Below are 114,880 nucleotides of genomic sequence, written 5' to 3'. Positions count from 1 at the left end.
CCGAAACGATCAACATGCGAAAAGCTCACAAGCAAAGCTTCGGCTTTGCTGCTTTCCAATGAATCCTTTTGTGGGATTCACTCTGCAAAAAGTGTTTCTACAAAAAGCACGGTGGATTTTAGACTACATCTTCCCCATGTTCACTACTCAATACAAATTTGAGCTAGAAAATAACCTGTAAAACGACAAGTACTCCAACTATGCATCCAGCTGGTAGGTCGTGGCTGAATGCATGAAAGCTGAACCCACGTCATAGGTTGAAAATGGGGAACATGCACTTAACAATCCACCATGTCTTCTGCAACAATCTTTGCTACTGAGTGAATCTGACAACGAATACTTCTAAAAACATGATCACAAATATTATCATATCCAAAAGACGCACAAGCCAGTGTAATCACTCCTAATATCAAGCAATGAAATCATCTATTATTATGTTAGTGGTAGTGTTTGTAAGTGTGACGAACTAATTAAAAGTGTTTGGGATGAGAGTAAATGAAAGGAAATATTCATTTGTATCCAAGTAACTAAAAGAAATCAGTAAAATAGAGCCACCCAATGATCGTTTGATGTATACGACGTCGCGCAATATATTAAAATTTAAATTTTCTTACCGTGAGAAGTAATTATATAACTATGTTTAGTTATATAATAACCATTCTTTACAATTTCTTACAATATTTCATTTCAACTATTGACTTCAATAACTTATACAAAGAGATTCATCAGTGATTTACAAATGAAAAAAAAATAATGATCGCAAATAAAAAATTCATTAATCTATAATTACTACGATTTCTTACCATGTACGCAATTATGCGTGTTACAATGACAATGATTCTTACTACCTGCATACTTGGGGTTTTCTGATGCATTAATTGTGGGTTGAATACAGGAAAATTCTAAGATTGCCCCGAACAATTATAATAGTAAAGAGAAATTTCTTAATCAGATACAAATCCCCGTAGCCATAATGAAATTGGAATTACCAGTCCTTCGTTGACACCATAAATTTACTTTTAGAATCTCTAAGGGCCTTTCGTATGTGTTAGCCTAGTCGTTTCTTTTTATCCCTTAATGGGCTTTGGGCTTGTTTATTCACAATGTCCAATGGATTACGCCCTTTTCAAGGGTCGGGTCAGTCAGGATACCATTAAAATTCATTATTTTTTTTTTTCGGGAACAAGATCTTTGGTAGTGTGTACTGTATAGAGCTTTCATTTTTGAGACGACAAGAATTGATGACAGGCGCATAGCAAGCATTTATTATTATTATTGTGCTAGAATATTCATGAAATGTGAGAAGCCCGAATTACAGTTAATTTTTGCATGTAGATGACTAGTGAGTTGCGGAGTTAACAGTGGAGGCCGATAAAGTTGCTGGGTTTCAATCATTAACTAATATAATAATCACAATTATTTAACAAAGTAAATACAATATAAATTATTGTTACAAGCTTTTAGCCGCCTGCTCCCACCAACAAAAAGTTGAAAAAGACTTGAGGGAATTGGTCGTAAGCTTATTTGTCATAAGCTATTGTTACTGGTAGCAGAATTAATAACAGGTATAATAATATCTGACCTGTTTCTATGTACGCAGGAACTTCTGGAGAAGAAGCATTACGAGAAGAGATCCTGGTCGTGGTAGAGTTAGTTGAAGAGAGATCTTGATCGTGATCGAGAGGGTAACCAGAATCTCGCATCAACAGGTTGAATACAGGAAAATTCTAAGATTGCCCCGAACAATTATAATAGTAAAGAGAAATTTCTTAATCAGATACAAATCCCCGTAGCCATAATGAAATTGGAATTACCAGTCCTTCGTTGACACAATAAATTTACTTTTAAAATCTCTAAGGGCCTTTCGTATGTGTTAGCCTAGTCGGTCCTTTGTATCCCTTAATGGGCTTTGGGCTTATTTATTCACAATGTCCAATGGATTACGCCCTTTTCAAGGGTCAGGTCAGTGGGACCATAAAAATTCATTAAATTTTTTCGGGAACAAGATCTTTCGTAGTGTGTGCTGTATAGAGCTTTCATTTTTGAGACGACAAGAATTGGTGACAGGCGCATAGCAAGCATTTATTATTATTAGTGTGCTAGAATATTCATGAAATGTGACAAGCCCGAATTACAGTTAATTTTTGCATGTAGATGACTAGTGAGTTGCGGAGTTAAACAGCGGAGGCCGATAAAGTTGCTGGGTTTCAATCATTAACTAATATAATAATCACAATTATTTAACAATGTAAATACAATATAAATTATTGTTACAAGCTTTTAGCCGCCTGCTCCCACCAACAAAAAGTTGAAAAAGACTTGAGGGAATTGGTCGTAAGCTTATTTGTCATAAGCTATTGTTACTGGTAGCAGAATTAATAACAGGTATAAAAATTTCTAGCAATTATTGTCGTTTTAGGACAAAACAACACTTTGTTGATAATAAGATATTTTACAAACACGTGTACTTTATTTTTAAAACTAACATCGCTGTCAACTGCACAGTTGATCACACACTTAATTATTTTTTATTTATCCAATTGATCACCTTTTCATCGGCACAACCAAACTTTATTATTTTATAACCCACAAGAATCCAAAACCGGCCACGACTTCATTCCAGCTCTCACTTGATAAGCTTCAGAGGTCTCATCATTATATTGTCTTCGTGATCCAAGATCTGCATAAGAGTAATGGAAAATCAGGCAATAGCTTTACAACCAAAATTAGTCGGATAAAAAACTGAAGACAAATTAACGGGGAAGAAAAAAAAATGAAGGTTTACTTACGTGGCAATGGTACACGTAGCCAGGTTCTGCAGTTGCATCAAAAGGGTACGATGCATTCGCGTGTACGTAAGAGAACCTCACCAATATTCTTGTCACGTAACCGGGTGTTATCTTGTACACATTTTTCCAACCCTGTTCATGCACGGGCACGGCTTGTTTCTTGCCGCACGCATGCTTGCTTAAGTTGCACTTGATCGCATCGTTTATTTTGTTCATGCAGGCCTTAAACTCTTCTAGATTCACAAGTTCCGTCTGATCTAACGTCTTAAACAACCCTAGATGAATGTGCAGCGGATGATTATCCCCCGTAAGATTTATCACTTCCCACAGTTCACTGGTCCCCACCTTAGGTGTCTCGGTCACGGGATCTTCTAATGTTTTTGCGTTGATTAGAAGATGAGTGGGCTTACCAGTGTTGCTCGTGTACTCGTACATAGCAATATAGCGTGTGGTCGAAGCAGCGGATAAATCCGCTGAAGGGTATTCTATCAACTTCTCGGGCACGCGCCAAGGGTCGGTTTCGCGGTTCTTCAATATGATAAATTTCATCACCTTACCATTAGCATCGTTGACCGGGTTACCTGCTGGGTAAGGATAAGGTGCATCATTTGCTAGAATAGCAACATCAGACGTTGATTCTGAAAAGTCAATGACCACGTCAGCGATCTCAGCTGGGGCCAGGACGGTGTCATTGGTCACTACGGGTTTTCCGAGATACGCTGAATCAGATCCTACATGGATGAATCTCAAACCGTTGGTGAAGAAGAATCTAAAGAATCTCGCATTGCTGGCATTGATGATACGGAATCTGTATTTACGACGACGTACTGTCATACGTGGCCATGCTTTCCCATTCACCACGATTACGTCACCAAAGTACTCAGGTTGCCACTGTGGGTGTATCGAGGGATTGTTTCCAGTGGAATTCATGTATATGGAACCATTGGTAAGAAAGTTTCGATCGAAGACGAACAACGGCCGATCGAACACGTCACCACTTGGGAGTCTAAGCGGAGCCTCAACATCAGGATGGCGGAGAATATAGGCCCCAATCAAGCCAGCCAGCAGGTTGACTCTAGTCAACCCCATGGTATGATCATGATACCACGTATTCCCCGGCTGCTGCATGTTGTGATAATGGTACGTTTCGTTAGTCCAAGTGGGTCCCTTCTCTTCAAATCCAGCGGTGAACCATGATTTTGCGTATCCATCGCTCTCAGGTTCATCAATGCCGCCGTGGAGGTGCACCACAGTAGGGACACCTTTCTTGTTGCTTGGCATGGCAGTTGGGATCGTTGGGTCGATTGGAAGTATGTGATTTGGAGGGAGGTGATTTTGCCACGTCACGTAAGTGTCAATGCCATGAAGGGCCTCGATGGTTGGACCAGGGACGCTTGCTGTGAGACTTGATGTACCGAAGGCAAACACTGGTGTTGGAGGGAGGTCTCTGTGGAATTTCTGTATAGAAAAGAAAAGGGTAAAAAGAATAAACTCATTTTGACTATCAAGCGACGTCGTGTACATCATCATAAGTCACGACCCTTGTTTACTAAAACGTAATAAAGTGGATGGTTTTTACTTTTTTAACTTTTTGCAGTTTCAAATAGTAAAAAAAATATTTTAAATATGCAAATATTTTAATTTAATAAATTAATAGCTTTGCCACTAAGAAAAGTTTATTAACTATACAAATATTAATCAATCGAGTTATATTATAGCTTGCACGCTAACTTCAAGTCGAGAATAATAAATTATATTATTTAATTAAAATTTTAATTATAAAAATTTTGTTACATTTTTTCTTTTTGTGATAATGTATGGTTAATATTTAAATATTTTTATATTTGTTAAGAAAAAAAAAAAAAAAACGTCGGATCATGAGACCGATCTAAGTCGTCCATGTAGAACAATGACTATAGAAATTGGAGGGTAATGAATTATTTAGTGAAATGAGTGTTCGAGTCTCTCGTGTACGTTGTGAGGGCACTTTTTAATTTGTTTTCTGCTTTTTGTTTTTTTTTCTTTTATTAATTTTTCATAATTGGACATTTGCTTCAACTTTGGATTTATAGATTTGTAGGAAGAGCTCTTAAACCTAACCTACTTGTAGTAGTGGGGAAGCCACTAACAAAGCCAGTAAAAAAGGATAGTTTGCTGATTGGGTGATTTTTAATTTTTTTATTAGCCCCACAAAGAAAGGAGATGAAAAACCAACACTTTTTTTTTTTTGTAATTCACAATCACAAATGGTCCCCAAGTGCATATATTATACTTGTAAAATTATCGTGAATTAAATGAGTGACGATTGTCTAAAAAACGTGGTTTAAATTTGCTTTGCAAGTTTGTGTCCTGCATGGGCCATTTGAAGTTTTACTTTAGGAAAAAAAAATAATGCTTTGCTAATTACTTTAAAAACCGGAAAATTAGATCTAAAATAGTTTTATTTCAGTGTCACCAAAAGCTGATTAAGTGAACTATCTATCTAAATTAGAGGGGGAAAAAGGGAGAGGAATTATTTAAAAGCATCAATATAGAAACTATCATATAGTGATTTTTTAAAAAATATATAAAATATCACAAACAACTATACGTGTATATATATATATATGCACACACACATAAAAATTTCAAATATTAATCAATATTAGAATTTATAAATATCTAATATATTTTGAAAGAAATATCATCCACTAAACATTAACTTTTACCTGCACAGCGAGCAAGCAATTGTCTAAGTTGAATAACCAAATTTGCCGAACAAAGACAAATATATTGCAAGTTTATGATTTTCTGTTTTTGCTTTTCAATTCTTTTACACTCTTAACTCTTTTATTAGAAACCAAGTGATGTAATATCATATAAATTCATGCACAAAAGCCAATAGTACTTGATGAACACATAGTGTACGTCTCGAAATCTATAAAGGAAATGGCCGACTATAGCTTAGCTGGTACCCAAGAAACTGGCATGTCAAAAGAAAATAGATGAAAGAATGAAAATGATGAAATTTATTGTGCTTACCCATTTCTTTTCGAACATACCAATCTCTAGTTTCTTTGGCTTTACAACACCATTTGCAGCATAATACCCTTTGATTTTAGGCATATCTGGAAGCTCATCAACAAACATCTCTAATTTCAATGGATTTATTAGCCCTCCTCCTGTCGTTGCAGCTGAGTTTACCACCACTCTTGACAAAGCAAAAAACATCAAATGAATCACTAAAATTCTCTCCATTAGAGCCATGCATAATTAATTAATCTCTTGGTTGCAAGCAGAGAAAGAAAGAGAGAACATATAAAGGAAGGGGGGAGAGAGGATTTATTTTTATTTTATTCCTTTTAAATAACTATTAAGAATGTGAACGAGTAGAATAATTGAATATTACGTAAGGGAATTGTTGATGAGAATGAAACGCGGCGTAATTCTCGTACGGTGGCTATTATTTGCTAACGTAGTTTGCTGATGCTCTTACTGCGCTTATTTTATTTTATGAATCCGTGTATGAAAGATTAGCAGTTAAATCTGTCCAGAAAGAACCCGAAAAATAAATCAAAGTTTTCTAAAAAGTTGGGTGAGTTCAAATTAGAAGGTACGATCGTGATTTGACTAGTACTATTGCGGTATGGTCTTGATAACACTACAAATATTCTATAATTTCATTAAGTCAAACTTGATAGGATCCTAATTGGACAAGTAATATTGCGGAATTTTCTTGATAGCTACGCTATTAGTTTTCTTAATAACGATTGTAACGTCATAGATACAGTAATTTATAAATTATTAGTATCTATTTAACAACTTGCTTGGCATATTCTACAATATTTCTCTCTCTAGTGTTGGTTGTTCTTTGTCCTTTCTCATATGATTTGGACATTGACATTATACATTTTTCTGAATCATGATTTTCCAATAAAGTATACCAAGTTAATGATTCTTAATATATGAGGTGGCCACTTTTTTCTAATTGGACTTGTTCCTAATATGTCTATCTATATGTCAAATTGAAGAGCAAAATGTTCGTGAGATTATAGGGTGGCGCCCCTAGAAACTAAAACGCGAGGTATTAAATAAACAAATCAAGAAAATGATGGGGGTAATTCTATCGAATATTTTTCTTTAGTTTTGTAAGATTCTGTTTCGTAATTAGTCCAGATTTCATTAGAAGTATTTGAGTTAATTACCGAAAGTGGTCAATAAGAATAAAGAAGACTGGAATTTTTCGTGGCTTGAAATACTTTCTACTTCAACAAGATCACACCCAACTATTGAATAATTCACTCGGTAAATAGAGATTACAACCTATCATTTCAAAATTGAGGAGAACCCATTGCTTTCAAGCGGTGAATCGCACAACTATATGATAGTCCCGTCATGTTGACATAATGATGTAGGAGGCTCGTTCTGCCAATCAAGTTTTTCTATTAAAATTCAAGTTATTATTTACTAAATTTTTGATGTAGTATATCAACATATATTTTCATCCCATGTAGGCATATGCAAAGCTTAAATAAATTAAGCTTAAATTCATCTGTTGAGTAATCAATTTTCATAATTTGTAAAAATTCATTATTAGTTTCACTTGTGAGTGGACAAATGACACATTATCTCAGATTGATAAATTGTGTTGGAAGTGTTGTAGTTATTAATGTATCCAAATTATACCAACAAAGTGTTGGCTCCACTGGCAATAGAGTCTCCTTAAGTGGCTTGACTGGGTTTGCTCCCTAGTTCGAGTCGCAGGGAAGTCGCCTTTGTTGGGAGAACCTGTGCCTCCTGGTTTGAGCAAGAACTTCTAGTCTGGGTTGTGGTACGGGCTTAAAGGTGCCTCCTACAGTTGGAGCCTTCCCCAGGATACCTCGTGTTTAAGACCCCCAGGATACCTCATGTTTAAGACAAAAAAAAGGATTTCAACCATGATTTTCTATTTTTCTTTTTTATTATTTGGTAAAAATATAAACGATATTTCATACATGATCTGTAAACGTTCTTATATGTCATTGATGTAATGAACTTATAAATGACACGTTATACAATGTATTCTTCAGGGTAAAATGTTGCAACATATTTGCTATATGCTGAAAAATCAAACAATATTCCACGTATATTCGTAAATTGTACACGAAGTCGTCTAAATTATGAAGTTATAATGACAAGTCCTACAAATTTTATTCCAACTTTTACTCAGGTGCAATGGTAAACTTACAATATGTCATGTTTATTTTGTCAATGAAAATGACATGTCTACTAATTTTTGTGTATTTTAATGACGTGTTATCTATACGTTATCTATACGTTATCTATACGTTGAACATATTTATGACATTCATACGTTTAAGGCCAAAGATTCATTTTTTATCTCCCTATCTCTCTTCCATACAGTTGGGTCCCCGAAAAAGCATGAAGAGGTTGAAGGATAATTATTCATGGGATCGATTTCCCTTGCAATGCAACTTTGGAGGAAATTACTATTATTATTATTATTTTATGTCTGCACATATTGGAAGGTCTGTGAAATTTATCTCAGTTCATGAGTGTAAAATCACAAAATATAATGCAAATTTGTGCATTAAAAATTCTATACGTATACCATATTTATTATTTCTTTTAACTATTTAGTGGCGTCAATAACGTATGGGGAATAAAAAGGGAAAATAGCTTGGTTAGCTTGGTTAAATGGGATAACATATGCCAACCAAAGCTTTGCGGAGGCTTTGGCCTTACGAAGCTTAGTTTGATGAATGAGGCGTTACTTATGAAAATCGGGTGGGGCATAATTTCTGCCCCGAATAGTTTATGGGTCAAAGTTCTCTTGTCAAAATATGGGCAGAGCTTGATCATACCTCGCTCCCAAACGTCCCACCTACGAAATATGGATCATACATGTGGAAGGCTGTGGGAGGAATCTGGCCGGAGGTCTTAAAAGGGATAAAATGGGATATTGGTAATGGCAACAGAGTTAGATTTTGGTGGGATAATTGGGCAACAGAGGATTACCCTTTGCATGCCTTCGCTTTACAGCCGATACCTCTCGAGCAGGTAGATGAGTGTGTAGCGAGGTTTACCACTGATGAGGGAGCTTGGAACTGGAGGCTTTTTGCCAGTTTTTTGCCTCATCATCTACTTCTCAAAATTGCTGCGATAAAGTCTCCCAACGTTAATGATGAGGATGATCAAATGTACTGGGCTTATTCCAAGTCAGGAGAATTCACAACTAAATCAGCCTACGTAGCTTTGTCAAAAATGACGGTTAATGATGAGGACTCCTTTTGGAGCTTTGTTTGGCACAAGAGAGGACCCCAACGTATCAGAACCTTTCTGTGGGTGGTCGGACATAATAGACTGAATACTCTTCATGCTTTGAGAGACTGCCCCGGTGTCAATTTTTTTAATCTGAATCTCAGAGATTTGATGTTATATAATTTGAAGAACTTGTGGAAGTATGAAGGGTTTTTTGACTGGACATGTCTTTTCGGAGTCACAATCTGGAGGCTTTGGTTTTGGCGTAATCAAAACCTTCACAATGGTGTAACCAACAGAATGAGCAACATAGTGATGGATATTAAGTGTCGTACTGAGGAAATTCAGAAGATTAACGAGAGCTTATTTGTTCCTGCTGACATGAAGGTTGAAAAACATTTTGGATGGGTGGCCCCGAGCTGGCCGTGGTTTAAACTTAATACAGATGGAACCCATAAAAGTTCTGGTTTATCTAGTGCTGGGGGCTTAATTCAAAACTGCCATGGAGAATGGATAATTGGTTTTGGCATGGATATTTGTGTTGGCTTCATAACTGGAGCTGAGTTATGGGGCCTTTACCAGGGATTATGCTTGGCCTGGAATATAGGAATTCGACAGCTTCAAGTTGATGTTGACAGTATTTGCGTTACTGAATTGGTGGCTAATGAAAGTGTTAGGCCAAATGCGTATGCCTCGCTTATCAGGAGCATCAAGGATCTGTTGAACAGAGGCTGGCAAGTGCAAATCAAACATGCCTACAGAGAAACTAACTTTGCAGCTGACTTCCTTGCAAACTTTGCTCTATCCTTACCTGTTGGTCTGCACATTTTCAATTCTCCTCCTTCAGGGGCTGATTTATGGCTTCTGCATGATTGTACTGGGGTTTCATACTCTCGTTCTGTTTTGCCTTAGCCTTTAGATAGGCTTGTTATTGTACCAAAAAAAAAAAAAAAAAGGGAAAATAGGAACACTAATAACAACTAACCCTTTTTTTTCCCTAATAAAATTAACCCCACAGGAATGCATTAAAATTAGAACCTTTTTCAGAGCTCACAATTGTTCAATATTTGATTCATTTGAAGAAACGATATATAAAATTTGACTATTTTATTAATATAGAGCAATTTGTAGCGGTTGATAAAATTTACTCATGAGTAATACATGCACCCTAATTTCGCATTAAAATATGGATATGAACTTGATGCAAAACAACTTACTCATTTCACTTAAAAAGCAAAACAACTCGCTCATTTCACTTACAAACTCTTAATATAAACTTCTTATTAGATCTTAGTTATTGCCACAGGAAAGAAAATAAAAGCGAAATGGAGAAAATTCAGAAATATGTTCATTCAAATGCGTTGATTTTCTGTTTAGTGTTTGTTGCTTCAGGCTCTTTTAATCATTGCGACAATGGTTGCTTCTACTTATGTCTTGAAAGTGCCAGAGATTTGCCTGGATGCGCAGTATTGTGAATGGGTGACTGCATATTCCCGATGAACCATTTGGATCTGGACCAACCCAGAAAGAATTAATTGTATGCTTGATTGTGCTTCTTCCTCTTGCACCCATTTTAGCATCAAGATAATCCTGGTAATTAATTAATTAAATCTCAATTCTCTCACTGTCTCTCTCAAATACACAATCTTATCATTTTTATGCTTAATGTTTGTTATCAGCTGAAGAGAAAGTGAAAGGCTGCTGGGATTCATGCTCAAAGAGGTGCTAGTCGTGACCATCAAAGGATACATATTACTGTTTTATATGCCACTTGTAAGCCTCCAATATAATTTTATTGAATATGAATAAAAAAAGAATATATATATATATATATATATCACAGTGTTATATATTGGGCTTGTCAATTGCTTTTAGTTGGGATTATTAATCAAATGTCTTTTGCTGAAAAATTGCCAAACTATGGTGTTTGGAGAAGTATTGCGCCTTTTGAAAAAAGAAAAATATAACAATAATAATGCTTAGAATTAATTTGAAGTGCAGATGAAATTGTTAAAATACAAGAGATTACTTAAAAAATAATAAAAATGATTTTATTAGAACATGAATAATGCATATGGATAAGAAGAGAAGAGGTTACCATTTCAATAATTCATTAATTTGAATAAAATAAATAAAATTAATCATTCCAAATTCAATGCACGAGAATTAGTCTTCAAGTGATCATAAGCACTTATATCTTGTTTTTATTTAGTGCCCCCCACGACATCGATGTATGTGGCTGCATCCTCTATTATACTCGTTCGCAGGCTCGTTTTTATAAGCTGGCTTAGAATCACGTTGAACAGCCACATAGCTATTTTCTCACACTGCATTTGCATCTGTTACTAGCAATGCGCTTGCTAGAAGCATGCTAAAGCAAAAAACAATCATCCCCGTGGACACATTCATCTTATGCGTCGAACTGCAAATTGAATGATGCAATTTTTAATTTGATGAATTCATCGCCGATACTTTTGAACTTATATAGAGAAGTCTAATCTAATTAAGGCACGTACATACGTGTATATTTTCAGTTTGGTAGTTTTGTGTTATATATATATAAGCTGTCGTTAGAAGGAAAATGATAAAATTAATGGTCAAATTTGAGCCTTTTAATTCTCTCCAAACAACATTAAGTTGGAGTAAACCGTACAGCTGAACTAATTAACTACCAGCTTACGCATGAACAAATAGTTAGTAAGGATTTTTTTTTGGTTAAATTGCAAATTGACTTTGTAGATATAATTTGATTCGTTGTGACGTGTGTCCAACTAATTAGTACAATTTTCGGAACTTTTAGGTGGTTAAACCTCAAAGAAAGAATTTTTCTCATTTGCAATCGTTTGCTCGGTGTTTTTGGCATTTGGGTGTCCCGTTTTTAGGGCATATTAGATACTGCCGTGGGCTAGCTAGTTATAACTTAGAAACTACTGATACAAAGTCTGTGGAAGTTGCAGCTGTAACTTTTTTAGCCTAATTTATTTTATCTCATAATTATTTGACAAAAAAATTTAATAATTCTGTGAAAAAAAATAGTTATTTGTGAGTCATACTTGCCAAGCACAATTAACTTTTTTACCATGTCTACAATTTTCTTTTTTTACAACAGTTGTGAGTTAAAAGTTATGGCATCTCTCAATATTGAACATGTCTTTAAGTATTGTATTTACTGTTTACATGCTTGAGCCACCATATTGACTTTGGTTCTTTCTGTCCATATTTCTGCGGTTAAGTGTGGCAAGTTCTTGTTCAAATACAATGATCCAGTACTTTTACCTCCGATTATCAAATGGAATTGCAATGCTATGGAAACGGTCCTTATTATAAATAATATAATGTTACGTTTACAAAATTTATAGTTAAAATGACATGACTTCAATTAATTAGCTGCAATATTGTTAAAATTCTTTTCCATTTTTAAAGTGATGAACCAATCAATTTAAATTTCTAAACCTTAACTTAATCAAATTTATTTTAGTTAATTATAAATTAATGATATGAAACGTATTAATTGTTTTCAAAATTTCAAATTGTACTTTAGTGGGTGTAATATACTTCAGTTTGATAAATATATACTCAAGTTAGTGATGCTTGTTCACACATATACAAGTAAGACTTATCATCAAGTCTTAGTAAAACCTCAAGGAGTTATTGTATGCAATAAAAAGAAGATATGTATTAGCTGGCCCATTTAATTTCAAATGTGTCATCTAGTGTGGCAAATTAACTCTTGCATTTATATCATTTCGCCATTTTGGGTTCTAGTTAATTAATTAATTATTTATTTCTTCTATCTTCAGTAATTTATCTTTTAATTATGACCAAGTCAATATAAACTCCCTCAGCCCACATTATGTACACTAATACATATCTTTCTTTTACTAAGCAAAAGCAATAAAAATGAAGAAGATTTCGTCAGCTCTGATGGTTAGCTTGATGCTTGGAATGCTCGTCGGGCAATCCGCCGCCGCCCGCTCACCGTTGGAATCAGCATCTCCTCCTTCAGAAGACGAATCAAATCCCCTTTATTTTTGCAAGCTTGGCTGTGCTTACTCCTTATGCACCAGCCTGGCCGCTGAAGAAGATCCTAGTAATTCTCTTTATCCCTCTATTTCTCTTCTCCGTCTTTCTAATGTTAATTTGGACTCACCACTCATAGCCTTTGTTTGCTTTGTTATTGTTTCAGATGAAGAGAAAATTGCAGCCTGTGCGGATAGTTGCTCAAAGGCATGCACCAAGGATTTTAAAGCATAATTGCCGATAAATAATCAGTTTATCTCGTCATGTTCTTGCATAAATGAATAAAGCATGACATTTCTAGAGCTGCCTTGTTGTAACAGAAATTTCCAATTAAATTTACAAATAATTTATATATTCTAACAAATTAAATGTGACGTTTCAAAATTTTAAAATATGTAATATAATAGATTATATATTATATAGATGACTGGCCCTTCTTGCATGGATGCCACCTGTGCTCCGACCAAAATTTGAATAAGAATCAAATGGGGAATAAGTCTGTAAAATTAATAAACCAATCAACATTGTAGTTCAATTACCATATCGACGCACAGCTTTAGTTGTGGCTGAAATTATAACAAATTCAGTTGTCCATTGGTTTTAATAAATTGAGTAACATCTCTAATTCAACTAATCTTAATTTTAACACCAACATCTTAATTACTTACAAGAAAAGAATATGAAAACTTCTAGTTTATTTAAACTCCCCAATAGCGTTTGTCATTTGCACGTCTTTAGAGTGATAACCGAAGAAAATCGATACACACTGTGACAAAAATCGTATGAAGATGAACAAAACTCCAAAGAGTGATACCTAATTGTAGCATATAATAAATGTAAATTTTCACATGATTGAAGAGCAAACAAATCTAGAGATTAATAGATGTACAAAAATGAGGACAAAATCGAGGATAACGAACCAGTAGAATAATTGCATATGATAAACTTAATTACATAAATTATTTGCCTGTTAGTATTTTTTGTCCCAATTTTCTTCATTTGTGCATGTATAACTCAGAAATTTAATTGTGCTAATAAAAATTGCACCACATTAATTAATTGCATGCAATAAATAGTACTATAGTAGTTTATATATGGTCGGGGTAGCTCATACTTATCTGTACATACCTAACTAATACTAGTCTGTACATGCCTAAGCTTTCTTGTCAAGATAGGTGTAAGGTCTATATATATATATATATGTATATAAGCAGACCCTGCCTGGGATTTATATATAATACTTGAAATAATATTTCCAGAGGAGAGAGAGAAAGACCATGGAGCGAAGAGAGAATTTAGGGCTTGTGATTGTTTGGTTGGTGATTTTGGGACTGCTCACAGGGCAGTCCACAGCCTTTCTAAAGCGTTGGAGGCTTTGCGAGGGAACTTGTTATGTTGACTGTCTATGCGTGAGCCACCAAGTCCCTGGTTTCCTTTGTCATCATTTCTGCACCATCAAGTGTGCAAAGTGCTTCTTCAAACATTGTGATCCAGTTCCTTTGCCTCCTCGAAGCCAATGGAAATGCCATGAATAAGCCCTGGCACTTGCTGATTAGTAGTTGTTGCATTGCCAATTAGCCCTTTCTGCTCAAATGCTTGTTGAAGTATAAACCATATATCATCTAATAAAACTATATTTATGCAATTCAGGGGTGCTATCTTTTGAATTTAGATCTTGTGATGATCTTTTATTAAGCTCTTGTCAGTTGAGATTTAGTTATCTTTCAAATTCTCATCTATTAATTACCTATCACAAATTTTTAAAATGTCAGTACAAAGATCAAATTAGCTTTGAATCTTATCTTTTAGCTATATGAATGATTTGCTTCAGAGTCTCTTTTGTTTGTGTTCAACTTGTATCTGTTATATCCCATGTATCCTTCTATATGTCTCAAGAATGATGGGTAGATGGGATATAACAGATCCAAGTTGAACACAAACAAAAGATAATTTAATTAAAAACGATAAGCTTTTGGTCGAAATGCTTGAGATATCTAACTTATTTGAAGAAATTTAAATTACTTCGAAAAATCAGATACGTTTTAGAAAAATGTTGCTTTGCCCGGGCATTTTGCTCAAATTTTTCCTGGACAAGGCAAAATGGCAAATATCAAAACTCGGTGAGAGAGATAATCCAGTAAAATATATCCGCATTTACTGAGAAGGCAAAAACCAGAACGGTGCGTTTTGGTGTTTTAGTTTTTGGCCTTCTCTGTTTTTTTTTTTTTTTTTCTCTTAGATTCTACATTACTGAGTTAAACAGACCCCCTTTGGGACTTATAGAACTTGAAAAGTATTTAGAGGAAAGGCCAACTCATTGAGGCATTCAGTCGAACAGCTTTGAACGAATATCAAACACCAAATTTCAACTTCTGGTTGGCCGGGCTAAGGAAAATTCAAGTTTTCGAGAGTAAATCCTAACGCTGCTTGTGGTGCAGTCATCTAGAACTCAGATGGAGTTTATTTAGGTGGTTTTCGCATGCCTGTAGGAGTTACTATTGCTTATTCTGCTAATAACATGACCGTCATGTTGATTATTGAATAGGCCCTGTGTTTGAAAGTTAAGATTTGCAACTGTAAAATGTGTTTGGGAACTAAGAAAATGAAAGGAATACTCTGAAGTTTATTTTGTTTCATTCTCGATTACAATCAGAAGTAAATCAAAATTAGCTTATATACAAAAGCTAGAATAAGAGAGCTAAACTTATTAAGTAAGCTTAACTACAAAACAGAATGAAAAGCATGCTACAACAAACTTGCTGAGCTGGCAAAGCTTCTTAACAGACTCTGCTGATTTCTGCTTTAATTCACACGTGCTGACTAAGCTGATCCTTTGACTGCAACATGAGCTTCCTTAACACCCTACGGCTCATAAGTGGTCTCATACGTATTCTTTTAGCACTGCTTTTAAGCATTTATGTTTTCCCCTCTTATGCCATTTGATTTTAACATCAATTACCAACAAAAAAAAAAACAATAGAAAATTTCTAGTGTATTTAACTCTTCTCCAATTGTGTGTCATTCTTGTATAAAACTCTAGAACAAAAATAAAAGAAAATAACTAAATACACACGAGCCAAAAATCTTATGAAGATGGGCAAAATCACGCTAGCACCTAATTATAGCACATAATAAACGCAAATTTCCACATGACTGAAAATCATGCGGATCTAGATGTTTAAGAAAAATGATAAAAGTACAAAATTGAGGAAAAAATCGGGGATACAAATCAATAGAATAATGATCCCTATACATATGATAAATTAATTAAAATAAATCATTCATCTTTTAATTAAGGAAAATTATCAAGTATATACCCTTAAATGACACACGTATCATTTAAGGATATATGGCTGATAAGTTTCTTCCATCTTAAAAGACTAGATTACTCTTATGATGTCAGCGCTTGCAAACGGCAAAAGTGTTTTGTCAACTTAGGGTATACGAGTAATATACGTAAAAAGTGTTGTAGCACATTTGATACGGGTATCATTTAAGGATATATGACTGATAATTTTCCTTTAATTAAATTTCTCATTTGTTAGCACATTTGTCCTCTTTTTTTTTTTTTCTTTTTCTTTGATCTCAGAGATTTACTTGTGCTATAAAAAATCTGACCTCATTAATTGTTTGCATGCAATAAATAGAAATTTGTATATATTCTCATTAATTGTTTGCATTGCAATATATAGAAGCTTGTATATATTCGGGGTAGATAATACTAGTCCGTACTTACCTAAACTTTATAATTCTTGTTCACATAAGTGTAAGGACAGTAAGGTTTAAATATATAAGCAGACCCTCTTTGTGATTTATAAAACTTGAGACAGTATTCCAGAGGAAAGAGAGAAAGAAGATAGAGCGAAGAAAGAATTTAAGGCTTTTGATTGTTTGGTTGGTGATTATGGGACTGCTTAGTGTGCTTACAGGGCACTCCACTGCCTCTCTAAAGGATTGGGAGATTTGCGAGGGAACTTGTTATATTGACTGTCTATGCGTAAGCCACCAAGTCCCTGGTTATTTCTGTCATTATTTCTGCAGCGCTAAGTGTGCAAAGTGCATCTTCAAACACTGTCGTCCAATTCCTTTGCCTCCTCCAAGAGCATGGAAATGCCGGGCACCCTAGCACTTGCTGACGAGTAGCTGTTGCAATGCCCAATTAGCCCTTTCTACTTAAATGCCTGTTGAAGCATATGTACCGTAGCATCTAATAAAACTAATGTTTATACATTACAGGAGTTTAATCCTTTGAATTTAGATCAAAAGCTGATGTTTTAATAAGCATCCGCAAGCTGAGATTTAATTACCTTTATATCCTTATCTATCAACCAACTAATCACAAACTTTTAGAAATTATTCTAGAGATAACATGCCGATTTTCCCCAAGAGCTCACATTGACGGAAAGGGTTTGCACCTCCATGTTGTCTCCTCGCCACCTACGGTTGTTGTATGTTCCAAGGGTTCGGCTGTTCGCCCAAAGTCAACACAAAAATCAAATCAGCATTGAAGCTTATCTTTTAGCTACAAGAACGATCTACCTCAGAGTATCTTTTGTTTATGTTCAACTTGGATCTGTTATATCCCATCCATCCTTCGGTATATCTCAAGAATTATGGGTTGCTGGCCAATAATCTTTAGGTATTTAATTAAAAATGATATGCTTCTGATTGAAATGTTTGAGATATATAACTTATTTAAATATATTGTAAATGACTTTGAAAAATTAAATAATGTTCTACGAAAATGCTGCTTTGCCCAGGCATTTTGCTCCATTTTTTTCCTGGGCAGGGCAATTATCAAAACTCGGTGAGAGAAGAAATCCAACAAGATACGGCAAAATCCAAAACGGTGAATTTTGGCTGTTTTGATTTTTGGCTTATCTACATAAGCGGACCCCTCTTTGGGATATATAGAACCCTAGAACTTGAAAAGTATGCTACTCTAAGAGGAAAGATAACTTCATTGAGGCATTCTGTCGAACGCCTTTGAACAAATATCAGGCACCTTATTTTCACTTCTAGTTGGCTGCGTTAAGGAAAATTCAAATGGCTATTTCGAAAGTAAACCTAACAATACTGCTTGTGGTGCAGTCTTCTAGAACTGACGAGGCTTATTTAGGTGGTTTTGGCATGCCCTTAGGGGTGACTATTGCTTATTTTGCTGAAATTATGACCATCATTGTGATTACTGAATAAGCCCTGCAACTTATGGGTGGTCTCATATGTATTCTCTTTAGTTTTAGCACTGCATTTAAGCAATTGTGCGTCCCTATTGTTATGTTATTGTTGAAGTTTTATAATTACAAATCCGAATTTAATTTTTCCGTACAAGAGTAATTTTTTCCCCTACTGCTTTCAAGTTTCAACTATTAAGGGTATATTTGGCCGGAGGTATGGGCCCCACGTAGCTACCCCACTTTATTACATCTCATTGTAGCTAAGTTGGATGCTCAAGGACAAAATACAAAAACCAGAGTACATTAATAATGCCCCATATTACAGCCTGCTAATTGTGTTTTCTTCTCTCGCAAAATCAATTATTTCAATTAATCTCAAACTTAATTTAATTTCCATATACAGCTAACATTAATTAAAATAACACATATGTATTCCATCATTAGTCCTCAACTCTTACCAGCCTTAGCCTATACAAAAGAGTTGGAAATACAAAGTCAATTCGGCCGTCACATTCACGTATCTTTCCTTATTACCAAGTAAAATAGAGATCAAAAGGATGAAGCAGCAAAGAAAGATTTGCCCAACTGTGGTGGTTTATTTCTTGGTGCTGGGGATGCTTGCAGGGCAATCTACAGGTGGTTTTTTTTTTTTTATAAAGCCAATTATCGATTGCTTAAAGGTTTGTCGTAATCCATGTATTATAACAAAAAAGCCTGCTCAAGAGTGCGTTACCAAGTGTTTCCATGATTGGTTGAATGCAACTACTCCTCTAGAGAATCATGAAAATCCCCAATTATTCTGCAACCTTGGTTGTGATTACTCTTAGTGCTCCAATGTTGTAAACCCTTGTAAGTATTCTATTGGTAATTAAATCCATTAATTTCTGTCTTTTCATTTGGACTCTACTTAATTACTTCTTCAATTATTTTTGTTCCAGAAGCAGAAAATGTTGGAAGCTGTGCGGATGGTTGTTCAGGACATGCAACAAATTTTACCCATCAGTTAATTAAGAAAAGTTTGGGTTTAGTTGGGCATGCATGTTATTGTTTGGTTAAATGTTTTGGGTATGCTTTTGTAATTGAGCGCAAGCAATAAATGGATGCTTGTTGATATATTAATGAAAGTATAAAATCTATTTATCTGAAAATCGTTCTACGTACTATATATTTCCTAGCGTCAATTTTACTCTTACAATTAAATGTGGAGTTCTACTATATTATATGGATTATCTCAATTGTATGGCTTCCTAGTGACAATGGCATGCGGAATCAGGATTTTGGTTCAAAGAGAGTCATCGTAAGGGAGAGACAATAAAGCTTGTAAATATTTTACTATGGATCGGATGACCCATATTTTACTATGTATGGGTCCCTATTGACTACTTGCTTAAATGAATTTTAAGAAAATTATAAAGATTTTTTATATAAATTATCTTATTTAAATAAGAGTGTAATTAGATAAAAGAGTAATGATACATTTTTCAAATGATATTTTAAAAGAATTTATTATTCGACGACATTCATCAATTGTGTCAAAGCATAGAGTTAAATAAGTAATTTCATAGCTTATGAAAATAAATTATTCAAAGATAAATGACATCATCACTTAGGATAACCAAAATCTCCATTTTTTTTTTACGAAATTGATCATTCTAGGCAAAGCCTCCATTTATTTGGTAAAATTAATCATTCTTTCTCGTGTTTTAAAATTTGTTGGATTCACCTCTGGCATCGTTGACAAATTTAAACAATTTTTTTTTTTGACAGGAAGATTTAATCTTTTTTATTAGGTAAACAAATGGTCTTTAGCACTGAGTTATATTCTCGACCATTCTTATTAACAAAGAATATATAAATTACGCCTTCCATATTTAGAGCCTACTTTTTATGTTTTCTTCTCTGGCAAATCCCTTTCATTTATTTCAATTAATTTCCACATTTGTTTCAATTTCCATTTATAGCATGTGTTAACAAAAGCTAAAAGTAAATATTGCATCATTATTCGCCAACCATTACCAAACCTTATCCTATGTAAAAGTGTAGGAAATACAATCTTAACTCGGTCGTCACATGTCTAATTTCCTTATTATTACCCAGAGAAAAGAGATTACAAAAATGGAGTCCAAGTTTTGGTCAACTGTGGTCGTTTGCTTTGTGCTGGCATTGGTTTTAGGGCAAAATTCTACAATTGGAATTGTTATTACAAAGCCAATGATGAAGAGCTTGTCTTCTTCCATGTGTTTTTGCAAAAAAGCCTGCTCAAGGGTGCGTTAACAAGTGTTTTCATGATTGCTTGAACGCAACCACTCACTCCACTAGAGAATCATTCAAATCCCCAGTTATTCTGCAATATTGGTTGTAATTTCTCTGTGCTCCAATGTTGTAAACCCTAGTAAGTACTCTCTCTCTCTCTCTCTCTTTGTGGACCCATTAATCTCTTTTTCTTATTCATTTGGACTTGTATTTACTTTTTCATTTATTCTTGTTCTAGATGCAGAGAATGTTGGAGGCTGTGTGGATGGTTGTTCGGAGATATGCAAAGAATTCCACCCGTCTTAGAATTTGGAAAAGTTTGTGTTTACTTGATATATGATGAATGGAAAAACCAATTGACAAAAATCGTTCTACTCCTATACTTCTATTTTATATTTGCGTGTTGGTATCAGAAGGGAATGGTAATTTGAGAATCCATCATAATTCTAAGCATGCAATTCGGAACAAAATTTTATTGGAAGAAAGAAATAAGAAAAGCAAATATGGTTTCAGTAAAATAAATAAAAATTAATTAATATCGAAATGGATCTCTCAAGAAATTCTTTAATTTTTTTTTTAAAAGAAAGTTATCAAATTTTGGAATACAAAAAGTTTGATTAATTATCAATTTTGAAATACCAAAAAGTTAGCAGATGACTGAAATCCATATAAACATTTTTGTTCGAGTAATAAATAGAACCTTTTTTTTCAGTTTATAAAATAATAATTATCTAAAAGGCCCATTTTGAAAATTTTGCTTAAGGCCTCATGACTATTGACCTGGCACATACCCACTAGAAAATTTCGAAAAGATCCACACCCAAATTTTTCATCATATTCAGGCTTCAGCCCATATTGCATGCAAAAACACCACCCGAAAAATAGATCTAGAAATTTCGTAATGATAAAATTTATGTAATCATTCATTAACTGGAACTGGTCAAGTATGGGAACTTCATTTTGATAAGACCCAACGCATCTGAAAAACACAGAGGATACATCAAGGAAAGACCTGTTAGTTAAGTTGGTAATTCATTAATATTAAAAATAAGAAGTCTAAGATTTAAACCCTGCTTACAAGAGTAAAGAAAGAATTAGCCGGTTAAGAAAAGACCCAGTGCAAGATTTCAAGAAAATCTGGGCACCAACAACCGGCTAGAAATTTCACTTCAGGAAACACTATTCTAAAGCTCATGGTTCAATGTATTATCTATCAATCTAAGAAAAGCAATTTTAGATTAGTATTCGAGCCCAACAAATTTACTGATGACATTCATGCATGTGTATAATCAGCAATTTCACAAAAAGAAATTTGACTGAGCTGGAATATTAATTTATTCGTATTAGTCAGTGAAGGTCATTTATGGAAGCTTGATTCAGCTTACCTAATTAATACAATTTTTTTCATGCTTATCATAAACTTTATTGTTACCATAATGTACGTAGAGTCTCTAATCACTACATAAATACCCTCTCTGTAGCTTGGGCCTAAAATATATAATAAACAGGCAAATATTCAAGAGCAAATTGAGAGAGAAAGAAAATGGACCATAAAAAGAATTTGTCCCTTGCCATCCTCTACTTGGTGATTTTGGGTGCGCTAACAGATCAATCCACAGCCGTTTTAAAGCGTTACCAGCGTTGTGCAGGGACTTGTTACGTTGATTGTCTCTGTGTGAGCCATCAGGTTGCTCCCTATTTTTGCCATTATTATTGCGGTGCTAAGTGCGCCAAGTGCTTCTTCAAACACTGCAAACCAACTCCTTTGCCGCCGCCAACTTTTAGTTGTCACCCTTAATGCTCCGGCGCTGGCTTTGTTGCAAGTCCTAGCAATGGCAATTAACTCTTTACGTTTCCAAGGAGTCTAATGAATAAACGTTCTAATATATATAAGATTTAATAACGCCATGCTGGTTGTTTTATTTACGTTGTCTTTTCAATTGAATTATTATTTAGTGGTTGCACAAATGCTGTAGGTATCTAGCTCATTGAATTTAATTACTCAAAGACTAAAGCCGTCCTTATTTGCTTTGGTTCATTTTTTGTTACATGAATCTTTTAATGACTCGTTAATAATTTTATGAGAAATGGCAAGTCAAGTTCATAATTCTGATGAATGTTTTATGAAGCAGTACTATTAATATTACTTATTCTTGTAGATTCTTACAAACATGGTTATGCTTTTTTATAACGTTGAATCAATTGTATTGTATTTCATGTTGGCATAATTGTTCAAGAAAATGTACATGTGATCATTTTTTAAAAAGGTCTAATGATATGGTATTCGTTGCCCAATAATAAATTGCCACATGATAGAAAAATTTTAAATACCTCATGTGAAGTAGCTTTTAAACAAGCTGTTATGGGATACAAGTTTAGTTGTAAAGGAAAATTTATAGGTATAAGATAAACAATAAATTTTTGTTTATTTATATCATATATTAACAACTATAAAAAATAACCAAAAAAAGAAAAAAAAGAAAAAGGACCAGCAAGTGAGCTGGGGCAGCCCGGCTGCAAGGAATAAAAGCAAAATGGGCCCTTGTGAGTTTCTAAAGAATTTTTCATCAATCACGCATTCTTTAATTTATCACTTGCAGAATCAATGATTCGCCTGTGCTAACCACTGAACCTGACTGATTTTGTTTACAAAATACTACTGCAGTCGTAACTTATTTAACGTAAGTTTCAATTTTTAGTCTTTGTTGTCATTTTCCAATTCCATCAAACCCAAACCCTTTCTACATTCTTTAGTTTTCAATAAAAATTATGCTCCTCTATACATGCTACTTGTCGTTACAATTTTTGTTCGACACGTAATAACTAAGTTTTTGCTTCGGATTCGTTTCTATATTAAGCTTTGTGAATCATCTCTCCATGATATGAAAGTTTCTACTGGCAAAGGTTCTGCAAAAGAAATGAAATTGTCAAAGGGTGCCGGGGTTGCCGGCGATGACCCTCCGACGCTCAAGTCAGCCTTTCAAATTTTATCATAGAGAGAGAAAATTTTAAGAAAAAAGGACAGCATTTCATTACCATTTTTTTCTCCTTCCCCTTTGTGTGGAAAGTTCTGATCATTATATAGGCAGCTTGATTCATGAGGTGGAGGTGTCATCATGACACGTGGCATTGTTTTAGTGACAAGTGTCTTCGAAACTCATGCATGAAGACACCTGTCATTACGTGTCAAACTTGCTCACTATCAAGTCTTCTTTGGACACTTGTCATGATTTCGAGCTCTTGACCTTTGTTGGGCTCGAGTATTTCAGCTCTTATGTTGGTTCCTTGTAAAGAGGAATAGTTTTGCGGCATTTCGCATGTATGTAACTTTTGTAGAATGTTACTTTCAAGTAAATGTTGAACAGAAAATGGACCTAGGTCATTCTTTGTAATGAATAGGTCTAGGTAGCTCTTTGTAGATACAAACGTTTGGCGTTTTGCCGAAAAGTTGCCATTTGAGCGTTTAAAATGGACCTAGGTACCTCTTTATGAAGAGGGGACCTATGTCACTCTTTGTAGATACGAACGTTCGGCGTTTTGCCGAAAAGTTGCCCTTTGGGCGTTTAAAATAGACCTAGGTCCCTCTTTATGAAGAGGGGACCTAGGTCACTCTTTGTAGATACGAACGTTCGGCGTTTTGCCGAAACGTTTCCCTTTGGGCGTTTAAATTGGACCTAGGTCCCTCTTTATGAAGAGTGGACCTAGGTCACTCTTTGTAGATATAAACGTTTGGCGTTTTGCCGAAAAATTGTCCTTTGGGCGTTTGAAATGGACCTAGGTCCCTCTTTATGAAGAGTGGACTTAGGTCACTCTTTGTAGATACGAACGTTCGGCGTTTTGCCGAAAAGTTGCCCTTTGGGTGTTTAAAACGGACCTAGGTCCTTCTTTATGAAGAGTGGACCTAGGTCGCTCTTTGTAGAAAATGTATATTGGTCACCTTTTGTAGAAACTTACCTTTAGCGTTTTGTCGAATAGTCGCCCTTTGGGCGTTTTATCTAGAATGGACCTATGTCTTTCTTTATAAAAAGTGGACCTAGGTCGCTTTCTATAGAAAATGGCGTTTTGCCGAAGAGTTGCCCTTTGAGCATTTTATCTAGGATGGATCTAGGTTACTACTTATTGGGCCTATACTCATGTGGGCTTCTCTTTTTTTTTTTGTCGGGGCTTATTATAATTTTGGTGCAACACTATTTAAAATCTTAAGTTGCCAAAAACCATACAATGAAAAAGTCATATTTAAACATTCTCAGAAATAAGGTAGCTGCTATTCAGTTTTGAATCGAAAAGAAAATGGAGAAACAAACTGCTGTAATAGTTTTGATGGTCTCTTCGGTGCTAGGACTTTTTCTTGTGCAGTCAACAAACAACAGAGCAAATATTAGATAAGACGTGTGATCCTGAGCTAAATACCATTCAATGCAGACAACAGTGATTTGATAAGTGCACAAATATTCTAGACTCCTTCAAAACCCTTCAAGGTGCCAAAATTTCATCACTGTCAAAGTCATGGTTGGGCGGTGCCAAACCATTAACAATTTTCAAATTGGCCACCCAAATTGAAGTCCAAGGAGGTGCTGCCCAAGGAAAGAAAAAAAAAAGAGAAAACTTTGACAAAGAAGAAAGAAAAATCTGCAAATGGTGGTGCTCCATTTCGATTTTAGCATCCAATTTGTGAGAGAATAATAAGGAGAGAGCTTGAGAGATTTTAAGAGCTTAAAATAATAAAGCTCCTGAGAGTCTAGTGAGTGAGAGATTGGGTGTATTGGGATTCTGGATAGTGAGCCAAAATATTACAATACTTGTAATCCTCATATCACTAGTGAAATATTTTCTTTCTGTCTTCGCCTGTGGACATAGGTTAAAAGCCGAACCACGTAATTTCTGGTGTTCTCTTTTGTGCTTGTTCTTTATTTTTCTTCCAATTTTATTTTAGTTGCGTGTCTACTTCACCCACCAATTTCCTAACAGTGGTATCGGAGCTATTGATTGTATTTTTGGAGTCGGGTACTGTTCACATAGGGGGTACTATTCATATATATAGTACTGTTCACGTATACGATATTATTCATGTATACGGTACTGTTCATATATATGGCACTGTTTACGAGAAACGGTGGGAGTGATCCAAGAATTTTGTGGTTCAAAGCAGGAAATAGTGGTGTGAGTAAAGCAACTGTGTGGTTTTGTACATATCTAGGAAAGTTCTGTCACAAAGGCGATAAGAGCTTAAGGAGTTTGGGTTTTAAGTGGGACCATTGTGACCCCTCCAGTCTTTCCTAGGAACTTTTCTGGTGTGCATTCTCACATATACTCATAACTATTCAGGGTGGTACACTAGCTTGTGTGAGGTATTTATCAAAAAAATGGCGGTAAAGTATGAAATTAAGAAGTTCAACATGAATAATTTTTCGTTGTGGAAAATAAAGATGAAAGTTGTATTAAGGAAAAATAATTGCTTGGCAGTAATTGAAGAAAGGCCCATGGAGATAACTGATGATAAGTGGAACGAGATAGATGGCAACGCCATTTCTGATCTACACTTAGCACTTACGGATAGAGTATTATCCAGTGTGGCAGAGAAAAATACAGCGAAGGAAATATGGGACACTCTCATAAAATTATACGAGGCCAAGTCACTAAATAATAAAATCTTCTTGAAGAGGAAACTCTACACTCTTCGAATGGCGGAATCTACCATGGTAACCGACCACATCAACACTTTGAAGACTCTATTTTCACAACTCACAACGTTGGGTCATAATATAGTGGAGAATGAATGTGCAGAGCTTCTATTTCAAAGTCTACCAGATTCGTATGATCAACTCATCATCAACCTGACGAACAACAATCCAGCGGACAATTTAGTTTTCGACGATGTTGCAGCCTCCGTAATAAATGAGGAGAGCAGATGGAAAAATAAGGAAAACAGATAAGCAAGTTCGCAGCAAGCAGAGGCGCTATCAATGACGAGAGGGAGATCAACGGAACGTGGCCCTAGTGAGAGTTACAATCATGGTAGATCAAAATTCAAAAGTAAGAAGAATGTTAAATGCTACAACTGTTGCAAGAAAGGGCATGTCAAGAAAGAGTGTTGGAATAACCAGAAGAGAAAAGCGGGCAAAGAACCTGAGTCATCAAATGCTCAGGGGTGTGTAGCAAGTACCTCGGATGATGGCGAAATTCTCTACAGTGAGGCAACAACTATTTCAAAAGGTAGAAAATAACTATTTGATGTCTGGCTTATAGACTCAGGAGCTACCTGGCACATGACCTCTTGGAGAGAATGGTTCCATACATATAAACCTATTTGAGGAGGATCTGTATATATGGGTAATGATCATGCCTTGGAGATCGCTGGTATTGGTACTATCAAAATTAAAATGTTTGATGGTACAATTCGTACAATTGATAAGGTACTACATGTTGAAGGCCTGAAGAAGAATCTATTATCTCTGGGACAAATAGACAGTTATGGGTGCAAAGCTCATGTTGAAAATGGGATCATGAAGATTACTAGAAGCGCGCTTGTATTGATGAAGGCATAAAAGATCGGTACTAATCTATTCATGCTTAAAGGAGAAACACTACAGGAGGTTGATGCGTGTGTTGTGTCAAATGGAGAAGAATCAACGATGATGTGGCACTTCAAACTTGGTCACATGTCAGAACAAGGTTTGAAGATTCTCTCTGAGTAAAAATTGCTTCTAGGGCTCAAATTGGTAAGTTTACCATTTTGCGAGCACTGTGTTACAAGTAAGCAGCATAGATTAAAGTTCAGTAGATATATTGATAGAGGTAAATGCATTCTAGACTTAGTTCACTCTGATGTTTGGGAATCGCCAGATTTGTCCATGGGAGGTGCAAAATACATGGTGATTTTCATTTATGATTATTCCAGGAGATGTTGGGTGTATCCAATTAAGAAAAAGTCATATGCATTTCCAGTGTTTAAAGAATACAAAGTGCGGGTGAAACTTGAATCTGGTAAAAAGATCAAGTGCTTGAGGACAGATAGTGGTGGAGAGTATACAGACGGCGAGTTTTTTACTTTCTGTAAGTAAGAAGGTATTCAGAGGCAGTTCACGGTAGCATACACTCCTCAACAAAACGGAGTGGCAGAGCGGATGAACAGAACTCTTACAGGAAGAATAAGAGCTATGTTGAGAACTGTTGGTCTACCCAATTCATTCTGGGCAGAAAGTAGCCAAAACTGCCTGTTATATAGTAAATCGATCGCCATCTACAGCAATTGGGCTGAAGACAGCGATGGAGATGTGGACTGAAAAGCCAGCAGATTACTCCTACATACATGCATTTGGATGTCCTGTGTACGTGATGTACAATGCTAAAGAAAGAACAAAGTTGGATCCAAAATCTAGAAGATGTATCTTCTTGGAATATGTTGATGGAGTAAAGGGGTATCGTCTGTGGGACCCCACTGCCCACAAGATCATCATCAACAGAGATGTTATTTTTGTAGAAGATCAACTGTAAAGGAAAGATAGAGATGATGGCACTGTAAAAGAAAAGTCAGAGACTGTGCCGGTATATGTGGAAAATAATCCAGAAGATTCATATTCTTCTGAAACAGCACCAGAACACGAGGAACAAGAACCAATCGAGTCTAAGGCTCTAGAAGCTCGTCGGTCAACTCGTGAGAGACGACCGCTAACGTGGCACTCGGAGTATGTCACAGAGATCAATATTGCATACTGTCTTCTAACAGAGGATGGAGAGCCATTAACTTTCCATAAAGCTTTAAACAACTCAGATGTTGCTTTGTGGATGACAGCAATGCAGGAAGAAATTGAAGCTCTACACAAGAATAAAATATGGGAACTTGTACCATTACCACATGGAAGAAAAACTATTGGAAACAAATGGGTCTACAAGATCAAACGTGATGGCAATGACTAAGTGGAGCGGTATCGTGCACGATTAGTGGTGAAATGATATGCTCATAAAGAAGGTATTGACTTTAACGAGATATTTTCTAAGGTAATTCGACTCACAACAGTCAGAGTAGTCTTGGCAATGTGTGCTACATGTGACCTACATTTAGAGCAGTTAGATGTGAAAACTGCATTTCTTCATGGAGAACTTGAAGAAGAAATTTATATGCTCTAACCAGAAGGTTTTGCTGAAAAGGGAAAGGAGAACTTGGTTTACAGGTTGAACAAATCTCTATACGGTCTCAAACAGGCGCCGAGGTGTTGGTATAAAAGATTTGATTCCTTTATCATGAGCATTGGATACAACAGACTCAGTCCATACTATTGTGCATATTACAAAATGTTTGAAGATAATGATTTCATTATTTTGTTGTTGTATGTAAATGACATGTTGGTAGCAGGCCCCAACAAATATCGAATCCAAGAATTGAAGGCACAATTGGCTAGGGAGTTTAAAATGAAGGACTGGCGACCAGCAAATAAGATTCTAGGGATGCAAATTCATCGAGACAGAAATAACATGAAGATTTGGCTTTTACAGAAGAACTACTTGAAGAAAATATTATGGCGCTTTAACATGCAAGATTGTAAGTCAATTTCTACCCCACTTCATGTTAGTTTCAAATTATCCTCAAGTATATGTCCTAACAATGAAGCAGAGAGGAAGGAGATGTCTCGAGTACCGTATGCATCAGCAGTGGGAAGTTTGATGTTCGCTATGATTTGTACAAGACCAAACATTGCACAAGCAGTGGGAGCAGTCAGTTGATACATGGTGAATCCTGGTGGAGAGCATTGGATAGCTGTGAAGAGGATTCTGAGATACATCAGAGAAACCTTAGATGTTGCATTATGTTTTAGAGGATCAGAGTTTACTGTCGGGGCTATGTGGATTCAGATTTTACAGGAGACTTTGATAAAAGGAAATCCACTACTAGCTATGTTTTTACACTTGTGGAAGCAGCTATAAGCTGGGTTTCTAAACTGCAGACCGCTGTGGCTTTATCTACAACAGAAGCATAATACATGGCAGCTACACAAGCTTGCAAGGAAGCTATCTGGATACAAAGGTTATTGGAGGAGCTCGGGCACAAAGAAGAGAAAATTTCTGTGTATTGTGACAGTTAGAGTGCCTTGCACATTGCAAGGAATCCAGCCTTTCATTCCAGGACAAAACACATAGGAGTTCAGTATCACTTCGTTCGAGAAGTAGTGGAAGACGGAAGTGTGGATTTACAGAAAATCCATACGAATGAGAACCTAGCAAATGTTTTGACCAAGTCAATCAATGCTGACAAGTTTGTCTGGAGTAGATCCTCTTGTGGCCTAGCAGAAACGTAGGCAACATGATTATGGTGAAGCAGAAAAGATGGTGTGGAGATTGATTAATTCTCAATCTAATCTCCAAGTGGGAGAACGTCAAAGTCATGGTTGGACGGTGCCAAACCATTAACAATTTTCAAATTGGCCACCCAAATTGAAGTCCAGGGAGGTGCCGCCCAAGGAAAGAAAAAAAAAAAAGAAAAACTTTGACAAAGAAGAAAGAAAAATCTGCAAATGGTGGTTGGAACACCAAATGAAAGAAAAAAAAATTATTATTTTAATAGCCAATTTTGGCTATAAAAAGAGAGAGCTCCATTTCGATTTTAGCATCCAATTTGTGAGAGAATAATAAGGAGAGAGCTTGAGAGATTTTAAGAGCTTAAAATAATAAAGCTCCTGAGAGTCTAGTGAATGAGAGATTGGGTGTATTGGGGTTCTGGGTAGTGAGTCAAAATATTACAATACTTGTAATCCTCATATCATTAGTGAAATATTTTCTTTCTGTCTTCGCCCGTGAATGTAGGCTAAAAGCCAAACCACGTAATTTTTGGTGTTATCTTTTGTGCTTGTTTTTTATTTTTCTTTTAATTTTATTTTAGTTGTGTGTCTGTTTTACCCACCAATTTCCTAACAATAACCATCTACTATGAAGACTTAATTTTTAGTTCGTGATCATTGTAATGGGAAAGAATCAACTAATAAAGCCTAATAGTTAATCGTCGTCTGTGCATATCTTTGCTTTTCCATTAAGAAAAAGTGAAATTAATTCATGAATTATTCACGTCAAACAATAAGCCAATTATGATGGAAATTGAATTTAATTCATTTCTTCTAATCCTCCTCCCTTTACAAGATTGACTTAGGTATGTTAAACGACTGAGTTTGGGATTTGACAGAGAAAAACAAATGAATAAACCTTGACCATACATTATTTGACTTGTCCGTTACAGACGTGTATTAGGTACTCACACAAGTGAGTAATTTGTAAATGGCAAGTCAATTATCTAATATTTTCCCGTGTATATCAACACATTTATGGTTGTTTTGATGGGGATGGATTGGATATGCATAACAGCTCAATAATTACGGTTATGGCAAGAAAATAAAAAACGTGTTTAATATTAATCTATAATTAAATCATGAGCAGGAAAAAAGAAAGAAATTAAAATATTCAAGAAAAAAATGCACTTGATGTTAGGTATGTTAAACGACTGAGTTTGGGATTTGACAGAGAAAAACAAATGAATAAACCTTGACCATACATTATTTGACTTGTCCGTTACAGACGTGTATTAGGTACTCACACAAGTGTGTAATTTGTAAATGGCAAGTCAATTATCTAATATTTTCCCGTGTATATCAACACATTTATGGTTGTTTTGATGGGGATGGATTGGATATGCATAACAGCTCAATAATTACGGTTATGGCAAGAAAATAAAAAACGTGTTTAATATTAATCTATAATTAAATCATGAGGAGAAAAAAAGAAAGAAATTAAAATATTCAAGAAAAAAATGCACTTGATGTGTTCATCTATTTCATTAACTCTTCCAAAAATAAACAAATATACTTTCTTCCAATTTTTATAAAACACTTTATTTTTATTTTTATTTAATACCATATAAGACCCATGAAGTAATTTCAATATCAAGGATAAGAATATGAAATTAATTAAACAAAATAATTCTTTTTAATTATCATGAACCTCAGTTTTACTCAATCCCTAATTAATTTATTTAAACTTAAAATTCATGATCATTCCACCCTCAATGAAATATTTCTTAATGAAATAACGAAATTCATGAACAAGCCAAATCAGCTAGACCACTCGAGAAGACTAATAAGTAAACTGTTAGGTAGTATTCGGAGTATGCTATTAATTATGAAAGATTCGGACATTGATTTCTTGAAGAATTTGTCGTACGACAGCTTCCTGATTTCTTTTAGAAATAAATGATATTTTCATACAATTAATTAATATCGATCTTATCCTTTCAGTTCAATTCCTATATAATAAACCCGTCTCGGGATGTTATTTTCATCACATATTCTCTTGCAAAGAATTCAAAAATTAAGAAAAATGGAGAAACAGCAAGTTCTTAAGTTCATTGTAATGGTTTCAATCATGTTGGGGCTTCTCGTTGGACAGCCTACAGCTGATGGTACTTGGGATTGCTACGAGGATTGCTTCTATGATTGTGTAACAGGGGGACTTGGCATAATTCTGCAGCCTACTGCATGTCACATTAAGTGCGCGAAACAGTGCGCATTTGGAGGAACCTCTTTAGAATCTAGGAATGACCCCCAGTCCTTCTGCAAGCTTGGCTGTGTTACTTCAAAGTGCACCAAGCTGGACACCAAAGAGAAACCTGGTAATTTATTTAAACTCAATCTCTCATCTTTCTCAAAAGTAATCTCAATCTCAATCTCTCACTAATTTTTGCTTGTTTTCTTTATGTTGTTAGGGGAAAAGAAAGGTGAAAGCTGTGTGGATTCCTGCTCAAAGACATGCACCAAGCTATAATTTTTATCATTTACCACTCAAGAACTCTATATGCTATCATATTAATATGTGATAAATAAATATGTGCTATTGGAATGAATAAAGTTTACTGAATCTTATGCCTCTTCCTCTTTTTTTTTTCACTTTCGGCGTTTTTGTAGTCTTGATCCGTGGCTTTATAAATATTTGGATAAGGCTATTTGCAACGTTAAACTGTTCTTTTAAAACCGTTGACATATTGAGCGTAATGTGATTACAATTTTCACATAAAGGTGGATCTTGAAAGTACTTCCTCAATCCTCACGTGTGGCTAGCACGCATCAGCACAATCTTTATATCAATCGTGTATATAATGGCAATTCACCTCTTGTTCAATCTGAGAGAAAAGTCAACTGGTTTGTGTTTGTAGCAAGGACGGAGGTAGTACACACAGCTAGTGGGGTTAGATGCATGCCCCCGCCCCACTTGATTAAAAAAACTAGTAAGATTTTGTTCTAGGCTTCAAGTCTTACCCCTTTAATCCTCATGATCTACCTCCTTGACTTCAGTAACATGCCCCTTTCATACGGTGAGCGTATATAGTTAACCTCTACGAAATAATATTGTTGAGACTAAGAGAAAATATTATATATTGATTAATGAATAATTTATTAATTTACCAGTAAATGAATATTTGTTAATTTAAGAAGAGTTTTATATTTTAATTACTTGTATTACTATTCCTTTAACTAAGATTCATGTATGAACTTCAAAAGCCATCATGTAAGAACATCTATATAGAAGCACTAAAATTATTGTAAATGTATATTATAAATAGATATAAAATTGATATACGTACTTTTCAAATTAATGCCCTAGAAGATAAAGTATTTCAAATGTTTAAGTGCATAAAACATAAACTCTATAAATAAATTGGTCATTAGTTTTACTTTTAGTTATTAATATTAGTTTTTTTTTATTTCACTAATTATCAATTTATGTTTTCACTGGGCCATAAAAGGATTTAAGAAAATTTTATTATCTTATTTATTTAATGAGATTATTAATCTAGTATATATATTAGCTCAAGTTGGGATAACATAAAAGTGAAGATATAACTTTTGTATTTATTATTATTTTTTTAAATTGCGTCATATAAACTAAATTTCTTACTGCTTAGAAATGTGGGGTGGGAACTTTGATTCAAATATACCCAAAAGATCCTCATATCGATCCTGCCCAGCAACATTTCATGGTCAAGTACAATATTTTGTCTGCCGAAGCTGTAAACTGTAGTCTTGATAATTTTTCCTTTATTTTCTTCCCTCACGTTTCAGAAATATTCAGTTCCATCTTTTAAAATAAATTCTATGATTATTTCTTAAATAAAAATATGGTTAATGTTATCTACAATTATTTCAAATGAGGTATCATGTGATACAATGTCCATCTCATGGTCAATGAGTTTTCTCAGTTTCTAATAAAAATTAACCACTATTACTTTCTTTGGTGCACAACAAACTTATCATTTCAAATTCCCGTTTATAGAAAAATATTGGCCGTCAAAGCTTGCTCCACTAATCTACATACGGCATTACGTGACCAGTTGCTATTCACCTTTCTTTGACATATACATATCTTCTCTTTGCACAGAAGAAGGAAAGAAAATGGTGAAAATTAACACAGTTCAATTCATTCTGATGATTTCTCTGGTGGTGGGTCTTCTTGTTGCGCCTTCTTCAGCCATTTGCTCCGTAGACTGCCTTCGAAATTGCTTTGCAGGCGGCCGGGGCAAAGATATAAATTATTAATTTATATTATTATTATTATTATTAATTCTAAAATTTATTTGACTTCGTGAAAAAGAATTTAGTGAACACACATATGCGTGAATATGTATGTGTCCGTATGTTTCTAATAAAACTAAACACTGAATATGCACTATATATGTTAGTCAAATATTATTTAATTGTTCTTGAGATTTTTATTTTAAAATGGTTTGTCATTTATTTAACTGAAAATTCTATTTTGCCCTCAATAAATTATAGAATAAACTAATTGTAAATTTACATAAGGGTATTTTAGGCTATTGATTGAAAAATAAGAATGAAATAAGCTATTAATTGTTTAAAGAGTAAGGATGAAAAAGGCTATTCCCTAAAATCTATTCATCAAATTATTCCCTCAATTATTTCATTATAATTCAGTGTTTTGTGTTACACTACTAGATAAACAGTCGTGACAAAATAATTTTAAAAGATAAGCACAAAAAGAAAAATCAGCATGAAATCCAAATTCGAATTTATTATGATAACTAAAAAGGAAGGTAGTAGGTGTATGACTATTTTTTGATAAATTACTCAAATGTAATCTGTAATTTCCATTTACGCGGATGAATATATTTGGTGTTTGACAACTCACTAATTTCAATTCACTTGATAATATTGTGGTTAAATTAACCAAAGGGCGGGCCTATCGGTTTAATTTACCTTCTTTAAGTTACTTCGTAGAATTTTAATTTTAGAAAAATAACATAGGTCAAGGATATTTAAACACTAAAATATACATTAAACACTAACATTTACCGATATACATTGAACACTCATATTTATTTTTTGATGTAAATTATTGTGTTACTAATAATTAACTATGTATCAAGAGTGACTTAATTGCCCAGCGATTTTCAAACTTTTTTTTTTAGTTAATCAACCAAAACTTGAATAATAATAAAAAATAGGCGGTTGAGAATAAATAACAAAGTTTTCTAAATATTTTAAGAATTTAGGAATGTCATGGAATTTCCCGCCCAAGATCCCTAAAGCAAAATATATCAAACAAATAACAAATAGAAAAATAGATGAAGAAATAAAATCGCAAGAATTTACGTGGAAAACTTCTATAATGAAGAAAACCACAGCCGCCAAGGAAGACGAGAGAAAAATCTACAATGCGAAAAATTGTTACAATCGCTTTAATATTTTTCCTCACACCCAAAATTCTAATAACACACAATCTCTCAATAGATCTACTATTTCTCTCACAATAAAAATTGTCTACTTGCAGAGAACTGATTGTTGTATTATGTAAATAAATGAACCCAACCTCCCTATATGTAATGATTATTTCCTGTAGGAGAAGTAATAGTTTCTTACACTAGTAATATTCCTCCTTGAATAAGTCAAGTCCCAAAAGAAAAATCACTTATTCTTTAAATAGGAATCCTACCAAAAAAAAAAAAAGATCCTAAGAAATCCTTATTCTTTAAATAAGAATCTTACAAAAGGGAAAATATCCTAAGAAATCCTTATTGAAAATTAGTCATATTTCCTAACAAGGAATTCTATCATATCTTTCAAATGATGTAGCATGTGATGTGTTATTTTTAATAACTCTTTATAATATCAAAGTGAATTAATTGTATTATCTCACAATCTAATTGATGAACACCACATGATTTGAGATAAAAATTTGAGATGTGCAATACTACTCATATTTACTATTTTCATTATCTTATGATACACGTGCATTTGTAGCAATTAAGATTAATTGTCTATACAGCTTAATTTGTATTCACCTTAGGTTAACAAATCTTTTCTTTGCATATAGAAAAATAAAAGAAAATGGAGAAGATGAGCACTGTTCAAATCTTTTTGATGATTTCTCCGGTATTAGGGCTCACTGTTGGTCACTCTTCAGCAACTTGTGCCGATGATTGTGTTTCAAGTTGCAGGCCAGGTCCTGGCAAAGATATAAGTGGATGTGTCCATCGGTGCATAATCGAATGCAAGTGTCATGACCCAACCCAGACCTGGCAAGATATTGTCCGCTTTGGGCCTTAATAAGGCCCGCACAGATTTGTTCTTGGGGCGCCCATACACCCCAAAACGCGTCTTGCCAATTAAGGTGTAGATCACTTCTTATAAACCCAGCATCTCTCCCGTGCTTTGCCGATGTGGGATTCGCCTAGGGTGTTACATACACCCCCCCTTGGGGACTCAGCGTCCTCGCTGAGGTTTGCCCCACCATCGCTCAAGAGGACACGCAGAGCCGCTCTGATACCATAAATGTAACACCCCAAAAATTACCCATGAAAACACAAGGGTAATTTGGGCCTTAACAAGACCCGCACGGATTTGTTCTTGGGGCGCCCGTACACCCCAAAACGCGTCTCTTCAATGTCATGACCCAACCCAGACCTGGCAAGATATTGTCCGCTTTGGGCCTTAATAAGGCCCGCACGGATTTGTTCTTGGGGCGCCCATACACCCCAAAACGCGTCTTGCCAATTAAGGTGTGGATCACCCCTTATAAACCCAGCATCTCTCCCGTGCTTTGCCGATGTGGGATTCGCCTATGGTGTTACATACACCCTCCCTTGGGGACTTAGCGTCCTCGCTGAGGTTTGCCCCGCCATCGCTCAAGAGGACACGCGGAGCCGCACTGATACCACAATGTCATGACCCAACCCAGACCTGGCAAGATATTGTCCGCTTTGGGCCTTAACAAGGCTCGTACGGATTTATTCTTGGAGCGCCCATACACCCCAAAACGCGTCTTGCCAATTAAGGTGTGGATCACTCCTTATAAACCCAGCATCTCTCCCGTGCTTTGCCGATGTGGGATTCGCCTAGGGTGTTACATACACCCCCCCTTGGGGACTCAGCGTCCTCGCTGAGGTTTGCCCCATCATCGCTCAAGAGGACACGCAGAGCTGCTCTGATACCACAATATCATGACCCAACCCAGATCTGGCAAGAACAAATCCGTGCGGGCCTTGTTAAGGCCCAAAGCGGACAATATCTTGCCAGGTCTGAGTTGGGTCATGACATTAAAAATTAAAAACACTTTTAAATGAATTTATATAAAATTATTTTTAAATGAATTTTTCTTAAGAAATTAGTTTTCTTAAGCAAAATGTTTTCTTAAAGAATTTTCTAAAAGAATTAAATGATCAAAGAAAGGTTCTTAAATGTTTTAGAAGACTTTAACTGCTATTTATGAAAGAATGTATGGTGGATTCAAAAATATTTTGGCTCATAGTCCGTAGTAATGTATATGATGTTAATGTTATGATGTTATGAAATGTTATGGCCAGCTTGCTGGTATGATGATGATCTTGTGCACAAGGATGTTACGAACAATGTGGGGTATAGTACCCTGAATGAGGAACAATGCGGGGTATAACACCCTAAATGATGAATGATGAATGATGATGACTACGAGGCATGAGCTACCAATGTTTACGCTTTAATGTTTTTATAAATGTTTTTATATGAATCAACCCCTTATGCTAAATGAAGATGTTGTTATAAAATGTTTAACGATTCTTGACAAAGGTTTTCAAATATTGTGCATGGATTTGCTTACTGAGTTGACGGCTCACCCCTCGTCTCTAATATTTTGCAGATTGATTAGAAATGTGGCTTGGGTGCTTAGATGGAGAATTTTTCTTAGTGGGTCTTTGGAGTTGCTTTAAAGATTAAATTTGGCTAGACTTTTTATTTTGGATTAGAGACTTTGCTTTGGAGAGTTTATTTCATATGTTTTATGTAAGGATTCAGTTGGAGTATGAATTATAGTTGTTTATCTTGAGATTTATTAATAAGAACAAATGATGTGAGGTTTCATTCCAATTTTACCCTTGTGTTTTCATGGGTAATTTTTAGGGTGTTACAGCAAGCCTCTAGTTTCAGCTTCTTTTAACACTCCCAATCACGCCCAGCATTTCTGCAACCTCGGTTGCGTATTTTCCTCGTGTGCCAAAATCAACACCAAAGAGAAAATTGGTATCCAAATCATATTCTTAATTAATTATCAATTGCCTCCATTAATTTTAAACCTTCTTATTATTTATAGGTTTAGTTTTTGGTTCAAGTGATTAACAATCCTTTTTTTTTTTTGCTTTATCCTTTTGTCAGGTGAGGAGAAATTGGTAGGTTGTGTTGAATCTTGCTCAATGACCTGCGCCAAAATCTAAGATCCAATCAGCCAAATATGATGTTTAGTTTGTAATAGTTGTCACTGAAATCAATAAAATCTTATAAATTTTCAGACGATGATATCAACGTCTTGCTTTGCAGTTTCAATCATGAGACACCAAGATGATTTATAAAATCCGTCTTGAAAAAGATAAGAATGTGTGTATAATGAAAAATTAAACAATGATCTACTAACATACCAGATTTCATCAAAAGTCTCATTACATAGTGATATCTAGGATTGGTAGAAAAGCCTGAGGCCGACCCGACCCGGCCCAGGCCCACGGGCTTTAAATGATTGGCAAGGGTTTTTGACTTGTAAAGCTCATATGCAATGAACTCAGATAAGGACATGTATATAAAATTCAAATAAAAAACTGAAAAATTAAAAAAAAAATAGAGAGAGAATCCAAACAAAACAATTCGTAAGTTTTGACTTTTCAACAAAACCCAAACTCCCAAAGTCAAAATCCTTAAATCCCTCATTTCCCTCCTCCCTCACTCACCGTCACAGTGCCAGCTTCTTACTATTCTCACCACCGGCAGCCAATAGGGCCAACAGCATCCAACATGAGCGACGAGCATCCAACACCAGCAGCCACCACTCAGCCAACAGCAGCAGCAGCGAGCATCTCCCGCGCAACCCACAGTCTAGCTCCAGCCACCTAGCATCTCTCGCGCGACGCAGCAGCAACCCCCAGCCACCTAGCATCTCTCGCGCGACGCAGCAACAACCCCCACCCACCAGCATAGTCACGCGACGCTGCAGCAACCACTTGAACGCGCGTGAGGCAACAACAGCAATTTGCAGTCTGTACGTGATTCAAACCACGCCAGCAGCAAGGCAGCAAACTATCCAACTTAGGTACTCCTCCTCAATTAAGCTTCAAATTTTTTTATTATATTATCTAAGGCCTAAATATATGTAATTGGTTAATTCATTGAAGAATATTGTGAAGAATATTATGATTTTGAGCTATGAAGAATATTGTGCTATTGGTTAATGATTTTGAGCTGTGTTGTTGGTTTTATTAGTATTTCTGAGTTGAAGTATGCAGTTCTGTGCACTGTGCTTGTAAATTTGCTTGTAAAATTTGCTTGAAGTATGGTGTCCTGGACGTTACAAATTTGGGACATTGTGGTGTCCTGTGCTTTGTTGTTAGAAAATTTATTATAACATTAACATTATAGTATAAAAATATTCTGCATTCTTAGAAAATTTTTAGAAAATTATGTGATATTTGATTAATTAATTAACTAATTAATTAATTTAATATTGTATCTCCTTTAATTTTATACAGGTTTCTAATGTAAAATGCTTCTGAATCTTCTAATTTGCCTTCAAATCCATCTGCGGAGTCAAAAAAAGTTCAAGAAGAGATGCGGAGTGATAAAAAAAGAAAACAGAGGGTTGTGTAAAATTGTTGGGACCATTTCACAAAGATAAATGTTGGTGGTGTAGCGAAAACAAAACATAATCATTGTGGAACAATTCTTTCTTGTGGATCGAGTACCAGTCACTTGAATAGACATACTAGGCAAATTCACGGTTTTAACCAACCGACAATTGAAGAAGTTCTTGAGAATAAGCAACACTTGGTGAAAACCAAAAGTGGTGAGCTTGGAATTCAGAAATTTAATCCATTGATTGCCCGTCAAAAACTTACAACAATTGTTGTAAAACATGAGCTTCCTCTTAGGTTTGTTGAGTATGAAGCATTTAGAGATTTTGTTTTATTATTGCAACCCATTGGTGAAGCATATGTCCATAAACACTTTAAAGAGTGAGATCTTTAAGATATATAATGTTAAAAAGGCAAACGCAATGAATTTGTTGGAGATTAATAATAGTAGGGTGGTAATTACTGCAAACATGTGGACTACTTGTAATCAAAAGAAAGGTTATATGGTTGTTACGGGACATTTCATTGACAACTCTTGACATTTGCAAAGTCGAATCCTAAGGTATTTTTACTTTATTAAATATTTAAATTTTGTATTTAAATTTTTATAGGTACTTAATTAAATTTAAAAAAAATTATTTAATTTTTTTGTAACTTTGAATAATTTTTTTTTAATGAATAGGTTTATATATGTGCAAGTCCCACATACAGCTGATTGCCTTTCACAAATTTTGGTGAAGTGTTTGCTGGATTGAAATCTGGATAGAAATATATCCACGGTTACTTTGGACAATTGTTCAACTAATGACGCGATGGTTGAAAGATTGAAGGGATTGTTGTCAACTGAGTCACTGATATTGGGTGCTAATTTTTTTCATATGCAATGTGCGGCTCATATTTTGAATTTAATTGTGAAGGATGGGTTGTCGGTGATTGAGAGTGGTATTACATGTGTTACAAACAGTGTGTCTTACTGGAGTTCATCACCAAAACGGGTGGAAAATTTTGAGTTAGCATGCCGTCAAATGCAGATGGATGTGACAAAGTTGAGGCTTGATTGCCCAACTAGATGGAATTCTACTTTTGAGATGCTTGAACTTGTAGTGAAGTACAAAAGTATTTTTTCTTGACTGCAATACAAGTGTTTGCTTAGTAGTGAGGAATGGGAGTTGGCTAAGCAAATGCTGGATTATTTAAGGCATTTTTCAAGGCTGACTGAGATGTTTTCGGGTACAACATACCCCACTGCTAATCTATTTTTTTCCATTGGTTTGTAAAATGAGGATTGCATTGAAGGGGTGGCAAATATCATGTTCCTGCAGTTAAGAACATGGCGAGTAACATGATTGAAATTTTTTTGAAGTATTAGGACGAGATTAGTGGGATATTGGTCATGGCTTTTAATCTTGATCCGAGATACAAGATGATGTTGATTAATTACTATTATCCAAAGATTTATGCAGTCGGTCTTGAAAATCAGCTTAACAAAGTGCGAGAGCTTTGTGGTGAATTAATGAATTATGATGAGGCAAAATCCGCAACTACGAGATACGGTGCTGTTGGTGAATCTTCTACCTCAATTGTTGTTCCTTCAGACCAATCTCATATTGATTTTGATGATATAGATGATGTGGGTGATTTTGATGCATATGCAACCCAAAATAGTCAACATATTAGTTCAAAGTCCGACTTAGATAGGTATTTAGAGGATCCTTTAGTCAAAAGAACTTTGGACTTTGATGTTTTACAATGGTGGAAGATGAACAAAAGCAAATATCCTACTTTGGAGGAGATGGCCAAGGTTTTGTTAGCCATACTTGTGACAACTATTGCCTCGGAGTCGGCTTTTAGCACGGGGGGTACAACATTGAGTCCACATAGGAGCAGACTACATCCAGACACATTAGAAGCGATCATGTGCTCTCAGCGTTGGTTATGGGCTACTAGCGGTCGAGGTATAAAAATATTCTTTACAAAATTAATTACTAATTATTTTTGCTTTACTGTTTATTTTAACACTTTTTTTTTTGTTAGGTGGAGTTCATGAAGAAGAAATTTTTGCTGACGAGAAATTGAAGGATAAGGACAAAGATGGCCCGCAAATATTAGATTAGTTTATTTGATATATTAGCGGTTGTTTTTTTATGTTATGTACTTGTGATGTTTCTATTTTCATATTTTGTGTGTTGCGTAATCATGTATTGAAGAATTATTTTTAAGTTTTTTAACCTATTGTAGTATTATGTATTTAAAATTTATAGTTTTATTAAAAAATTATTTAAAAATTAGTTTAAAAGGCCAGGCCCTACCCTAGCCTGTCGATATTAGACGGACTTTGAGAGGGTTTGGGCTTTTTGCAAAGTATAAAGGCTTGGCAAAACCCGGCCCAAGCCCTTAAATTGCCAAGCTTAGTGATATCCCATTTATTTTAGTTTATTAAAAAAAAAAGAACATGAATAGAGTTTGCACAAAATGACAAGTTGAATTTCCCATTGAGCACACTGTAAGGAGAGAGTAGTGCTACATACATCTTAAATTTTTATTTTCAAAATTTATTTCAAATGATATGACATTCATCTATTGGATAGTGAGATATAAAATTAATTCACCATATAAGTTTATTTGTCGAAATCAAAGAAAGATTTAATGGTCTTGGGGCAAAAAAACGTTGTTTGGCCCATTTCAGGATACATATGGGCTATGGCAATGGAAATACGATATGTTTGGGATGGATTTGAAAAATTAGGTGTTTAATTTCTTTTTGTTTTCAACTTTAATAAATTTCTAACAACAATATTAGCAATTTCAACATTTAGTTTCAATTTTATATCTCACCTACACGTGTCATTATTTCAATACATCCTTTGAGATGCAATCAAACTATACATCTGAACTACATATACATAGCATTACAGATAATATTATAATATTAGAATATGAGATATCTTCTTTTTTTTTAATTTCAAGTTTAATTAATTCGTATAGGATAAGCTTTTTTTCTAAAACATCATCCTTTGTAACAGGGCACAAGCCAAATAAAATGTGATCTCACCTTTTAAATAAATCAATCAATTTATTGGTCAAACAATATATGATAATGAAGTTATGATAGATATCTCAAAATTTTATTCTAAATTTTATTTCAAATGATGTGACTGCGATGTGTCATTCATTATGTGCTTAATAATTTTTTTTATAAACTTTAAGTGAATTAATTATCTAGCCAATTAGTGAATGAATGTCACATTGTTTCGGATAAGATTTTAGAATAAAAATTTTGGGATGTATAACACTACTCAAAAATATATTGTTCTTAATTAATAAATATCGTATTTATTACTTAATAAATTTTAAAAATTCAAAAATATTGGTTGGATGGAAAAGTAAAACAAATATTTTTTTTCAGTAAAACATTTTAATTTAATGCTTCGGATTTTCTCTTGAGGTAGACTTTAACATATTGCTTATATATAAGTTATGGAACGGTGGCAATGAGTTAACTGTGTTGACTAATTAAAAAGAAATATTATCTGAATAATAGAAGGTTAGATACTGCTGTGCTAAGCTGTAATATCCTTGTATATATGAACAATATTAAAAGATGAAATCTAACTAAATTTACTTAATCTATCAATTAATTCTATTTCCTTTTACCGAAAGATTGAGCTATCTATCTAAAAATTACTTACTTCATAAAAAAAACCTAAAAATAACATAAAAAGTCCTATAAAAGCCCTTCAAGGAACTTAGTTGCTACTCATCGTTTTGCTTGAAATATTTTCTCATGCATATACATAAAAGAAAAAGAAAATGGAGAAAAATACAGTTCAATTTGTTTTGATGGCTTCTTTGATATTAGGGCTTCTTGCTGGGCAGTCCACAGCATCTTGCCAAGATGACTGCCGCAAGAAGTGTAAGGTTTTTCACCCGGGACAAGATTTGAAAGAATGCATCGTTGATTGCTTAAAGACATGCAACTCTCCAAACGGCGCCCTACATTTCTGCAAGCTCGGCCGTGCTTCTTCCTTGTGTGCCAACCTTAGCACCCAAGAGAAAGTGCAAAGCTGTGCGGATTCCTGTTCGAAGATGTGCACAAAGATATAATCACCGCACTGTCAAGGATGCTTGATTAATTTGTAATAATTACTTCAATTGAAGGAATAAAATTTGATAAGTCCTTTGACGTCGCTACCTTTATAACTTTCAATACATTTTTGTAAAAAAATTGGTTGTTCGTAGGATAGATTGTTGAAAAAAAATAGCATATCATGCTATTTTGAGGGCACTTTTGAGTGGGTTCCAATTACCGAAAGTGAGAAATCTTGTGAGGTTCGGATTCTATTCCGTTAATACTTCAAAAATATAATTTTATTTTCTCAAAATGGTTCTTGGGTGAATGAGAAATTATCTCTCAAAGTTCACCCTTGAAGTTGGAAATTTAAAAGAAAATGAGGTTTATCCCACATGGGAAAAAGAAGCCTAGGAATTAGTGTTTATATATAAACATTTAACCATGCATGAATAAGAATTATAAAGAAAAAAGTTCTCTCCACACACGTGTGCTTAAAGGGGGAGTGCAAATCCAAGACCAATTTGGTCGAACTCGTGCAAATCCAAGACCGATTTGGTCGAACTCGTGTGTGCCCACACATTCTACACGAATGTCAAGCTAGTAAAAATCCTTTATCTATTATTCTATTAGATCTTAGCGTGTGAAGCCATTTTATCCTTAACAAGGGTTGTGAAACGTCCTAACCGAGGATTGAATCTTAGGTTCTTGGTAACTTAAAACATATTATTTAAGACATGTGGCTTATGATATATTATAAGCCAATATAGCTCTTTCAATGCAATTTTTTTTAAAAAAAAATTATATTTATTACTTAATTTTTAAATTAAACACTATTAATTGGTTAATTTTTAAATTAAAAACTATTAATTGGTCGAATGGAAACATTAAAACTAAAAATTTTCGTATAAAAATTTTTATTTAATTCTCAAGATTTTCTCATAAATAATTTTTAAATTAAATCTCTTATTAATTAGAGTGAATAACATTTTAGCCCTCTCATAATTTATATTTATCACTTTAATCCATAATAGACTCTTAACATTCGATTTTTTTTTTTTTTTAACAAAGGGGCTCTTAAACAAAGAGCACCTTTTCTTGTTTAACATTCGATTTTTAATGAGTAATGATGCTCCTTATTTTTCGTTTTTCACTCTCGGCAACTTTTGTTTTTCTCTATTAATTCCCTTTTTTTTTTTTTCTTTGTTTTCTCTCTTCTGTTTTGTTTCGCCTCTCTCTTTTTACTCAATGCTTTTGCTTTCCGATTCACGAAATGAAGCAGCTTTCAAAATTACACCTCACATCGGCACCGAATAAAGGAAGCAAGTGAAGCAGTCAGCTTGTTGGCTTCAATTCATTAAGCCACGTGTAGCTCTCTTAAGTGGCTTAGTGCCACGATTATTAATTCCCGTAATTGATGTATATATATGATATATCACATACATAAATGATTTGCTATTCACCTTTGCTTGAGGTATTAATTTTCTCTTGCATATACATAAAAGAAAAAGAAAATGGAGAAGAATACAGTTCAATTTGTTTTGATGGTTGCTTTGATGCTGGGGCTTCTTATTGGGCAGTCTACAGCATCTTGCAACGATGAGTGCTCAAAGAAGTGTAAGGTTTATCACCCGCGCCAAGACTTGAAAGAATGCGTCGGTGATTGCTTAAAGACGTGCAACCCTCCAAACGACGCCGTATACTTCTGCAAGCTCGGCTGTGCTTCTTCCTTGTGTGCCAACGGGAGCACCCCAGAAAAAGTGCAAAGCTGTGTGGATTCCTGCTCGAAGATGTGCACAAAGATATAGTACACACCGCACCGTCAAGGTGTTTGAATTGTAATAATTATCCTTGCATATCGATGAATAAATTTTGATAAGTCCTTGGACGTTGCTAATTTTATTAATTGTGCAATTTATTTTTCAAAAAAATTGGTTGTTTGTAAGATAACATTTTGTCACGAGCTCACGGGCCACGGCTAAATGAGCATGACACAAATTCTAAGCTATCACATACTATTGTAGAAGCTTATTCATCGGACTAATTCATACTCAAGAGTTGCCTCATCAATCAAGGTTATTTTTGAGCTAATTAAGAATTACTCTCAATAAATATGTGATTATTTAATTTACATACATAATAAGGAGAGAGATATTAAAAGACATAAGAGATATTACACCAAATTAATGTATGTATGTTATTTGTATGCATTTATAATGGATAATTATATTTAATTGAACTATACATAATATACATGCATTAATTAAATAGATATAACGCCGCTGATTGTTGAAAAGTCAGCCCACAAAGTTTATTTTCCATACGGTTTTTCTTGACAAATTGGAGGTTGGTGGCACAAATATTTGACAGGCTGTTGCCATGCATACATTCAACTTTGGAGAAGCAAATTTGAAGACAAATTCCTAGCATGCAAATTTCAAACATACCAATGTACATGATCTCTTCACCAAAAGTCACAATAAAGCCATTAAAATTGAAAATGGCCAAAGTTGTTTTCATGCATTCATATTGTAAGCTTTGCCTATAAATAGAGGATTAGAATGCATTTATAAATGTATCCCAATTTGAGAGAAGTAGAGAGCAATTGCAAGTGAGTTCTTTGAGAGAATTTAAGAGAGCTTCAACTTGAGTGTTCTGGTGATATTTCATTTGGGTGTATTGGGGTTGTGGGTTTTGTGAGTTTTTCCCACTTTTGTAAATTTCCATTGTTAGTGAAATTATCTTTCAGTCTTTGTCCATGGATGTAGGCATTACGCCGAACCACGTAAATCATTGTGTGATATTTTTTTTGTATTTTTTTAACACCACATTTATATTTCTCCAGAAGTTGCAATATTAGTAATTGCTCAACCCACGTTTCCGCAACAAGTGGTATCAGAGCCAACTGTTCGTACTTGGGGGGATACGGTACTATTCACGTATACGGTACTGTTCACGTATACGATATTATTCGCATATACGGTATTGTTCACGAATACATTGGAGACGACCATTTATACTTGGGAGACAATCTATTGTAAGTAATGTGTATTTTTGCATGTGTAGGAAAGTTATGTCAACAAAGGCGATATGAGTCTAAGGATTCTGGTTTTTAATTGGGATCAAGTTCCCGTCCAGTCTCCTGAGAACTTTTCTGGTGCATTTACTCACGCGCAATAAACATCATAGAAGTTATTTTTTAAGTGTAAATAGTTGTTGAAGAAACTGATCATTTGAGATAAAAAGGATGGCAGAGGCATCATCGTCGTCTTCATCAGCGAGGACTACTGTGACTAATGTAAAGTTTGAAGTGGAGAAATTTGATGGTACCAATAATTTTGGTATGTGGCAATGTGAGGTGTTGGATGTCTTATGTCAGTAAGAGTTGGACGTTGCTTTTGAAGAAAAACATGACATGATGGATGATAAGGAGTGGATAAAGATCAATAGACAAGCATGTGGTACTATTCACCTATGTCTGGCTAAAGATCATAAATACTCTGTCATGAGGGAGACATCGACAAAGAAATTGTGGGAGACACTGGAAGAAAAGCCTTGAAAATAGGCTTTATATGAAAAAGAAACTCTATCGTTTCACATATACACCTGGCATGTTAATGAATGACCATGTGAACTCATTCAACAAAATATTAGTAGATTTGCCAAAATTTGGATGAGCAATTTAAAGATGAAGATAAGGCACTATTGTTGTTGAATTCTCTTCTTGATGAATATGATCATCTCACTACAACTATGCTTCATGGGAAGGACAGTGTCACGTTCGATGATGTATGCAGCACATTGTATAACTCTGAGACCAGAAAGAAAGATAGAAAGGATCACAAAGATACAATAGCAGAAGCATTGATAGCCAGAGGTCGTTTGCAAAGCCGTAAACCTGGAAAAATGAGTAAGTATAAAGGGAAATCTACCAAAGATGAATGTGTTTTTTGTCGAGAGAACGGGCATTGGAAAAAGAATTGTCCTAAGTTACAAAAGGGCAAGGCTACTTCTGATGCATGTGCAGCAGAACATGATGAGGAGCCAGACTTTAGTCTGATTGGCATGAGATTGATATGTCACTTAGATGAGTGGATTTTGGATTCGGGTTGTACTTATCATATGTGTCCTAATAAGGGCTGGTTTTCTAACTTTAAGGAGCTAGACGGTATTCTTTATGAAAGAATCTATGGTGCCTTTAGTTATCTCGCTGATCTGTAAAATTGGGTAAAATAAGCAAGACCTATAAAATTGCTTCAATGCCTCATGAGACTTAATGCGTAAAACAGTTTTTCCTTTTAGTTATAAAGGAAAAATCTATAGTGAATTTGGCTTGAGTTTTAGGTTAACCTATTTATTGTATTGGGCATGCCTTATATTTTCATTCTTGTGAAGGTATGTTATTAGGGTTTTTGGCCCTTTAATGGTAGTTTTAATTTCTTATTTTGAAAAAAAGAAAAAAAAAAGATATAAAAGCAAAATGAACATAACTAACCACCTTAATTTGGAGACTTTTTTCATATTTACAAACAAACATCACAAAGACACGTGTCATGATGAAAGAATATTGGTCTTTAGCGACTAAAAATTTAGCGATGCAAATAATTTCATTGCCTTAAATACTTTCTAGTCAGAAAAAAATTGTCTTCAAATTAATAATAGAAAAATAATATTTAATTATCATTTTTAATGATGAAAGATTCATGGCTAAAGAGCACATATTGCTTCTAAAAATTCTTTGTGTCCCCAAAAAATTAAGCAACAAAAAAGAATGTTGCTACCCAAACTTTTAGCAACCAAAATTTGATAAACTGCAACAATTAATTTCATTGCGGAAAGTATACATTCAGTGATGACATTGCACTCTATAGCACTTTTTGCACTGCTAAAGCAATCTACAGTGACGATATTATTTTGTCACAACCAATTGTTTTAGCAACGAATATTTTCATCATTAATTATAGATTGGAATGTAATTTTACGACGAAAAAATTTTAGTCATTGACAACAAAATGGTTTTCATTGCTAAAATCTCTTTTTGCAATGAAAATATTTCATTATAAAACGAGTTTTGGAATGAATATTTCAGTGATGAATAATAATTCATTACCAAAAAAAAAAAGTTTTAGCAATGAAATAATTGTTGTCACAAAAAATATGTTTTAGCGATGAAATATTATGTCTAACTCGTATTATGTCTAACAGTTCTAACAAAATACCTTACAAATGGGACAGTTTTATAATAATTTTTTTTTTACTATGCACTCATTATCATTAAACTGATACGGTAACGTGTATACATGGATTTTTATTTTCTTTCTTTTATCTTTTAGTCCCTATAATTAGCTATTGGCATTGTTTCAAAAGTTTTACTTTGTTAACTTCTAAATGGATAATATTACCCTACAACAGAACTTAACAAAATCAAAGTACAATCTTTTAAGATCATGTGGTTAAAGTAGAACTTGACAATGATTTCATCTTCATATAATATTAATAAGAATAAATTACCATATCAATTATGTTTGAAGTCTAATAAAACCTTTTAGTCCCTACAATAGTATAATTAGTCATTGGTCTGTTTCAAGAGTTTTACTTCTAAAAAGACAATATTATCCTAAATAAAATATAACAAAATGAAAGGACAACTTTTAATATCAAGTGGTTAAAGTAAAACTCGACAATGAATTCATATTCATATAATGTTGATAAGAGTAAATTATCATGTCAGTGATGTTTGAAGTCTAATATAATCTTTTAGTCCATATAATAGTTAAATGTATAATTAGCTATTGGCCTATTTCAAGAGCTTTACTTTGTTGACTTCTTAAAAGGTGATATTATCATAAAACAAAACTTAATAAAATCAAAGGACACTTTTAACATCACGTGGTCAAAGTAAAACTTGAGAACGAATACATTTCATATAATATTAATAATAGTAAATTACCATATCAGTAAATTATCAATTCAATTTAATTATATTACTATAAAAGTGCAATTTAATTTTAAGAACCAATAAGAACCAAACCAAATGAACCGAAATGGGTCTTAAATTAAAAAAAAAAAACCTAAATACGCATACATTCATAATTCCCAACATTCCTTGTCGCTAAAAGTATTCATTTAAACCTTTTGCAATGAATTTTAAAATTTCGTTACTGAATGTGTATTTCTAGTGATGAAATTTAGATTTTGTCGCTAAATATGTAATTTTATCGATGAACTGATAATTTCATGACTGAAAATATTTATTTGAAGACACAAAGCACCACCAAAATTTGAGACCTTTTGTGACGAAATTTAACTTTCATTGCTAAATGTACATTTTAATTTCATTAGTCAAAATATTCATTTAAAGATTTAAAGCGGTTAATTCATAATTATAATTTTTAAATTTTGTTGCTAAATGTGTGTTTTCATATTTAATTTACTTCGTTTTTTTCCTTCTTTCGTTTTTTCTTTCTCATACTTTTATTCTTTAACTCTCTCATCTCTAATATATAATTTGTTTTCCCTAATTTAATCTCTATTTTTTTTCTTTATCTTTAACTTGGTAATCTTTACTTCTTTTCTCTTTTATTTTTAAAATGGTGCTTTTTTTTTTTACTTTTCACTTATCTTATTTATTATAACTTATATTACTATTATGTTTAGAAGTTAACTATTTATTATTTGTGTTTAGTTGTAGGAAATAATAAAGATCAATTACACCAATAGTGCCATTTGATTTAAATGGTGCTTAATTTCAAGGCATTTTTGTAATTATCTTGTATTTTTAATCAATAGTAATAAATCTTTTTAAATCAATTAATTCACTCTTTATCATAATGACATTAATTATCATTGTAATTTAGTGTTAAAATTATAAATAAATGTTAGAAAAATGATATTATTGACGAAGAAATATTGTTCATCATGAAAAACACTTTTAGTGATGGAATATTATTTGTTTCTAAAAACACCTTTTAACAAAAAAATATTATTTAGTGATGAAATATTTGTCACTAGAACTCTTAATCATAATACATAAATTAATTAGCAGTTTATGCTTTTGGTGACGATTGTATTCGTCTTTATAAAACAGACATTTAGCGATAAATTTTTTTCATCGCTAAAGTGTGTATTGAGGAAAAAAAAAAACTCTTTTACGAATCTAGCGATAAAGGGTTTGTCACCTTTATTGTTTGTTGCAATGAAACTGATTTCATCGCCAAAAGATTTGTCCAAAATAATTTTCAAATTTTTCGCCAAAGACCTAACGTGATGAAGTGGTAACAAAATTTTTTTTATCGATATAACCTTTGAAAATGAAAATTGTACACTTTAGTAAGGATTATATTCCTCGCTAAAGCTCTTTTTTTGTTGTGTTAATGGGAACAACTCTTTAATATGCAAGATAAAAGTCATTATAGGGTTTACTGTTGAAAAAATAGCATAATATGCTATTTTGAAAGCACATTTTGAGTGGATCCCACTTAACGAAAGTGGAAAATATTGTGAGATTCGGATTTTATTCCGTTCATACTTCAATAATATGATTGTTTCAATTAGCTAACATATAATTTGTTATCTCACTGTTTTATTATTTTTCTAACATTTACTATACAGTGTTGTAAAGAGGACTGATTGCATGTGCAACAAGACACATGTTAGTATTTGATTGGTTAGGCTGTGGGGCCCATAAAACAAAACTAGCACACCAAGCCAACCAAATGTTCACACGCATCTCGTTGAGTACCATAAGATGCATGACTACACACATGTGATCACAATTAGTGATGTAAACTCTTGCATAATACCTTTAGGGGTTGCTTGGTTGTTGTATTAAAGTTCCTCATTGTATTAATTTTAAGCAAGCCTATGTTTGGCAAATAAAAAGTTACAGTGCCACCACATTAAAAACCTAAACTAATGCGACAATTGCTGCTTGTTTTTTTTTTTCTCTCTCTCTCCTTTTTTGCTTTTGCAACTGTTAGTCTGGACTTTTACTTTTGCTTTTGACTTTTGCTTTATAATAATAATAATTAAATATAACTTTTAATTAAATATAATTTTTTTTATTTTTTTATTATAATTATTAATATAAATTAATAAACATGTAATTTATTATTCAATATTATTATATTATATTATTACATTATAATTTATTAATAAATTTATAATTTATTATAACTAATAATAAATAGTTAAATTTGAATAATATTAATTTAAAATTAATAATAATACAAAATATTAATACAATTTAAGTATATTAATATAATATTTAATTTAAATTAATCAAAAATTTTATTACAATACAGTGTAGTATCAAACATTGTACAGTATTATTATAATACAGTGCCAATACAATACAGTATAATACAATACACTAGCATTAAAATAATACAATATAGCATAATACAATACATATACCAAACACACCCTCACTATGTTGCAAACTGAAAATTTTGGACCAGAGAAGGACATATTATCGTCCCCTCAACAGAGGGAACTTGTAGGAGACTGATATGTTGGGGCTACTTGTTGGACACTCTATGGTCTTATTTGAAATTAAGGTACTGTCAATTTTAAGTTGCAATTATTGTGGAAAAAAACTATAATTATAAAATAAAAATTAATAATATGTAATAAATATAAATATTAAATAATTATTTTATAAAAGTATTAAAGATATAATAGATTTTTTATTATACAAGTGAAAAATCATATCAGCATAGTTTCCAAGTTACAGTAATTAGTGTTTACCAAATATTTTAGTACTGTAACTTTTAAGCAACAACTGTCCAATCTCAATTCTAAACACATCATATAGCATATCTTGGAAAAGATAACTCATTGTAAGGCTGATCAAGATGCGAATGGATGTATGCATCCAAAATCGCTTAAAACATGCATCCTACCTCCAAATGAAGCCAATTACTTCGGCAAGCTTTATTGTGCTTCTTCCTTGTGTGCCATGAGTTTCAGTTCAGAATACTTACTGGACTAAGCATATAAGTCTAATGCAATAACATAAAACTTGTACAAGTCGTAACACCCAATGCAATTTAGTGATTTAGGTGCACCATAAGACATATAATTCTCATCTCAACAAGTCTTGAAGAGTTGAATCTACAAATTATTTAGCACGAAAAATTTTGGTACATGCATACGCCACCAATGAGTTAATGAATTCTTTCAAAAAAAATGAGTTAATGAATCACCATAACATAACAACAATTAATACACACGCATGACAAAAGTTGTTTGTGATTGCACAAAATGAACCTGCCATAATATAAAAAAATTAAATTAAATTATTAGACAGCTCTACTTACCACAAATTATTTGAATAAGATAATGTGACATATTCGTTGAATAAAAATAAAAAATAATAAAATAAATTACACTTAAAATATTTTATATTTTTATTTAATATTTAATAATAATTTATCGTATTGATTTGTATAAAATAATTTTTACAAACATTTCGTCGCCCTAGATTTACTAGAAATTGTACCCACTATTGGCATGATTAAAGCTTTAACCATAGGTTGGTTCACTTGTATTAATAGCAATTAAATGTGAGTGGATATGGACAAACCACACAAACACACATATATATATAATATAAGAATATCTAGTAATTTTTTTCTTCTGTTGAAATAAAACGTAACTGAAAGCCAACGTGCTAACAATCATATATAATTATTAATCTTTAAAATTGTTTTTATATAAATCTTAGTTGCTAGCCTTCTTAGCTAACCATATTTCCATTGACATAGAAGAGGAAAGAGATGGAAAAAATAAGAGCTGATTCGCTTTTGGTGATGTGCTTTGTTTTTGGGTTACTTTTTGGGCAATCTGCAGCCAGTTTCAGTTGGTTGGAGTGCTACAGGAATTGCCTGGAGCCATGTATGATGGCTCACAAAAGTATGCTCTATTGCTCATTCAAGTGCATGAAGAAATGCTCCTTTAGCGTGCACACTCTCAGGGACACCCATTTCTTCTGCGAGCTCGGTTGTGTTTCTTCCTTGTGTATCGATTTTAGCACGAAAGACAATTCTGGTAATTAAATTTCAATATCTCTCTTCAAAAAAGGACATTAGAAAACAAAAATTCATATTTTGATTTTCTTTCTTGACAGCTGAAGACAAGGTGGAAAGCAACTGCTTGGATTCCTGCTCAAAGACGTGCACAAAGAATTATAAATAATCATGTAATAACAACTATAAAGTTTTGTCGGTGCTAATTGTACTGATTATCCAAATGAATAATAAAGCCCGGCAGAACTTAAATCGGATGCATAAATCTTTGTTCTTTTTTTTTTTCGTAAAACATTTGTCTGAGCATGTTTTAATTTGATGAGAAAATTGAAATGAAAATAAAATTATAAAAATAAATAATGTGAGGCTTACAATACTTTCTCCAACTAATAATGCGATACCACATTTGACATTACTTTGTTTAAAATTAAATTTACATGCGCCTTGTGGCTCCAAAATTTACTATTGTATTCCATTGTTATTTTAAAGGTAATTGTATTCTTTTAAATTCTTGGCCTGGTCAAAGCTGTACCTATAAGCTGATTCACTTGCATTTATGGCACTTGAATGAATGTGAAAATGACAGATCATATATAGCTATAGCTATAAATGTGACTTAAAAATGAAATCCAATTCGATAAGAATGGAGAAATCTTTTTTTAATATAGATCTCAGTAGCTATCCCACTTAGCCAGCCATATTTGTATTGACAAAGAAAAGGAAAGCGAATGGAGAAAAGAAGAGCTGGATCTCTTGTGGTGATATGTTTGGTTTTGGGAAATCTTTTTGGGCAATCTGCTGCCTCTTTCCGTTTCTGGGAGTGCTACAGGAATTGCTTGGACGCATGTATGATTGCCCACAAAAGTTTGCTTTATTGCCCATTGAAGTGTACAAAGAAATGTGCCTTTGGAGTACACACTCGGAAAGACACCCATTTCTTCTGCAAGCTTGGTTGTGCTTCTTCCTTGTGTATAAATTTTGTCTCCAAAGACAACCCCGGTAATTAAATTTCTATATCTCTCTCTCTCTTTCGCACAAAATAAAAATAATTAAAAAGATAAAAGTGAATGGAACTCACAATTAATTTGATTTTCTTTGTTGTCAGCTGAAGACAAATGGGAAAGCTGCTTGGGTTCCTGCTCAAAAACATGCACAAAGAATTATAAATAATCATGTAACAACAACTACAAAGTTTTATTGGTGATTATTGTACTGATTATCCCAATGAATAATGCAGCATGATAAAATTTCATTCTGAATTTCTGATCACCATCTATATATATTTTTTTTTCTTACCCACTTTTCTGATGAAGCTGGCCCGGATTTGAATAGATAAGTGAAAGGACAACGCAAGTTTTATTTGTCTAAGATGGCTTCCATCGTTAAGCTGGCTAATTTGGATCTTCGGTGCATTGATTCTTAATGAGATTTGGAAGCTTCTGTGTCGAAAAAGATAGCTGAGATCCAGGTAGTGCAAGGGCATTTTTGGTATTCAAGTGAATGTTTGTATCATAAATGTCTAATTGTGTCAATTCCTGGACAGAATTGCCCCCTCACTTAATTTTTGTTACGTGCGCTTAATTTTTTGACGATGGACCTTTCTTTTGGAATTGTTCTCATTTGCATAGATTGAAATTGGACTCCTTTCATTGAGCTTAGTCTCAAGCGCACGAGACTCCTCTTAATAAATTTGTTAAAACTGTTAAATTGATTTTTATATAAACCAACTCATATTCTCTTTTCTTAACAACATAAGACTTTGATGTTTTAAAGTACCAATTCACATGTCCAACACATATGATTTATGATAATAATAAACTAAATTAAAATAATAAAATTTCGCCAAACGCAAAAGGCGCAGAACTTTAAATAGTGGCTTAAACCCCAGTGCCTTAAGGGTGCGTTTGGCACACTGTATTGTATTATGTTATATTGTATTATTTTAATGCTGGTGTATTGTATTATGATGTATTGTATTAGCATTGTATTATAATAATATTGTACAATGTTTGGTACTACACTGTATTATATTATTTTTTTAATTAATTTAAATTAAATATTATATTATATTATATTAATATTTTATATTATTATTAATTTTAAATGAATATTATTGAAATTTATTCATATTTAAATATTTTTTATTAGTTATAATAAGCTATAAATTTATTAATAAATTATAATGTAAAAAATAATAAATAAAATTATTGAATAATAAATTATTTGTTTATTAATTTATATTAATAATTATAATATAAAAACAAAAAAAATAAAAATATTATATTATATTAAAAATTATATTATTATTATTATAGAAAAATAAAAAGTCAAAAGAAAAAAAAAAGTAACTGACGCATTAGCTCACACCTTTATCCCAATGCAATTCCTTTCCAAACATAGCCTTGATATTATATTAATGTGAACAGTTTTATAATATATCATAATCACATGCACCAAACACACCCTAAATGTCTCCATGGCAGTAAGTTTTGAGAAAAGATTACATGACTTACTAAACAGGAATTGTAAGGTGAAAAAAAGTTCTCGTTTTTGGGTTGGCTTGTTAAAAGTGTATGATAATGGCTTAGATTCGGGTGATCTGTCTTGCAAAACCAGTTCACCCATTTAAACCTCTCAACATTAATCTGCTTAATAATTAACTATTAAATTATTTTAATTTGAAGAAGAAAAAATTACTTTAAAATTGGCTATTTATGTATCATAATTAAATAAATGATAAATGGACGATTCTATTCAAAAGCTTGCCTTGCACGTCATAAATATCACTGTCTTTGTTTGTTCACCAATTTAAACTTCTAAATTTTTCAGCCAAAAGAGGTAGTAACGATCGATAAAAACTTGGATAATAGTCTGGAAACAAATTGGGAGCATATCAAAATCAAGATGTATGGACTTTTAATTGACATGACTCAAAATTATATTTTAAATCCTATCAAAGTCTTTTCAATTCTTTTTAAAATTAATTGAAAAGTAAAAAAAGAGGTGCAAAAAAAGACTCCACTCATTTTAATACTGCTCTCACTTAACTACAAAATTTTAATGGGATCCATCCAATGCATTAGTGCTAGTATGGTTGCACTCTACCAAAGTCTTTCCATTTGAAATGTATTCAAGGAGATGAGGGGAGGACAACTTAGAGATTTATTGGGTGTAAATGGTAATAAAGAGAAATTTAGGTAGATTTCAGTTTACCGGCCATGCCCGAGATTTACAGTGTAAGCCAAGTATGGGCTCAGTTTGATTCAGGCCTATACATTTGAATGCACGACCCTTATAGACTAGGTGGGACTGGGCCAAGTCTGGGCTTCCTTGTCACCCCCAGTAACGTGCATTTTTAAAGGTCATGTATCATTGTAAATTATAGATTCGCTTTTGAGTGGTGATATATAGTCTCCTCATTTTATCTCATCATCCCTCTTTAAATTTATTTCAATTATTTTTCAAATTATTCTTATAAAATACATTATTTTTTTCTCAAATATCACCACCATCCCTTCTACCAACCTTCATCAGCAATTCACCATTGCCACGGGGAAAAAATAATTAAAAAAAACACAATATTTTCAATTGAAATAAAAATCAAATAATCAAATTAACATTACAAAATATTTAAATCCACGGAAACCAGATTTGACAATTATAATAAAACTAAAAACCATATAGTCCAAAATCATAACCCACGATCTAAAGTCGACAAGTTAAGGTCCAAAATGCAAAACTGGCCAATGCCATTAATTGTTCTAATTTCTAAGTTGCCTTGTGTTTAGATTGTGCTAAGTTGAACTTCCTTTTTTATTTTGTGTGTGGACAATCAAAATGACTATAATCATCTAATTGATTTAAATAGTCTCATTGCAAAGTAAAATATTCACAGAAATAAATTAATCTCTAGAAAACAACGTACACTGCACAATTTTGTCAAAAATGTTGAGTTTTGGTTTTCTAATTGACAAACTTCACCTGTACCTTTGATATTTAAAAAGGAAAAAAAATTATTTTCTTATTAAATTTTACGTTGATAGCCCTTCCTTAAAGCTTAGGGGAGCCCCTATGTTACAATTAATGTAACATACACACTCAACAACAATCATATAAATGATGGGCCCACACAATTTGTATGGTTGTTGTTGAGTGTGTATGTTACATTAATTGTAACATAGCATTTGCCTAAAGGTTATTCTGTTGAAGTAGAAGCTGACATCGGGCTATTGGCGTTTTATCTGCATCTTCCCGAACAAGACCCAGAAGGGCTTCGTTTTATGTGCATCACCCAAATTGTGCGTTCTTTTTTTTCCCTTAAAAAGCCCATAATAATTATCGGTTAAACCAGTGCATGATTGGACACTCCAAGTAACTACAATTACGGAATTGACTCTAATTTTTCCATTATTATATTATTATTTATTTATTTATTTTTGTTTCTTGAATATGACTCGGTGACTAGTTGAATTTCTAAAATGATTTATATAGTGGTAAGCAAGCACTATTTAATACAATAAAAATATATTTGGTGCGTATGCATCAAATTAAATTGGATTGGACTATAATATACTACATTAAATGGTGGTAAAATTTAAAATAGTACCATATTTAAGGGTAATTATGACATCATTTTGGTAAATTCAAAAATAAAGGAATATGAGGAAAAGCTAAAACAGAGAATGAACCTTATTAACATAACAAACCTTATAATGCCTCAAGTAATTGAAGCACCGAATAATAATGCCTCCAAATTAAAGCACCATATTCGTGTTCACTACTAATTCCTTCACTACGTGCATCTGAATATTAACAACCCTCCCCAACAAATGTGAATGGGGCAGTCACATTTGAATTAAATGGTTCACGTAATTATAGTTTCAAAAGAGACTCCTCTTCTTAAATTTTTATGGAGTTAAGTGGTCAAAATTAAATTGATATAATTCAATTTCCATTTATTGAAACGCCTTTGCTGTAAAAACCTATTATAGATAAACTTCCCTTTGTAATTGAAAAGTCCTATATATATATATATATATATATATATTTATATAGACATACATACCTAGTAACTCTTAAATGCTTTAGTTGCATCCAAATCAACTTAATTAGCCTGTCATATTCATTTACATTTTGTTTTGAAATTCATATTCATTCACATTAATTTATTCTATTGCATAGAGAAAGGAAGGAAAATGGAGAAAAGTAGAGTTCATTCAAATCTTTTGATTGTTTGTTTGGCGTTAGGGCTTCTTGTTGGGCAGTCTACAGCTTCTTTCAAGGCATGCTATGAGAATTGTTTTGTTTCTTGCGTTATAGGTGGAAAAAATGTGGCTAAATGTGCAGCAAAGTGCTTACCAGACTGCATATTACCAGCTTCTTTGGTTCCGAATTTGAATGATGCCCAAGTTGTCTGTAAGCTCGGTTGTGCTTCCTCCTTGTGCACCAATTTTAGCACCAAAGAGAATCCTGGTAATTAATTGAATAATAATTATTTAAATCTCCCAATTCCCGCTCTCTCTTTGTAATCTCTCTCAAATACTGAAACTTATAATTAATTAATTTCGTGTTTTCAGCTGGAGAGAAAGTGGAAGGCTGCGTAGATTCCTGCTCAGAGATATGCACCAAGATTTAACAAATGAATCGTTAGGTGCTATGTAACAAACAATCCCAGATAATGACTTGCCACATGTGCAACATCATGCAGGATGGTTGCGTGTTGCAAGTAGGGTATCTTTCAAAGGGCATAACTTGGGATAGAGGTATCCGTTTGATGTAATTTTTATTTTATAGTGTTCGAAGCAACCTAGCAGCTTTGAATATAGCTACTACGTGATGAAATGCATTCAAGATATCGTTACAAATGTGAACATTCTTAAAAATAATGTAAGTATCGAAAATAATTTTTAAAATACTACATCATATTGTTTTAATGCACTATAAAATAAATTACCTCAAAAGAACCTTGAACCTTAGACCTAATGTGTGCTTCTTGATCGTTATGTTTTTACCATATATTGTATGTATTTTGTAGGTTGTAAGTAAAGGTACTTATAATAATGGGTATATGGCATTTTGTTGGAGAGATTAGGTGAATAGCTACCGTTTGCAATTTCATTTTTCGTGAATAGCTTGTTGTTTTGAATTAAAGTTTAAAGGAATTGATAAGTATACCATGGAAGAGTTCTCGCCACTTCGTGATCAATGGGCCACACATGTTGCCAAGTTAATTACAGCCTACAATTATGAGGTAATAAATGAATAATTTATGTTTATTTTTTTTCCAAATATCCAAGGCTTATTTTTTGTGGTGTACTAATTGATTTTATATACTTGTAGGTAGGAAAAAAATTGAAGCCATGTATAGATATTCAGTGACATTCTTGTGCATATTCTTATTGGTTAATGTTTGTTGAAACTTAATTTAGTACTTTGTTGTTGTTTAGAACTTGTGAAAACTTAATTTCATACTTTTTTTTAAATGATGTAATTGAATCATGTTAATTTAAGTGATGTATTTGGGATTTTTATTATGTGAATTGTGTTGCAAGATTTGATATATTTAATATATATTGAGTTTTTATTTAATTATAAAACAAATAGGAAATATATAATTAAAATGAAAATATACTATTAATCAAAAGCAACATAACACCACTAAATACTGATACTAAATATTTAAAATTATATAAATAACTAATATATAAATAGTATAGTCAAATACTAATATTATTGTGTCATTATTTTGGTGATACTATAGTAATGTTATGAAACACTAGAGTAGTATCATTATTTTGGTGATATTATAGTGACACGAATTACTGGCACAAAAATAGTATCATCAAATACTAACACTATAGTGGCACTATTTTGGTGATACTATAATGACACCAATTACTGACACTAATTTTTAGTGTCAGTGTATTCTAACTTGAGCATTGCCGACACAATTAATAAGTGTCAGTAAAAGTAATTACTGATACTAAATTATTGTCAGTAAAACCTATTTTTCTAGTAGTGAACCTTTCAAATAAATAAATCAATTTATTGGTCAAACAATATATGATAATGAAGTTATGGTAGACATCCCAAAATTTGATTCTAAATTTTATCTCAAATGATGTGACTGTGATGTGTCATTCATTATGTGCTTAATAATTTTTTTATAAATTTTAAGTGAATTAATTATCTAGCCAAATAGTGAATGAATGTCACATTGTTTCGCATAAAATTTTAGGATAAAATTTTAGGATGTATAGCACTACTCAAAAATATTTTGTTCTTAATTAATAAATATTGTATTTATTACTTAGTAAATTTTTAAAATTCAAAAATATTGTTTGGATGGAAAAGTGAAACAAGTTTTTTTAAGTAAAACATTTTATTTAATTCTTCGGATTTTCTCTTGAGGTAAACTTTAACATATTGCTTATATATAAGTTATGGAAAGGTGGCAATGAGTTAACTGTGTTGACTAATTAAAAAGAAATAGTATCTGAATAATAAAAGGTTAGATACTGCTGTGCTAAGCTGTAATTTCCTTGTATATATGAACAATATTAAAAGATGAAATCTGACTAAATTTACTTAATCTATCAATTAATTGTATTTCCTTTTACCGAAAGATTTAGCTATCTATCTAAAAATTACTTACTTCATCAAAAAAACCTAAAAATAACATAAAAAGTCCTATAAAAGCCCTTCAAGGAACTTAGTTGCTACTCATCGTTTTGCTTGAAATATTTTCTCTTGCATATACATAAAAGAAAAAGAAAATGGAGAAAAATGCAGTTCAATTTGTTTTGATGGCTTCTTTGATATTATGGCTTCTTGCTGGGCAGTCCACAGCATCTTGCCAAGATGACTGCCACAAGAAGTGTAAGTTTTTTCACCCGGGACAAGATTTGAAAGAATGCATCGTTGATTGCTTAAAGACATGCAACTCTCCAAACGGCGCCCTACATTTCTGCAAGCTCAGCTGTGCTTCTTCCTTGTGTGCCAACCTTAGCACCCAAGAGAAAGTGCAAAGCTGTGCGGATTCCTGTTCGAAGATGTGCACAAAGATATAATCACCGCACTGTCAAGGATGCTTGATTAATTTGTAATAATTACTTCAATTGAAGGAATAAATTTTGATATCTGGGTTGGGCTTAGCCTTTAAAATATCTGAGTTGAGCTATTAGCCCTCATCTCAAAATGCTCAAAACCCTTTCCTTAATATACCCCATTAAAAAATATGAGAGAAATTAACACCCCGCCCAATCCCAAAAATAACCCTTAAATCAAACTTAGTACGTATAACGATGATGTTGAATTCTAGTGTGACTATATAAATTTAAAACTTAAAAGATCCCCATGTTTGGGACATGGCGTCCTTAATTGCTTAATATTCTTATAACTAAATTTTTATTAATGGTTCTTTTCAAATTGAGAATTCTCAAGTACGTGAATTCCTTTTAGTTTATCCATCTATCTTTTGTAACAATTTTCTATCAATTATAGAACCGGTAGGTAGAATGTAAAATTCACCTCCCTAGATCATGGTTTAAGTATTAACCTGAATAGAGTTATACGCACCACTCTAAAAATAATTATTGCAATTTTCCTAGCAAATTACAAATTTAGAAAAGAGATTATGTCTTATCAAAAAGAAAAAAAATTACTATATAGTTTAATACATAAAAAAAAAAGAGAGATTAGGGGATCTCATGACTTTTTAATATAAGCCCAAGTCTGTGGCAGCCCAGTCCAGTCCTCCACATTTGAAGCCTTGGCCCTTTTATACTTGGTCAAGCCCTGACTTTGTAAGGTGATACAAAGGACCCGACCCAAATTAAACAAATAAACAGGCCAATTTACAATTCCAATTTTCAATCAAATTGTGCGTTTTCCACTTCTTAGAAAATTCATAATGTGTATGCTAAACCAACTCATAAGTTTTGGTAATTAACTTCGGCAAATGAGTGAGCCACCCGTTGTATAATTGAATATAATAAATTTAGGCTCAGTGACTGTCTCCTCAAAGGCTCAAATCGAGGTAAAGGGATTAAAAAAATAAAAGACACAATATTATGCAATTGAAGGCACTTGTTAGATGTCTTCCAGCGTCGTCTGAACGAGGCTTCATAGAAGAAACCAATCCATGTACTTCCAGCATCGTTCGTAGCCAGCATTCGGCTTCAAACACCGTCGGTGCCGCCACCAGCAGCACCATCACCAAGCTCATTGCTGCAACAAAGAAGAAACGTCCCGCTACATTGTGCAAGTATTTCAATTTGATAACAACTAATAAAGGCACATGATATAGCTTAAAGATAGTGATTCTTTCAATTCCATTACAAGCCATGCCTAATGAACAGGATCATAAATTTGACAATGGATTTACTTGGTTAACAACGGCCAAGGACCGATTCGTGACAAATCGATAGCATATCAAAATCAAGGTATTGCATCTTTGATAACTGACGAGCCTTGATATTATTTATTTAAGATCTGTTTGATATGAAATTTTATTTTTTCTTCCTCCAGTTAAGCCTTTATTATTTTTGTGCAGCTCTATTCATTTATTTCATAAAATCTGCATGAATGTGGTCAAACCAAAAATAAATTTAATTTCTTTTTTAACATAACATCTGTATGAATGTGGTCAAACCAATTATAAATTTGCTTCTTTTTAACTTTTATAGTAGCAAGCAATTTGTCGGGCTTTATTAGCCAGTCATCAATTATACATACAGCCTGTTAGGCCATTAATTTTTTTAATATGGGATAAATTTTGGGTGCTCGGTGTCCCTAATTGGTTGGATCGTTATTATGTTTGTACACTGTACACACACATACACATGATTGATTGAGAGACACATATGATAATAATAAGAGTGGGTGGCACCCCTCCAAATACTTCTTAAAACCTCTTTAATTATTTTACAATTTTAACTTTTATTAAAATTACATAATAAGATAATTTTTAATTAAACCCCATTTAAAAGTTAAATAAAATTTTCTCTTTAAAAAAATCCAACATTTTATAAATAAAAAAGATTACTTTTTTTCTCTAATTTTCTGGTGAAAAATTTACTATCAATAGCTGCAATGGAGAGAATAAAAATCCGTTTTTTTTTTCATTTGAATAGAAGAAATCCAAAATATATTTAATAATAACAATAAATAAAAACTAAAAAATGGAGTTTACACTAATGAGTTTTAAATAAGAGTATTTTTGTCATTGATGAAGGTGATAAAAAAATTTTATATATTTTTTAAAATATCTTAATGGTGCTAATTAAGAAAAGGGGTGCTAATAGATATTTAAAGGGGTGCCAATAGTCCCACTCTAATAATAATAACAACTCCTTCATTTCACCATACTTAATAGCTTATATCTTTTGAATTGAGATTCACTACTCATATGGCCTTTTACTTGATCTTTTTAGTAATTTTTCTTCTTTGTAATGTAAAAAAAAAAAAAAAACCACAACCATCCAAATTAAAAGAGGACACGTCTCAACTCTCAACCATCTGAAAAAAATAAAATAAAATAAAAAAACAAGGTGAATAAAGGATCCAGTTCCCTTTTAATTTCTTTCTTAATATACTTTTTTTTAAAGTCTGTTATACAGAGATATTACTGACATTACATAAGACATTACAATTAATATCTACAATCATACTATATAACTGGGACCACCGCCATACATTGACACACTGAAGTACATGCTTAAACATTTTAAACCCTCTCTAATATTCGAGAGGTGTCTACTCCACTCACATTTCGTAAGGGAGAGATTGTCTCCACTCAATTATGTTGATAATTGAGGGAGTACTGAAATTAACCTCCATAAAATTTTTATGGAGGCTCGAACCCTTACACTCAACATTGTAAGTATAAAGTTTCTCTCATTGGACCAAATACCCATTGGTTTTCTTAATATACTCTTCGTCTTTGTCCAAGACTAACAAATTCTCGGTTGGCACTTGGCAGACATTATTTTATCCTACGGCACATAATTCAATATTTCAATTTCCAATTATTAAAAAAAAACTTTTGCTGTAAAAACCTATTATAGAAAACTTCCCTTAATTGAAAAGTCCGATTCTTTAGTTGTATCCAATTCAACATAGTTAGATAGTCATCTTCGTTTCACAATTTCCTTTTATTGCATAGAGATAGGAAAGAAAATGGAGAAAAGCAGAGTTGATTCAAGTCTTTTGATTGTTTGTTTGGTGTTAGGGCTTCTCGTTGGGCAGTCTACGGCTTCTTTCAAGGATTGCTATAAGATTTGTTTTATTTCTTGCGTTATAGGTGGAAAAAATTTGGTTAAATGTGCAGCAAAGTGCTTAAAAGACTGCGTACTACCAGCTTCTTCAGTACTGAATTCGAATGATGCCCAGGGTTTCTGTAAGCTTGGCTGTGCTTCCTCCTTGTGCACCAATTTGAGCACCAAAGAGGATCCTGGTAAGTGATTAATTGAATCTCTAAATTCCCACTCTCTCTTTTGTAATATCTCTCAACTACTGAAACTTATATTTAATTAATTTGCTGATCTTTGTTTTTAGCTGAAGAGAAAGTGGAAAGCTGCGTGAATTCTTGCTCAAAGACATGTACCAAGATTTAACTAATGAGCCGTCGGTGTATATTAATTCTTTATGAATAAATTAGAGTTATAAATCCGAGGCTAAATCTTTAATTTGTTACCCTGTAAATAGTTGTGCATGCTGTATAATTTTGAATAGAATTAAAATTTAAATTCTTGAATTATTGACATTAATTGATATTATATTTGCTGGCGCCCTGCGTCCGCCTGAATCGGCTCTCCCATACCACATTTCAAATATAAACAAATCTGCTTGCATTTAGGCATGGCAAATGAGATGAGTTAAGCTCGGTCTTTTAGCCTAGGCCTAACTTAGTCAGATGTTGCTGGGCTGGGCTTCAGCCTGCATGGACTGCGGCAAGGTCAGGCCTTGTTGTGACGATTTTTAATGATGTAATTAACCAAATTATCATAAAATAAAATTAAAATCCAACCAAAATATTTGGAATTGAATTAAGTTCAATCAATTTGATTCCCGATGGAGTATCGAATAAAAAATATTTTGGGTATATTGGACCAAAATTGATTAAACAATTAGATTAATTTTGTTCCAAAATAACTTTCATAACTCAACTACTACAAAATCCAATTAATATGTTAAACGCACCAGCAATTAACGAAAACTCATTTTTGCTTCCCTTTTCAATCTATTATTGAGATGATAAATGATATGTGGAATGATGATAGTGACTGCGAAGGCACAAAAGTCCGCTACTCGTTGAAAATGCCAAGTGATTGTGTTCAAAGAGATGAAGGGGTTGGCCCAAGTTGCATGTCACTGAAGGTGCCCACGAAGGTCTCGAACCCAAATTAAAAAGCTGATGATATGTGAAGGGTCATGTATATATATCAAATGTCAATTATAGAAATTGCTTTTTTTTTTTCGAAATCTCAAATCAAAATATTATAGAAATCTAATCCCCCAAACTCTGCATTTTTTCCCTTCTTTAAAGGCCCATAATCTGTATCTTTGACCAACACATATATACTAATCCTAATCTATGATTGGACATTTTAAGTAATTAAAATATTTGAATGAACTCTTAGTTTTTCCTTTATTTTTATTTTTTCTTTTTGAATATGATTAGCTAATTAGTTGAATGTTAAGAAGGCTTTGAATAATTACAATCTAAAATTTATCGGAGTTTGAATTTATACATTTTATGATTTAACCAAGATAGGTTTACATAATATAAGTAAAAAATCTACACCTACCGAGAGGCGAGATCTACCCTCAATACATGGGATTATCTCTAACGATAATTATGAGAGGAAATTAAATTGAGTTGCAACTTTTACAATCAAACTAAGGTGAGATTGTGAGAACATTGGGTACCACTTCGCCAAAGGCTGGAGTGGCTCACAAGAAATCAACACTAAATATTTGTTTTTAGATATTTAAATTGCAGAGTACCGATTTGGTTTATAATCCTAAACTTTATTAAAGTTCAAAAAAATTATTATTAAGACATATAGTTTAATAGTGTAGTATTATTGTACAATAAAATCATATGGCTTAATATTTTTTTGTTCATTATACTATTATATGGTTTAATAGTTTTATCGAATTTTAACAAAATCCTGAATCTTGGATTGGAATTAAATAAATATTACGAATTTTGTTTAGAGACTTATATGACATAACATTGAGCCATAGCTCAAACTCAAAAATAATTCTGATGGCGGCAAATGATTGGTTAGTCCTGATGATTTAATTAGCTGACTTTTAGCTTGGATAAACTCCTATAGCATAATTGTAATACAATTACAGTGAAAAAGAGAAGTGTGTAAGAAATAAACGTTATCCCACCATTTAAGGTCAACTATTAACTGGCAAAGCGACTGATTTTACATGTAGTTGAATCTCATGTAACTGTTGGAGAATTTTGAAAAAATCAAACACTCAAAATAAACATTTTTTATTTCCTCAAGAACGCTCCTCAAATACTACAATTCTTATTTTTCACTTTTTGCAACTTAAAGATTTTGTTACTTCTCTCAATTTTTAAATTGACCACATGAGGGAGTATTTATACATATTACAAATCAATCACAACTATTCATTTATTTAAATATCACACAAATCTTAACAATTCATCAAAATCTACCACTCACCTACTTTACTAATCACATCAACCTTACCTACCACAAGAAGCTTCTATGAATTGTGCCCCAATTCATAGAAGATTTTTGTGATAGATAAGATTGGTGTAGTTGGTGAAGTAGGTGAGTGTGAGTAGTTAGTTTTGATGAATTATTAGGATTTGTGTAGTAGTTGAATAAATCAATAGTTGTAGTTGATTTGTAATATGTATAAATACCCCTCATGTATTCAATTTAAGCATAAAAAAAAATCAAACAATCAAAAATTCAGAATAAACACTCTTTATTTCTTCAAGGACACTTCTCAAATACTATAACTCTTATTTTCCATTCTCTACAACTTAAAGATTTTGTTGCTTCTCTTGATACTTAAACTAAACACATGAGGGGGTATTTATACATATTACAAATCAATTACAACCATTAATTTAGTCAACTATCAAACAAATCCTAACCATTCATCAAAACCTACCACTCATCTACTTCATCAACCACACCAATTATACCTACCACAAAAAGTTTCTATGAATCGGGCTTGAATTTCTTCAAGTTAGATCAAGTTTATAATCTAACACTCCCTTTAAACTTGATCTAACTTGAATAAATCCATACCCAATTCATAGAAGTTTCTTGTGATAGGTAAGGTTGATGTGGTTGCTGTAGTAGATAAGGAGTAAGTTTTGATGAATGGTTATGATTTGTGTGATAGTTGACTAAATGAATGGTCGTGATTGACTCGTAATATGTATAAATGCCCCCTCGTATTCAATTCAAGCATTAAAAAAAAAAAATCAAACACTCAAAATAAATACTCTTTATTTCTTCAAGAACACTCCTCAAACACAACTCTTATTTTTCACTCTTTGCAACTTATAGATTTTGTTGCTTTTCTTGGTACTTAAACTGAATACATGAAGAGGTATTTATACATATTATAGATCAATCACAACCATTCATTTATTCAACTACCACACAAATCTCAACATTTAATCAAAACCTACCACTCACCTACTTCACCAACCATACCAACCTTACCTACCATAAGAAGCTTCTATGAATTGGGCTTAAATTTATTGAAGTTATATCAAGTTTATGGTCCAATAATAACATCACATTAATCTTGAGAGGACCTTGTTTATGATATTCGGTTTTGTTGATTTCATTGATTAATTTATGTATTGTAAAATTTTATGTATAAATTTATACATGCCTATGTGGTAGAAAATGATAAAGAATTGAGTATAAATTAGCTCAACCTTGAATCAAAATCCCAATCAAACAAAATAAATATAACTTCCTTAAATGTGGACACTCAGCCACGTGCAGTAGACGTGGTACCTAGCCACATATAAGTTTTAACTGATGAAGAGTAAGAACAGCAATTGAGAGGGTTTAAATGATTTTTTTTTTTTTTTTTAAAAAACGAATCGAGGGGACTTAGCCCAACGGGGAGCCCAACCCTTTTAGTAAAGTTAATTCATTATATAATCATAAGCCACGCGATCGCCAAAAAAAAATTAAAAAAATATATGCCACGTGTCAACTTAAGGAGCATGTTGTAATGCAGATTGATACATGGCAAGAACAGGTGTGGTGACGAAACTAGCTATAGAAGAATAAATTAAGTTCGAAATAAAGGGTCTTTGTTGATTATTCAGAGTAAAACGAAAATATCTCTAAAAAAAAAAAGAGTAAAAAGAAAATAAAAAATGAAAAAATACAAAAAAGAAGAAGAAGAAGAAAGATGGAAAGAAAGGAGAAATTTCTGAATTCTGACGGCCGAAGGTTTCTAAAGGGGTGCAGGTTTTCTTATCTTGGATTTGTTTTTATCATGTTTCATTTCCAATAATTGATTGTTGAAAATTGTGATATATACGTTATTATATATGTGCCAGGAATTGTTTAGGCGTGTGGATTATGAGAGCCTGAACAAAAATTTGTGACTTGAGGAGACAGATTAATTAGAAGACTTGGGTTGAAATTGGAGTGGTGACATTATAATTTATTGTGTCGCAGTTATACGTTCCATCACTGCATTCAAATAAGAACGTAAAAAGTTATTAAAATAAGTAAATAAAATTGTGGCTTCAGCAGCGTTTCTAATAAAATAAGCAAATAAAATTGCTTACTTCATTTGCCTTTCTTGATACAGGCAGTCGAAGAGAGAGAGAGAACAGACATGTTGGCAGAGCAAACTGAAGTTCTAAACTAGCAAAACTAGTAAACTAGCTCGCGGCTCTATCAGTCCGGTTAATTTTTATTCTTCATTTTCTTGTGTAAAAATTAAAATAGCACTAGAGTCTTCGAATTTAACAGTATTATCACTGATCACTGATCACTATTAAAGCGCATTATCCTTAATTATATATTTGGTGGAAGCTCGCTATTCATCCAAATGAAATCATGAAAATCTGATTTGAAAAAAATATGCCCCGAAAATGAGATTATGAATTCGGACAAACAAAAGTGAGAGAGTAAACTGAGAGAAGTTGATGTCCATCAACCTTAAGCCACGGCTGCTGCTAATATGTTTGGTAATAACGTGGCTAAAAACTATTTTAGGTCGTGAAGACAGTCTACAGGTTGATAGCCTCCACTTGTAAAGCCTCCAGTTTCAATGAGACGAAACTAGCCCTTCTAATTTGTCGATTAAGCTGCTGCTAGTACATGCTGCTTTGATCATTTGAACACTAAATTACTCTCAAGGATAGTCTGATCTTACTTTTTAGACTTCTATCCGGTTGCCTGTTAAATTTCTAACTCCGTCAGATAATTGGAAGCACGTTGAGGGTAAGTTTGTCATTTTGCGTTTTTTTTTTTTGTTTTTTTTGATAGCGCGCTTTTTCTTTTTGATACTATGAAGAAAGGTAAGTAGCTACTAGAAGTACAAGTGCTTCTATGAAACATAGTGCGTGTTGATTGCTTATCGGCTCATCACTTTACTTCTGTATTGGGACTCTTTCAACATTCTAGGTGTAGATTATGATCCCTCGTTGATCATTTGCCTAGTGTAAGTTACACTGTGTAACATATCGTTCACGGCATTCATATGTGTAAGAAAAGATGTCATTTCATTTGTTCCTTACTTTTACAATTTTTAAATTATAAATCATCTAAAAATTTAATGTGATAAGAGTTTTCAGTGGCTGGGAGAAAACCATGACAATTAATTTCTAAATCCCCAATTGTGTCTTTCATTTTCTTTCCTTCCGTCAAAGGATAGTCATGGCGGCAATTAGCGGGAAACCCAGTGCCCAGCATCCACTACCCTCGTGTTCTTCGTCAAAAGGTTCTCTTTCTTTTGAGTCTTTTCTGTACCACTGATTATTCGCATAAATGTGATTCTGGGTTTTTTTTTTTTTCTTGTTTAAGTTTTGATTGCTTCAAGTTCAATGTGGGTTTTCTTTTTCGTGGACATGTTATTTGGTCAATTCTGCTAATTTTTGTCGTTAAGATTTCAGTTCAGTCTCTTGAAACGATTATCGTATTATATTTGATTATTTGTTTCTATTTACCTGATATTATTGCTGCATTCTGTTCTTTGAATATGATTCTGAAAATGTTATTATAGAGTTGAAGATGATGGATGAGACAATGGATCGTATCTCGGATCTTCCTACTTTTATCATTCATCATATTATGTCCTTCCTCCCTGCGAAAGAGGCTGCTCGAGCTAGTATTTTGTCGAAGAGATGGGAGAAGTTTCACTCTTCTTTCCCCATCTTGGATTTTGATCAACATAACTTCGGTTGTTTGGCAGATGCCTCTGGGCATACTTTGAATGCTTTGAGGGAAAACAGAGAATTTCGTACATGTCTCGCGAGATTTATCGATGCCGTGGATCTTTCCCTGTCTCGCTTCTGCAACCTAAAGTTTTCTATACAGAAACTGAGAATTGTCATAGGTGTTTTGGATCCTGAACACTTGCCTCCACTACTTGATAAATGGATAGCTTTGGCCATAGAGAATGGGGTGAAAGAGTTAGATTTTCAGATACTTCCAGATATCAAAGATTATGTCCACACTTACACTTTGCCCCAAACAGTCTTTTCTGCCAATTTTTTGACTCATTTACGTCTAGCCGGTTGTAAATTGGAGCAGCCCTGTTATGCCATGTGTTTCCTTTCTCTCAAAAAGCTTCATTTATACGGAGTCTATATAACCGAGCAGATGGTTCAAAAGCTTCTCCATGAATGCCATTTCCTAGAAGATTTAAACTTTTTCGAATGTTTGGGCTTGAAGCTTTTGTGCATCTCTGGAGCTCACAAACTCAAAATTTTGACAATGGAAACATTGTCAAGTGAACTTAAAGGTGTTAAGATTGTTGCTTCAAGTCTTCAACAGTTAACCCTTCAATTTCCTTTTGAAGGGCAGGGGACACCTTTAGTTGACATAGCTGTGTGTCCAAATTTGAAAAAGTTTAGAGCATTCAATCTTTTAGGTCAAGAGTTTTGTACTCTTATTTCAAAATTTCCCTTGCTTGAAGATCTGAGTTTGTTTGCCTGTTCTTCCTTTGAGAGGATTACAATTTCAAGTAATCAGCTTAAGCACTTGTCTCTTGTCCACTGTGCAAGTCTGAAGGCAATCAATATTGATGCTCCCAACTTGCTTTCATGTAATTTCTGGTATAATCCATTTCCCATTATATCAATAAATTCTCAGTGTTCATGGAATATACATTTTAATTGTCAAGATGATCATGATGGTGGTTGGTTCCTTAACTTTAAGGATTTTCTTCGAATATCAAAGAAAATTGAAGAGCTATCCATAGATTTCCTATCGAACCAGGTATGTTATAAGTTTCCATATAAATTGATTACACATTTCATTTAAGCTTTGTAATTTTTTTCTTTTGATTTTTTAACATCGTTCCTAATTGTATTTTCGTTGATTGGTTTGTTGTGGTTTATTTAGAGCTTGTTTAATCTATACAAATTTAGTAGATGTTGCAATTCACTCCCCATTCAAGTTGAGACTCTGAGGCTACGGATGGTTCTTACTGATATTTCACCATCAGAGTATGAAATTCTGTTGGATGGTGTTTTTTGGATTTGTTATCCGAGGACCTTGAGTTTGTCTACTGTGAACAAGGGCCGCCCATTCATTGTGGTACGTTCATTTTTAGCATTTATTTATCATACACAACATGTTATTGTTGTTTAAATAACTTCATTATACGTGAGGAGAAAGCAAAAGTGTTAAATCATGTTGAAGTTCATGGGAGGTAGGAAAGTAGAGTAGTATTTCAAATTCATAAATTGTTCACTGTTGGTGTGCCAAAATTTTCTCAGAGAAGGGTTGGATTTGAATTAGATTAATTCTTAAAAGACTAATTATATCATCTTAAGTTCATATTTAAGCTCTCAGGTTGCAGGTGTGCAAATTTTTATTCTAAGAAGAATAATTATCCAGTAGATAATATAAATAAAGTAACAACAAATAGATGAAAGGTTGTTTCTCAATTTGCTTTTTCAGAAGAAATGCTGGCACTTTTGTTTCTTGATCAGGGATTGTATGGTTCTGTCTGTTAGGCCTAGAATTGCTACCAAGTCCATAAGAGAATCATATTTTTGTTAATTGAATTATTTGATGTTTTTGTGAATTGCAGTGGCTTTATGACTACCTGCGAAATCCAGCTAAGAAATGTTGTTGTTCTGATCATACCAAAAGCTGGTGGCATTATTTGAAGGATGCGAAGATTGAGAGCTTCAAACTCATTCATGGTCGGAAGTTCAATGCTGATGAATTGCACCAATTGATAGATGAATGGCCTCAGGTTCCAGATGGAGATTTGCAGTTACATCTGGATTGGTGCTTTAATGATCAGTAATTGTGATGGTGCATAGCTAGTTCCCTCTACCACCTTTATTTGATTTATTAGAGGATAATAAATCTATAAAATAAATCATTTTTGTTCATTCTAGTAAAATTTTATAAATAGAGATGGCTTAGAAAAGCAGCTACATGTTGTTCACGTAGGGCCTGCTTAATAGTGACTAGTGAAGTGCTGTAACTTTTAATCGACGGCTATTATATCATAAAAGTTAAACTTGTCAAAAAAAGTTTATAGATTAATGTTTAATAATTATTAGAAAAATTATGAAATAAAAAAAAAAAAACTAGTTGGGCTGTGGCACAGTGAAACAAGTTTTACTGAAGGGTGGTGATATTTAACCCCTCAATTTATCTCATTGACCCCCTAATAATTATTTTTAATAAAACTCGTATTTTACCCTCTTATGAAATTACAAAAAAGGATCCATTTATTTATCCAGGCCCCATAGAGAGCTGGCTTTGTTGCCAAAGTGTGTGAATCCTTTTATTTTGCTGCAATAATCAAGTAGTGAGAGGAGCATGCTAGTCATGGTGCAGATTTGTGGTCTTTTGTTACTTCACTTGCATGATTACTTTATTAACTATTGATGACTTGGCTCTGCTTGTTACCATGTGTTGGTCTGTGTAGTAGAGTTGAAACTCTTTGCTTTTCTCTCAAAGCCATTAACTTTCTGTTTGGTCCTGTGCGTCAATATTGTGCAGGCTTTTTGTGTGGCTTCTGCTAGTATAGATTGTGTAAAGGATATGGGGAACGGCGTGGTGAATTTAACTGCATTACTTTGACTCACGGATGAGATCTGCTGTTGACTATTACGTACACTCTGTTAGTGCAAACTAATACTCGTATAAATGTATAGTTGATGTTCTTAATTCAATAAATTTGAGTATTTGAGGGAAAATCAACTACTCAAGGAGTAACTCATAACAATTGTGTTTTTCTTTTACAGGCAATTCTGTACAAACAATTCTAATGGACAGAGAAAGAAAGTCAAACGTCGTGAAAGAAGCTGAAGCATATGGACTGTGTAATAGGGAGGGGTTCATCGATGTAGGTTAATAGTTTGTGTTGATTAAAGATAGTGATGGCAAGGAAGAATTTTTTATGGATGATTTCCTCATCTTTTATATTGATAAGGATGTATTAATCTCGGGCATGGAGTTGAGAAGATATTTGGTGGAATAAAAAAATTGATAAAAATAAGCGTAAATCTGGTATTATATGGGGTCTGTTGAGGAAGAAAAATTATTTTTAAATTTTTAATGGGGTTAAGTGAAAAATGTGAATTGCTCAGATAAATTAAGCTGGTGAAATATCAGCACTCTATAGCAAACACCTAGCAGCCCAAACGGGTTCTTAAACTGGGCTTTTCATTTTTGGGTGGGCTATATACCCGTTTCAAGAGCATTAAGAGAACCAACAATTTGACGCCCTTCCTGTGTTTTTGCATTTAAGCATTTGAAGGTGCTTCTGAAAAACACTCTTGCATCATGTGCGTTCTAAAATTTCTTCTAACTATTATTATTATTTTTTTAAATGATCACTTCAAATATTTTTTTAATCAAATGCTATAAATTAAACATAAAAAGCTATTGCTATTTAATTATGATTTTAACAATGCCCAAAAGCACTTGCATACATGCCCTACACTCACTTTACTCTTCGCCAATGCCTTTTGCCTACCCTAGCATCATTATCCTATCCACTTATGTCCATCACTAATTCACTATGTGCTGAATAATTTTTTTTTTTTAGTTATTATAATTTTCAAATATCACTTCAACAGCCCACCATCAAGATGCCTATATATATATATATATGAACCTTTTTTGTATCTTAGTTGCTATTCAACTTAGCTTTTCATATTTTCTGCTCTTGCATCAAAAGGAAAATGGAGAAGAGAAAAGTAGGGTCTCTTTTGATGGTATATTTGATGACGGGGCTTCTTGTTGGGCAGTCTCAAGCTGCATTCAAGGAATGCTATGAAACTTGCTTCATCATCTGTTATATAACACCAGGAACCACTCTTGGCTCATGTGCAGCCAAATGCTTAAAGGACTGCATTTTCCCACCAAAATTGCACACTCTGAGTCTCCAAGACACCGAATATTTCTGCAAGCTTGGCTGTGCTACTTCCTTGTGCACCAATCTTAGCTCCAAAGACAATCCTGGTAAGTATTAGTTAAATCCTAATCCTCTTTCTCCTTTTCTTTCACACACATGACTCATTTATTGTTTGTTTTTTTTTTAAATCATCAGCTGGAGAGAAAGTGGAAGGCTGTGTGAATTCCTGCTCAAAATCTTGCAGCAAGGATTGATATCAACATTCACCACCATGTTACCAAGAACAATAATAGATTTAAATTTGTGTTTATAAATGAAATTTTATATCTATATGAATGACGTAGGTCTAATTTACCTTTGGTTGATTTTTATTTTATTTATCTATCCATCTTTTATTTTTGCATACCCGCTTGTGATTTGTCTTAGCTGGTTTATTTGATTAGAAAAATGAAATGAGATGTTATTTGTTTCTAGTGGCTTCCACTAGTGTGTTATTAAAAAGAGTCACGGGTTAGCATTAGAAAAATTTTACCCATTAACAGCAATTTATGATTAAAAAATAATCCAATGGGCACTGCAATTGTCAAGTAGACCACAAACACAAGGAAGTTTATGATGACCCATCAATAGAATAATAATCAATGATTGAAGACTTGGAATCATTAGAGGGTTGGAAATGATTTAGGGTCATATTCTTCTTTGTTGTGTGAGTTGGCATTTTATATTACTGAGCCCGTGAACCAGTTGAAGACAAAATGATGGCATGGGGCGTGGCTGCTAAGCATTGCAGATGGATTTGCTGTCATAGGGTTGAAAATTGCCAGGCAGACACGGTTTTGACTATTTAAAATGTAAAATTGAGAAAAGGACGGATAACATAAATTCTTATTCCAATACTGATGCCGAGATGAAATACAACTAGATTAGTATAGTCAAGGATATTATTGTCCTAAAATGAAGCTATGCAACTATTGTTTAAAACAAGGGAGTCTCCATTACCAATTCGTCAAGCCACTAGGCTCCTGCTATTCTTTCCTCAAATTTATTACTTAAAACATTGGCTGAAACCAAAACCCTGAAATGGAAATCCATGGTTTTTTGACAGAGAAATGGCAGCATGCATCACATGTTCAAAGCTTGGTGGACATTCATTATGCAACAAGCAATGAAAGGTTATTCAAGTGTAATCATCTTACATCTGAGCTAAGTAACCGTGTCATCAGTCCCGGGAAGAAAAGCTGAAATTATAAGACCTGTAATAATGCAAATATACTAACAGACCCCACAACCATTTAAAATCAGAGGCAAAATTTTAGAATTTGCAGCACCGTACGCGCTGATATATGGCAGCACTAAACTAATTCCCAGCATAAATCCTCAATAGTGTAGTGTCCACCCAAAATCCCTAGTGGATAATATTACTAAGAATCTGATTCTTTTCTAGAAACTATCAGATACAATTCCAATGAATTATCTTAAAGGCAAAAACTGAATGATTAGGGGCTTAGATAACAGGAAATATAACCAGAGCAAGTAGATGCAATCCAATATGTCTCTCCAAGTATTATGCAAAGAATTAAGACCAGCCTGTGAACACCTCAATCAATCTTAAATCAAATGCAAAAACAAGGTATGACAATACCACAATCTCATGCAGTAATCTAATTATCACTGCACCAAGCGGAAAAAAATAATTAGGAATACCATAAAAACGATAAACATGCAACATAGCTTCTAATATATATTCCAGCTCAAGGGAACACTATAATATCGGAACTGTCAAACATTGATTCCATGTCTTTATAGATGTAGTTTATGCAGTTTAAACATAAGAGTACCCAAAAGTTGAAATATTCTCCCGCAGACTGGACTTTAAACAACAACAAAAAAGATTGGACCCGTTAACTTTCCGCTACATAAGGATTCAGGAATTAACCAACTCTTAAGGAATCTCCTCTTTTTCTCTGTGAAAGAAAAAGGATAGCTGCCGAAGGCAACCAGATGATTGTGCAGAATTCTGTGTCAAAGTAGCTTTCAATCATCTGTAGCCTTGGGGGAATTTTCCGGGGTCTTCAAAACTGCTGTGGTTTTATCTTTATGAGCGGCAACAGCTGTCCGAAACTCTTCCACTATGGAAGCATCCCTGAACTTCAGTGCGAATGTAGAAAGACCACTCTTTCCTTCAGTAGCACTGTTAATGCAGGCAAAAGTGATGCCTTTCTTATCCATATTCGTGAGCTTCATGTCTGAGTAGAGGCTTGCATTCAAAATCAACCTGTAATTTCCCCTAGCTCTCATGAGAAGTCTGGCTCTCCCCGTTGCATTTGTGGACACATTCACCTTAAGTTCTCCCTTCCCACGCTCCTTCCATGATCCATCAAGAAACTCAAAAAGCACTGAATCAGCAGAGAAAACCACTTTCTCATTCTCCTCTCCGGTCTCAACCACAACTTCCTGCATAGATGGGAAAGTAGTTCCCTCACTCTTTGAAGCAATAGAAGTCGCTGGTGTGTTAAACAGGGAAGAATTCCCATTGTTAACCTGTCCAAAAACAGAAGCAGAGGTAGAATTTGAGGCAGACCCATCCTTAGGAATTGACCCAAAGGCGAATGTTGAAGTAGAAAACCCAGTTCCTGCAAGTCCTGTGAACGCATTTTGGGTACTTGAAAGCTGTCCAAATGAACTCAATTGACTTGAATCAGTCGTTTCATGACTGGTTTCTTTCTCCTCTTCATTCTCAGGCTTATCTACTCCAGCTGTCTTTCCATTGTCTACCTCTGATTTTTCAGCGCCATTCTCCTTATCATCAGAACTCTTCTTGCCTGCAGCATCTGCAGATGCTGGCTCATTCTTGCTTTCTGTCTGCTTACTACTATCATCTTCACCCTTTTCAGGTTCACTGCTGGCAGCTTCTACAGCCACTGGCTCGTCAATCTTGCTTTCAGACTGCTTGTTATCCTCACCATCCCCCTTTTCAGCTTCTTTGCCGGCATCGTTATTGGCATCAACTGAAACCTTGTTCTCACTAGATTCTAGCAGTTCAGTTGCAGCTGGAGAAACAGTCTTGGTAGGCTCAGTTGTAGCTGGAGTGACAGTCGCACTAGGTTCGGTTGAAGGGACTAAGCGGATACCAGCAAAAGGATTAGATGATGGGGTAGACGCGGTCTGATTGCGACGGACTTTGACTATTCTTCTGGTTGCAAGGACCTCATCAGTGGCCTTCTTAAAAGTTCCACTTTCTAGTTCAGAAGAATCTTCCTCGTCATCAAGACCAGGGTTATCTCGGGAGAGTTCCCGTCCAGCAGCTCTCTTCTTTGAAGGAGGAAGGGCACTCTCTGCATCCCCCATTGAATAATCAAGCCAATGATCTAAAACTCAGCACTCTGAAAGAATAAGTGTCCCAAAAGAAAAAAAAATGAATTGCCAAGCAAGATTACTAATATACACTTGAATCTATCAATGTTCACAAAATCTAAACGTGGTGAAAATGCAAACTCAAGAAAACATGTTTCAAAAACTCAACATGCAAAAGTAGAATAGAAAGGTTAATTCTTAAGATATTGGGCACATAAAGAGTTGTCCAGAAGGCATAGGTGCATCTATTTTCAGAACATGGTTCACAACTCTGCCTTCTAACGAAAGAAATTTCACTACAAGTTGCACAGGATGGAATCAGAAAATGTACAAGTTTCTCCATCATTATTTAGCCCTTGATTATTTCTATTATTGTTTTATTTGATAAAAAACTGTGCAAATGGAATTGAGTAAAAGGAGGATCCAATAGACGGGAAAAATGAATGAGGTCTTCACAGAAGTAGTTAAAGACGTTCATCACTAACAAACCAGGTATCTATGCTAGATAATGCCTATAAAAATTCGCATCTACATGACCGCAAACCACTAAAGAAATAATTCAAAGACAAAAACAACTAAAATAGAACTAGTTGACATACATCCTTAAACCCAGAGAGCATGACTATCCATAGAAGAGCCCTTCTGACAAATTAAAAATAGATGCTCTCAAAATAACAATCTCCAGAGTAGGTTGCCACCACAGCCTACAAACAGTAACATAAGCACAACATACAGCCCATTAAAACCACCACTTGAGGGTTGGAGGGAATAGCCATCGAAGTTGTTGACACTTTATAAGCATCCAAGGCTTGAAATTCATCTGTAGCCCATGCCCAATTAAAGTGACCATTATGATAAATTCTAGAAATGATGAGTAAGAGAACCCAGAACAGATCTAAAAGTAAAACCCGTTAAGTAGCTCAAACTACTCAATTTTTGTAAATTAGTGCTTAAGATTGTATCCAAAAGTAAAATGTAAACGATTAAAGCCTTCATTTTGAAAGGGCAATCATGATTCAGGTCAAACAGAGGAATTTTTGCACTGAAAACCAGGAAGCTTTTGCATTTGTCCAACAACAATGAAACCAAAAACTAGAAAACCAGCAACTACATTTAAGCAAATATCATAGCAGCAAGCAATGGTACCAATCTACACTTCAAAGAAACACACATCAACCTTAACCATCTACAGTGAAAGGGATTTATAAATATCCTTTTCTACAAAATGCAATTTTCTTTCTTATTAAACTTCCACTGAAATCTCTCAGGTGACAAGTAAAATCATATAACAGGGTACAATCTTTGCAATTGTGCACAATAAGCGAACATCAAGAAGACCTAATCAACTAGTTGACCAAGCAAACTATTGAATTTGATCCAATCCCTCAAAACTCCAAAACAAAACAGAAGAAAAGAATATCATGGTGGCAAAATACTAAACACACCGTTACAGTGCCATTTTACCTGCATCCTCATTCATCATCTTCTCAAATTACATTATCTCTTCAAGTATTTAAAACCTTAAAATCACTTTAATGCAAAACTAGCTTTCATATCACAAAAAGGCAGCCAACTTCAACAGGATAATATTATGATATAAATTCATGCAATTAAAAAATATGCTCAACTTTAATTAAGAATCTCACTTTTAATGTTAAAGGTGGCTTCTCTTGCACAGAAAGAGTGGGGCATGTAGAAGCACATATATTGTTCTCCAATACAGCACTAAATTACAATAGTTCAAAGTATAAATAAAAAGAATCCACTAAGCTTAAATTAAAAATAAGAATCCTACAAGCATTTTACCGAGAATTTATGAATAACTATATTAGCAAAAAAATCAATTTGACTTCTTGCAAATTTATTAAACAAAAAACAACCAGAAATGAAAATAAAAATTACTGGTAATTTAAATCTTCGATTTCCTTAAATGCTTATCCCAAAAAAAAAAGATAAAATGAAAATTATTACATAAACACTATCTTATTTTCTTCTAATTTCCTTTCTTTCATTTTCTAGTAAGCAAATAAACAAAGGACTGACAGGTGACAGCTTAAATCTAATATCTAAAAAAATCTGAAATTCGACGAACTGGTTTATCACGATTTCTGATAATTAATATATTTACTAGATTACATCAAGCAAAAACACGTACAAGCACTTGAAAATGAAGTGTAAAAATTATTGAAAATAGAAAAGTGATGCAAGGCGAAAAAAAAAAGGAACGGAAATTAATAGAGGAAATGAATAAGAATATAAGAAAAAAAGGAAAAAAAACATATGAAGAAATGAAAGAAATAAGGTGAAACTGGATTGGGACTTACTTGGAGCGAGGACGAAGGAGAAGCAAAACCCTAAAGAGAGAAATAGATCCAATAATAAGAGGGTTTTAAAAAAATTTTAATTATTATTTTAGATTTTTTAAATTTCTTTTTAGTTTTGGATATGGAAGCGTCTGTGGGCTTCCTTTTCAGCGAGTAGGAGGGTGGGAGGTACTATAAATTTATTTAATAAATGCAAATTATGATGCTGAACAGAAGCCTTTTGTTTGAAATGACCTGCTGTGGCATGTTATTTACACGAGTTTCTGTTGAAATAACGACACGTGTCATTGATAGAAATAGGAATGGGCTTAAGCCTGCAAACTTTTTGGACCGAGCTGCTATTTGACATGCGTACATAAAGACAAGTCCGTCGATGTGGTTTCTATCATGCACTATGTCTATTTTATTCCGTAGGATATATATATATATACCTCTCGTACGGAAGCTTTTTCTTGTAAAATCAGAACCGTTCGTTTGGTAGAGAATAGAGATAATGAGAATAAAGATTAAAGAATCCATATATATTTTGTCGAGCGATCCTTAGTCATTAGATTCAAGGTTTGAAACCTCTTCTGCCCTTCACTTATTCTATTCGTTTTTATATGTCAGGATTGTTTTTCCTTCTCTGTTGACAACCGCATCCAACAGTCTTAAGCAACACCATCACGACGAAAAAATAGCGCACAATCCTCGAACACAATTAAACCAAAGAAAATTTTAGAACCAAAACCTACGGACCGAACCAAAGTTATGAGTAAAATATATATTATGATACTTTTGAAAACAAATTACAATGAAAGTTTTATCTGAAAAAATTCCCAAGCAAAACAGGAAATATTAAGGGCAGCCACGTTTCTAAATTTGAATAGTGAATAAGGGTTGAATTGGATAATTGCTAGCTAACTCAACTTTTTCTACATTCACAAAAAGGCACTAGAAAGGAGGTGAGGAAAGGCCTCAAAAGAATATGCTAAAACAACAATTTTGAAAGCGATCAAGAACGTCACTGATGCTAAAACTGTGTACTATATGCCCACAACAAAACTCAAATGCGCTTCAGTGCCGCACCATCAGAATTAGAGACAACCCAGCTCTACAATCACCTCTCTTCAGCCTCCAGCAAGAAGCCTGGTTGCTGAAAATTCAGATAAATAACTAGAATAAATAAAATTTAAAAAATAGAAAAAAAGGGTGAACGTCATGTATGCTTGAAAAATAACTTCAGCTCTAATCAATTATGTAAAGGAAAAACTGCCCAGTTGAGAAATTCCACAAAGAGATAATTTTTTCTATGCACAACCTATTCTCATAAGGAATTGTAGACAAAAGTGTGGCGAATCAAACTTAATACAACTTCAAAGAGTAACATTGCTTGTTTATGTTCTTCAGTATTTATCCCATTGTACAGCCAGGTTACAGCTGCACGCAGTTTCACCCAATCATGAGCTAACATTTCCTTTCAAATCTATCAAAATTAGGATGCACGTTCCTCACCTTAAGCAAGGGACTTATACAGCTAGAACCGTCTGTCCTCATGAATCCTGATGACGTGGTGTAAGCACTGCCAACCAAAAAATAGAACAGTTAAAACCAAGATATGACAGACAAACAAACCAAAATTGCAAATGACAACGGAAGAGAAGAAGTACTCAATTTTTATATTGCATGACACAAAAAGGAGGAGATAACAATATGAATCAACATCTATCTACAGATAACAAAGAGAAAGAAATCCAGAAGGACAGAATAAATCTTCCAGAATAATAGGAAAGAATGAAAATAAAGGTGTATGGAAAGATTGAAAGTCTATTGAACTCAGAGGTCAACTCTCGTTGTCCAACAACTAGATTTTAACACAGTATTGACTCTATATCAATGTAAATTGTTTAACCCATATGATTATCAGAGAAACAACTATTTATTTTTCGTTAAGTTAGGGAAGTACTACTTAATTGCAACAGAATCTGGGCACATTTTGCGAAAATATTCTAAGATAGCCAAGCCAAAGAACATAAATGCAGCGACAAAGCAGCTCCATTTTGACACTTGTTAGAAACAGAGTAACTGGGCTAACACTGATACCCAAGGTCTATCCTAATAGATGAGCCAGTATTTGTGGAGAGAGTTATAGACATAAAGTAGTAGTTGTAACAAAAATTAGTGAAAGGGGAGTTAGAGATGGCACTTCAGAATCAATTAATCACCAGAGACAAAATTTGGATTTTCACACTGCCCCAACCAATTGCTTTTAGGCTGACGGGATTCCTTCATTATTCGTACCCCACTGTTCTTCAGCCTCGTTACCGTTAACGAGTACTGCACCGTCTGTTGAATCAGCATCCACTACGACAGGCTCCTCTTGGCTTCCTTCTTCTCCATTCTGTTCCTCTGCATTCTCTTCTCCATTTTGTTCGGAACCCTGTCCACAAGGTATAGCAATAGTTAAGTAGAAGTTCTCAAACCAAAAGCAGAACTCCCACTCGATAACTATAAAGTAACTAAATAATAAATTGAATATTTCAGACAACGATACAATAGAGAACTCCAATCTTGCAGCTTAACTTCCCCAACTACATAAAATTCAGCAACGAGAAGAAAAATTACAAATGTGTAAATATACATGTGCATGCAGAGTATACCTCATGATCAAGATCTCCATTTTCAAGAGTGTCCTCTTCTTCAATTTGCATGTGTCTGAAAGCCTCCACAAGCGTCATGTATGATTTATCTGCATGGTTTACATAGTCCTCTGCAGGAGGATGTACACCCCTACAAAGCAATTATGAAAGTAACTATATAAGCACATCCAAGCAACACTCATACAAAAGCCTAAACCAACAAATTACGAGTTAAGTGGGAAAAATCTTGCATGTCATAAACTTTACAGCTAACTGGAGTTTGGAGGAAAAAAAATTGCCAGCTAAGTTCTTTTCATTGAAGCAAATGAATATGAATACAGTCATATAAGTATGCCTAGAATGAAAGGAAACACATGCCCAATTAACAAAATATAATACATGCGCGCGTAGAGAGACAAGACCAGTATTAATACCTGGTAGCAGCAGCTTTGGACTCAACAGCAAGAGCAACTTGCCAATCATCAAATAGATTAGAATACTCTTCAGGATCAGCCAGAGATTCAGCAGCTTTTGGGTTCACCTGTAGTTGGAATAACGTTAGGTTAAAAACTTTGTACAAAGCCAATCTATCATTCCAAAAAACTGTCAAAGATATTATCATAGATTCACAACTGCAATAATAAAATTAGAGCTGATACTTCTTGCAGTTGATTTTCCAGCATAAGCAAATGCATTGAAAGATTAAGATAATATAGTGATTTTTTTCCCTTTGGAGGGAGGATAAGTTGCTTAACCCAATGAAGTTCCATTCCTGGGATGCCAGGTGACAAGATCCCATCATAAGTAGCACTTGAGTGAACAAATGACAATCTAAAAGTAGCGTATAACAGTCTATAAGATGACTTCTTAAGTTTGAAAGGACAGCAAATTGTCAAAGGAAGTGTAAGACAAGAATACGCTTTTGGTGCAACTTTTAGTACTACATAAACTTTAGGACTTATTACCATGAACTAAATGATGTGAAATTTCTATAATAAGACTATGGCATCTAATTTATTGATGCTAGATGGAAGACATTGAAAGGACAATGTGGGTGCAGCTCTGCCTGGGATGTAGCAACTACAGTTTCTTCCTAAATCAGACTTATCATCAGGCAAACCAAGCTTAGCATGACAAAGTATAACAAGCAAAAGAAACACATGAACAGCAACTAACCTTTTGGAGGTCTTTTCTCCAAATAGCAACAATCTCTGAAACCTTGCTTGGAAGGTATGATCTTGCCATCAAAGCAGCCTCAGGTATCCGATTACTGCAAAAGAAAGTTTCATTACACCTAAAACTATAATTGCATTAACCTGTTTCCTTGTGTCAAAGAATTTAAAAATAAATATTACCTTTCCACTAACAGCTGGAGGCAGTCTTCCAATTTACCCAACATAAATAAACAAAGGAATGCAACATTGTTCTTTCCTTGCTCTTTAGCTAGAGAAGCAAGTTTGGATATCCCTTCGGCGTCTCCTAAAGAAGAATAGAGCAGCAACAAACCACTCAAATCCATTGCTTGTTTCATGCATCCCTCAGCCATTTCCAACTGCAGCATCAGAACTCACCATGAGAGACATGTTAAAAAATAATATGAGATAGCAAAATTAATTGTCAAAACTTTGGAGCAGACAAGATAAGCGTTCAAAGAAAGGGGAATTTAGCAGCCAGGACAAACTAATTTCAAGCAAAAAGTTACACAACACCTTTCCAGTGGACATAGCTAATTCTCCCAATTGCTTCCATTTAGACTCACTCTGCACTTCTGTAGCTATTTCCTGCAAGAGTAAGGGAAAAAAGAACCATGTTCGAGTTTATAGAGTTGTTACATGGTCCAAACAAATTTAAAAGTTAACAAAGAGCTCAACCACTCAGGAATACAAAATCTTCCAAGTTACACGTTCCCAACATATCATCTAGACTTACCTGTGCAACCTCCAATCTGCCCAGCTGTATGGCTAGTTCGAATCTATAATCGGGGTCAGTAGCCACTTCTATAGCTTCCTCTATCATACCTCGTGACTCCAGGAAACGAGCCACACTAAGCATGAAAGCAAATTATTCATCAAAACACAAGTAGCTTTCAACAGCCAAATTTATACCCAAAATTACAAGAGATCAAAACATAATACAAAATCCCAAATTATCTACAGGTTAAAAGTGCCAGCCCATGGTCACATATGCTATGTGCTAGAATCAAAACCAGCTGGTAAATCTAGACAAAACCAAACGGTCAAGCAGTATTAATTTTGCTAGCTTTTCAAGACAAAACATTGCAAAAAAGAATGCTTTCATCTTTAGCCTATAAATGGATTAAAACAAGAAAATCAGGAATATTCAAGCTAAACACAGTGAAATCACAAAAAGGATGGAATATGACAGAGATACGAACTGCTACTTCTGTAAAGAATCTTCTTCCCTTATTCCAATATCATTTTTTTTCATTTTGAATTGGTAAAAGTGCAGCAATGAAAAAGGTATTGGCCTATACCACAAAGCCGCGGTCATTTTTCCAATGGCCAAATGAAATTCATACTCAAAACATTTCTTTTTAAAAAATCAATGAAAAATAAAAAACCTTTATCTGTTGGCAATCAATTCATAGTTGCAAAGATTGTATATACCTATTGTGATGCTCTTTTGGAATTGAAGGTAAGATTTCATTGGCCCTCTCCAAATCTCCACGCATGACAAGAGTCTTGTACTCAATCAAGCTGAGAAGTAATGTGTATCCCATAACACTGCATGACATGATATTTATGATTAAAAACTTTAAAAACCAAAAAAAATTATAACTCAGTATTTTTTTAAGAATAATAAAGCTGGCATACTTGAACTCTTTGTCAATCAGATACACACGGCTTTGACTAGCAAGGTACCCCAACAAGTACATAGGCCGGTCCAAATGAAACATTGTGGTTACCTATTAAAAAAAAAATCAATTATCAAGATGCCTCAAACATATTGTAGAAACTGGAAGAAAACTAGTCAAATGAAACTCTGTCAAAACAAGAGGAACTCATTATACCTCACCGCCAACACAGTAATTAAGTCTCCAGGAGGAATTGTTGTAAATGAAACAATCCCCAACCCATAAACCAGTCCTGACACGCTCATTGGTTTCATGAAGGAGCTCAAAAGCATCTTCAACACCTTGTTCATCCACTGGCTTTCCACTATCTAAATAAGCTGAAACGACATCGCGCTACAACGCAAATATTGAATTCAATATTATAAAGCATGCCAGACCATACCAAACATCTAAACCCTTAAAAATGGCAATTGACCTACGGAAACTTATGAATCTGAAAAGGACCATCTTAATTGAAATCCTTACATTGTACTTGAGAATGTAGAATGATGTATCACTTGCAATTGCCACTAGATCACCACTGTCAGCCCAATAAAGATTCTGAAAAATTTCAAATTTATAACAGTGAATATAAACAGCAAGCAATGCAACTGGAAATTATAAAGCAGGAATAAATGTCTTTTGCAGGAATATCAAAACTTACTTTCACAGTGACATCAATTCGCCTAATTAGCCTGCATTCAGCCCAATCATAGAAGCAAATAAAATCATTTGAGCACATTGCCAATAAAGTTCCTCCATAAATACGCTCGGCGGAGAAGGTTGGTCGGACACTCCTTTTTTCCTGAAAAGCACTATGCCTCTCTTAAACACCATCTTGTAGTCCAAATGGTATACTAAGTACGATAAACTAATAATTACAGTCAGGGATATGAATCATTATGGTATTTAAGCATCATAGGTCTTTCTTCTATAACATAACCCTCAAAATACCCCTTCCCCAGCAAACTTTCTTGATTTTTTCTTTTCTCAACTATAAACTGAAGAGATGAGCAGGCAAAAAGAGCAAGGCATATCAACAGAAATAAGAAAAGTTCAATAGCTTCTAGTCTCAACATATAATTATTCACTAACAAAACAAGAACATATTTTCTACACTAGAAGAAAGAGTAACAAACCTGAAAATTTTTACTGAAAATTTTTATCTTTGATGAACTTTCTCTAACAGCATATTCTCCATCAGATGACCAAACAAACTCCAGTGCAGAACCAAAGGACCTATTTCTCCATGCCAAAGCTGTATATATAATGTATTCACCATCTCCACAGACGACAACAAACCTCCCATTGGGATTGTGCTTTAAGCTCTGGAAAACAAGAAAAAGCAAATGTATGGATCGTAAAAAGAACATTCAAGAGGGAGCCAGAGACAGTTTATGCAAAAAGAAACACAATAAAACAAATCTTCCTCCACATCATGATATTTTAATTGGAAAATGAAGATCAGCCATGAGAAAAGTTAGACTGGAATAGGTTCTCCCAGCATATTCTTGGAGCTCTATGTTACTCTACATTCACTATAACTTCTCTCTCTTAACTTTAGAAAGCAATTATCTCAATCTAGCATTATATGCAGGACATTAACATGCAATTATAGATGTAAAACCAACTTACATAGGAAACTTCATGGCAGCCGGTCACCACTTAAAAATGTATGACTATTCAAAGAAAAAGAAATACACAATAGGAAGTTTCCAACAAATAGGCAATCAAAAGAGAAATCAACCTTTAGCATAAAATATAATAAAAATCCCACAACATAACAGAGGAAAGCATAAATTGCTAGAATAAGGACATGTAATAAAGTCACTTTTACACTATTGGAATGGATCATAAGCCATATCTACTCAAGGAAACAATGTTGGAAGATAAAAATGATCCAGACCACTTGATCAACACAAATATTGAAAGCTCCAGGAAAAAGTACTCCTCAATTAGTAACAATGTAACAGCTTCTAGAAATACAAAAATGCACGTGCTTCCAAAATTTACATCCTAATTGCACAACGGTGGCACGTTGAAAGCATGTAAAAAATAATAAAACATCAAATTCAGGGCATAAAACATCACAAAGGTCAGAGAAGTTAAAGATAGGCCATAAAAATGCCAACTCACTTGTGGGTAAAGATCACAGGTTCCCAACTCCTTAACAGCCAATGGCAATCTTTCTCCGTCAGTAACCTAAAACCAAGCAAACCAAAAACTTACGTCATCTGAGATAAACTGTCCTGCAGCAAACTAAGTAGTTGGTCTAAGCCCAAACCTCATAATCTGCTCCCACACTCTTGATGTTCACAGTTTGAATCTCATTGTGCTTAGCCCATATGATCTTTCCACTATTATCCATACTAGCAACAGGTTCTTCACGACCGATTTTCACCATGATAGTTCCCTCATCATAACCGATCACAATCCTGTGCAAGAAATAGTAACAATATATTTGTTGATAATCTGAAGAAAAAGAGATGATGATAAGAAAAAGAACACAATAGCTTATGCAGTCATTAGAAAACATTCAACAACTCCAGAAAAATGGAAAACAACCGTTCAGAAATATGTTCTAGCAGATATTCTACACATGAAAGAAAAAAATCCAAATAAAAAGGTAATAAAATGTGAGAAGAATAGCACTGTTAACGACTTTGAATACAAAAACAAGTTTCCTAATGTCTAGGAGCAAATATCTCGTAATAAACCCAAAAATACACGTAGGTAGCTGTATAAATAACATTCAGGGAAAAGAAACATGAAGACACTCACCTGCGTGAACTTTTCATATACCCAATAGCCCAAACTCTTTCAAGACCATAATTCAATGTGTTCTCAAGCCTGTGAGTCAAAGAAACCAGTTCAGATGGGGTTAGCAGAATTCCATTTACCCAATCAGATATAACTTTTTCAATAATCAGCTGATTTACAAAACACCAAGTGGCAAAAGCACCAAGAAAAAATTCCAATAGTAAGATGGATGAAAGGGCCAAGCATATTCCACATTATAAACCTCACAAGTCAAATAAAACTAAGGTTACCTGTAAGTGGTTGCATGCCAAATACGAACTGTCCCATCCTCAGAACCCGTGATAATAATAGGAAGCTCAGGGTGGAAACATACTGCAGACACATTGTGAGTATGGCCTTCAAGTGTCTGGACACAACTTTTGGTCTGATAGTCCCATACCTGATTTCAATAACATATATTTGTTAATGATTCCAATCAACATATACCAACAATCAAAACAAAAAAATACAGAAAGAAAAATATGGAGTCAGACCTTAGCAGTGTGATCATCTGAGCCAGTGATCAGATAAGGTTTATCACCACCAGTGAAGTAATCAACACAGTTTACTCCTTTCTGATGGGCATCAAGTGTGAAATTTGGGTCAGGAGAACCAAGGTTCCAAATCTGGCCACGGACACATAAGAGCAAAGGATTAACAATCAGCAAAGGAAATAAGAATTGCATCAACAGGTCATCAAATGAAAATTCCCAAACCTTAATGGTTCGATCAAGTGATGCACTAGCAAAGGTATTGGTGTCTTTTGGATTAAATGTCACTTGCATAACATAATGAGAATGTCCCTCAAATATCTGAGTACACATCCAACCCTTCTCCCAATCCCAAAGCTTTATGAGCATATCATCAGATGATGACAGCACATACGGAAGGGTAGGATGAACAGCCACACATCTAATGTAATCCGTATGAGCCTCAAATACTTTAACTTTGTCCATTGTATTGTAATTGTATACACGAATAAACATGTCATCAGCTCCTGCAACTACCCATTGCTTGCGGGCCACAAATTTAGCTGATCTAACTGCACACACATGATTTAGGAATTAAAGAGTGATAGTGATCCATTACGTATAAAGGAGCAGGGAAAAATAATAATAATAATTGTTTTGTGACCTCCTCACACAGAGGAAAAAGCCAAAAGACAATGTAGATATACATCTAGACATACCTGGTAACTCAGTGACCTCAAAAGACTTAGCCATAGTCTGGAGTAATAGTGAGAAAATTCACATTATCAGTAAATGCATGGAAGACCCAACAAGGAACTAAAAGAAGCTTAAACTCATAAAGGCTTTGTAATAAGTCCAAGACAACAACACAGATAAAAACTATAACTTTCATAACTTCAAAACTTATCAAATGAATAATGAATTATAAGAGTCTTAGGTATGATATAATCAAGTAGCAGTATGCTGCCATAAATTAGGTGTTCATTGTGCATGACTGTTGATTAGTATGTATACAGAATGAACAAAACAGAAATGGCTATCAACAGCATTCTCCTACCTGTGACTGGTAGTTCCAGATACACACAGTTCCTGAATACAAACTTGCTAGAATCCTGAGAAAACAATTTTAACATCACGTTTCAGCGGCATCACATAAAATCGCAACACATTATTTATGCAACTTAAATTTCCAACGGCCAACTAAGATATTACAAAATAAAAAGCAAAAAATAACAAAAGAAGATTATAATTACCATGGTTCAGATGGATGCAAATCCACAGACTTTACTCTCTCTGATCTTTGAGCAAGTTTTCTCTGATCCAATTATCATTTGAACATAATTAACAACAGAATTCAAAATATACTACTAACTGAAAAAAAATTAATAAAGAGAGAGATGTCTAATCTAACACATAGAAGTAAATGGTAAATTTCAGTACCTTGATTTCGAGTCTGAGAGGCTGTTAACACACAACAAAAACAAACGAAAATAATTAGTAAAATATCAAACAACAGATCATTAACTAATCCAAACCACTAATGCTCAAGTCAATTGCTTAAAGTTAAAACAACAAGTGAAGCCTAAAACTAGATGACATATTCCGCTAGTTCTTTATTTCTCAATCTTCCTGACAACAAAAGCATGGTCCAATTGGATCCAATCCCACACCAGATCTTAGCTCAATTCAAACCCCCATTGTTGCTAACTAACAGTAACGGTTAACCAAACGTACAAAACAGTGCTTAATTACTTAATAAGCGGCTAAAAACTCAAACAATTTAACAGAAACAATGCGATGACATATACCAACTGAAGCCTAAAATCAAGTTTAAATATTCAAACACTTTCTCCTTTACTTGCCTCCATTTTCTCGGCAGCCAAACACAGGCAAACATCACACAGATCAAAACAGACACCAGATCTTAACCCTCAATTAAACACCGCGTTTTGGTTTAGAAACTTAAAACTGGCGAAGTGTGGCGTTCAAATACTAAACAAGTGGCTAAAATTCATACAGTCGAGTACGAAACCAGAAACGTTGAAATGAAATCGAAGAAACTAGTGATCAGATCTAAGCGTTACGATATGATCAAACGGATCAGACGACTCACCATCTTCGATTATCTGATTTGCGAAATCGAGATCAAAGTTTTCGCGGCGAAGTTGTAAATTATAGATCCAGAGAGAGAATTTGGTGTAATAGAGAGAGGGAGGGAGGGATTAGCGTTGTGATGTATCTGTAAAAATGAGGAGCGAGAGCCAGAGCGAGAGAGAGAGAGAGATGCTTAATGCTTTGTAGTTTAGGGAAGGAAATTACGAGAGTGCCACTACTGGGTGAGTGGGAATCTTGTGTGCGACATCGTATAATGAAAAGTATGGGTCGACGAATTGCTGGTGGATCTATAAGGGTTTTTCAGTCTTTTGATTGCTTTCTATCTTGTCGTTTGTTGGTGTGAAAAATGCGTACAAGGGGGCAACTACCGAGTTGAGGAGTGTGGGTGACGCTCTTGCCACGCTGGACACTGGGCCCATCACGACCCTTTGAAATTCTCCCTTTTCTTATCGTGCGGTTTAGAGCTGTCAAAACGGGTCATCGGGTCGTGTTCGTGTCGTGTCAGTTTTGTGTCGTGTCAAATTTAGGTCGACCCAAATTCGATTCATTTAATAATCGTGTCAAAATATTGAAACTCAAACCCGACACGGAAAAACAATCGGATTACCCAATAACCCGTTTAATATCTATATACTGAACAAAAGTTACATCAAATATTTACACAATATCATACATACGTATGTACATATATACGTACATACATACATACATAATTTTTCGATATTAGAAAATATACATATCTACCAATATATTACACATTTACACTATTGAGGTTTTAATATTATTATTATTATAATATATATAAAATATTATATATCAATATTATAAAATATACATGTCTATCAATTTTTACACATTTACACTATTGAAGCTCTAAATGTATTTAAAATTTTATAAATAAAATATTGTATTTATATTCACCCTTTTATAAAAAAAGAAAATCATCTCTAATATTTGAGTTTTAATGATAAGAATATATAAATTATTTTAAAATAGAAAATATAATCAGGTCATTGATCGGGTAAATGGGTCAAGAATTTTCACCCTAACCCGACACGGAAAAAAATTGTGTTGACCCGGACCCGACCCATTTAATAATCCTGTTAAATTTAACGACCCATACCCATTTATTTATGTCGTGTTCGTGTCGGGTAATCGGGTCGTGTCAAATTTTGCCAGCTCTAGTGCGGTTAATTGTAAATCTATAAATTACTGCTACGTGAATACTATGTTGGGTTAATAATAAATTTAAGGGAAATTATCATTTGTATACCCTTAGTTTACTCTATTATCAAAAATATTATAATATTTTGAGAGTGTATCAATCGTTCACCTTAAGTTGATAAAATGTATCAGCTGACCACCAAACCGTTAGTTGCCGTTTAAGTATGATGACGTCAGAAGGGTAATTTGGTCTTTTCATATGATACAAGTGATAATTTAAGGATATACATGTGATAAAAAAAAGAATTTAAGGGTATACAAGTGATAATTTTCAAGGGTAAAATCGTCAATTCACTGTAACTCTGTTAACTTTCAAACAGCAACTACCGGTTTGGTGGTCGGCTGATACATTTTGTCAACTAAGGGTGGATGATTGATACACCCTCAAAGTGTTGTAGTATTTTTGATAACAGAGTAAATATAAGGTATATGAATGATAATTTCCCTAAATTTAATTTGTTAGGTCAACATATTATAAGTTATTATAAAGGTATAATTTTAAGAAATAAATATTAAATGTCTATGCCTAACAGCCTAAGAAACTATAATGAAAAATCTTTACAGTTTATTTTTCAATAATAATATAGGTACAAACAATTTTGTACATACTAGTGTGTACAATCCATATGGTATGAAGAGAATTGTTTAAAAAGTAATAACAGTTATATTTTTTCAATTATGTGGATGAGTGATGTTTTTATACAATATATTTACTCATATTACATCAGTTAGTATAAACTTATTTGTGCAAAATAGTTGTGGCCTTATTGAAGAGTAATTTTCTTATTACAATATAAGTGAATAACTAGAATATACTAAAATACATTAATATTTAGGGAAAATTTGGATTTGGATTTGGATTGATATTTTTATATCCAGATCCTCCTTTTTTTTACAGATCCGGATCTTCATTTTTTTTTGTGGATTTGAATCTTTTTTTTTTAACAGATTCGGATGCAGGTAATATTTGTACGAATTGCGGACATATATCCTGAATATTCGAATCTGCATAAATTAAAATTTAATAATTTACCTAATAATATCTGGATTCGGATATTTTTGCCATCCTGATTGAAATATTATTTAATTTCCAATCATAAATTGTCATTTAATTTAAAATCCATGATTTTACTATAAAGATAGATTTTGAATAATACAATTGCTCTCAAATTCTATATATTTTAATACAATGATATGTATATGACAATTATGATTTTAATAGACAGTCCAAATTTCTATCCTCCCAATAAGTCCCTCATTTGAATTAATTAACATAATGTATATATCCTCCTTTTTTTTTGGTACGATTCAGATGAAGAAGCAGAGAGGTGCTTGATAAAATTTAAACTTCAAAGTTGAATATATCATAGTTTTATTTCTTTTCACAGTGTACATGCATGCATGATGATACTGTGACATGGATTCTTATTCTCATGAGCCCTCAGCATTTGTTTATTCTTATGTCCTCAAATTGTATCAGAACTAGTGAGGAGCGGCATAAAACCTGCTACAATTCTTGGAGCATAAATCAATACAGCCTTCCGTCTTGGCTGCGTCTAACAAATTCACAATTATAAGTTCATCAGAAATGAAGTCTTAGCTAGCTAGCCAACAATATATATCTGGTGCGGACGTCTGCATATTTTTTGAATGTGGATTTGACTCGCATGCCATTGCGTGAGGTCAAATTCGCATTTCAAAATAAACAGACGTATGCATACAATAATTACCAGCAGATTAATTACGCATGTAAGAGTGTAAACTCAAAGATTTCTTATACATTACCAGAGCTTAAACCTCTACAGATGGAACTTGCACAACCAAGGGTACAATATTCCACTTCCACAGGCCCTGGAATTTGCACCTGCCGGCAGTGTTTTAAGCATTCGCTGACACAAACAGCTCTTGCTCTGGTGAAGCCGCATTGTATCTGGCATTTCAGTTGGCAAGAAGCAGACTGAGCCTGGGCTAAAGTTAACGAGAGGACGGTCATTATCACGACCATAAGGACAAATCTTCTCATGGACTTGCCTTCCATTACTGAATTAATTGCTTCCCTTGATATCTTGTGTTATTTTAAAATTTCAACCTTAAGCTGATTCTTTACTGTATTGGCCTTATTATCGTGCTTGCTATTCGTCATAGAAGGTAAAATTTCAATCTTAAGCACTATGTAAAACTTACCTTCTATGACCAATATCATAGAAGTCTTGCCAAAATTTTTACATAAATCCACCCTTAGGATTCCATTTCCACAAAAATCCGTACTTTCTATGTAAGACAACCTACCCAAAAACATGTAAAAAGAAAATAAAAGGTTTATAAAAATACAAAAATTACGGACTTAGATCCTCTTCTCTCCTAACTTCATTTTTTGGACTCTTTTTAAAGATCTGCTACACTTGCCACGTAATAAAAGAAATTGGTGAATCTTAACCCTAGAACACATTCTGTGCTAAGGATTTAATTAGTCCAAAATTTATATCTTAATTGATATAGCACCTAGAATGCAGATGTATTAATGAACGTCTAATAATGTTCTAGTAGAAGATCCATCTCTCTGAGCTTTTTCGTTTTAAAGTGCTTACAACATATTACTATGAATTCTAATGACAGATGAAAAAACAATTTATCAATACAGCCCTAATATCATTGCTTTCTTATTCAACATGACTTGGTGAAGGAGCATTGATGATTTTGCATTTCTTACCGCATGAATCCGCACAACCTCTTTGACATCCGCCAAAAATATCAGTAATTGTTTGACAAATCCTTTAATCGAACAACTGTTAAGAAAAATCACTAACAGTCAAGTAAAAATAAGGATCTATAAGTCGAACTATGTTAAGTACTTGGAATACCTTTTTGATATAGCAAGAGCAAATGAAATCAGCACAGCCAAGACTGCTTTACTTGCTAGCTTCACAGTCACTGGATTGTTTTTGTAGGGACCAGACTGCACCACAGATCCTGAGGCCATTATCATCATCACATCATGAAAATCAACGTTACAATAAACTTTGAACTAGTCTCTCCATTGTTATATTTGCCTATTAAATTTAATTAGCTCTCTCACTTTTGTTTGTTTTTGTTTATGTTGTGTGAAATCGACTCCAATTATTGGAATCATAGGCCCCGGACTCTACTAATGCATTAACACGATGCTAAACCTTGGTATTACTTGTAAGTTAAGAATTATCTATTACATTGGATTCTATTACTGGATTTATAAATTGTGAGTAACTTCAAATTACTCATAATTTATATAACAACTTCCGTTGCAAAGCGTGCATAATTTCTAAAATTTTAAAGATGGAATAATACTGCAAGTAACAAGATTCTGCATAAAACAGAGTAAACAGAGTTTTCTGTCACGAAAGTGTTATTAGGTTATTTCTAAAATCCAAAAGTTAATTATTTTAGTCTAATCCTAATCGTTAACAAACAGCTCAACGTTTCCATAATTGATATCTGTAACATCTCAGAATCGTGGTTTATCCAAATTTGCTTTGTGGGAATATGGGCGACACTTGTGCATATTTATGTGAATATACTCAAGAAGTTTTATGTACGTGCTTTGCAGTTAAGTGAAAATAAACATAACCCGATGCTCGAAGTCAATAGTTTTGCGACGCTCAGAGTTTTATGTTGTCATATCTGGTGCGGTTATGTCAAAATGAAAGATATCAACTTTCAGTAATCAGTACCCTTCATGCTTTGACATAAGTGATACAAATTAATTTTTTCCTCCGAACCCCCTACCTTCTTCAGGATTCGAATTCGGAGTTACCCATATACTTTATCTAGTTATGATGCATTGTAACTTTGCATTGGTACAATAATTTTGAATATACATGATAACTGTATAACTATGTGTGTGGTTCTTTTAGAGATTGATTATATTTTATAGAATGGAAATGTCATTCAAAATTTTAACCTATAAATTAATCTTTCAATTTACGTATATTGTAGTTCATTTCTTTTTTTTTCTTAATAATATGAGGCCATTTTTCCATTTTATAGCTGTGTTATCATGCCAGAGTCCCAGCTTAACGGAACCAAGTTCCCACCCTCACACACGCGCAAATGGCATGAAAGGGAAGGTAAGTAACCAGTTATAGCATTTTAATTGTGCCACAAGCCCACTAACTTACAACTATATATATATATCAACTACAGGACTAATTTGCACCTCAAAACATTTTCGAGATCAAATATAATTTTTTTGACACATTAGCTTTTGCTCATAACTGATTTTACACACCAATGAAGGAACAAAATGAAAAAAAAAATGAAATATTGGAGAAAATTAATATAAAATTATGCACAAATTAGATTCGTTGTGTGATGAGTTGATTCACAAATCATATGCACTGTTCCTATATCATCTGTGTATGTTGGCTAATTACACAAATTAATCTTGTGATTTTTAGGCACAGTAGGTTCATATTTTTTGTTTATGCATTAATGTCTCATTGTTCAATTTTCTTATTTAATTATTAACATGTTTAGCATATATTTTCACACTAAAACCCCATTAATTTATTCATCTTTAGCTAAAAGTTTGAGACAAAAAATGCAGTATATATGTTCTGCTGCTTTACCCAATAATTTATATTACAAATTATTATGCGAACTGAATAGCACTTTTATTTTCTGTGTTTTAGGGTGTTCAAACTATGGAAGGATATGGTTTTCCCAGTAATAAAACTTTGTTCTGTCTCATGACGAATATCGGTTTTGATAGAATGCTTTGAAGAACTGGAACCTTTTTGGAAGTTAATTGGGTTATCTTTAGCAATGATCTCACTGCTGAATTCGTAGATGTACCTTTTTACTCTATTGAAATTATTCTTATAATTATACAATTATTATCGAAATTTTAGAAAGAAGAGGCTGGATTATTCTTCTAATTAATCCACATTAATATTGGATTTAGTTTCAAAAGAAGAGTTTATTCTCCATTGAAAGTAGTTGTAGTGTTACTATAAGGCGACACATTATTTTTAGGACAAAAAATTTTTCAAAATGATTTTATATGAGAAAATATCAATGTTGAATAGACATAGGAAATTATATTTTTGTTCAATCCATTTTACTCTTTCTTTTTTGAATAAACACATTTTTGTTTTTTAATACAATCTATCTGGCTTAATTTTGCCACATAAAGCACAGAAATTGACTCTGGATTTTGATCTCTGTTCCAATAATGACTTGGTTCAAAGTTAGGCCTCCATGCATGAACAGGAGCAGACAATAGTCACATAATCACACTTTAGAACAAACAAATAAAACGATCACAGATTATATTAAACAAAGTTTCACGAACTAGTCACAATACAAACATTTCTTGCCGTTAGAAGTTATTAGTCCCAACCATAGCGGCAACAAAAGCTAAAGCACCGGTACTAGTACATAACATTATTCTTCCTGATCTTCCCTTCATATGAGAGACAAGCACACACGGTAGACACATATGACATTAAACTTCAAATTTTCCTTCCGAAAGTTAGCAGTTCACGGAGTCACAGCCAGAAGAGTTGCCAATTTTGACTATAAGAGTTCCATTGTCACAACCAAATGCAACCCTGATTAGACAGTGACAGTAGAAGCTTATTAACTGTTTGATAAATAAATTAAAATGATGAATTGATTAAAATAAATCGTTTGATAATTTAGTACACTAAAAGAATTGTAAGACGACAGATCCATACAGTAGTAAACAAAGCAAATACAGCTAATCATAAGCCATATGTGAATTAATAAGTTGAAAGTTATTTAATAATTATTAATGAGAAAGATGGGGGATTGATCAAGAAACTTACTGGTTTGAACCTTTCTTGTATCCGATGCTCCAAACTCGTTCAAGGCCAGAGCTCAGCGTATTCTGGAGCCTGAAAGTTTTAAGGAAAATTTTGGGTTGTAAAAGGGGAGTTTGGTTTACGTCTGTGTAGTACTTGAAATGAAATGCTGCAATGCAAGTAACAAGGTTCTGTATGAAACAGAGCAAACAGATTACTCTGTCCGCGTCACCAAAGCTAGAATTTAGTGTTTTATCAATCAGAAAACTTTTATTACCTAAAAGTAGTAGCATTCCATATGAGAATTGTGCCATCCTCAGAAGCTGTAATTATGATGCGAAGCTCAGGATGAAAGCAAACTGCAGTAACATTGTTCGTGTGGCCTTCTAAGATTTGTACACAAGTTTTGGTTTCATAATCCCACACCTACTTACACATAAGCAAAATCGCTTATTCGATGAACTGGAAAGAGTCATTAAATTAATTTATAATAAAAGCTTCATAAGTTTCAAACCTTGACAGTGAAATCGTCGGATCCAGTAATGAGATAAACTTTATCATTGGTGATGAAGTAATCGATGCAATTTATCCCTTTCTCATGTGCATCCAATGTGAACTTTGCAGCAGATGAGTCCATGTTCCAAATCTAAAATGGGGAAAAAAAATGAACAGAACATAAATCACATACTTAACACAAGAAAGAAAATTAATCACCAAGTTTGTAGCAAACAAGCCCAATGGGCATATATCCAATACCTGGATGGTGCCATCAAGTGATGCACTTGCGAAAGTGTTGAGGTCTTTTGGGTTGAATGCCGATTGCATTACATAATGTGAATGTCCCTCAAAGGTTTGTGTACACTCCCAATTCTTCTCCCAATCCCACAGCTTTATAAGCTTGTCATCCGATGCCGTCAGCACGAATGGGAAAGTAGGATGGACAGCCAGAGACCTTATGTAATCTTCATGTGCCTCAAATTCCTTGACACTTGCCATTGTGTTATAATCGAAGACACGTATGAACTTGTCATCGGAACCACAAACGATCCAGTGCTCTCGTGCCACAAACTTGGCTGTCCTCACTGCAGATGTTAGAAAACGCAGATAAGGATCTAAACAAGAAGCTAGAGAGCTAATAGCTAAATTCTATAATGTAGAAAGAAGAAGGCATAAATGAGTAATGTACCTGGTGAGTCAGTGACCTTGACAGACTTCTCAGTTGTCTGAGAATGGTAATTCCAGATACACACAGTTCCTGAGTACAAACTTGCTAGAACCCTGCATGAGATGAGATTTTTATCATGCAACGGGCTTTCAAAACAGAGCTTAATTAAAGCAATGTTGAATTATTGTGTGTCACACGTGGGGTGTAGAGTGTAATTTAATGCTTACCATGGTTGAGTTGGGTGAAAATCCACGGATTTTACCCTATCAGATTTCTGGATGAATTCTTTCTGGAATCAGGAAATTATTTTAAGCTAGTTAGGAAAAAAAAACATTTAAATAAAGTTGCATTAAAATAATTAATGAATAAATTGAAGTTGCTTCAAGCATAAGAGGATATTCAGTCGTACCTCAATTTGAAGTTCGAGAGGCTGCGACAATTCATCATATTTATGACCCAAAGGAGATACAAAACGAAGAGAGAAAAAAAAAAAAAAACATAAGTTCATGTCTAAAATCGGAAATTCTATTAATGCAATCCAATTTCGTTTTTCTCAAAATTCTATTAATATATCTATAACTCACCGTTTCCATAGTTGCAATTTGAAAATGTCGATCAATATATAAAAATTTATTTATGGAAATTGCTTTGTGAGAATATGAGGCAACACTTACTTATCTCCATATATATACACGAGGATGCTTTGCCGTTAAGTAAAATTGAACATAACCCGACGACCAAAGTCAATAGCTTTGCCTGGCAAGATGTTGTCATCTGACGTGGTTTTGTCCGTCGATTATTCTGACGCGCCAGAATCGACGGTTAAGATCAAGTTTTGATTGGTCATGAATTAATTGCCCACGTGCTTTGACTTTCCATTTATGCATCATTTTGATTGTTCGTTATCTTTTTCAAACCAATTGTGCCACCCTCTGAAAATTGGTTTGAATGATTCACCATTTGTCCATACATGCATGAAGCAACCACTCAAAACAATAATTCCTAAATTTCATTGATATATGTCTTTTCACTAAGTATTTATCTCCAGCCGATGTGACATGCCTGCTAAAATAAAGGCTTTGTTTTGGGTTTATAATTTTGGGTAAAATAATATTCATTTTTTCCTTTTCATTTTTTTAATCCTGATTTAAAAAAAAAAGATATTTACTCTTAAGTTAATAATTTTTTGATAAATCTTAAGTTAATAATCTAAGATAGTCTAATTGCTATTTTAAGAAACAAAGTTTTATGACAATTCATCTTTTTTTCCAAAAACCCCCCTATTACGGGTTTGAGCAATTACCGGATCCACACTAGTATCTAATATATTTTTTGTGAGTTCACAAACCTAAATTATAAATTACATAATTGAAACTATAAATTTAGCCTAAAAAATACACATGACATAATTTACTCTAATTTTTAGCAATGTAAGTGAGAACATAAAAATTTCAATATTAAAACAAATGCACAAAATGTAGTAATCTAACAAAATTTTCTAATTTAAATATACAATACACAAGTCCATCAAAGTACTTTTGTTTTTTGTTTTTTTAAAAAAATAACAAAGAGCCACAATTCACCAAATAGCATCCAAGAGTAGCACCCATGGTCCATCTTAATCAATAACAAGCTCCAAACTCCAAGAATTAAGGTCTTTATCTCACTCACAACTATTAGTAACATCCATCCAACATGATTCATAAAATTATCTCATATATATTGGCTTAGTATTAGATCTCACTCTTACCTTATGTATTTTCTTGAATAAATATCAAAATTCAAATTATTAAAAAAAAAACTAATGCAAGTTAGTGGGTATTCTCACAAGTATCTGACGGATTTTTTTTCATTCACCAAACTCATTCGCTGTCCTGTGGCAGGTCCATTATCCACAATTTCACCTGCAATGGGTGGATTTTTATGGATATGCAGATTTGTGGACAAAATTGCCATTACTACTCACTACAAGGTTGCCTATGCTTTCAATTTTGTTCTAAACTTTTCCTTAGAACCGTAATTTATAAACTTCTGTTTTAATCGTTGGTTTTAATGTGATTTTTAGGTTGTTTTCTTTTTTGGTTGTTTTTAGTTTTTTGTAACACTGACAACAAGGACTGTAACTACGATATCGACGGATATAGGGAGCACCAAGTCAATGGCAAATCTGTTCATGCTGGCGACAATTATAAGTTAATGCTCATCACCATTTTGTGATGCTTTTAGTACATGTTTGGTTGGGGGTAGAGGAGTGGAGAGATAGGAAAAAATTTTGATTTCTTTTTCACTTGGAACAATTTTAATGGAATTGAATTTCCATTTCCATCAAGTTGAAAAAATTGTATTCCATATTAACGGGTAAGGATTTTAAATTCCTTATCCATTGGGATGTAAAAATTTCAATATTGTCTTCTAAAAAAATTAATTTTAAATAAGTTGAAGTGCAAATAATTTAAATTTATTTTCTCAAATTAATAGGATAAACTTATTTGCAAAAAAAGAAAAGCAGTAAAGTGGATTGTCGGATTGTCATTGGAGACTCGCTGAAGTTCTACCGGAATGGACTTTTCATGAGATGATCTACAACTCTATGAAGTTAGAAATGTACTAAAACACAATGTTATATACCTCAAATCTTGTTTAAATATTTGAGAAAATTGTAACTCCCATATTTCTGACCATATATTGTATTTTCAGCAAAATTAATATTTCCAATGAGTAAATCATCTATTTCTGATCATTTTTATATATTTAACGCGATAAAAAAGATGGTCAATGGAGGTCAACGGTAGTGGTCAATGGCGGTAGCGGTCGACTGCTGTCCATGACTTGATGCTATAATTTTTTTTAAAAATAAAATTTTCTATTTAACTAGATAATTTCAACAGGCTAATATATTATTGTTTTCAATAATCATAAATGTTTAGAAACTAAATTAAGTATATAACTAGTTAGCAATGTTACTTATTTTGATTATAAAATAATAATGAATTAATTAAAAATATAATATAAAATTAAAATTTTTTATTAATTTATTTTCTAGATTAAATTAATTTATAGTTTAATTATTTTTTATTTATTAATAATATTAACATTTTAACACTAAAAATAATGGCTATATTTGTCCAAAAAAAATTTGTAATTTTTTTTTTCCTTTCAAATTTAATGTGAAACCAAACAATATTAATTAATTTTCATACTCCTCTCCTCTCATCACCTCTCCACTCCTCTCCTTATTTCCTCTCCTCTGCTCCCCTTTCTTAAAACCAAAAACCACCTTTAGTTTTGACATTAGGTTTCTTGTTTTTTATTTGATTTTTATTACGGTGTTTAGTACGCAATCAAATGTGCATGGTGAAAGTAAAGTGATGTGTTCACAAACAACGAAAATTCACATAGCATGAACTATTGTAGATATTGGTTTGACAAGGTAAGGATGAGTGCCTTTTCATGACATAGATGGATACCATTGATGCATAGGATTATACACACAAAGAAGGAGCAAAATGAAAAAAAAAAGTTGAAATATTGGAGAAAATTAATATAAATTTTATGCACAGAGTAGATGCTCAACATGTTGTGTGATGAGTTGATTTACAAATCATATGGTTTGTTCCTATGTCATGATCATTTGTGTATGTTGGCTAATTATAGATAGAATATTGTTGGCTATTTATAGATCAAATGTACATAATGTAGGATAAAATTTCTTTATACATATAAAAACATGTACATATAATATTTTTGATTGTGTATTATAATAATTTTCACTAAAAAATAAATTTAATAATATATTGATTTTATTTTTTATTTTTATCATAAAACAATAGATAATTAAATTTATAATTTAGTGAAACAAATTTAATAATATTTGACCAACAAATTGATATTAATAAATTTATATCGATGAATTATAATAAAAATTTGTGAAAATATTAATTTTGTTTCCAATTTGAATAAGAATAATTTTGGGTTTAGGTAATAATTTTGAGGATATTTATGAAATTATATTAAAGGGTGATTAAAATTTAAAAGTTACTCATTTTTTACTTTTCAAAATCAAATGTAGAGGGACTGATTTTGATAAAAGTTATTTTGATTTTTTTTTACCAAACACTAAAATTAATTTTTAAATTTTCAAAATCACTTTTAAACCTTACAAAAGCAATCCCAAACGAACCCTTTGTCTTATTAATGTGCAAGGCCATATCTCGTATTTTCAGTAGGTGTACAAGCCAGCTCAAATGATGTTATGAGCAAGTGAAGCATTTTGGGACATCCATCTGGCCCACCCTCACATGCACGAGAATTTTCATAAGATAATAAATAACAAGCTAATTAATCACATTCATATATACGTGTATTTAATTTGAAAAACTCACAAAAAATGATATGAAAAGAACTCACACAAAAATAATGTGAAAGAGATGGTGGAAATTGTGACCAAGTGGCATTCTAATTGTGCTCCAGAACTCACGATCAGTGCAATTTTGGTTTTTGACATTAGCGTCTTTACTCTGATACTTTCTCAGTAACCACTCACTCAAGCATAAAAACTGCATAAATAAAATGGTTTTACTCTTCAAATTTAAAAAATATTTTAAAATATTGGAGAAAATTAACATAAAATTTCACTCTAGGAAATGGAAATGCAAGCATTATGGCAATTTAGTTGCAGGTAATTGTTTTAAAAAATCATTTTACACTAGAAACTTTTATCAGCTAAATGGAATCACTCTATGGTTAATATTCTTGAGAATTGAATATGTTGATCTGGTACTATAAAGTACGTAGTTTTCATTTAAAAATGCTGACATTTGAATCTTGCGTTGACATTTGAATCTTGCGTTATGAAGTAGATTTGGGTCTTTCAGTTTGTTTTGTCTTTCTAATAGATGTGGATGTTATTGATTGGTTACTTCTTTCTCCTTTTAAAATGAGATGAAATCGATGAGAAATTCAAGTTGTTAGTGTCTTAGTAATTTTGTCAAAGTAATTAAATTAATGTTTTTTGTTTACGTATTACTATCCTATTGTTTCCTTTTTTTTTTCAGCTCTTTTGCAATACCAGAAATGAGGGATGTCACTACATAGGTTTCCAGAGGATTTGTATGGTCAATGAGCATGAAGTGAAGGGCGAATCTTTCCACATTGTGATTACCGTATGTTGCCATTTATCACGGTGATTTCTATAATACTAGAAATGAGGGATGTCGCTACATAGGTTTCCAGAGAATCTGTATGGCCAATGAGCACGAAGTCAATGTCAAATCTTTCCACATTTCTACTATCATATGTTGCTGTTTATCACTGTGTTTTTTGAGTTTGAATTTTACGCAAGGGTTTCACATTAGAGATTCTTGTTTCTTTTGTTTGATTTGATAACAATGTGATGCCATCAAGTATAATGGTTGAACTATTTAAACTCTTATTCCAAATTTCCTATTTCTGTATATTTAATGTTTTCATCAGTAAGCGTATGCTCAAAGAGTTCACAATACCAGTAGTTCTTAACTTGTCCTAAGGGGAACATGTTAAGTAACTTACCAGCTTGAAGAAGCTTTGGAATATGAAGTGACAGTGCAAGCTTCATGCTTCGGGGTCCAAAAGCGACAACTGCAGCTCTTGCAATTCCCAGATGCTCAGCAACTTGCAATCCCTATCCCTCCAGAACTGCAACTAACGTTATTTGGTTCTATAAAATAAAAAGTTATATTAAAAGCTTTCTCCTACCTGCGTTGAAATTTTGACAGCTACAAACAGCAAATTGAAGGCCTATTAATAGAACTTAGAGGCCTTATTTTGGATTAGAAAAGCCTAAAATGCTCACGTATAATTTTAGAGGCATAATTTAAAATGGTAACTTGGATGATGTAGTAGGCTAATCAGTATGTAAGATGAGACATCATAAATTAGTATATACGAGAAACGCCAAGACGGAATGTACATCATTCAATAAGTTAATTGCAAGCTATAAATATGAGCTAGAAACTCACTGTGATGAGCTTTTCTAGTATCCAATGCTCCAAACTAATTCAAGGCCATGGTTCAAAGTGTTTTCGAGCCTGTAATATTCACAATTTTGAGAGGGTTAAAAAAAATAGAAACAACAAATTAGCAAAATCATCAGTACTACTTGGTTTCAGCTGGTAAGAGTAGGTAGTACATGAGATGTAGGGTTTGAATTCCGCTCACATGAAATCGGGATGGAGGATGCTGCAATTAAAATGAAAAAACCAAAGTGGAGGAATTTTAAGAAGTGCTGCAAAGCCTACAACAAATATCAAGATTTTCAGAGTAAACAGAGTACTCTGTCATCAAAACTAAATTTAAAAGTCATAAAAGCTGTTACAAACTTAACATTCCAAATGCGAATAGTAACATTATGCTTATTTTCTTCGATGATATGTAGTTCGTACACAGGTTCTGGTTTTAAAATCCAACACCTATTTCAACTACGTATGAATTATTTTAATATCTTTTAAAATAAGAGCCTCAAATTCAATACACAATAATTAGATAAATTAAAAAGATAGAGACTTAAAGGATCATTTGAAAATAATGCAGATTAGCAAAATCAGAGAGGAATTGACAAAAAGCTATCCGTCATAGACATTGAGAAGCAACTATACCTCCAATGAAAACAAGAAAAGCAACTGACAGACTTATGCTGGGACCATTTCAACTTTCGACAACAGTGTGTCTCTAATTTTTACGAGTCTGGCTAAAGTTTCCTTTGCGTTGATCCTTTCATCAGGTGATTCGCTTGTGCATTCCACAGCTAAACTGAACACCGATGATATACAAAGCTCCTTGGCAACAAAATGATTGTCTTCTCTACTCAGTAAGTTTTGGTCCACAACATTCATTATTGAAATAGGTAATGAGTCATTAACCCAACGTTTTAAGCTCATCTCTCCAGAAAAAATTTCATCCGTGGGTCTCTTCCTTGTAAATATTTCCATTAACATAATTCCGAAGCTGTACACGTCACCTTCTGTCGATATTTGTCCTTCCCTTCCATACTCTGTGGATCATATCAATTTCATAGTTAGATAATTCATAAATAATATTCTTGAAAAACCAATTATATAATGTAAAATGAATGAATAAAAATGGGAGTTTAGAACAAACCTGGTGCCATGTAACCTATTGTGGCAAGTGTTTGTGTATGTTTCATGGATTCATCTCCACTTAAGAGCTTTGCAATACCAAAATCACCCAAACGTGCAACCATGTCTTCATCTAGCAGTACATTACTAGGCTTTATGTCGCAGTGAACCACAGGATTTGGGTGACCAAAGTGAAGATATTCTAAAGCTAATGCAATGTCAATAACTATGTTCAATCTTTTGAAAATATCCAAATTTGAATTGTCAGAATACAAACAAGCTTCCAAGCTTCCTTTAGGCATGTAATCTAGTACCAAAGCTTTGAAGTCATCATTGGTACAACTGCTGATAATTCTAACAAGATTCCGATGACGAATACTTCTGAGCACTTCACATTCAGCATTAAAACTCTCCAATGCTCCCTCAAGTTGCAGGTGAAACACCTTTATTGCAACCTCCATCCCATCTAGAAATCTGCCTCTGTATACTGAACCAAAACTTCCACTGCCAATTAAGTTGTTTACATTAAATTGATCTGTTGCTTGTAAAAGTTCTTGGTATGAGAATCTTCTCCATGCTACCAGAGGCATATTAGCTTGAATGTTTGACAACTTTGTGTCTCCTTTTCGACACGTAGAGATTAACCCAAATTTAAAAGCCAGTATGGATATGATTATGAAGGCAGCACTCAAAGGCAAAGCAACTCCTAGGAGAATAACAACTTTTCGTGATTTTTGATTAGTGCGAGTTTTGGTGCTTTTGCATGGTGGGACTTGCAGATGAGGTGAACCACACAACAAATCATTTCCCATAAAAGATTCACTTGTAAAGTTTGCCAAAGTTCCTCCTCTAGGTATTTCCCCTTCTAGTCTATTGAAAGAGACATTTAGATATTTGAGGTACAAGAGTTTCTCTAAGGATGAAGGAATAATGCCAGAAAGAATGTTATTGGACAGATCTAAGCATTCCAAGCTTATCAAGTCACCAATTGAATTCGGAATTGAGCCTTGCAAGTTATTATCTCCTAGGGATAGATTTTGTAGATTCTTTAGCCCTCCAATCGTGGTTGGAATATCACCGGATAAATTATTTCTTGACAAATATAATTCCACTAGAACCTTCAAATTTCCAATTTCTAGTGGAAGAGAGCCACTCAAAGGATTTGATGACAAGTCAACCATCAATATGTTTGTAAGGTTCCAAAAAGTTGAGGGTACAAAAGTCAACTCATTGGAAGCGAATGAGAGTTTCCTTAAAGAAGCTAGATTACCGAAGCAAGCAGGGATTGATCCAGAAAGCTTGTTGTGGTCCAAGTAAACACTAGATAGTCTAGCCAAACGACAAATATCATCCAGGATTCGTCCTTCTAATTGATTATTTTCAAGACCCAAAATTTGGAGTTTCTCGAGTCTGCTCAGTGTACTCGGAATTGATCCATTCAATTTATTGTATCCTAAACGAATGATTATCAGGTTGATTAGGTTGCCCATCTCTTTAGGGATACTACCCCGAATGTTGCAATTGTGCAAGTAGAATCTTTCCATAGAAAGGGAAAGATTACCAATGGAACTTGGAAGGACGCAATCCAGCAGAGGATTTCCTGTTAAGCTTAAGACTTTTAACTTCTTGGAATTTGCCAATGAAGAAATAAAGCTCAATTCGTGATTTGAAGATGTAATGTAGTTATATTCTAAGTTGAGCTCCTTGAGGTTTCTCATATTGTGGAACCTGTTGGGAATAAATCCTGAGAATGAGTTATCTGGCAACTCACAAATGGAGAGCTTAGAAGCATTGAAGATGAAACTTGGAATTTTCCCACTGAAATTATTATTCGCCAAGCTAAAAAGCTCAAGATTTGGAAGTGCAAGGCGTATGCTTGATGAAATAGATCCCGAGAGAGTGTTATTTGTGAGTTGAAGTATTTTCAGTGTTGATATGTTGAAGAGTGTAGCTGGAACAACACCGACTAAGTTGTTACTTAGAAGCCCCAGTGCCTGTAGATTACGAAGATTACCGATTTCATGTGGTATCTCACCTGCATACTCATCAATTATTTAAGGAAGCATGTAAACTAAAAAATTCTAAGACTAATTTTGTATCATATCAAAGAATTCTGTCGAGAAATTTTGTCGACATGCATGTATTTTAGTAAGAATTAATATGTAGATACTTACCAGGTTTGTTCTAGATAATAGATATAACTAATAAATAACAAGCTATAAAGTTATTAAAAGTGGTTTAAAGGTACGTACCCATCAAGTGGTTTTCGCTAAGGTCAATTGATGTGAGCGAGGTCAAGTTCCCAATTTCTCTTGGTAAATGTCCGGCGAATTGATTGAATGCCAAAGAAAGGAATTGCACAAAAGGAAGATAGCTGAAAATATTTGCTGGCAGTTCACCAGATAGTCTATTGTCACTTAAATCAATAACTTGTAAAGAAGACATGTTGAAAAAAGGGAAAGAACCAGAGAGTTGGTTATTGCTGAGGTCAAGTATTTCCAGTGTATTTATGCTGAAGATGGAGGACGGAATGGTACCCAAAAGCTGGTTAAAACTAAGATCAAGGTACTGCAGTGAAGATAGACTTCCAAGTTGAGAAGGAACGGTGCCTGTTAAGAAAGATTGAAGCTAGATTAAGGAATGGTTACCTGATAATAAATTGCAACTACAGCACTGACATGAATATAAGTCAAACTTCATACATTTTTCGGTCAACTTTCAATTACGCCGTAGATAAAATGACAACCTTCAATACACCCTCCATTTTGTGGAGGTTTATAATATATATGAATATAGAGCATGAGATAAACGAGCTTGATTGAGTGTTTGAAACTCTAAGCACAAATTCAAACTAAGTAGATCATATCTTATTCATATTGAGTTGATCGATCACGTCATAAATTGTCATCTCTATTCTTTAGTGTTGAGCATTGAATTAATGGTTACAATTTGTTTTTTATTTCCCTTTCCTAACAACTAAAATTAAGTGCTCAGCACTTAATCCTTATACATTTTAGAGAAAGGTATAAATTTAATTGGATTAAGCTGGATTATATAGTATTGTATTATGTTTGGTACCATTAGATTAGAGTCCTGTATTACATTTTTTACACCATCGGATTAGACTATATTAAATTAAATTTAAATGAACTTGAATAGTACTTAAGTTGACATTAATTACAAATATCATATGTTCATGGACATGTTATTACATATGAGATATATTATTATCAATTAAATAAAATAAATTGAACATTTAATTAAATTTTAACAAATATTTTATACAATAATCAAATACTAAATTACACATTTAAATAAATTATTTAATTAAAATTTTAATATTTAATCTTAAATTAAATGCAATTTAAAATAAATTAGTGAAAATTTTGATAAATTAAGTATATTTTAAAATAATTTATTGAATAAAATATTGATCTTTAATATTATATAAAATTTTAGGTTAAAAACTATGGAATTAATTTCTTTTTTATATTTTGTTTAAATTTATAATTAGCTTAACTGAAAAGGAAAAGACTGGTAAAGAGGAAAAAAACATTTCATTTAAGACTAAAGCTATTGGCACCCCTCCATTATCCTTATAAAACCCCTCTTCAAATAAAATTATAGTTGAGGACAAATAAGAATTAAACACACACAATTTTTTTTAAGGGAAATTATCACTGCACTACCTTTTTTTTGCCTTATGTTTATCCAACCACCAAAAAATTCTAACATGTTCTCTGCACCAATTTTTTTTAAAAACTTTGTATCAACTAGCCACTTTTTAACTTACACTGTTAAATAATTTAAATGAAATGACAATTTTACCCCTAAATAAATTAAAAGAGCATTTTATTTTACAAAAACTTTAAAAAATAAGAAAATTATAATTCTAAAAATACCCCTAAGATTAATAAAAAATAAATCCCAAAATTAGAATTTTTATTTTTAATAAAAATCTAAATAACAATTATAATTATAAAAATAATTACAAAATTTTGGGATTTAATAAAAAGTCCCTAAATTATTAAAATTTTGGGATTTATTTTTTAATAAATAAATTCAATTATTTTAATAAAATTTTGCAAAATTATAATTTTTAATAAATAAATTCAGTCATTTTTATTAAAATTTCTCAAAATTATAATTTTTAATAAAAATAATTATTAAAATTTTGTAAAATCTAAATTAAATAAAAATCAGCTGAGCACTTTTATTTGGGATTTATTTTTTATTAAACTTAGGGATATTTTTATAATTATAATTTTCTTATTTTTCAAAGTTTTGTAAAATAAAATGGTTTTTTAATTTATTTAGGGGTAAAATTGTCATTTCATTTAAATTATTTAAATGTGTTAGTTAAAAAGTGGCTAGTTGATACAAATTTAAAAAAAAAAGGTGGTGCAGAGAACATATTAGAATTTTTTGATAGTTGGATGAATATAAGGCAAAAAAGAGGTGGTGCAGTGATAATTTCCCCTTTTTAAACAAATTACTTATATTCATAATCAATCCTTTTTTCTTTTTAATTTTCTACCCATTATTTTCTATCTAACTAAATAAGTTGTACAAATTTAGAATAATCTATTATTTTTTTCATGTTTATTATTGATTAAATATTTTTGTACTTAAGATTGCTTTCAAATTATAATTTAAAATATGTGTAATTTAAGCCAATGATTACTATTCAAAAATTCATCACGCAGAAAGCTTTTTAATATATGTGTAGGTAATTATAAGATTGTAAAAGAAATAAAAAATAGCACAATACGACTTTAAGTTTTAACAATAAAAAAATTAAATGAAAAATTAGAAGTGCAGTTGAAAAGAAAAAAGAACATTTTAGAAGTGTAGTTGAAAAGAAAAAAGAATATTTTCAAAAATAAAATAAATATAATTGAAAAAGAGGTTTCGTGAAGAGATTAGAAAGATGCCAATAGTCCAATTCTTTATTTAAATTTATCCTACTTAACCCAAACTAAAATAAGGATTAGTAGTTCCATTTAGGGGGCGGGTAACCCCAATCCAACCCAATGGACTCAACCCAACCCCACCCAACCCAATCTGATTTTGACAGGTTGAAGGGTTATTGTGAGTTAATTGGATTAATTTTTTCGAACCCAATTAATAATCAGGTTAAGTTGGTTTAATTATGATTAATGTATTTGACCAACCCGACCCACGTAAATGATAATATTTATATGTTATAGAGTTGGTAAACAACTAAACATTCCAACTGAGCTATGGTTATTGATTGACGTAGTAGTATATAATTGCTTGGTAAATTTATTATCTTGCAAGTCTAATTTTGAAAGTAAGTTGGTTTTAGCTTCTCTTTATTTTTCAATAAACATTTAGCAACACATAATTATAAATCACATTCATTTTATTACAGGACATGATGCTAGTTAATTATTTAAAAGGTCTGAATTTGGACTTTGAAAAAGAGATGCGGGAAGCTAGGAATAAAATCTAAAAGCTCATTTGTTGAAATTTTCTTAATTTTAAGATAGTTGATTTTTTAACTTTCTTCTTTAAATACTAGACCGTGAATGAAATTTTCATATTATAATATATTTATATTTAATTTAACAAGTTTCATATCTTTTTTAATTATTTAATTTTTAATTTTGATTTGATCTTTAAAGTTTCAACTTGATCAACCCAACCCAACCCGATGATTTAAGAGTTGGGTTGAATTGAGTTAAATATATTTATTGGGTTGGGTTAAATTAATTTTTATCTCAACCCATTCAATAGTAAGTTGAGTTGGATTTTTATAAATCCCCTCCAACCCAACCCATGCCCACCCCTAGTCCCATTAGATTTAGAGTAAATCTTAGACCAATCCATTAGTTTCACAGCCACACATGACGCTGGATGAGATTAAACTTTAGTCCTAAATCTAATCCAATCCTAAGCTTTATCCAAGCTACCAAACATTTCCTATTTAACTGTAGTCCTATTCTCCTTTCATGTCAAATACAAACAGTCTATGGCTCATAAACAATCAAATATGATTAAAGTATAGACTAAAAAGAACAAAGTTTGCAAACTGGACAAAGTAGCTACACCAATTGACAAAAAAATTATGACAACAGAACCACTTGCACTTTTTAACTACTAAATCAACAACTTTTACTATTGCTACTAACCTTCATGATTTTCTAAAATTGAGCATCGGTGGTTAAATTAACTAATTAAGGTAAGATATCAGGAGTGATACTGCAAAGTTTATTTACATACTAGCTCTGTGTACGCACCTTGGAGTCTGTTATGGCCAAGATATAACTTCTCAAGCTTGGTCAAGTTTCCGATTCCTTTCTGCATGGCTCCCGGGAGTTTATTGGGAATATTTGCTGGGAACTCACCAGACAGTCTATTCTTCCTAAAATCAGCAACTTTTAAAGAAGACATATTGAAGATGGAAGAAGGGAAAGAACCAGAGAGTTGGTTATCACTGAGATCAAGTATTTGTAGTGAATTTAGGCTGAAGATGGAGGAAGGTATGGTTCCGTTAAACCGGTTAAAACTGAGATCAAGTGCTTGTAGAGAAGATAGATTCCCAAGTTGAGAAGGGATGCTTCCTGTGAGATTTAGGTGAGAAATATTCAAGACTGTGACTCTATGGCTATGGACATCACAAGTGACGCCCATCCAATTACAGACAGAGGTATTTGAGGTCCAATTTTTGGCCAAAAGATTGCCAGGTTCGTGAGCTATATGAGGTTTCAGGGTAAGAAGAGCATCTTGGTCTGTGGTAATAGTAATTGTGTTGACTGCTACAGCTGTAATAATTAAGGATATAAGAATCAAACAATGGATTAAGAGAACTTTGATCATCATACTGATCAGAAGAGGAATTCTTTCCATGACTGTATTCAGATTGCAAGTGTATGGTAGGACTGGTAATGCACAAAGAAACATTGGTTCTACCAAGCATATATATAATGAACCGAAATTTCTGAGAAGCTGCAAAAATAAAAACAGAGGAGACATGTCAACTCATAACTTGTTGAAACTTCAAATGTGGAAAAATTTTACGTGGACCCCAAGCATTAGGCCAGTCCTTTTGTCCTGATCCCAAAAAATCTATTGGGCATTCGTTCACGGATTGAAAGAGAGACTATCACTTTGATTAAATACGTTAGATTCTCAAATCGTATAGGAAGACGATGATGAAAATATTGTAGCGGAGAATTACCAAACTTAAGTAATACAAATTCAAATATGTTAGATGACATGGCAGCATACTTGGCATTCGTTAGTGCTCTAGAAGTTTAAAGTGGTTAGCCTTATCTCTTAGCTTATCATTAATTTAAGCCTTTTATTTTTGTATTTATCAAGATCAAGATAACGATAACGATAACCATTTTGCTAGGTGTCACAAGGCTATTTTCTTTGATGCGGCAAGCCCGTGATGGCGCTAAGTTTTCTGCTTAGTCAGCCACTCGAAAATTCGCAACGGAGGCTACGTGTGTGAAACACACCCCAAGATTTTCAACAATACAGCAACCGAAACACAAACACAAGGCACACAAGATTTACGGAAGCACCAACTTCCAACCTTTTCTTATTAATCAAGAACAAGGAACTACAAATAGCTTCCAGCAAGAGTGCTTGGAGATTACCACTCACTGTCTACAAAACTTGGCTCTCCAAGCTCTCCCCCCATAATGCTACTTATAGCATTTGTAAGTGATAGTCCCACTTACTAGGATAGTATAGAGTAT

The 114,880-nt window shown here is 33.4% G+C and overlaps 9 protein-coding genes and 1 long non-coding RNA gene across 23 annotated transcripts; 5 read left to right on the top strand and 5 right to left on the bottom strand.

The window, feature by feature from the left end:
- Window positions 1–2,394: 2,394 nt before the first annotated feature.
- Window positions 2,395–6,223, bottom strand: LOC102625384 (multicopper oxidase LPR1-like). The gene is made up of 3 exons (XM_006465507.3): window positions 5,811–6,223; window positions 2,790–4,247; window positions 2,395–2,680 (listed from the first exon to the last, which is right to left on the bottom strand). The coding sequence occupies exons 1-3, from the start codon at window positions 6,033–6,035 to the stop codon at window positions 2,627–2,629; spliced, it is 1,737 nt and encodes a 578-aa protein (XP_006465570.2). The 5' UTR covers window positions 6,036–6,223; the 3' UTR covers window positions 2,395–2,626.
- A 25,541-nt stretch (window positions 6,224–31,764) lies between these two features.
- LOC102625097 (thionin-like protein 2) lies at window positions 31,765–32,379 on the top strand. The gene is made up of 2 exons (XM_006465506.3): window positions 31,765–32,129; window positions 32,223–32,379. Exons 1-2 carry the CDS (start codon window positions 31,787–31,789, stop codon window positions 32,279–32,281), a joined length of 402 nt encoding a protein of 133 aa, XP_006465569.3. The 5' UTR covers window positions 31,765–31,786; the 3' UTR covers window positions 32,282–32,379.
- Window positions 32,380–53,361: 20,982 nt separating this feature from the next.
- On the top strand, window positions 53,362–53,974 carry LOC112497174 (uncharacterized). Its single transcript, XR_003063773.2, has 2 exons — window positions 53,362–53,739; window positions 53,819–53,974. It is a non-coding gene; the product is annotated as an uncharacterized LOC112497174 (long non-coding RNA).
- A 10,722-nt stretch (window positions 53,975–64,696) lies between these two features.
- On the top strand, window positions 64,697–65,471 carry LOC112499204 (thionin-like protein 2). Its single transcript, XM_025101670.2, has 2 exons — window positions 64,697–65,172; window positions 65,274–65,471. Exons 1-2 carry the CDS (start codon window positions 64,896–64,898, stop codon window positions 65,330–65,332), a joined length of 336 nt encoding a protein of 111 aa, XP_024957438.2. The 5' UTR covers window positions 64,697–64,895; the 3' UTR covers window positions 65,333–65,471.
- Window positions 65,472–70,301: 4,830 nt separating this feature from the next.
- On the top strand, window positions 70,302–75,792 carry LOC102624438 (F-box/FBD/LRR-repeat protein At3g26920-like). Of its 3 annotated transcripts, none has more exons than XM_052431511.1 (7): window positions 70,304–70,703; window positions 70,986–72,202; window positions 72,329–72,523; window positions 73,023–73,252; window positions 73,952–74,072; window positions 74,197–75,418; window positions 75,507–75,792. In XM_052431511.1, the coding sequence occupies exons 1-4, from the start codon at window positions 70,640–70,642 to the stop codon at window positions 73,242–73,244; spliced, it is 1,698 nt and encodes a 565-aa protein (XP_052287471.1). In that variant the 5' UTR covers window positions 70,304–70,639; the 3' UTR covers window positions 73,245–73,252; window positions 73,952–74,072; window positions 74,197–75,418; window positions 75,507–75,792. The 3 variants fall into 3 exon arrangements, with proteins under 3 accessions (XP_024957435.2, XP_052287471.1, XP_052287470.1); XM_052431510.1 differs by having other exon boundaries at window positions 73,952–74,100; XM_025101667.2 differs by lacking the exon at window positions 73,952–74,072 and having other exon boundaries at window positions 70,302–70,703.
- On the top strand, window positions 75,139–75,565 carry LOC102624156 (thionin-like protein 2). The gene is made up of 2 exons (XM_006465504.4): window positions 75,139–75,418; window positions 75,507–75,565. Exons 1-2 carry the CDS (start codon window positions 75,139–75,141, stop codon window positions 75,563–75,565), a joined length of 339 nt encoding a protein of 112 aa, XP_006465567.2.
- A 1,236-nt stretch (window positions 75,793–77,028) lies between the features above and the next one.
- LOC102623478 (nuclear pore complex protein NUP50A) lies at window positions 77,029–81,160 on the bottom strand. Of its 3 annotated transcripts, XM_025101665.2 has the most exons (3): window positions 80,990–81,159; window positions 79,265–79,485; window positions 77,029–78,694 (listed from the first exon to the last, which is right to left on the bottom strand). In XM_025101665.2, the coding sequence occupies exon 3, from the start codon at window positions 78,657–78,659 to the stop codon at window positions 77,346–77,348; it is 1,314 nt and encodes a 437-aa protein (XP_024957433.2). In that variant the 5' UTR covers window positions 78,660–78,694; window positions 79,265–79,485; window positions 80,990–81,159; the 3' UTR covers window positions 77,029–77,345. The 3 variants fall into 3 exon arrangements, with proteins under 3 accessions (XP_024957433.2, XP_006465564.2, XP_006465566.2); XM_006465501.4 differs by lacking the exon at window positions 79,265–79,485 and having other exon boundaries at window positions 80,990–81,160; XM_006465503.4 differs by lacking the exon at window positions 79,265–79,485 and having other exon boundaries at window positions 77,029–78,679.
- A 577-nt stretch (window positions 81,161–81,737) lies between these two features.
- On the bottom strand, window positions 81,738–92,009 carry LOC102622899 (coatomer subunit beta'-2-like). 3 transcript variants are annotated; one of them, XR_369343.4, is made up of 27 exons: window positions 91,844–92,009; window positions 91,171–91,191; window positions 90,984–91,045; window positions 90,788–90,842; window positions 90,450–90,486; window positions 89,977–90,302; window positions 89,755–89,886; window positions 89,512–89,660; window positions 89,243–89,311; window positions 88,746–88,896; window positions 88,598–88,663; window positions 87,601–87,789; window positions 87,126–87,266; window positions 86,948–87,022; window positions 86,639–86,815; window positions 86,442–86,533; window positions 86,235–86,351; window positions 85,537–85,651; window positions 85,317–85,388; window positions 84,963–85,159; window positions 84,784–84,877; window positions 84,042–84,148; window positions 83,629–83,758; window positions 83,270–83,408; window positions 82,484–82,550; window positions 82,290–82,408; window positions 81,738–82,124 (listed from the first exon to the last, which is right to left on the bottom strand). XR_369343.4 is itself a non-coding variant. In XM_006465500.4 (26 exons), the coding sequence occupies exons 1-25, from the start codon at window positions 91,844–91,846 to the stop codon at window positions 82,522–82,524; spliced, it is 2,745 nt and encodes a 914-aa protein (XP_006465563.2). In that variant the 5' UTR covers window positions 91,847–92,009; the 3' UTR covers window positions 81,738–82,124; window positions 82,484–82,521. The 3 variants fall into 3 exon arrangements, 1 of the variants encoding a protein (XP_006465563.2); XR_369342.4 differs by having other exon boundaries at window positions 83,194–83,408; window positions 91,844–92,008; XM_006465500.4 differs by lacking the exon at window positions 82,290–82,408.
- Window positions 92,010–98,352: 6,343 nt separating this feature from the next.
- On the bottom strand, window positions 98,353–100,967 carry LOC102622607 (coatomer subunit beta'-3-like). 2 transcript variants are annotated; one of them, XM_006465499.4, is made up of 9 exons: window positions 100,620–100,967; window positions 100,445–100,465; window positions 100,263–100,324; window positions 100,057–100,148; window positions 99,627–99,952; window positions 99,385–99,516; window positions 99,148–99,296; window positions 98,895–98,963; window positions 98,353–98,657 (listed from the first exon to the last, which is right to left on the bottom strand). In XM_006465499.4, exons 1-9 carry the CDS (start codon window positions 100,626–100,628, stop codon window positions 98,579–98,581), a joined length of 939 nt encoding a protein of 312 aa, XP_006465562.2. In that variant the 5' UTR covers window positions 100,629–100,967; the 3' UTR covers window positions 98,353–98,578. The 2 variants fall into 2 exon arrangements, with proteins under 2 accessions (XP_006465562.2, XP_052300588.1); XM_052444628.1 differs by lacking the exon at window positions 98,353–98,657 and having other exon boundaries at window positions 98,900–99,039.
- Window positions 100,968–101,416: 449 nt separating this feature from the next.
- Window positions 101,417–114,208, bottom strand: LOC107177347 (receptor kinase-like protein Xa21). 7 transcript variants are annotated; one of them, XR_008056558.1, is made up of 8 exons: window positions 113,411–114,208; window positions 109,400–109,756; window positions 107,170–109,182; window positions 106,668–107,062; window positions 106,202–106,251; window positions 106,032–106,100; window positions 105,583–105,730; window positions 101,417–101,939 (listed from the first exon to the last, which is right to left on the bottom strand). XR_008056558.1 is itself a non-coding variant. In XM_052444627.1 (4 exons), the coding sequence occupies exons 1-4, from the start codon at window positions 114,144–114,146 to the stop codon at window positions 106,701–106,703; spliced, it is 3,468 nt and encodes a 1,155-aa protein (XP_052300587.1). In that variant the 5' UTR covers window positions 114,147–114,207; the 3' UTR covers window positions 106,584–106,700. The 7 variants fall into 7 exon arrangements, 1 of the variants encoding a protein (XP_052300587.1); XR_008056555.1 differs by lacking the exon at window positions 101,417–101,939 and adding an exon at window positions 104,363–104,591 and having other exon boundaries at window positions 106,202–106,306; XR_008056556.1 differs by lacking the exon at window positions 101,417–101,939 and adding an exon at window positions 104,363–104,591 and having other exon boundaries at window positions 106,231–106,306.
- Between the last annotated feature and the right edge of the window lie 672 nt (window positions 114,209–114,880).

Source organism: Citrus sinensis, chromosome 7, assembly GCF_022201045.2.
Source record: "Citrus sinensis cultivar Valencia sweet orange chromosome 7, DVS_A1.0, whole genome shotgun sequence".
In the NCBI taxonomy this organism is placed as follows: domain Eukaryota; kingdom Viridiplantae; phylum Streptophyta; class Magnoliopsida; order Sapindales; family Rutaceae; genus Citrus; species Citrus sinensis.
The sequence above is the reverse complement of the archived record's forward strand: the minus strand, read 5'-3'. Positions and strand labels throughout refer to the sequence as shown.

What these genes read in the sequence shown, in the direction of transcription:
- LOC102625384 (XM_006465507.3), bottom strand. Translation starts at nt 6,035, where the DNA reads ATGGCTCTAATGGAGAGAATTTTAGTGATTCATTTGATGTTTTTTGCT. An exon ending in GTATGTTCGAAAAGAAATGG is followed by an intron (nt 4,248 to 5,810) that starts GTAAGCACAATA and finishes TTTTCTATACAG; the next exon opens with AAATTCCACAGAGACCTCCC. An exon ending in GCTACGTGTACCATTGCCAC is followed by an intron (nt 2,681 to 2,789) that starts GTAAGTAAACCT and finishes ACTCTTATGCAG; the next exon opens with ATCTTGGATCACGAAGACAA.
- LOC102625097 (XM_006465506.3), top strand. Translation starts at nt 31,787, where the DNA reads ATGTTATTTTCATCACATATTCTCTTGCAAAGAATTCAAAAATTAAGA. An exon ending in GGACACCAAAGAGAAACCTG is followed by an intron (nt 32,130 to 32,222) that starts GTAATTTATTTA and finishes TTATGTTGTTAG; the next exon opens with GGGAAAAGAAAGGTGAAAGC.
- LOC112499204 (XM_025101670.2), top strand. Translation starts at nt 64,896, where the DNA reads ATGGAGAAAAGCAGAGTTGATTCAAGTCTTTTGATTGTTTGTTTGGTG. An exon ending in GAGCACCAAAGAGGATCCTG is followed by an intron (nt 65,173 to 65,273) that starts GTAAGTGATTAA and finishes CTTTGTTTTTAG; the next exon opens with CTGAAGAGAAAGTGGAAAGC.
- LOC102624438 (XM_025101667.2), top strand. Translation starts at nt 70,640, where the DNA reads ATGGCGGCAATTAGCGGGAAACCCAGTGCCCAGCATCCACTACCCTCG. An exon ending in TAGATTTCCTATCGAACCAG is followed by an intron (nt 72,203 to 72,328) that starts GTATGTTATAAG and finishes TGGTTTATTTAG; the next exon opens with AGCTTGTTTAATCTATACAA. An exon ending in AGGGCCGCCCATTCATTGTG is followed by an intron (nt 72,524 to 73,022) that starts GTACGTTCATTT and finishes TGTGAATTGCAG; the next exon opens with TGGCTTTATGACTACCTGCG.
- LOC102624156 (XM_006465504.4), top strand. Translation starts at nt 75,139, where the DNA reads ATGGAGAAGAGAAAAGTAGGGTCTCTTTTGATGGTATATTTGATGACG. An exon ending in TAGCTCCAAAGACAATCCTG is followed by an intron (nt 75,419 to 75,506) that starts GTAAGTATTAGT and finishes TTAAATCATCAG; the next exon opens with CTGGAGAGAAAGTGGAAGGC.
- LOC102623478 (XM_006465501.4), bottom strand. Translation starts at nt 78,659, where the DNA reads ATGGGGGATGCAGAGAGTGCCCTTCCTCCTTCAAAGAAGAGAGCTGCT.
- LOC102622899 (XM_006465500.4), bottom strand. An exon ending in TATATGAAAAGTTCACGCAG is followed by an intron (nt 88,897 to 89,242) that starts GTGAGTGTCTTC and finishes TTTCTTGCACAG; the next exon opens with GATTGTGATCGGTTATGATG. An exon ending in GTGTGGGAGCAGATTATGAG is followed by an intron (nt 88,664 to 88,745) that starts GTTTGGGCTTAG and finishes GCTTGGTTTTAG; the next exon opens with GTTACTGACGGAGAAAGATT.
- LOC102622607 (XM_006465499.4), bottom strand. An exon ending in CACTTGATGGCACCATCCAG is followed by an intron (nt 99,517 to 99,626) that starts GTATTGGATATA and finishes TCCCCATTTTAG; the next exon opens with ATTTGGAACATGGACTCATC. An exon ending in TACAAGAAAGGTTCAAACCA is followed by an intron (nt 98,658 to 98,894) that starts GTAAGTTTCTTG and finishes CTGTCTAATCAG; the next exon opens with GGTTGCATTTGGTTGTGACA.
- LOC107177347 (XM_052444627.1), bottom strand. Translation starts at nt 114,146, where the DNA reads ATGTCTCCTCTGTTTTTATTTTTGCAGCTTCTCAGAAATTTCGGTTCA. An exon ending in TGGCCATAACAGACTCCAAG is followed by an intron (nt 109,757 to 113,410) that starts GTGCGTACACAG and finishes CTTTCTTAACAG; the next exon opens with GCACCGTTCCTTCTCAACTT. An exon ending in AATAGGTTACATGGCACCAG is followed by an intron (nt 107,063 to 107,169) that starts GTTTGTTCTAAA and finishes TATGATCCACAG; the next exon opens with AGTATGGAAGGGAAGGACAA.